This window comes from Blennius ocellaris, assembly GCF_963422515.1.
Source record: "Blennius ocellaris genome assembly, chromosome: 11".
Classification (NCBI taxonomy): domain Eukaryota; kingdom Metazoa; phylum Chordata; class Actinopteri; order Blenniiformes; family Blenniidae; genus Blennius; species Blennius ocellaris.
The window spans coordinates 8,205,496-8,349,674 of NC_137660.1; the positions used below are offsets into that span (position 1 = coordinate 8,205,496).

Below are 144,179 nucleotides of genomic sequence, written 5' to 3' on the forward strand. Positions count from 1 at the left end.
AGGAGAGTGTCCCATATTACTCTGAGACTCAGGAAGTCCCTCATCATCTCTTCTTCTACCAACGATGAGACAATAGGAGCACACTGTGCTAAAAAAGACACCTGAATATCTTTTATTGTTGCCATGTATCCACTGCAAGCTGGTATAATGAATTCCTCCTCCATGCACTAGTCCTAGCAGTTATGCTGGTCTATAGGTGCCTTCCTCCAAAGAGTTGAACTAATTACATGGTATGAGGAGCCCACTGTGAATGGAATGCAGCGGGCATAAAGTGAGGCGTATGAGCTACAGTAATTAAGATTGTCACGATACAAAGCAATATGGAGAACTGCAGTTGGTCTTTCATCCACTGCTTGCATTAGATGTGCTATAAACACACCTGATTCAACACACTTAACATCATTTCTTGTTTTGTTTTAAATTAATGGAAAAGCTCATTTACTTGCTGGTGAATCAGATGACTTGAGGCAAGTATTTCAACACACTGTAATACAATTATTCAATTTTAACTCTAACTTTAAATTGATCTTGATTGGTCAGTAATGACAACACATGTGACCAATTGACCAAGTACAACCTTCCACACAGCTGATTGGACATTGACTGTCGACTTTTTCAGATTGAGTGAATTTCCATTCACTTAACCCATATCGTATCATAAAACACATTACAACGGGCAGCAGGTCTTGAACCTGAAACTGTTTGTTTCAGCTGTGCCCGCGTGTCCCCCGCTGGCTGAGAGACCTTTCTGTTCTCAGGACCAACTGCAGCAGCAGGCTTGTGTTTGACTCTCAGTCTGGCTGCGGCCCTGCACACTGCGCTGCTCTCCTGACCCCAACATATGGCCCCGCGGATCCACCTCCAGCCCTCTCTCTGACAGCTGCGTGTGAATGCAGAGCGGCTGCTCTTCATTATCAATCTCACCGTATAGCTTTACACACGCAACATGTCATTTTTTCCACCAGTTCCTGAAGCTCTTTGATTCTAGTTGGAGCATTTTATTCCAGTGTCTTCTGGAAAGGGATCAAAGTTCAAACAGAATCAGGGCTGAGCACACAAATCAGAATGGACCAAATGGAGACACATTTATTTCATCAAAAAAGAACTAAAATCCGCTGAGCAGTACGACCAGGGAGAGCTGGGTGTGCAAGGAAACATGTTCAGAGTGATGAGACTGAGAAAATGAGCCAAAATACAATCACACAAATCCATAGAGACAGAAAGAGAAGAATGAAGCATCTGTTTATATCAGATTGGAAGAAGCAATAAACATAAAAAAAACAAACAAACTTGAATCAGTTGCATCACATCTGCCAGCCACACCTCAAACACTCAGGAACTAAACTCGGCAACAGATCAAGAGCCTTAAGGCTGTCAGATACTGTGCATATTTGGCCTGTTGGAGATTAAAAATGAGCAATCATCAGAGTATTACGACTTATATTTAACATATTTCTGCTGCTGTGAGTGCTTACAATTAAGATAAATGCAGCAAAAATAATAAAAGTGACAAAAGCATATTCTCTGTCTACTTCTATATGCATCTTTTTTTCCCTGTAGGCTGGTGGATTTATGATGTAAATCCACCAGCGGCCTAAATGGTTAATATATATAGGATGAGAGTTTTATTCAGACGTATTTGCGTATCTTGCTGTGGTTGTCGCCTCCAATTCAGTGGAGGTTGATGAATGCAGTCATATTTACTGTCGACACCAAGTTCACTGAACCCATGTTGCACAGAGCAGCAGGTAATAGACTGTGAAAAGCTTTGAAGCAGATATGAGCTTTCCTGGTCCCGACGGGCCACAGTCCTCCATGTTCTCCATGTTTCTGCTTCAACACACCTGGTTGTACGAAAAGGTTGTTTTCAGGCTTTCTGGAGAGTTTCATGGTGACACGTTTATATAAATGACATGGCTTAAGGGAGACATTAAAATTTAGTAGAAAAAAAACGGTTTTAGGATGTTGTTTTAATTTGTTACCTGTCTACTTAGGTAGCAATCTTATATTCTTTGTTTAAAGTGCTTGTAGTTGCCAGTAATGTAATAATGGTCAATAATGTATGGTAATAATTTTGGAATTTACAATGTTATAAAGTCAATTATGCCACTCGTGTAATAGGTTACAGTAATCTAATAATACTTAAATGAGACTGGATTTCACAAACAGGTAATTGTGTCATATTCATTAATTGAGGAAAAATACTAAGCAGCACTGTCTCTCAATTATAGTTGGAAAATATTTGACTATTTTATTACATTATTCTCTTTATTACATTTGAAATGGCTAAAAATCATTCCATTACTCACAGTTAGTACATTATTGGTAGTTACAGTGCTCTTTTAATTGCTTTATTCACATTAAGAGAATCCAGTTCATTCTTCATTATTGAAGGTGTGACTAAAATTCTTGCAACCAAGCCAGGTAAATCTGATGCATATGTGATCATTAAGCCTAAAAACACGTGACCAGGTTTTGTGGAGCAGCAGAAGCTTCCGTACGGATGGTAATGGATTTTCCATGTGTTTTCCTGAACAAGCATTCATTGATTCATGAATTCAGTGGCGATCTCATAGTACCATAATGGTGCAGGGTCACAGATGGGCGCATGCAAATAATTTGTAAATTTGCTGCAGACAGAGAGGATTGATTCTCAGGTTGTGACTTTCTGAACCAGAGCGGGAGATATCAGTGTGAGGTGTGACGGGCACAGCAACAGAGACATGCCAGGTTGGGACGTTTGTCCTGCTGCCTCCTGAGGGCAGATTGAGCCCATAGAAGATTATGTCGCAAGCTGAAGTCCAAAGCAAACAGACATGTCTCTTCAGCTGAAGCTGACTCACAAGGCAGACGACAAGAGGTGAAGCCAATGTCAACACAACCCAGCTCAGATTCATATTGAAGGTCAACAAGCAGCTAAGACCCTTAAGTTCAAAGCAGTTAGGAACATTGCTTTGTGGTTTTGTTATTAAGTTTGTCAGGTTCAGGTTTAGGTTTAAAGAGATGGGATGAACCTCATGCTTTGTCCGCAAAAACTTTCTAATGCAGCCCAACAGGAGTGGGTTTGCATCTGCACAAAGCTGCACAAAAGCCTGCTGTGACACTTTCTCAATACAGTTGAAGAGTTCAAGCATTATCTTCATGGCATCTCAAAAATGGTTCCTCCTCCCGCCCTGTGTTTTCATTCCTTTTCGGCCTTCTGGGAATGAATCTGGATAAGGTTAGCCAATCGGCAACTCGAGCTCTGTATCCAGGCCAAGACAACAAAAACTAAAAAAACTAAAAAGGAAAAGTACCACAGAAAGGAAGACGTTTCTGTTCAAATAAAGGCTCTGAGGCAGGGGATTGAGGATTATGCGGTCACAGAGAAACATCCAGCTCTGGTGCATAACCACGTGTGTGGGAGGTGTCCCACATTCAGCTTCACTGGAAGAAATTGAGTCTAAACACAAATATTGTGTACGTTTGGCACAGTTAGCAGCAAAGCAGAGGCTCACAAACTCGCCACCTTTTGCATGAAGTTTGTGAACCCATTATCGGCAGGAAGGGGAAGTAATCACTCAACCTGCTTTGAAAATGAGATAAGTAAGAGTTAACCAATAAGTAAGAGAAAACCAAAATATGATACACATAAGCTCCTACTTTGTTATGCTGGTGAATGTGTGTTTGTGTCTACTAATGTTTGGATTCCCTGTAACAATTTAGAAAAGTACAGATTGGAAAGAAGGACTACACCCTTCCCCCCCACCAGCATAATAGAGGAACTTCAAAGAAATAAGGCAAAAAACTGTGGCTCTTGACTGCGATGGACTGGTGAACTGATCAGAGTGCATCCTGCCTTCACCAAATCAAATACAGCTGCATAGACAATGGACGGATGGACGGATGGATGGATGGGTGGATGGATGGATGGATGGATGGATGGATGGAGATAGCAGCTCACTAAAGATAATCAAATGTAAAATTATCTCTCAAGTGAGAGTTTCTTGTAAACTCCAGACATGCTTGCAGTACATGCTATATATATGTGACGATATGTTGATGACTCGCATTGTGGGATGCTTTCTTCCTGCAGTGTTGTATTAAAAAAATAAATCATATTCTCTGCTAAGGTTTTGTGAGCTCACACTCCATGTGTACATACATTCAGCTGTGTAGCGCGGGCTTGATATTTACAGCAGAGCTCAGCAGAGCCCATGAGTACATGACCTAAGCAGACACATGTGGAGGAACAGCTGTGCCAAGCAGCTTATGAAACCTGAAGAATGAGCCACTCCAAGCAGCAGCAGCAGCAGCAGCAGCAGAGGATGAGGATGGACAGTAAACCAGTGACACCACGAGGAGGCAGGAGAGCAGAGAAATGTTACAGAAGGAGGAAAAAAATTAAAAGGGAAGAGAAACACACACTCCAAAGGGCATTTAATGGAAAGAATGAGGAGAGAGCGAGAAAGAGAGAGCGAGAGAGAGAGCGACAGAGAGAGAGAGAGAGAGAGAGAGAGAGAGAGACCTGCAGAAGATGTTGGGATTGTATCGCCATCTGGTGGTCAAAAGGGCCAATAACAACTTTAATAAATAAAACAAACAAAGCAAGTGAAACCTTTTCCCCTAAACTGAAGAAAATTTGTATGCAGATATTTATCAAACTATATTCTGTATGGAGAGTCCAAGGTTTTTATGTAATGGCAAAGTCCATTGTCTTTAGGCATAAAATAGGATCACAAACATTGTTAAGTGTTATTGGTCGAGCTGTTTTCCATGGAGCATGGCAGCTGTGTGAGTGTGATCATCTTCATGGGTAAATGTGAGTACAAAGCTCTTTGAAGCTGCTGAAAGAATGAAAACACTACTCTGGGTAATAATGCGTGACAACTTGGACAAGTATAACTCCAGCAAATTCACAGGCATAATAATCCACACTGGTTTCGTTGCACAAACATTTTATTTCCATTAGTGCCGAGAACAAACTCAAAGACATACTGCAGCTTTAAAGGGACATTTCACGTTTCCAGATGTTAAACATTGGCTTTGTTTTTTGTTTTTTTGTTGTTTTTTAGCTTACAGATTACACTTCAATCTCTGGCAATGAACGCATAGCTCGAATGTGAACTGATGAAAGGGAAGTGACATAAATAATAAATAATGAATGTTGGGAGATGATGAAAGTTTGCACTAAGCTTCAGTCAGCAGATGTGGAATCCGCACAGACACACTCAAAGACACACTCAAGCAAACGTCATAGTTGATCAGTTTAAATGCAGTTACATGTATCTGCAACATGAAGCAAGATATAAGCAAGATATAATTTTGTAATTTTGAAACATTAATCAGGCCCAAACATCTTATAGAAAATACAAAATTTACACATAAACCAGACATGACTTGGATTTGACATCCTGATGGAGAATTTGACATTTATATTTTCGCTATCTGATGAGGAAAAATGTCACAGGACAATATGGAGCCTCCTCAAACACATCACTTCCTGAGCTCTGCATCGTAACATGTACATTTGAGGCTACAAAAAGAAAAGGCCAATTGTGTGTATTCAGTAAGCGATTAGTGAAGGATAAGGAGTAATTGGAATACCATGTGAGATAAGACATTCAAAGAGTCAAACTCCCAGTAATCCTTTGTTTGAGTCTTTGTTATTCTTATGTGGATCAAATAGTTATGTAAGTTGGTCAATGTGCACATTTACTTGCTTTAAGTACTTCATTCAACATTCAAAACAACAGAGAAGTGTCACAGGCTAACAAAAGGCCTGGTATTTCAGATGAACAGTAGCACTCTTCTTAACGTGGACACACAAAAAATAAAAAACTGAGAAGAAATTGTAAAAAAAACAATCTTCTGTACATTTTAAAGTGTGTATACTCAGCTTACACATGGAATGAGTAAAATCAAAAACAGCCTTTGACGTCTTGAACTGTGTCAGTAAAAATATGAATCACCGTGACTGAACCGAGTGGAACATATTGTTCTTTATTCCCACCTCAGTACCAATGAGACTCTAATTGCAGACTCGGAAACTGGAAGCATCCCAGTTTGCAGTGAGCTCACCCTTGTATGTCAGTCAATTCGGATGTGTTGAAGAGCAACACTTTGAAAAAAAACAAAAAAAAAAACACAGAACATCCTGCCTGCGGTATAAAAACTGTGGTCAGTGCTGTGCCAGTCCAGTGGATATTTACAGGCACTCTGGAGGCACGCCGAAATAACAAGAGGTGACAGAAGAGTTGAGGAGTTTAGTTGAACCTGCGCAAATTGTCAACACATGGTTTTCATTTAGAACGGTTCCCGTTTGTCTCGTTCTCCTTGCACATGAAAGTCATATTTGATGCAACCCAAACTTCAGGAGAAAATGCTTTTCCTGACAACTTCAGCAAAACTGTAGAAGCAAACACTATCAACTCCTGCAGGCCATTACCATCCATTTTCAAAATACCTCTTCGGGCAGAGATATTGATGACAAATTATTTTGCTGAATTTCTAAAGATTGTTTTGAAACAAGATCCTTATTTGAACCCAGATCATTGTCTTTGCTTCAAACTCCCAGGCAGTTTTGGTGCTGTACCTAAACTTAATTATGAGTTCGAGGAACCCAGAAATGTAAATATAACAGTTTTAAAACCACATATAGATAGAACATATTGCATGAATGTTTCTGGAGACTTTTCGTAAGTATATGAAAATAATGGGAAAATTAGCTTATTTGCTCTCTTGCCAAGTATTCGATCAGACGGCTGACAGTTGTCACATTTCTGTTGGTCAAACAGAAATCTTTAGCCAGAGAACCATTAGCTTAGTTCAGCTCACAAGCTAAAAACAAGGTTAACCCTTTCATGTAGAATTGGACAGTGAACCATGTTCCTCAAGCGGATGCATCAGCAGATATTAAAGTAGTACCGATCCTTATCTATCCCTCAGTAAGAAAGTCAATGTTTTCTGAATGTGAACGTTCACCTTCAAACTGAATTTACCCCTGAGAAACGACACGTGACGGTACCTTTATAAAGTGAAAAATCAATAGAAAACACAAAGAGGCAGTTTGTCATCTTCTTGCTAATAACATATCTTCCCTTCATCACTTGCGTACGCTCTAATCATCTTTTCTGTTGAACCCAAAACCAAAGCAAACTACAACCATAATTTCAACTTACATATCCGCTCAAATTAATAATATTGGCCTATGATATCATATGGAATACAATAACAGAGCACACCCAATATCCTTTTATTTTTCTTGCAAACATATGGTATGTTTATGTCTTCAATTGTGCCCTTTGACAAAGGAATGATACAACTAAAATAAATAGACATGGCACAAACCTCCTAAGATAAGAAACTGCCCCTTTCTTTGCCAATCAGTATTCAGTGTTTCATTGCCTGAGAATTTGTCCACAGTTATGCTGAGATAAAGTGAAACAATTGCATCCAAAATTCTTGATCGTTTAAACTGCTGTGGCAAGAGGTCTTTAATACTGAAAGGAATGATTTTTTTTTCTTCTTGTCCTTGTTCTTGTTCTTGTTCTTCTTCTTCCAAACACTAGAGGATCAACCTCCCTCTGTGTCCCATCTCAAAGTGTTTCAGACCCAGTACTGGTTCTTTTTCAATGCCGGGTTCGTTGTCCGACAGTGCTGCAACAACTCCGGGTCTGCATCTTTGGACTCCATGTTGGACATGGGAATGTTGTTGGCCGGGTCAGTTTTGCGAAAGGTTTCTGCGCCAGCCACCTCTCCGTTCTTAGGTGGCTTGGACCCTGCCGTCTGGACGTTGTGCTTGCCTGTCTTGTTCTTGCGGATCAGGTAGTAGGCCAACATGGCTGCCAGCAGCAGGAGGAGGAGGACTATTAGAATGGGGATTAGAATGGACCAGAAGTTAGAGTTCCGGGAAACTGCTTTCCCGTGGGAGCCCGGGTCAGAGGACGCTGTGGTGGTGGCGTCACCATAAGGCCGACCCCTCCAGTGAGGCCCAGCGGGAGTGGCTACTCTGGGAATGTTATCAGTGACGTCTGAGGGAAGCTTCAAGAGAGTTGCTGGGTAAACTTCTGATGCGTTGTAGGGACCCGTCTTGAAGGAAAGCACACACTCTGCAGGAGGGACCCCATGAGCTTTGAGCAGGAAGCGGGCCTCATCATGAGTGGCTCCGCCACGTGACCCGGAGGAGTTGTCTAGGATTTCCATTGCTACGCGGCCCTCGTCCAGGTCCTTCTGGCTGAACGAGTCCACAGGCTGACCTGCACCAGGACCGCCAGACCTCACAAAACGAGCCCCTCGAGGTTGCTGGATGACAGAGAAGCTGGGGGAGGTTCTGGTCTTGTTGGCCAGTGGTGTAGCATCCAGAAGCTTTCTGTCCAGCTGGACGAGCGCTCCCTGAGGTAAAAGAGGGTTCTGGGCGATGTTGGCCAGAGGCTGCACGGTGATGTTGAGAACAGAGGAGACATTAGCCGCCTTGCTTTGGGCTACAAATGCTACACTGTCTCGAGGCGAAGTGGACTTGATGAAACGGACGCTGACTCTGCCTTCTTTAATCAGTTTCTGGTTGAAAGCAGATGTAGGAAGCCGGTCCACCATGACAGCTGCATACTTAGGAACACTTGTGATTTTGTATAGGATGTCCTCTTCAACAGGCCCGCCTGTGGTGGCTTTTAACATCTCTTCTGTGAGCAGGGTCTCATCGTCACCCTGTTTCACCTTGATCTCAGGGGCTTTCTCCAGAACGAGTGTATGAGCCAGGACACCAATATGTAGCGTGTATGGTTCTGTTTGGTGTTCTCCATCTGACACGATGAATTCCATGAAGCCATTGGTGAGACTGTCGTCACTGTGGAACCCCACCTGCCCGTGATTTACCATCTCTTGTGTGAACTTGGAGAGCGGCTCCATTGTGAGCGAGTCCACCAGTCGACCATTGCCTGGTGGTTTGGTCACTTTGTAGTGCACCTCGTCTGGTGGACTGTCTTCGTCGTGGGTGTTCAGATGTTTCTTGGTCAAGATGGTCATGGAGCCTTGAAGAACTTCCAGGAGCATATCGATCGTGACAAGTTCAGGAGGGTCGGAGCCCCGCTGTTTGATGGAGATGTTGAAGACCTCCTCCAGAACCACGGACTCGGCAGGCGAGGCCACACTGTGGCCATCTGTCTTCAGACGGGCTCTGAAGGAAAAGCTGTCGAAGGAAGCGCCCGAGTCATCGTGCAGGTACTCCACTTTTCCTTGAGCTACATCTTCCTGCATGAAGGAGGGGTCATCGTGGGGCAGATCCTGACCACCCAGGGTGATCCGACCGTGATCTGGAAATCGCTTTATCTCAAAGGCCACGTCCGCATCACCTCGCTTCTCTTCAGGCAGGCTAGCCAGAAGGTTGGAGGCATCGAGAATTGATTTGTCGATGGTTTTCCTCTGGCCCTGCACAACATCTAGGCCTGTAGAGAAACATGACAAGATAACAGTATTTTTAATTGTTATCAAAAACATCAGAAAAAAAATTATATTCAACATTCATCTTTGCTTTCTCCTGCTGACATTAAACTCTGCAGCACAACATTACATTTCGAGCGACAGATGGAGTGGCGGCTTGTTGTTATGGAAGCCGCAGAAGCAGGGGCGATAAATCCTTTTATAACTGGATTGTTTAAGCAGTGAATAAAATACAGTCAATTAGAGGAATATTTACAATTAAAGAATGAGCTCCGACTTTCCAGTAAAAGTTCAGATTAATCATTCATGAAACCAAGCTTATCATCATCAGAGTCCAACTCAGTAACTCACAAGTAACTGGAATGTTTGATAGATTCAGGCCTTTTTAAAAGCTTATTAATAAACATTTTACTCTTCTTTTATGTTCTTTTATAAAAGCAACAAAAGATTATATTTTCCAAAACTGTTCTGATTGTGGATCATAAAGCAATAGATTACACTCTTTATCCTGAAAGTATCATTGCTTACACCTTTAATTTGACATGAAATATAATAAAAATCGAACACAAAAACCAAGTTAGAGAGAGAAATATGCAAGTTATTCAATTTGGTGTGACCCTACGCATGAGTTATATTGAATCTTCTGTCTATCAGGCACGCAAAAATAAGCTGCCAACAGACTGTGAGTTAAAAGACAGTTTGTTTTTCAGGTGAATTCATTAACATTCTGAGTGGGTGTAATGCCAACTCCGTGTTGTTTCCAAAAAACACAAAATAAAGAAGAACTTGCATATAAAGTTGTAGTTTTTGATAGATTTAAAATGAATGTCCTGGAGGTACCGAGGCCTAAATGGAAGCTCAGAGGGGACAGAGCTTTTTCAGTTGCTGCCCCTAATTTGCATGAGACAAGTCCTTTCACTGTCCATTAAAACTCATCTTGAAACTCATTTTTACATTTATACCCAGCTTCAGACCCTTCTCTTGTTTTTAATGGTAGCCATTTTATTCCATTTAAAAAATTGTTTTATTATTGTTTCACGCCTTATATTTGTAGGTTTTCATGTCTCTGTATACACTGATTCTTTCTGAGAGCAAAAAGTTGCATTTGTTTGACCTTTGTTCTTCCACAGCTGGGACGAGATGTTTCTGTGAGCAGCGTAGTAAGAGACGGTGATGGGCAGGATGTGACGGACGTCTGGAGCCGGCTGGGACGACAGCGTGAGCTCCACCGAGTCCCTCACCACCCAGAACGGCTCCTCGGGGATCTGGTGCTCGTAGTAGACGGCCCCGGACTCCAGCTGCAGGTCAGATGACACAGAACCAGGAGGTGTTACGGTGTTTCCAACTTCAGCATGCTTTGACCTTTGTGTTTTATAAGTGTAGCGTCGCAGGTTAGGTTGTTTCTTCCATAATAAATAAGCTAAAATGCTCCGTAGAGCACAGTGGGAGCTAGCTGAACTGACTGAGTCGCCCACTCATTGATAACTTATTTCAATTTGACTGACATTATAGATAAAAATCAACATGTTATTCATTTTTTTCATCTGATTTTTGTGAGCGCCGACAATTAACGCGACTCCCCTCTGTCTCACAGAGGTGAGTAAATTCACACGCACACACGTGCACACGCACAAATCATCAGACAGTGCTTTCGACTTGGCAAAAGCACTGGTGTTGTATTTCTGTCAAACTGAGCAGCTTTTAGAAAAGGAATTTGTTCTCCTGGCCTTCCAAGCACAGTTCGATGTCAGAGATGGAAGTGAAGAGACATTTCCGAATTGATCGCAGCTGGATATGCAGAAACGGTCTCCTAATGTGGATTGTAATGCTAAACTGATTCCTCTAAATACCGAAAATACCACAAGAGACAGTCAGACCATATTTTTTTGCAATTTGAACCAGTGGACCACAACTGAGGTCAATGAAAAGGTTACTGCTTATGCGGAGAAAGCTGTGTGTGAAAAATGTGTGAATCGAGAATGTGTCTTCAGTCTGTGGACTTTAACAGAACAAATTCATCTAACCTTAGAATCTCAGAAATTGTCTTATGATGTGTTTCAGATGATTTATTGATAACTGTTCATCAGTTTATTGAAAAAAAAAAAAATGTCATCTTGTGAGTTTTGACTATTGACAGTTTTGAATCCATGCGCAGCGTAGGCAGGATAAACCCTAAACAGGTCACTAGTCCATCACAGCACTGGCGATCCACACACACACGTACACACCCCGAAGGGCAATTTAGTTTGTGAATGTTTTTGGAGTACCCAGAGGAAACCCACGCACACACAAGGAGAACATGCAAAACTTTAATGAAACTAGCTAAACCAAATACTGGCAAAATGCTAAACACTTAATCTGATGTAAAGCCCACAGACTGTTATAACCTTTACACAACAACGTGGGGATCGGGACCCTCTTGACAGGCTCGCACTTTTTCCTGCGTTGACTTTGTCAAAATTTTATTTGAGCTGCATGTCAAAGAAAAAACAAAACAAGACTCTTTCTGGAAACTAGAGCAGACCTGGGTATATTTGAATTGATTTAATTTTACTTTTGTACGTGGGTGAGAGTGGATGTGTCTGCCAGTTTATGGTTTTTGCTGTATAAGTTTGGAAAATCGGATTTTGAAAGGTGGTCTGCAGCCCTTTCTTTCTTTTTTTTTAATGGGGAATCTGGAGGCTACAGGGGGAAAAAGTAAGAAACGAACAGAAAACAGAATTACAACTCACATCCAATAAATGTCTCCCTGAACAAAGGCTTCAGAGTCACCCCCTGATGAGAGGCTTAAACCACTCAGGTCTCAATCTTTAAAAAAAAAAAAACCCAGAGTTTTACAGTTCTAGTCAGGCCTGTATATTTCTTTTCATTCAGTCACTGAAATCCCTTTGTGTTTTCAGGCTCTTTTACCACGCCCTGTGTTGGCTTTGATGGAGAAATATCAATATTTCACCACAGTAAATGCAAGCTACAGGCATATACTTCTGGTAAAATACCGTCTACTAACAGAACCACAATATCACATTCAACAAGACTCCTTCAATCTGTTGGAGGTTCATGATGCTTTGAATCAAATCCACTGCAAGAAAATTACATGAGGCAATATGGGTTTAATTAAACAGTCTAACACTTAATAAGTGAGAAACACGGTCAACCAGGAGTCTCGGGGTTGTGGAGTTAATGGTATCAACAGCATAAGAAAAGCACATTTATACAGATTAATGCAAAAGCAGGTCAAGAATAAATGAATAAATTAACAGTGGTTTAACAAGGTGATTGGAGGCTATCAACAACATCACAATATTTGAATCTGTCTGTTCATTAAACTATCTTCAGCATGTCCTCAGGTTGCTTTGACTTTAAGAGGCCGAGACCAGTTGTTTAGTCACAATAAAGACGATGTTTGTTCCCAACACGGCCTGTGACTAGGAGACAGACAACAAATAACAGTGTTTGGTAGCACAAGTTAAAAATGGTGCACACCGGTTTCAGGAAAATGCAACCACATGACGGGTCACTCTCGAGCGTTCAGACAAAGAAGAAGTGGCGCTGACGACATTCTCCACAGTTATTTTCAACCATGTCAACAAACACTTAGTTACGCCTGCTGGAGTCCAAAGCCATCTCATCGAGTTCATCCCATCAAATACAATTTAATGAAGACTAAAACAACCAAACAGCTGTGCTTGATCCTGCAGCACCAGTTTGAACTGAAGGGATTAGCAGTGTTTTTAACAGTGATGAGACATCATGTGTACTATGACTGTTTAACCATTTTCAGGCAAATAACCATTTATGGTCATTTCTGCACACATTCATGATGTATTATTTTGCAGCACATTTCGCATGTAGGATTGTGGGGCATTTTTAGGGCATCAAATGAGAATTTTATTCCATTCAGATATGTTATATAATGATAGATTGTAAATTACAATATCATTTCACTCAGTTTCACCCTTTCCAAAAGTTTTTCTTCTAATTAAATTACATGCAAAAGTCCTTTTTTTTTTTAAAAGCTGAGTTTAAATAGTTCTGAAACTAAAATAAAGTAAGGCTCAAAAATATGTTTGAAGACACACACACACTCAATATCAAGGTATTTTAATGGTCTCTGCACCAGAAAAGCTGATTTTTTTTTTTTTACAGCTGTGATGGTTTATTAATACAAGCTTGCTATTAAGAGTAAAGCTAGAACTAAAAAACTCCAAAAGATCCCTGTGAAAATGAAAATAAATGGCAACAGCTGAAGAAACAGTCTTTTCAACTAAGACCAGAAAATATTTAAGCAACAACACCCAGACTATTAAAAGTTATCACCTGTGTTTGTGAGAACTGGTTGATCTCCTCATACTGGTTCCTGTCATTGGCCAGGATGAGCCTCCCCAAACGAGGTGGGCGGACCAGTGAGTAGCTTATCTCGTTTCCATCCTCATTGGTCACAGCTCCCAGGTTGGCACTTGTAATCCGTTGCCTTGTTCCTGTGAAAAACAAAAAGACACATGTGTTTCACTGAGTGCTGGGACATATCAGTCTCACATGCTTCAAAGAGGGTTTTATTAGCTGCCAAATTTGAAGAAATACTTCATCTCTGAAAATACTGGAGCAAACCTAAAGTCAAAACCATGTGTACCATTTCACTTATGTGTTTGGTGCACTGCAACTGATAAAAAATCAGAAACAGATAGAGGCAGCTACAACCTAACTTCATTGGGTGCAACAGGCAGTCTAAAGCGTCTAATATGTTTAGATTCACTTCACACTCAAGAAGGTTTACAACCTTTAGGAGTTTTTACTGCTCAAGCTCCTTTCACCAATTGTCACCCGAACACAGGTGGTTTAAAATAAAATAGAATAGAATAGAACAGAATAGAATAAAATAGAAGAGAAAATGTCAAAGTGCAAAAAGGTGAAAAGTGGCTACAGTTTCTTTGTATCTCTTGGAACAATTTCTAAGCATAAAAACAATGATTGATTTTACAGTTGGAGGAGTACCGTCGTTTCAACCAGATGTTAATCAGATATAACATAATCACTCTGTAACTGCTACCTTGTTTGGAGCTTTTGATAAGAAAATACTGACTGTGTACTGAACTTAACACGGACAAAACTGAATTATCTGTTCTAATTATTATACATACAAGTTGTAGGCAAGCTTTGTCACAGTTTACCTCCACAACAATGAGGATATAGTTTGAGTTTAGTTTAGTTTAGCTTATTTTCTTATTTGGTGTCATGCACCCAAAGGTGCCCAGCCCACATGGGCTTATGAGACACAAAATGAACATATTTATTTTTGTGTCCCTGATAATGATCAAAGTTGGCCATCCCTGAACTAAGGCGAGTTCGAGCAGAGCTACATTTTTGTCTTGTAATTATTACTTATGGCCACTAGATGTCCTTGTTTAGCAAATATTTGATTCCATTCCGGTTCCTGTGATTAAAATAGTCATCTGTTTGGCACATTTACACTGAAAAAGGAAGAAAATAAACCCCAAATCTGTTGTGAAATAGGTTGAATCAATATAAATAGCCCCAAACTATAACAATCCATGATTAGTTAGAGCTTGAGTGCTTACACATGTACATACTTTCATTAAACATTGAATGCAATTCCGATCTGGTGCTGGACTAGACTGCATTATATTGAAATGTGTTTCTAATGTATTTGTTTGTAAACATTTCAAACATAAATTACTAAACAAACTTTGATCTCGAAAATACAAACACAAAACTGATAAAACACCTCTTAAAGTTGTGCAATCATAAAGGCTGACTTCCTGGTGGAGCTGTTGTTCCACTTACACCTGGTACGAAGTGACTTTTGTATTTGTTTTATGAAAATAATTTTCTCATGGTATGTAAGAGAAAACAAAACATGCTTTTTTAACGAGGGGTCAAAAGAACGGATACAGCCACAGTGAAAGGAAATCGTTCAATTCCTTTTCGCCATATTTTTCACACATAAAATGCGATTTGCAAAGTTTCTATGATATCTCCAAGCATTTGAAGAGGATTGCAAACATGTCAAATTGTGACTTTTTTCCCCCTGCAAGTATGTCTCCTCGTCAATCCTGGATGTCTCAAACAACTGTCACAACATTCTTAATATAGCTGAGAAAGAGTGAGAAGTGTCAGATGAGCCTTCACCATGTCACTTTGGTCTTCATCCAGGCAGGAGTCCTTATTGCTTCTAACCTCTCGAATAAGTTTCAATTTGCTTCATGACTGATGACAAAATTAATTGGGGCGCTGGACTTCAGGCATCACATATCAACATAATCAACGTGGAAGTTTATCATGATTTCAACTGAAAATACTTCCTCACATTTTTGTATCTCTATGTATATGAGTGGTTGCAGCACAGTGAGCTTGAAGCTTTCATGACCTCTGATGATTCTCAGTCAGCCGATCGATGCCATTAAATCCTTTGTTTCTGGCTCGATTCTCATGTTAAAACACCCATATTTTCTTTATCGCTACTCCTCTTAGATACACGTGTGTTTTTTCATCAAAGTTTAAAGACTATTCCTTCTTTTATTTGTGATTGGTGAAGATATCACGGCTGTACAATCGGAGCTCCAGATCGTCACGTTGGAAGCTGAAGTGTGTTCAGAACGTGATAGCGAACTAATTTCTATTCACAGATAAACCCAGGGATACTCTCACACAAGCTTTTGTATAAAGCATCGGTATCGTAGCAGTGCCGACGACAGCAGCTGTGGTTGGCTTCAGATCAGAAAGGAGATCAGTGGTATTGCACGCCACTATGCTCAGTACATGCACTGTTTGTTTAAAGTGATCCCCATCACAGGGGCTTGTTCCTGTGAGACAGACAGACAACAGAAGAGAAATCTCTCTGTAGTGACTCCACTCATCTACGAGGTCCATCCCTCTATCACCGCCGTCTTTTCTGGCATCTTACCTGGAAATACCATGAGCTCCTCCTGCGTTACCATGGTGATGGTGAGAGGCCGGGCTGTGACGACAAATCGGTAGAGGGGAGATGTGTGCTCGCCGTCTGTCACGGTGAAACTGAACCCGCCAGACTCTTCACCTGGAGGAGGAGGAGAGGAAGACTAATGATCACTCATTTAGTTCAATCTACTGTTCTGTCTTTATTTGTTTCCTGAACTTTATTTTTGCTGGCTGTGATTATAGATGCAGAGGGGCAGCTGCAGTGTTTCATAAAAGGCGTGTGTGAGTGGAGTCCTGGTACACAGCGTGGCCACAGTATATCCATGGGGTTTAAATGGCTTATTGATCTCCACCAGTGACAAACGCATCACTCTGCAGAGATACTGAGGCAACAAAGAGGCATTTGTCCCAAGAGGTGGAGGTCGTAGATAGTGAACTCGTTACACTGCAGCCCGGCCTCACCCTTGTGGATGAACATGACCTCTCCTTTGTTGACGTGCGCCTGCGTGAAGTTCAGGGCGCCCTCCTCGGGCGCCTCTTTCAGCGCCACCATCCCGTTGGTTTCCATCTCCACGTTGTAGACCAGGTGCTCGGGAGATGTGTCTGCGTCCTCGGTGCTCAGCATGCTGGAGGTGACGTCGGCCTCCTCGCCGGCGAGAACCTGCAGAAACATCCAGGAAGAGTGAAGTGGAGACGGCGCACATATGCACAGAAACAAAGTGGAGAAATCAGCAAGCCAACACCGACGTAACAATTTAAAAGGTTAATTATTCCTCCGTGGCAGGCCAGACGCTCCTGTTATCAGAAGATGGAGCACAGCAGCGCAGCCTGAATGACTCTCCCTGGGTAGAGGGTCTTTAATGGACTTCTAATGGTCGGCTGGCTGAAAGGAGCATTAAGTGAAAGAAATGGGCCAGATCCCGGGAACGGCATTCTTAAATAGCAGGATTTCAGTTGGGGGGGAAAGTGAGCCGCTGGGTGCCCCGCGGTAAGAGGTGCGTATCGATTTAGAGCGCCACTCGCCCTCCAATTCCTCCACTCCCCTCTTTCTCCAAGACTCGATAACAAAGTGAGAAAGACTCAAGATACATAAATGCTCCGAGTGTCACTCGGTGAGAGTCGGCTATATTTAGAGGTGAATATGCAACACAGCACATAATATTCACGTGTGACATGTGGCGGGAGTTATTTTCGAGAAGCGCCAGACAGGCTGTAACGAGCGCCTTTTGTGTTGGGCCCACTTTCTCTGAACCTGCCTTATTTATCCCTGTGCCAGTTCAATACGCCGACTTTCAATGACCCTTAAAGAATGGGTATGAAATTGGCGGTGGCGTGTGCAAATTAAGGCACACAGGCAGGGAGCGAAAGGCTCTTTCAGTTGAAAAACAGCCAGTCGAGACTTCAAACCTAAACATCTGAGCAGACTGAGGTGAAACTGTAGTCTAATGAGGACACAGGGAAGAAAATATCTCATCCAAAACAAATAATGGCTATTATTGATGTCTAAATCAAAGGCAAAAATGCAGCTCTTGCTGCTTTTTTTATGGTGTCATGTGCCAAGTTGTTCATGGGAAGTGAGCTCTAGTAGATCACACAACTGAGTCATGCTACATTAACAGTGTCAGCTGTTAGGTGCTTAAGGGTGGAGTTTACTTGCAATCTACTGTGACTGCAGCCAAAATACTTTAATTAAACTCTCTTTGGGACATTCCCCTGATTTAAATAGCACCAGCCTCATTGACTCTCCGTTATTTATTCTTATCGGTACAACAGATAAAATGAATTCACACTACTTTTACCACAATGTCTCCTTAGCAGGGCTTTATTGCCAACATGCATGAATGCTGGAAGCTAATGGAAAATGTCAAATTTAATATGTGCGCTCATTTGAGATATGCACCACTCTGTATGTAATGTGTATGTAAACCTTGGTTAGGTTAGGTATGTTACAAAAGCCACAGAGATGTGTAATTGTTTATTTCAGATTAAATATGCACACCATTAACAGGTGAGTTTGTTAATCTTACCACATGGTTGCTGTTTGGTTTAAATAACACATATCTACATAAAGTGTTTGTAAAACGTCGTACCATTGGCTGCCAGTTGAATTAACTAAATATACTTCTATATAATAGCTACATTTATAACAATATTTGGTTATGTAATCCTTGGCTTGTCATCTTCTTACTTTATGCCCTAGGTCCGAGTTGTCAAGCACATTTTACTTCAGCTGAATTTCATCTTTATTAGGCGAGGCAGGTGCGATATTGAAAAAAAAAAAAAACAACCTTGAAATTTACACTCTAAACTTTTTCCTTTGTTGTGGTGCAGAGTACACATAAAAAAAAAAAAAACGTTTATTTTTCCAAATCTGAACCATTAATAGCCAAAATTACAGCAACCTCAATATAAAGCCAATTTTAACTATGCAAAATACTGTTATTTACATGTATCAACTACATGTAAATAATTATTGGGATCTCTTCTCATAACGTTTTAAATGAGTCAAGCAGGTTTAGTTTTTGTGATGATTTAAGTGGCTGGATAAATCTTTTACTCCTTCAAAGTGAGTGTTATCTTAACATTGTTGTGGCTCACCATCGCAGGAAATATTCCTCTGTATCACTTGTGGTACTTCACACTCTTCTGTAATCAACCAATATAACAAATGTGTTGTGAAGTGTATAATTCCATTTCCTTACAGACCACTGCTTATAAAATCCTTTTCAATCAAGGCTCTCTTGCCACCATACAAGGCAACAACATCTCAAACTGCCATCCATCAATAAAAACACACTTTTTTTTTGCAGCTAGATTGTGCCTTTGTTCCATTCACGGTCAATAACAAGTGGCTGTAGTGGCTTGGAGTGAAATTCATAGGGTTGGTTGATTATTAAAGACAAATGACAATCAGCATCACACAGAAGCAAAAGTGGATCAAATCAAAATGTAGTAATGCAACACATTTCTGGGATTGTTTTACAGCACAATTGGATGAGATTTGTGTTTTTGTGTTACTTAAAAAAACAGAGTATTTTCTGCAGCAATTCAGCAAGAAATTGTAAAACTACCATTTTAACAACCTTTTTAAAGTTTTTTGAAGTGTAACTGTTGCTTGAACTGCATCAAAACAAGAATATCTTAATGTCAACTTTGACTTATTTTGCAGTGAGCACATTCACTCAGATGTACTGGTTCGGTGGTTTGGAGGTAAAAACATGACTAAACTTTTACAATGACCATCATGCTTGGAAAAGAGAAACGCCAAGGGTTTGGAGAGTTTATAGCTCGTGGCTAGTATTTAAAAAAGCTCACATTGTGGTTGAAGGTTGTTCCAGTTTGAGCTAAAGTGAAGCTTTTACAAAAGATCAGATCATTTCTCAGGGCTGCTCATTTGGAAAAGCCAATTCATACTTGCAGATCGTGCTACTGCAATCCTCTTTATTCTGGTGTCAGTAAATAGAATATTCAAAGATTACAGCTCATCCAAAATGTGCCAATTTTAAGAGCTGGCCACTCAACTGGATTCAATGGAGTTTTCTAATGATTTTCAAGGTTTTCTTGTTTTTCCATCCTTAAATGGTCAAACTTTCCCGTTTTTACCAGAACATTTAACTCCTTATAAACCTGATCAGTGCCTGGGATCCTCTGGTACTTTTCTTTTAGTGGTGACGTCTCAGTGAGGGTGGAACACAGCACTAATATTAGGCTGGAAAAGGCAATTCATTGTTTCATATAACTCCCTTCTATTCTAAGGCTTTTATTCATCAATGGAGTTTTATACTCCAGAGATTTCTGCTCATTATTCTGTGTTTTTAATGTCTTAAACTTTGTTATAAACCAAGTGATTAGCCATGACAGACAAAAACCTTTATGATTGTGGGTGCATCACAAACATAGGATAGGAAAAGAGAAAAAAATGTGTGCGCAAATATTTTCAGTTGGACTCTCGTCTGTATTGTGTCAGCCTACATCAACAAGCAGAGCTTGTTTTGCAGCCTGTTGTTGAGGCTTGCAGAGATCCTATGATATTAGGCTTGTGAGATCACAGACTCCTCTGGGCATTTTTCTTCTCAGGCCTGCAGTGAGAACGGATTCATCATTTTTTTCTGGGGGCTCACCCGTGGTGGGAGAGTGGAGACTAACCCAAACATTTGGATCCCAAATCTGGACTCTGTTAGAGAGGGTGGAAGAGGAGCTGTTTGCCTTCGGGCAGAACACCCACCATCCTCTCTGCACTGCGGACTTGCTCAGCTACTAGATGCATGCCCACCCCTTTATTTTATCCTTCTCTTCATAAAAGTCTACAGAAACGAGAGAGATAGTCCTCCGGGCGGCTTCAGACGTGGTGCAGTATGCAGAGATGACTCAGCTGATAATAGCACCACCCACCTGGACAATATTCTCAGCATCAACGCACTGTAGCAGCCCTAAGTGCTGTAATGACACAAAGACATCATTTTTCACCACTTATAGAGCAAGTATTAGCCCACATTCAACATCTAGCATTACAGTGCTAATATTGGGAATGGCTAAGAAGAGAAAAAGCTCTCTTTGTCTCAAATAATGGACTTATTTACACATAGTTTGGTAATCGAATATCAACTATAACAAGAAAATGTGCTTGGATTCTTATTCATTATTAGAAAATGTTTGATTTCTAGGCTGATTTTGTTTTTTATCATTCAGATTGACTGGTTGCTTTTTGTTTTAGATTGTATGAAGAAGAAAAACTTCAGCTACCAACAAGTAAAATGCAATTTTGATGCAAAGTTTTCAGTAAACTGAGATATTTCTTTTTTTGGGGGGGGATAATCATCCGGGTTTACATAATTTGGAATGTAAACAATTTTATTAATGGTCCAATGCCAGAATTCAAATCTACAAAACTGGGTGAAATAAATAAATGATCATGCATTTTTGAGAGGAACCTGCAACCTGTTAATTATACATGTTTGAAAGTATGAAGAATTGTAGTAGAAGCTTTAGAATAAAGTTTTTTGTTACTCCTCATTTTCAAAAAATAGAAAAAAAATAAGAATTGATCCCATTTGGGACTGACCTTGTTTCATAGTTTTTCCCCACCACGTAACATTATCCATACCAGACTTTTACACATACGAGGGAACCACTGATATTATATAAGTTCCAATGTATAATACAAATTCATGAAGTCTTCCGTTGCAATCTTCACTTTGTGCCACTAGATGGCCCCATTAGCCCACTCTGCATCCCTTCCAGACATCACAGGAAACTGGGGCAGGTAATCTGAAAATGGCCCTGCTAATTGATGGTTTATATAACAATCAATGCATTTAGCACCAAAGAGGATGGGCTGCAAATTCAATTTGATTGAACACGATGACTGATATTTCATTTGGGGGAGGTAATGAAGTAGCTACCACTGGCAAATGACTGATGAGTTTGCTGATGACTCTACAGGATCCCGCTAAATGTTTTAGACTGGGGGTGGTGGTGGTGGTGGTGGTGGTGGGGGGGGGGGGGGGGGGGGGGGGGGGTTGACACTGGATCCTAACTAGGCTGGGTCTCCCAAATCCGGGACTTTTTTAAAGTCAAGGTCCACAAGTCTGCTGAGTCTGAAGCCAGACGGGGGTTCGTGAAAAAACGTTACAACTACAGCGAAGTAGAGAAGTATTCTGACTTGATTTCAGCTGCACATCTGCAGCTCTGGTGCTTCTCTCTTAGACACAGATGGACATCATGGCACATCTCCTGTTTTATGCCTTGATGAAGAATAAAACAGACTAGGATTTGTGGTGGAAGTGTGTGCTATACATCCATAGATAAATAGATAGATAGATAGATAGATAGATAGATAGATAGATAGATAGATAGATAGATAGATAGATAGATAGATAGATAGATAGATAGAGGAAGCAGGCAGTCACCAAGTGGCTGTAAGCTCTAATCAAAACCATCTGGACCCTATAGACTGGGCCAACTAGGATCAATAGTGCGCTTGAGCAGAGCCCGATCTCGGCCACATTAGTCATCATGTCTGATCATTTGCTGCAGAGGTCACGACACTCACACACACTTCCTGCCTCGACTCAATCTGTGTGCCGCTGTCGGCCGGCCCCGGCTCTGCGTGGGTTACGCATCCACATATTATTATGTTAGATTCTGCAGCCGCAGCAGAGGAGTCACAGGGATTGGATGCCGCCCTCGCTCCGCCAGAGCCGCGGTCTCGTCGACCATCTTGGTTTTCCAAAAATACGGGTTGCCAGGGAGACGGGGAGCCACAGGCAGAGAGAGCGGGGAGGGCTGAATGACACAGTTGGTTTCCAGTTCTGTGAGCTGATTACTGCTGGCTTTTGCCAACTGCCTGGGCTCCTCCAGCATTAGAATCCCTCTTATTGATCCTCAGAGAACTTTTCTTTCACGACTCCTGTAAATCAGCCCGAGACCTCACAATGAAACACGCAGTGAAACGTGGTGCGGATTCATTTAAATAAAGGTGAACACAAATAGAAACACCTTTTTTCCCACCCATGGTTTTGCGGTGTGGCTGTACCGGTGTCACATCTTCTACTGACACTTAATAATAACCACAAAGGCGAGTCATCAGAAGAACCCGAGAAATGAAGGGAGTCTCCCTTGTTTATCACTGACTTTAATTTCACTTTCAAATCCAATGGTGCTTCTCTCCGTGATTAGATGAATTGGCCATAAACAATGATTAAATCAATGATAATATTTTTGCAGAATCCCACTGTGAGATATAAAACTCTCAAATTGGAGTCCACTCATAAAGGAGATAAATAAAATCAAGAAGGTGTCTGCCAGTAAAGACCTATATTAGCATATTTTCAAACAACACATATCTGAGATTCATTCTGCTGTAATTATTCAATCAAACTTGATTTTTTAATATGATACTGTCTTTGTGAGTGTTTCATTTCAGCTATAACAATTCGAGGTATATCAATGTGTGAAATGTTATTTCAGCGATGAGCCGCTTATTGTGTTTTGGACCTGAAATAAAAGAGCACAGTGCCTGCTCCGATTCTCTTTGGCAACCTGTTGCACTCACACTGGAAAACAGCTACAACAACAACAACAAAAACCCCTTTTGCAGAGGAAATAGATTTACTCATGTACCGATTGAAAGCAAAAACTGTGATGTTGCTGATCAATAACTTCTGTGTAGAAACTATTCTGACTGGGTGAAAGAATAATGCACAACGTTATCCACTGTTAGATTGTGATCTGTTAGATAGTATCCCTATCAGGAGGATTTATAATTCAGAAATAAAGTCACTGCTGTTGTGCCTATTGCATGAATGCAGACATATCTTTAGAGGCATCATTGTAGATCCTGCTATAGTCTGATGTAGCAGATCTTACACAATCTGTGATGTGACTGAAAAATAGCAAAAACAAAGTTTATTTATTTGCTTCCTTCGGCAGGGCTCACTATAATATATCATTATAGCTGCTCCAACCTGGGTCCCCTCCACTTCAGATCAAGACTGAAACCAATGTGCCACCAAGAGGAAATGCTGGTCAGGTGATTGCGAGTAAACGACAGCTTTTTTTTAGTTCAATGTTTCTTAGCTATAACCTCAGTGCTGCAGACTTTAGAGTCGATACGAAGCCACACACAAAACCACATCAAGAAAAACATAAAACCACCAAAAGCAGTGAGAACGCTGCAGTATTTATACAAGGTCTGTGTTAGTGCTCCTAAACCACCAATGGAATACAAGAATACGCCAAAAACTGTGAGGCATTCATACAATAACTGGTATAAAAAAGAATCATTTGTATGGACGAACAACAAATTAGAACATCTGTGTAGGCCATATTTAAAATGTATTCAGCTAATAAATTAAAAGAGGATCTTAAAATCTGTTGTAAAATTCATAACAAACTCACTATTCTGTAATCTGGTAATCTTAATGGAGTTAACTTAATGCAGATGCTGAGCAAGCGGATTGAAATATATATATATATATATATATATATATATATATATATATATATATATTTATATTAACTCTGGGAGTTTCAAAATGTTATACTTTAGCTCTCCAAAAAATATTGGCTCGTGTGGATGGAACACCGGTTCTATAAGGAATGTGTTGAGATACAACTAAATGTTGGACGTCTCCACCATGACCCTTCAGATTCAGCTGATTGCCTCATCATCAATGTGTGGAGAGGCATGAGAATATGCCAATCAAACTGATAGACCAACGAACAAACCAATCAACCAACCAAACAGAAACAAATATCTCAGCTGTGAAGCCACTGAATGTCACACACTCTATTTTACCGCCTTTGTAGAAACTCTCTGCACTTTATTTAGGTGAAGCGAGGTCTCAGTTCAAACAGGATTCATGGCTGTAGCTGCAGTGAAAGCAGTCACCCTATAGATGTGAGGAGGATCAGTGAGGCCTACAGAGTTCACCCAGAGTTCTGCGCTTCTTAAATCGACAACTCTATAAAAGACCAGATTGATACAATCATTGCACCTTTGTGTCTTCATCTCTTTGTGTCTTCTTTTTTGGTGGGAAATTCAGATTCTGTTTGGTTAGAAAATCAAACGAGGACGCAAGCAGAAGGCATTCGGGGGTAGGATTTTTTTTTTCTTTTATTCTTATAAATTGACCTCTTTCCTGACTCATCAGAATCTCATCTGCTGTTGTAAAGCCATTGATCTGCCCATCTTTTATATTTTGTGTGATTTGTGCATCACACCATGCAAAGTGCGGAGCAGGTGGGAACTTCCTTCAGTCTGTCAATCACAGACACACACACCATTTCAGAGCTTTTCTTCCGCACATTGCAGCAGGCGAAAGTGACCTGAAATAAACTATAGAGAGGCAGTTTGCTTTTCTACTTTTCCCGTTTTAGGATGAAACACTCATTTGAGTGTTTTAAAGTGCTCCAATAAAAAACATTTTTTCCCCTCGCACAGAATAAAGAGTGTGGTTAGTTTAATGGAAAAAAGTAGCCGGCTAGCTAACATTTACAGTTTATAGGTATGAAAGAGTTTACCGCAGCAACATTTCCAGCTCGCATGGCCTCGAGTGCACTGGAGGAAAGCAAAAGAGTAACGCTTAATACACCCTGCATGAAAGAAGGCATTACCTCCAGTCCTGTGTTGCGCGTCAGTCTCGGCGGCTCGTCGTTGAGCGGGATGACAGTAACGAAGATGGTGACGGAGAGGCTGCGGCGCTCGATCTCGTAGGCCGAGGCAGAGAGTGTAAAACTGTCCTCTGTGCTCTCGGTGCTGTCGTGCACGTAGTAGATGTGTCCAGATTTTATCTGCAGGAGACGAAAAGAAACCAGGCATCATTCGACTCTGAACCATGCCTGAGAGGTGGGGAATGGGAAAAGATGGCTGAACAGAAAGGATGGTGTGAAATAATAATTGATGAATAAGGAATGAATTAACTTGTAATTTACCTCAATAAAATTCCTATGTGATCAACATAAACTTGAAAAACAGCCCATTTTCTTCCGGAAATCAGCTTTTTGTGTTCAATCAGGTAAATACTAATTCTTTAATTGATTGTAAACACAAAATCACCTGTGATCCCAATTTTGTCTGCACATTTTCATCAGAATCTAGACCCCTGAAAGAAACTCAAATCTGAATTTCTTTACCACTGTTGCTTTCATTCTGTGACACTTAGTTTCTTGTGAGACTCAAGACGTTTTGGAAGAGATTGCTGAATTGCTTGGAGAGCCTTTATATCGCCCTTTATTCCATGCAGAAAAACTCTCTTAACTTGTCTGATATTAGTGAGCGGGATTCAGGAAAAGTCAATGAGCTGTTCTGTGTAGAATATAGATGGAATGCAGAAAGACATATTGAGAACATTCCCATTTTGAATATGATATCATCAATATGTGTCAAAAGGGATAGAAGAGGGGAATGTGTGCTTTCTTGCAGTCATTTCTTCTTTTACCTGCACATGAAACGTTCAAGTCAAATGTTGTCAATTTATTAGTAAAACAGTTGTTCCAAAGTTCTTTTTAAACACGGCTGAAGACCTTTCTGTGTGCTACAGCACATTTTCTGTTGTACTGTATCTTTAAGTCTTCTACTTTCAGTTTTTAATTGCTGCTTTATTTTGTTATCACCTTTCCTTGTCTATATATACCTTTCTCATTGGCGGTGTAAAGCACATTGAATTGAATTGTTGCTGAAATATTATCCACAACCGAGCTGCCTCTCCTTCCTCTGCTCTGCTGAGTGAGCCCTTTGTTCGCTTTAGATTGATCCAAAAGAGTGTTCTTAAGCAAAGGGCAATCATGTCACTGTTTCACTAGAAAGTTGTTTAATCCAGAGATTGTTCAGTTCTTATGACAACTACATGAAAGATGTCCAACTGTAAGTAACATCTGTATATACACACTGTACTCTGTGTGTACTTTATTTAATCTGTTTTTCATTCTGTTCCTTCATATGATCACTCTACAAACATCCCGATTTTATAGAAGACCTTCCCCCAATTATTAAATGTAACTTCAGACCAACTTGATGAATAACTTCTATTCAGTTTTGTGTGTCCAACATATGACATTATGTACAGAATTCCTATAGTTCAGGCATTTATGTTCTCTATATATGTCACGTGTGTTTTGCTTTTCCCTTTCCTTTAATATTTAACAAGACATTTCAATTTATCTGAAAATGCAGAAAATACCTTACAACTGCAGTTTGGTACCAATTTCATATTTGAAAAGGAGTCTATAAATATTCTCGCTCTCCTTCTTGTCGTGAGTGAGATGAGAAGATCAATACTATTCTCAGGTCTGTTTGTTAAAGGTGTCACATTAGAGATAAAGACAGAAAGAGACACTTCGTCTGGCTTAGGATAAAGGCTGCTCTTTTGTATAAATTACACAAACAAGAACAAATTAGTTCAGGCTTGCTAATGAGTATATCTTCTTCCTTCTTCTTTTTTTTTTTTTTAACAGTCTTTATTATCAAGCTTGACTAACTACCTTCTGGCCCCTCCCGAATATTCAATGAACAGACATGAGAGTAATAACTCAGGCATGAATGCAGATACCAGTATATTCCCTCTTTAAGGGTCCGTGTTTGCAGACGAGGACACGGAATACAACACTGGAGCCCAACTGTATCTTTGGATTGTGTTGTGAGCAGATTATTTGAGGTAGCCTTCTAAAAGTTTGGAGACAAAAGCTATAATTAGGCTTTTAAAGTCTGACAGCAGCACAAGAACAAGGAGAAGCTCATTTGTGGGATGAAACTTTGAGAGGAACCAGATGTACAAAGGAATCAGTCATCCATTGTCAAAGCAAGTCAGATGGAAAACAGCACCTGCGGCCGAGCCGGGCCGACTCTGTTGACTTCCTGCATACAGAAGAGAAACCTCAGCACCCAGCTCCTCTTGTTTCTGTGTTTAAGCTGGGGAAATTTGACTCGGATCAAATAGTCTAACTACATAATTGTTTCTTCTGATATGTTTTGAGAAATTAACAGTGATTCAAGAGTGCTTTTCTGCGAAGAGGACAGCGAGACATTTGTCTAGACAAACGCCAGTAAGCTGCTGGGATTGAGGGGGACCCGATTTCTTTAGGAGCAGGAAGAACCAAATGGATCCCATATGACTGGCATCCTTCTGGAACAACAACCCGTATCATCATTACCAATCGGGGAAAGTCTGCGAGACAATCAGTCTGCTTGCTGGGACAATAAACAGTGGGTGGGTTGTGACATGCGGACCAAGACTGATGCATGCGTTTAACACAGGCAGCATAATTTATTTCACTTTCATTATTTTTGATCGATGCAAACTCTTATGCTCGGTGTGACTGCTGCAGGAGCTTTCTCACTTTGTTCAGAAAAATGGTTTATGGCGTGAACTTAAGCAGACAATGGAGTTTGATAGGTTTCCATGGATGGGAGACCCAACAGAGAGCTGAAAATGATTCATATAATAGTGTGCATGAATAAAGTGGCTTATGTTACTGTATTGTTTGTGTCGTTGCTGCTTGGCCCAGCTTCTCTGCTGATGTGACTCATGTGGGCTGCATGGACCAGACATTTTCTTTACATACTTGTGGTCGGTGAACATGAGTCTCTGGTTTGTGTTTGAGAGCGCTCACTGTGATTCTATCACAGACATTCTTTTTTATTTCACACACCTTCTGCTATAAAGTGGCATGAAGAATAGCCTTGTTTTTCTTTTTTGGCTTTCCTGATGATGCACCAGATGATGTTTTTCTATGTATACTTTTGTATTCACTCAACCGATGTGATCGCTGTTACGCACAAGACTGAGTCGAGCCTTTAAGAGGCAGTATGAGGGGAAAAGCAGGAGGTTTGTGTGCGCTCGCACATTATTATAGGAGTATACTGGGCCAGTTTATTTTGGCTCGAGGCGCTCCAAAGGCACCGTCAGTTTTTCCACAATGGTTCAGCAAAGCGGAGCGGCGCAGACCAAGGCTAGAAGTAGGAGCTATAAGATATGTGTCTGACCAGCTCCGCTAAAACTATGTTGGTCTTTTCAAAATGCATGAGATTTTTCCACCGGTTACTACTCATGCATCTTTCATATTTCCCTAAAGCAGGGGTGCTTGAACCATTGGGAGGGAGACCAGATAACTGCAGCAGTGGCTACCAGAGCACTCCCAGCCCTCTCCATCATGTAAGACACAACGAAAACAGTAGTGACCGAGGAAAGACACGATGAAACTTGACTGCGGTAGCCATGAGAGGAAGCTATAATTGTTGTGGGAGTTATGAGGATGGGGTGAAGCATGGATTATAGTTCGTGTGTGTGTGTGTGTGTGTGTGTGTGTGTGTGTGTGTGTGATCATCTATTTCAGTTTTTATGGTCTCTAAAAACTAAAAGTAAGGCCCCATACATATTTAGTTGTATTTAAAGTGTGAGATAATTTTAGGGCAAATAATTAGTTTAAGGTCAGGGGAAATGTCATGAAAATGCTTTACATTAATATGAAGACCCCACAAAAAGAGCGCCTCAAATTAGTGTTATTCTGTATTCTTGTTCTTCCACACTTGTGGGGACAGAAGGCTGACAGCACATCTCTCAACAAGGACTCGTGAGGACAAGAATTCTCCATAAGTAATTAATTCAATTTTAGGTTTACACTTATTGTTAGACATGTACAATAGATTCTTCTTTGAGAAAAAAAAAAAGGATTCTTCTTTGAGTTGCCCTCAGAACTTGTGACTCATTTACAAATTTTGGAGTCAAAGTTGTAAAAGACAAACCACCTTAAGGTCTGAGCTCAAAGAGCGTTGAGGACTTTGGAGTTCAATATGTCTGTGTGCAGTCTGATGTGTGGCCATAAACAGTATTCTAATGTTTTCCTTTATTGTCTTTTGGATGTATTGGTTTGGGACCATTTGAATGATTCATACATGCAGGTCTGTCACAGTGTTGCAGGTAGGTGAGAAAATATAGCATTCTTGTTAATGGATGCAATGAAATTAAATTTTTTCTATACACAAAAAAGTAGCATCTGTTTCCTAGATGTGTTCATATTGTCATCGAACTTGTAACATTGTGATCAACTGGAACACCACAGCCAGGTTTTTTGAGCAACAGTGATGCTATTATGAATTACAATTTTGAAGATAAATGCAATAAAGCTTTAGATATGGTGTGAGGATGAAGGGTCGGTGTGTGTGTGTGTGTGTGTGTGTGTGTGTGTGTGTGTGTGTGTGTGTGTGTGTGTGTGTGTGTGTGTGTGTGTGTGTGTGTGTGTGTGTGCGCGCGCATGTATGTGTGTTCAGACCCAAAGTGACACACATGAATCGTTGCCTTCACAGAACTCAGGTGTAGGCTCCTGTCTTTGAAAGTAAAAACAAAACGATTGGATAAATGAGCTCCCTTCAATGTTAGACTGAGCGTTACATATTTTAGAAGAACATGTGGTACACATACGCTGAGCCTTTGAGCAAGCAGCCGTTTGGTAAACAAACAGTGTTTTTGGCAATAAGCAGGGAAAAAAAACAAATGTTAGACTCTAAAATGGAACTTCAAAAAGCAGCAAGGGAAGCCAAATGGTAAAAAGAAAAAGACTTCACACGATGATAATATTTTTTCAGTATCTCCAGAAATGATATTGCTTCACAGACTTTATTTGACAATTAGCAATTTTGCTGCTTCAAACTTATTTGGACTGAGTCAAAAGTGAAAAAATGTGAGATAAGAAATGACAGTGAGCGGTGACCACACAGCAGTTTTGCATAATGTCTCTTGTTGTGAGTTGAGTGAACTCATAACCAGATTTTCTTTACATACCTCTTCCCATGAAAAGTAAGGAAGTTCATCTCCATCCACATAGCGGATCTCCCCGTGCTCCGGTGGCTCGTCCACGACAAACTCAATATTTTCAGAGGTGTAGAAGGGGTGTGAGATGTTGACGATTCCTGTGTTGATCACTCTGCTCAGGCCCTCCTTCACAGTAAAGTTGAAGGTCTGGAGGGGGATCAGCCGTGGAACGATGTTCACAGCGACATGCAGGTCCTCCACTGTGGTGAAACCATTGCTGACGTCAACTTCGAAAGTGTCCCTGCCCTGAAAGAGATGGATGTTGAAGTACATTATTGACACGGCGGAAAACAAACCTTGTACTTTAGACCTGTCAATCTGTTGTGGCCTTTTGTCTGATTTTATTAGCATTGTGACTATGAAAGGGACCAAGCTGCCTCATCTGATTTATTACAGCTGAATAAATTAAAAGATAAGACACCTGGATGGATGCAGACACATAGAGAATGTGTCCCTGATCAATGTCCTCCTGAGTGAAAGAGTGAATGTAGTCGAGGACGGGCGAGGCTGTGCTGTCTGAGCTGTTTGTCAGCTTCACCACGTGTCCGAGAGACGGCGGTTTTTTAATAGTAAACATCATCTCTGTTGGTATAATATCAGCCTGCTCCACCTAAAAGCAAAGGGAAAAAAAAAACATTCAACGCATTAATATTTAACATGTAATGTTTAAATATGCAACACAATTCCTTAAAAAAAATTGCAACTCATTTAAATGCTATTTTTGACTTAGAATTGTACCAAGACAGAAGATTAAACACTCAAACTGAGTAATTGCTTGAAATTGAAGAACAGAAAAGCCCATTTTTTTTCCAAAGTTAAGCCATTAGCATTTTTTTTATGACTGTGCTGACACAATGAAAATGTATGGAAACTGAGAGCAATGTGCTTTATGTAGGTTTCAGCTTCAGGGTTGCCTTTATTCAACTTGTTTTCTGAGAAGCCCCCGTAGATCTTAAAGTCAATGAATACATCATGTAAATATCAAACCATTTCTGAAACTTTCACAATTATACAAATTGTTTGCATTGCTATTTCCTATTTGAAGTCACTCAAAATGGTGCATGACTGCCAATGCACTGAACGAGTGAGTTTCATTCTGAATGAGTGCAATGTTAACTTCATACAGAGTTCACAGGTCAAAGATCTTCTGTAGTGCACGGAATGAAGTGGAGACACAGCAACATCATGACATGTGGCAACATTTAAAGCCATATTACAAGCTTATACTCAGGCAAGTTTATAGCCACCCCGGGTTTTAATCAGCTCCCTGGTGCCTGGAGACTTTGAGTGTTTAGCACTGATACTCACATTTGGCAATATATTATACACAGTCATACTAGATTTGGTTTCATAGTAAGGACACAGTGTTAAAGCATTCAGCAGCTAAGTCAATATTTTTCTTTGTGTAAAAGCTACTTTGTCAAGGTCTGTGTTCAACATGTCATTTTTTTTTAGGAGTATGTGTTATGAGTCATCAATACTGTAAATTTACAATACTGTTATGAAATTCAAAAGGTCAAATGGAAGTGGTCAGTTCTCCAGTTGACCTGATTCAATTGCTTTGAAATGCCTCCTGAGTTAACATAAATCTACATAGACATAGATTAAAAGATCTAATATTTAACTTTTATAATTGTTCTTTCAATTTCAATAGAAGAAAAGAGTGTATTATGAATGGACCAGCAATCTAAACCTCTTTAATTGCTTTCAAGATGAAGTGCAGGCTGGCTCATCTTATGAATTACAGTGGGCTTCAGGAAGCTCCTTGGGGGATACTTAGTACTCTTTTTTCCACACTTAATAGAGTGTAATTTAGTACATAAACCAAATTAAAAGCAGCAACTCTGCAGTCATATTTAGCTTGGCTTTCATGTGGTTGTAATGCAAATTACAGACAAGACTACAAAACAGTGAAGTATGCACACAAGTCATGTGACCTCTTTCTCAAAGGGAAAACAAACGGGCAAAGACAGTCAATATCGGTGTTGTTATACAATTATTGATTATTGTTCCAAATGAAAAAAAAGTTTATCTTGATTCAATGTTCAGAAATTAAAATAATTTGAAATGCATGTTTTTTTTTTAAGTGTAGTCTCATATCACATGCAAAAGTATCTCTCAGTTTTTCTCAGTAAATTGCATGGAGAGAATCAGTAAGTTTACCTTGAGATGATCTTGGCTGATTATGGTGTGCTCTCCCTCATAAGAAATGATGACCTCATTGGTTATCACCTCAGGCTCAGAGAGGTAACCTTGCTTGAATATTTTAATCCTGAACGTGCCCTCCTCAGAGTGCCTTCTCGCCTGCACAGTAAAGCTGAAGGAGTCCTTGGACCTCAAACTCTCGTAATTGTGCTCATATGACACAACCCCTTTTTTCAAGTCCTCCTGTGTGAATGTTGAAGCCTCAATTCCACTGACGATAATCCTGCCATCGCTGGGTGGTGACGTAATCTGAAACGTGATCTCACTTTCATCTCTGATGTCCATGTTGGTTTCAGCGCTCAACAGCGTTGTGTTAAGGGTTTTGGTGCTTCCATGATCAATGACAATGATCGTGTTGTTCACCACTCGCAGGTAGGCCTCAGCTGCCTGGATCTGAAGCAATGTGGTGGTTTTATGGTAACCATCAGACACCTGGAGTGAGAAGCGTTCCCGATCTGCTCCATGGTGAATGAATAGAACATTCTTGTCTCGCAAGTCTGCTTGTGTAAATCGGAAAAGAGGCATTGATGGATTAGATGTTGAGACAATATTTCCTGAGAGAATTCCTTCACGGGCATAGACGATTTGAGTGTCATTGAAACCAGAGTCATCATCCCTAAACTGGATGACATCTGTGGTGAGCAACCGTTGACCATAGCGTTCCACGTTGAAGACTTCATCCACAACCCTCACAGGAGCGTGCTCATTCTTGGAATGGATCACTATTTTGAAAACACCATTCATGCTTTCTGGATTGTCTGCATTCTCCGACTGATCACTTGCTTCAAACTGGAACTCATCACTGCTTGTTTTTGAGCCATCGTGCTGATAAATCAGCCTGTCCAGCTGGAGGTCTTCATTACTGAAAACTTTAATTGCTCCATCAAATCTTGGCATTCCAGGTGGGGAGTCCCTAATCAGTCGTCCATACTTTGGTTCTTGAGTGACCCGATACACAAAATCTGAAGAGGTTGGGGAGTGCATCCAAAGGTAGTTTTTGTTCAGAGTCTGCTCACCACCCTGCAAGACAACCAGCCTCTCAATGGTCAGAACTGGAGCATCTGCATTGGCAAGGATTTTAATGGGGAAGGTGTACATTGGAGAGTACTGATCCTCAGCAAAAACCCTAAACTGAAACTGATCTACACTGTTTACAGCTCTACGTACCCGGACACGATAGCTAACAATGTTGTCCAAAATGTCCTTCTGGGTAAACATGTCCCCCTCGCCCAACTCTTTTTCTGACAACAGAAGACTACCCAGTGTTGGAGGCTTGACAAGGATATACTTAACAGTTGCTGGATCAGGATTTTGATCTTTTACTTCTGCCTGAAGCTCGGTGAAGCCAATGATTTGCTCTTCACCAGCCTCCATTTCCAGTGGGACTAGGTTAGAAACTTTCACTTGAGCGGGAATAATCTTGACCAAAAAGGTTTTTTTCCAGAGGGAAAACTGCCCTAGATAGGCGTCGAACTGAATCCGCTCAACCACAATATCCTCCTGATCGCTCGCGTCAGTGCTGAAGTATTTGAGGCGCTCCTGATCCAAATCAGTCTGATGGAATGTTGAAACTTGCTTGTACCTCCCATCACTTGTCATAACCTGAAGTTCTCCGAACATCAAAGGTTGTGTAATGTTGTACATAATGTCCCCATTGCGAGGGTGAGCGAGAATAGCCAGATTTTGGATGCTAATGGAGGCATTGCTTCCTTGTGGCAAAATAAGTCCGGTGTTGGTGACAATAGTCATATGAGGCTGTGTCACAGACACAGCAAAGCTAGTCGAATGACTGACTGAATGTCCATCTGACACTTTCAAGGTAAGTTCAGCTTGATTCCCTCCTCTGTGTACAAAATAAATGTTTCCATCTTTCAAGTCTCTGCAAGTGAACTCGGAGATGCTTCTTCCTGGTTGCTGGCCATTTTCTAAGTAACCAAACTCCATAGAAAGATCTGAAGTCACAGTTACAACGAGTTCATCACATTGAGAATCAGAGTCCACTATTTTCACAAGACTTGGACTCAGACGGGTCCTGCCATTTTCTGTGATGGTCATTTCTCCCCCACTGAGTTGTGGTATATCATTAACAGGGATAATTTCAACGGGGAGGATGTACTCACGAGTTGTTTTCAAACACTCTGGAACGTCTTCATTGCCATGAGCAATCACCTCGAGCTGGATTTGATCCTGGTGCCTCTCGTCGCCATCATGCATATACTTAATTTTTTTATTGATCACATCCAGAAGGGTGAACTTTTGGGTGCGTCTTGTGTTGATGTTCATATCAACTATGCCATAAAATGGATCATTCGTCAGAGTAAAGATAATCTGAGACTGACGCATTCCTGCAGCACCAAGGTCAAATGTCGGACTCAAATTGTTGATATCAAGAAGAACCTCTCCACCTTCTGGCACAAGCAGTGGGCTGACATCGAGAAGTTTTGTTACATTTTTGAATATATCTTCTGTGTCATCTGTTGGGAAACAATGCTGTTCATTCAAGTCCATATCTACATATCGGATGCGGACAGGTGGGGATGTTGTGGTTGTGTCTGCATCATAATAACTTGAGTAGTCATAGTCCTCTCCTTCACATTTAACATGAACATCTTTAGTCACCAAAGCATCCTGCAAGCTTCTGTCCTTTTGATTGACTTTGATTTCTCCCAAGCAACCGATGAAGGATTCTGAGGTCATGTCCTCCTCATCAAAACGATTTAATGGACCATTTTCACGGAACACTTCCTTCATTTTTGCCTGGATACCTCCTAAATACAAATTCCCAACCAATTCCAAGTTCTGTGAGGAGTCAAGAGGAAGAGAAGTGGATTGGCTGTCTATATTGAGAACAAAGGCATCATCACCCACTTGAACCTTAACTCTATGCCACTGATCATCATCCAGCTGTACCCGAGTGTTCTCCAGCACCTCAACACCATTCCCAAGGTCCAGAATACCTTTGAGGTGGCCTTTTACAACTCCAATAGCAATGAAATCTGACTCCCGTCCAGGGTGGAAAACAAGCAAAGCGTCCTCGATGGTGGTCTTCATTAGGAACTCCAAGGCTCTAGGAGCACCGGTCATTCCACTCCAGGTGGGGAAGGAAACAAAGGAGTCAGGTGTGCTAAAACTAGTTGCCTCCCCATCCCCAGCCTCAAACTCACTGCTGCAGGATTCCTTTGTGTCATGGCATTGTTTAAATGCTGAGCTCAGAATGTCAAACTGATGTGACTCAAATTTGACTTCGGTTATGCAGCCGCGAAATGGGGGGATGGCAGTGCTGAGGTAGGCAGCATCCAGTTCTCCCGTTCCACCAATCCAAACACCGAGGTCGATGTTGAGCTCCTCCCCGTCGTCACTGACTGGGACATATGTTGGAAAGAGCTCATCAATAATCATGGTGAGTTTGCCGTCTTGCAGGGTGAGTGATACTTTGTGAAAAAGTAGATTGTTGAGCTGTACACCTTGCGATGAGGTCAGGGTTACCTCACCAGCTCCCATGTTCATTCGTGCCTATAGACAAACAGAAGAATTATATTTAGTGCAAAACCAACATGAGTAATTTATGGAAATGCAAAAGCTAGAGATGATTAGATGATTTTCATTTGTGTAGGCAATATTTCACTGTCATAAAAACTAATATTGGCAGCACACTGAATAAATCTCACCCAGATACTAAAACTTCGAAATGGACTGACACCTAAGCAGCCATCTTAATACAGCCATGCTTCAGGAAACTTTCACCGAACAATTATGAAAGGTTAATTTGTACATTTATAAAAGACTAAAACTAGAAGTCACGGTTTTATCACAACGTATAACAATCAAGATCCAAACGCTGTATGTTCAACAGCCGAAAACTAAAGTCACTGAATCATTGTTGGATCAACTATATCCTTAAAATGAACTTGCTGTAGACGTTTTACTGACTTTTTGAAAGATCTGAAGCTTCTTTCAAAACCATTGACATCTTTCTTGAACATACTTGACAGAAAAGGCAATTTAATTCTCCTACAGCATTGACTGTATTGTGTGGCGTATCTGAGATCCCTGTAAAAGATGAACGCTGTTTCTTTTTTCCTATCAAATCCTGAACATTTGTTGATACTGTAGCAATAGTGCCCTGCCAAAAGAAAAGCACTGATCTTTGCTTTGTGTGCTTTATGCTGCTTCCCAGGTATATGAAACAGCACTTCCTTATCTTGAACAGATATCATTTGGATTTCAGTGACACAACTGGAGAAAACAACAGTTGATCAATTAAAACAGTTTTCTTTTTCATATATGTAAAATCACAATGGTCACATCCTTGATATTATGCTTCATATATTATGTCTTTATGATTTCAGTGTGTTCAGGAGTGAAAGTTACAACACGTACAACACATATTACGAAACCCCTGTAGGGGACTCGGTAAGTACTTTGAAATAATTCAGCACTCTGTATGTGAAATTATTATAGCTTTTTCCAAGTCTAAAGTTAAAGTTTAAAGTTAATCTTTTTTTTAACAGACTTGAAATTAAAAATTAAAATCCCTGATGGTTTTACAGTTTTTTCTCCACATTTGACAAAACTAGTACCGACTGTCAGGCCAACCTGATCTCTCGGACGGAAAAGTGCAGCTTGGTTAAATGAATTGCACCGAGACAGCAGTGTATGGTTGATGAGGAACACCTATGTGATTCTCTGGGTGCGCAGCTGTGCCTTTAAAAACAACACCCTCCCTCGGTGTGTGTTTGATAGTGCTGGTGTGAGATGCTGTCCCAGTGGAAGGCAACTGCTGCTTAAGAAAAAGTTACCTTGTGCAACCTGACTGTTGTTGAGGGCCGAGAGGCAGCTGGTTTTTCACCTAGGGTTACCACCGTGACGAACTTTGGGTTGTGTGATTTAGTTACTCCTTTAAAAGTAACTTTGTTACTTTATTGATTAGTTGTTTTTAAAAGTAAAAAGTTACATTACAAGTAACTTCTTTAATTACTTTCAGCACCTGATGACAACACCCCCCCATCGTATCAATATAAAAATGACAACCGGTTTTGCCAAAAACTCTGCTGATCACTGATTCCTGCACCTGCTGATACATACCTGGTGATGTAGTTACAGTCTGTTGTTGCACTATTTATCTATTTATTTATTTCAACTGCCTGCATGATTGTTGGTTCTTATTCTTTGATGTTACCTGAACGCACCATTGGAGTGAGTTGGCCTGTGATTGGCTGAGAGTGGAGAAGGGGGCGGGCCAGGTGAGCGTGCAGATACTGCATGTACTGCCTGCTTGTTTGTCCTTTGGAGCAGAATGAAGGAGCGCCAGGTTCTGTTTAATAATAAAGTGGCTTTGCAGACAAGAAACCCGTCCTGCGGGATGCTACAATAGTAACGCACAGTGACTTGCATAAGTAGCTTTAATTTTATTACCGGTTTGGAAATAGTAATGCATTAGATTACTCATTATGGAAAAAAGTGCTCATATGCGACTATTTCACATTTGCCTCAAAATTACTTACTATAAATGGCACTACCTTTATGTGCACGGTACATATAAAAATATGGTGTGTACTGGAAAAATACTTTATTTTGTGAATGTTACAGGAACCTTAAAGCACAGCATTCATCATTTTCACAATGTCTTAAAATCTGACACAATATTTAGCTATATTGATGTCCAGCTCCATGAGAAGTAACTTATCTATTTTAAAATGGTTAAAATATAGAAACATGCTTGGTAATGAGATTAATTGCTGCACCAAAGCAACACACATCACAATGCTTTGCGCCTTTTAGCATCACTAGTAAATGGTGATGCAAACGTTTGGCATTGTTATTGAATTTAAGTTATGACTCTTTATAAATGTGTACGTGTGAGGTGACATTCATAAGCGAGTCAGTGTAGCATGTGCTAGCTTTTCATTTTTGCTCATATGTGCCTCTAATGTTGATGAATCATGTTGGTTTTACCTTTAAACACCATTACTCAGACATCACCCAAGGAGCACATTAACTGGAAGCCACCATACGTGTTTTCTGTGCGGTGAAATGAAGTGTTACGGAGTTTGACATGGTTAATCCCTCACCTGTACTTTTCCATTCTGGAGCTCAAGGAACAGGTAGTCCTCCATCCCTGCAGCCAGGAGCAGCAGTCCACTACGTCGACTTGTCTTGATCTGTAGTGACAGGTGGAAGGTGGAGACATCTTGGAAGGCTTGTAAACTGCAGTAGCTGTCCCCAAAGTAGGATTCTGTTAAAAAATGAAATAAAGGTTATTGCATGTGAAGATCAGGATGATGCATCATGTTAGCCTTGAGGATAAAGCCATGCTACATAACCAGCATCACAAATGGTTTTGTCTTCATGTGAAAAATTGATGCGTATACAATATGAAGGTAAATCACTTTGTTGATGGACATAATTACATAATGGCAACAATTTACATGGTGAAAACAAAAAAGGAAGCTGGCAACAGAGTGCCACAGATCCTAAATCCCAGAAATAAATCGATTTTTACCACTTTTAATCCTCTCACATGAACAAAATGGGTCTTTTTGAACTGATTTTGGTTGGATGTTGGAAATAAAGCATGTTGTTCAGAGTGTTTCTTATAAATTAATTGCATCACTTTTCAAAGCATGTATTAGTACAGTTGTACACCTTCATCTTTCTGAATCTTTATGCTCTTGCAAACCATTTAGTCAAGGACTACAACTGTGGATCCTTTTTTGATTGGATGTGTATTTATGCTATGTTCAGTATTACCCCAAATCTGACATCTTTTTTTTCAAAATTATCATCAGTTTAGTCCTCGAGGGATTGCATTCAGAAAATTACAGAACTGCTTTTCTTCCGGTTAAAGTCAGAAAACACATTCACAGCATTTTGTTCTGTGATAAAACTGTCTTTTCTAAATTATGGGTGTTGATTAGACTATGGGTGATGCTAACATCTTGGCTACCCCTGAAAAAGGTGTCATACCACAGCATTACACAAGCATGAGGATTTAAAACACCTGGGAAGTCAATGAAGAAATAGGACTCACCCTGGACACAAGTCCACCATGTGAAGCAATTCAACATTGCCAGTTATTTCAGCTAACTTAACATAAATGTATTTTACTTACGTATGTGACAAACCAGAAGAAAAATATAATACATTCCTCTCATTAACTAAGTAGTTTTGAGCTCGAAACCCAACCATCATGTTATAACTTCATTGATTTGTGTTTAATTGTTGTTTTTCTGACAGTGGTGGTATGATACCCAACTCTAAGATGCTTAAATGTAATGTTTGTGGGAACCAAATACGTGAGCTATTTCTCTGCATCTCACTTTACTCTGAAGCTTTCTCGTGAACTGATTTCTACGATATCAGTTGTCCTCCAGCTGCTCCTGGATGAAGAGGAGCTCCTCTAGTCTCAAAGGGATTCTCTCATTGAGACATCAGTCATTACCCCTGTGGAGGTTTTTCCGGGCATATAGAGTCTTGGGGTGCAGGATTTCCCAGGCTTGAGCTGTCTCATTTTCAATGATATGCAAATGCAGCCACCTGCTTCAGACTTGCTCTCTGGAGCCTCTGACAAAATGTAAACCAGGGAGGAAGTCAATTATTTCCCAGTGCACATGCTCTGAAATTAAGCTGGACCTCCTCCAAGACCCTGTTTCCCTAACATGGGTTTTCCGTGACTTCAGCCAGAAGACATGAAAGAGGGGCTTCCCATCAGTTGCCCACTTGGCCTCGCAGAAGTGATAGTTCAAGATGTAGAAACACTTCTTCTCTCTGCATCTCTATCTGAAATATTCTGAAGAATTACGTGATCAGGGGTCTAAGTGCTGTGTCACGGCGGGAACATTCCTGCAAGATCACCAAGGCCAAAATGTTCCCTCAAAATCAACAGTAGCATCCAGTTGTCTCACAAAAAGGTGGGCCCGAGGCCATGAGGCGAAAATCTCACACAAGACTCAAACACGAGTGAGTCAGAAAACAGTGGGGGGAAAATAAGGCACTAAACATCCACATTCATTGCTATAAATGGCCAAAGTATTTTCTCAAGACTCAATCAAATGTGTGTGGGGCCTTTAAAGGGCAGCCTGTGTCTGTGTTGCATCCGCGTTAACGCCAGACTGCCAGCATGAAAACACTGAAGGGTACATTTGTCCATTGGTTTTCTCATCCTGCAAATGAGATCTGCAACAGACACTGGACATGTGAGCAAAGACAATCATTTTGATGTCGGCAAGGACAGAGGCAAAGCTTTTATCATCACGCCCATGCTTTGGTGATTTCACGAAGCGTTTTCCTTTGATTCCAAGGCTGCTCTGTCATGAAGAAAGTCAGTGATGAATGCACAAACAAACACACACAGAGGCTTCCCACTATACCCTGCTGAAGAGCACGGCTCCTGTCCGGTCAGACAAACATGAGTTTGGTGTGTGGGAAAATAAATATTTCTGCATGCTGCCTGGCGTTGTTGAACTTAACAAATAGAATGTAAAAAAAAACCAACCAAAAAAACCAGTAAATATATAACTCAAAACGAGAACATGAAAATATCATTTGTATTGCCAAATCGAATGAAATTATCACAGTTACACATCATTCATTTTCAAAATGTCACTTTTCGGAGGCTATTATCGTTAGCTGTTACCGCCTTTGCCTGAGGCTATTATAGCGCAGTTCAGAGAGTTTCTGGTAAGGCGAAGGTACTCTAAATGAAAGACTAATTGCACAGGAGCCTCCAGGCTGAAACTGAAAAATGGGGGGAACAGAATCTATTCTTACAGGCAATTGCATTAACAAAGAAAATCGCAATGAGCTCCATGGTTCTTAAACCCAAGCTTTTGTTGGATTGTTCCCTGAGCATGGGGATAAAAAGCTGAAGAAGAGAGTGATGCCAAGACAATTCTGCCTGGGGATTTTCTGGTTCGGAATCAGCTTGCTGCTATTGCCTTCAGGAAAGGCAGCACATTTTCTAATGATACACACAAACGCTGTACTCTCTGCAGTGTGCCTGGACCTGGAATTCATTAGTTCCTCAGATAAGCTGTGCAAAGCCTGCTATGGAATAGGCTACAGGTGGGAAAAGCCCCTTTTGAACATGTTATCTGTCCAAATGTCCCACTCTGTGACATTCCTTCTGTTTCCTCGGTCTTGCTTTTTCTGTCTTTAGATCTTCGATCCGGTGCGCAAAGAGGAAACCATATGCAACTGGATGGACAAAAAAGAAAGAAAGCATAATCATGAAGGGATTTCAAGAATGCGGTTGCACTTCCAGTAATGTAGCAACCAGCTCTATTCATCTTCCAGAGACATGGTTGGAGGTGTAGGTGGGACCCAGCCGAGGTGCTAGACAAGGCATGGGCTTCATTATCTGTAGAGGATCATCCTTGCTTCTGAATTGTGTGAGCTGAAGCTGTGAGGCTGCTGACACACACGCTGTCAGTCTGTGTGTGGAGGTTTACCTACCTAACAGAACCATCTCTGACCCCCTTCAGGCTACCACACCCCCCTCCTCTTCCTCACACTACTTTTATTGTGCGTCAGTCTTGGTCTGAGGCCAATGCAGATGGCTATAATTTGATGACTGACTGCACTTGTATTTATAATGCTCGGAGGAAATGGAGTCTTCCTCTCTTTCACTGGAGGACTCAATGAATTAGCCTGTTGTCTCTGTCCCTGTCTTCCCTTCCTCCTCCTCCTCTTCCTCCTCCTCCATCTCCTTTCGTGTCTTGATGTAGCATATCCGTAAAAAGCTTTAGGGAAGAAAAAAGGCTCGCTGACCACAAGATCAAGAAGATGGGAGACATTAAGCCGGAATTGGGTCCTGTGACTTTCCTGTGCCGATGAGTCAGCGTCACTTCGGTGATGTTTTAAGGGAGTGCGAAGATGTGTCAAAGAAACTCGACTGTTGCCTGAAAACGCCCATTTTTGCCTCTGTGCTTGTGTCGGCCACTTCAAACTTTTGAGTCACATGCACAATTTGTCATATGTGCTTGAGTTTAGCAGGAGCATGGCCACCGTTTGTTTCTCAATAGTAACTTTGCCATGGCAACTCTGGAATCCAAACAAACCTCTAACTGTGTAAACCCATGGTTAAACCTCACTGAGGTTGACTCAAAATAGAGGTTATGTTGGTCATTTCTTTCCTTTGCTGGGCTGTGCCTATACTACAACAGTGCAAACTGGCTTCAGGATATAATTATATGAAGGATGGATGGATGAAGTGTGGAACGACATTCACCATATGGCAGAAAGATCATTATTGTGATGGGCAATTAGATCTCTCATGAGGGTCAATGACATTTGTGTTTGTGATAAACATCAGTTTTTCAATTATGCCGACAGAGATGGACTCAACGGACTGTTACAACTTGGATTACAATATTGGAGTTGATGCACACCATTAATAAATCCTATTAATTTTTTATATCACAAAGACTTCTTTCATCATTCAAACAATTGATTATAATAGCGATCCACAAATCAAAGTATTTATTTTTAACAGAGAGGAACACATTAAACCAAAGGAGAACCGTTTTGACCATTTGAGGCATTTGCCGCAATAGTAGAGCTTTCTGTTTGACTTTTTTGACAGGCAAAACATTAAATTGGTTCAAGCAAATATTAAAACAGTGATTTAGCCACAACAGCACACACAACAAGCAGAGTGTGATTTTTTCAAAATGACAGCTACCATGGAAATAAGCCTTAAAAGTTGGAAACAAATTAGCATTTTAATATGGTTGTCTCCTTCATATGAAGTGAATGGGACTCTTTGAATTTGTTTTTGGTTAGATCAGCTGAATGAAGCATGTGGTTAACACAGGCTGAATTGATTTTATGAATGACGTCTGTAAACAAATCATCTGCTCCAGCAAGTACATTTTCAGAGAGCTACATCGGATATATTTCTGTTTATCAATGTAGGAAGCCACATTTTTTCCAGGTGCAGAAACAATGTGAATTTGTTTTGTTTCTGATTTATGCTTAATTTCTGCAACAGAAAACAATAGCTCCGGATCAAAGTGACCACATTTGTTCTCCATGTTTAACCGTGCAACCTTATCCTGGGGAGCTGCATGATCTGCATGTTTTAGATGTTACAGGGGTCCAACACTAGATATCAATGTATGAATCATCCGGCTAAGAATAGCTTAGTGACAAGCTATTCAGGTGAGAGTAAACAGACAGGGGGCTAGGGTGATGAAATGAATGGGTAGAATAGGAGCTGTGTATTCCCCTCCTCTGCCCCAACTACCTCCTTCCAATAAAAGTTGTTTCGTGAAGAAATCAAGTAAGCTTCCACTGAGCACAATCAATGTAAGCAAAATGCATTTACCTCTGTAAAGCCATTTTCTTGCATGGTCGGGCTTTCAAAGACTCCCATGGTAATCAGTGAAGATGGTTTTAATGGTTGATTGGCATACATTCAAGAATATAGGTCAAGGATTTATCTCAGACAAAGCTTCATCCATTCACCAAGGATCTTCTGAGACTCAGCGATGACATTAACGGTGCACACACTTTTTCCACCTATTATATCCCCGTACTAATCACCCCTCTTCAAAGGAAGCTTCCATGTTGGCAACATGTTTACAGACCTGATTTTGTAGTTGTCTGAAAAAGAAAATACTACTAGCCCTACACTGTTAAACAGCAGAGAGCAGAGCCACAACTCTGCATACCTTGACAGAGCTGCTTTATTAGGACCCCCTTCCTTCCCCGCAGACTTTTCAGAAGTCACCAGGGACACACTTTTACAGGCTTTATAGGGCCATTTCTCAGGCCTGACTACGCTGGTGTGAAAGCAGGCTGCATAATTTTAGCCTCCTTTTCAAATCCCCATCTACTTTGGCATCCCTCTGAGACACTCCAATGCTAGCGAAGAGGTACAATGTTAAAAAAAAAAAAAAAAAGCTGAATAATAAAAAAAGGAAAACGCAGGCATGTGGAGCCGCAGCAGGAAGCCTCCTTGCTGGCAATAACGACAACTTTTTGGTCTCTTTTCCTCTCTGTAAAACTCGCAGTTACACAACAGACAAGGGGTGGCGGCAGCAACGAAAAATTATGACCTTTTTCTCTGTGAAAGAAGAATGGCAGTGTAATGTAATTTCAGTCTCGGAAAATAGACTTGCGAAAAAAGGGAGGGAAAGCATAGCAAAAAAAGGAGGTGAAAGACTCAGTGTTGTCTGAGTTCACGCTGTTAATGTGAGGCGGGCTCTACACAAAAGCAGACTCACTTTGGAGGGATATAACAAAAAAGGCTGTATTTTTTCTAAGATAGACTTGCTTTGTTGAGGCCTAATGACTTAGTAAAAAAAAAAAAAAAAAAAAAAAAAGGGAACCTGACAGATGTGTTTGTATCTGCAGCTATTTGCTCTCTTTATAAGCAAGTTGATATGATATTGAGAAGGGAAAAATAATCAGGAGGGAACAGAGGGTACGGGGGAGTTTCTTCCGACATCCAATCAAATCAGTGGAAAAAGGAGAAATAGTCTTGTTTTACGCTGCAAATTGTTGCCATGAACTCTTCTTTATGATCTGTGCACTCCTGAGCAGCTGCCAGGGAAAATATTTCCAAGCAGTATTGGATTCATTTCACTTCTATGTTACATGCTGTACCTCATCTGAAGGCGAGTGCCCACAAAGACATATTGTGCTCGTTCGAAGGTGCACAATGGTGCATACAATGGGACATTCACAAGTTTTCAAGCACTAGGTAAAAACATCTTTCCCTCGGACGAGGATATTTCAGTGAGGCGTTTGGTGAATTGATGGATCGTTGGCTCATCAGCTCCGACGAAAAGTCTCATCGGTCGTAATGACTTTGGACCGATGATCTCACTCACTTCCCAACAGTATAACACAAACACAGCCGTGAACGGGAGCCTTGTAGTGACTCCGGGCTCCGCCGTAGTTTTACAGCTCGCCGACACAAAGCGCGCCTCTGTCAGTCCGACCCGAGCTGCGGAAGCCGTCAACTGCCAGGGTCTCTGTGGGTGGGTCCTTTAAAAATAATCCCACTACCCCCTGTGACATCAGAGCAGAGACCCCCCTCCTCCTTAAACTGTTTCAACCAACATCCCTCACATCACCTGACCCTGTCCCCTGTGTACAAACGCACACTCTTGTGCCAAATAATCCTGTGCAGCCAGAAATGTTCCTACAAGTGATTGTTTATATTGTGACGTTCTCTGTTTTACCTCAGCGAGAGTGAAGCTGTTTATAGACTGCTGCTAAAGGACATTTTTACACACCAGTATGGTGAATTCCAGTGTGAAATCTCGCTACGTGGCAAAAAAAAAGTGGTTAAAACACAATATAGGAGAACAAGGCAGAAGGGAAGAAAGTAGAGCCCAAATATCAATGGAAATCACGTACAGACTATTTGGTTTTAAGGCTTTTTCTCCATTTCTTATCCTGCAGAATGGAGAGTGTGCTGTCATTCTGCTCCTCTGCACCTGACTCATTCTTTCAATTCTAATTAAAGGTCAATAAAGGATTTTCATTATGCCACCGTAGCTGATCAGGGGGAAAAAGCTTAAAGGTGAAAGAACAAACTGAGTGAACAGCATATAGTGCACGGATGGCCAGGCCGCGCTGGCTTTGTTAGCAGCACTGATGATCCAAAGAGTAATAGTGGCAGGAAATTAGGCAACAGTTAAGTACAAGCACTTAAGTTTCTAACATTCACAATGTCAACACAAAACGAGAGCGCAAAGAGGTTCTGTGTTCTGTTTCTACATCCTGATTTGGATGGGTGATTTAACCAAATTATTCTAATGTTGGTTATTATAGGGCACCAGTGCGAAATGTTATACTGCATCACATAAAGTAAATCTCTGACTTTAACTGAAGGACATCATTGAACCATCATTTTCCAATGATGCAAGTTACTTTGGGGGATTTGTCCTTTCTCTCATTTGGGGCAACACTAGATTCTACAACATACAGACTTCTGCTAAGAAGAAGAAGATATCATACTTTTATCACATTAATTGGGAAATTACATCTCCAGTTTTGAGCCACCGTATTTATACTTAACCTTAACTACACAGTGAGCTGCAACTTGATCAGTGCATGGGAAGCTTTTGAGGTCAAAGGTCATGCTCAGAGAAAGCCACAGTGGTAACATCTCAGCAATAATCCCTTTGCCCTGTGTCAGATTTTCATCCATCCATCCATCCATCCTTCCATCCTTCCATCGTCCATTCATCCATCCATCCATAACAATTTACAGTCATTAATAACTCTCCAATGCATATTTGTGGACCATGAGAAGAAATTTACATAAGGAAACTATAGGAAAGACCTCACAATCACTATACCATCATACAATGAAATAAAGGAGCAGTTCATTAAAAAATCTAATATGTTTAATGTCACCGAACATGTCTCTACAGACGTATTTTGTTAGCATCTGCATGGTTTTCAATCAAACAGTGATTTTCTTTCTCTGATAAACTGGAGTGACTAATCTTCCACGACTACTTCCTGACGACAGCAGAGACACTTGAGTTTGATGGCAATTATGCTGTGACCCATCACTTCTAAATTCAGTTAGTTATTGACAAGGACCACTTACAATTGTCAAACAAATAAATAAATAATTATTCCATTGTCTGGGCTGTAGTGAGAAATAAAGTACTTTAATGTTGGAAAGAATGTTCCCAACTTTATTTATCCCCCAAGGGGCAATTTAGTTCTCTCAAAGTTCATTTTCTTGATCCACTTCTGAAGAATATATAAGCCCACTTTTTGCTCAGACAATATAATCGGACTAATATGTTACTAGTTTCACGTGGAACACCTTTAATTTGCATGTTTCTGTCTGGTTATGAATGAATGTGTCAGCAGCTCTGCTTGTCTCCAGTTTGGATGACAAACGCTCTGAGCATCATGTGTCTCGTGCGTGTGTGTGTGTGTGTGTGTGTGTGTGTCTACCTGTGCTTCAGCATTGGTTCTGTTCTTGTAATTTCTTCTGTGATCATTATGCTCCAGGATTTTCTCTGTGTTTGGATTTTTTGATTTTTGCCTTGATGGCATGGCTTTGTTGGCTGATTGCTTCACCTCCCCTTTCCCCAATAAAGCAAGCTTCTGTAATTGCATCCATGTTTGCACGTACCCAGGTTTTTACAAAATTGGATATGTCCCTCTATGTTTAAAAAAAAAAAAAAATCTTCATTGACACTGACCCTCATATACATCTGGTTCGGAGCTGCTTCCTCTTTAGACGCAACCAGAGACACAGAGTTTATCCAGATCTCTACCGTAGCTGGAGTTTTCAGGAATCATTGTTTGTGGTTAGTTGTAGCTGCCTTTATGTGTAAATGTGTGGCTCAAACGCCGAGCAATATATATATATATATATATATAATTTATTATTCTTTTTTTTTCAAATACCCGTATAAATGTGGCATTAAACGGCGGTCTCTGGTCTCATGAGTCCTTCCTCAATCAATAATCCTTGACAAGTTCCACAGCACCAAAGGAAATAGTCAACAGAAGTCAACAGAAGCAAAGCAATGAAATGAAACACTGTATATTACAAAGTGTTGTATAGCACCTTCTTCATCGCCAGAAATCTCCACTTACATTGGTCTGTCATGCAAAAACAAGTTTGAAACAATGGATTGAATTACCGTACTTAGAGCCGCCCATCTTTAGATCCCAACTAAGCACACTGAGATGACATCATATTTATGGCAAGAGTTCAAATGGGCACACTGCCCATAATGTAATGCCTTTTTGTACAGTGAAGAAAGTATTATGTTGAAATGACAGATTTTCAGTTAGCTTTTTCCTGTCAGATTTCACTACTTTTGGAATAAGCTGCTCAACAGCTATATTGGAGCCTGTGGCCTCATGTTCTGACTCATCTGTAATTTCTACTACTTCACCTCATGCTAGTAACTGTGCACTTTGGGATTTTTCGTCCTCATTTCCACTGCGCGATTGAATGTTTCCATCATACATGTGAGTGCTTCCCTGTTGAACACCACTGGAGCTGTCATAGTTCAAGTATGATTGAAGAGAGAGAGCACTAGACAGCATCATGGTTCAACTCTTGTATTTCACGCTTTTTTTTTTTTTTGGCGGGATTGTAAACGTAGGTCTGCACATTCGCTTTCGTCCCGATCCCGTCTGGATGTGCCTCACTCGTTGCTAACAGTCGTTTCTGACATAACATCAATGGCTCCATTCAGCTTTCAGCCGGAGTGCCCTTATGACAGCAGTTACCAGCACGGGAGCGTACATCAGTCACTCCACCACTAATTATCGGCTCGGCGTCCACTTCACGGAGGGCTGGAACATGCTCTGCTGAGTAGCAGCTCGCTGTCATGAATCACTTCTTTTTAACATTTAGCAGAGGAGGATGAGATTTAGGACCTGGACCCTGAGAAAACGTACTCAGTTAGGGTCCAGCATGGGGGGCAGCGCTCCTCAGAGATTAGGTTCAGGTTGGTTTTGGCTGCTATAGTCTATGTAAATATTCCCAGACAGATCTCAAGATTTAACACATTTTCTTACTTTTCCATCTTCTTCCCTCAGTTGGGCCTCACTTGAATCCTATAACATTTTGTGTATTTTGTAGATATAGTGCAGATCTGGGTATAGCTTGGGTCATATGTTGGGGTAGTAATTATCGCTCTTGACCCAGAGCAAAATATCTCTTGTTGAAGTCCAGGATTGGGGGCCTTTTTGTGTTGTGTTTCTATGTTCTCCCTGCCTGTGTGCATATTCCAGTTCCCTCACACAGACCAAAGGTGAACATCTGAGTTGGTGACTCCAAATTCTACAGTTTTGCATGTGAGTGCATGTGATTGTCCGTTTCTCTGTAATAGACGGGTGATCTGAGGATTCCCAGTCTTCATCTGTCGTCTGCAGGGTACAGCTCCAGTATATTCAAGATTTATGGATGGGTGTGTAGTTCATAAACATTCTGACACCAGTGCTTATGAGCTTAAGCAAAGAAGTAAAAATTAATCCAAGATTTGCTATCTTGCCAGTAGTAAATTACAAGTTTGCACAATTGTAAAATCATCAAGGTTTTGCATCACCAGGGGGAAGTAAAGAACATTTTTGTTACTTATGTGATCATGACCAGTTTAGCACACGAGACTTGATTATTCTGGATACTCTTTGAGCTTCAGTAGCTGGAAAAGTTATAATAAAACTTTAAAATAGCAGTTTTTCTCCAAAAAGGGAGGCTATATTTGTGGAGTGTTCCCAAAAATAAATGAATTTTGCCCATTTTCAGATGAAAGGATACTTTAAAGAGATGTGAACAAAGTTTCATTACTTCGAAAAGTGTCAGTCTCCGACACCAAAAAGTAATTTCAAACTAACAAAGCGGCAAAACATATACATGACACACATCATAAAGTTGCAGATCTCATCTGTCTTAGTGGCTCTAAGCCTTACAGAGAGCTCCACAATTTTCCATGAGTGAATCTGATAGTATGGCCTTTCTATAAAGGTGCACCCCCCTTCAACTCACCCTGCTCTGAGAAGGGAAACTGTGATACAGAAGCTGCAGTGAAGGGGGCCTCTCGAAACCCATATCCGGCTTTAACCTGGCCCTGCAAAGTCCGTGAGTGTTTGAGATCAGAGCATCACATCAGCCCTGTAATGAGAACCAGCTGAATGCACACCCTGCCAGACTGACCCTCTCCAGCTCAGACTTACCCCCCCCCCCCCTCACGCCCACCCTACTCCAAACTTCTTCCCCCTTTCCCCACCATGTCACCACCTCACCCCAGATAAATGCATTATCCAGATGCCTCCTCTCAAACCTTTCCATCACTCCAAACTGTTCCATCGCACACACCCAGAGAGACGACAGCGTGGTGCAAACATGAGCACCCGCAATCACTCGTGGACTTAAGAGTGGCCTTGAAAACACACAGACACACACACGCGCACACGCACATGGACACTGTATCGCTTTTTCTCCTTCCACCATGAGTGAAACGTTGCAACTTGACAGTCGCTCCACCCGCCGGCTGAGTCAGCCCCACCGCCTCCCGCCATTCACAAACCAGTTTTCCAGCAGGCTACCGTTGAGGAGGCCCGCCCTGCTCCACCCTGCCCGTCCAGCCACTTTTCCCCAGCTCCCATTTGGGAAATGCTGTCTTTCCCTACCCGCCTCTTTCTGCCCAAAATAAACAGCATTTAACACAGAAAGCCCGGGAACCTTGTGCAATGGCTGAAACAGTAGTCTTATGTTCCAGCCCCGCCTTATATGAGCAGTTTATTTTTCCACAGTTCTGTGCAGTTTGGGTTCATTACTGGAGGTGAAGATTCATAGAAGTAGTTTTAGTGGAAAATCCTGGTCGGAGTTAGAAGACGGAGAAGAATCGTCACCGTCTCATGTATTTCTTTGCGAATACAAGTTGTTTTTTGTTGTTTATGCGATTGAATGTTTGAGCTATTTCAAGTTACGTTTCAAGGACTCGTCCCACATGACTCAAATCAATAAAGTCAACACAGTGATGATTATTTGTACAAGTTCTCAAGTGGCGCTCGTGAAAATGTGTCGTTTGTTGTTTTAACCTTTCTAGCCTATGAATTCTGTTTTCAAGGAACACCATGGTTACATATACACACCTGGAAGTGAAAAAAAAAAAGAGGCTCATTAGTGGCGGTAAATACAAAGACTCGCACACCGTTCTTGCTCGCATTTGTTCAGCTGCTCTGTGGATCAAAGCAACAATGTTTATTTCCCCCCTCAATCCAAAAGAAAATCGCGCCATCTGTCCGTTCAAGTCAAATCTGCATACAGAAGACACATACAGCTTCAGTGTTAGTTAAGTACTTAAAGTAAATGCTGTTTTATTGGAGCTAAACCCTCATGCCACATCTGGGGTAACGGTTTAAACATGTGGCGGCAAAATTGTCCCCGGGGGGAAATTTGCCTGCTTCCCTGCCAAATCATTCAATGACAGCGGCCGCTCTGCATGTTGCAGTGGGCCTGGGGGGGCAACGTCGTGGCAGCACACGTCCCTTAACACAAGCCTCTGTTTACCGTAACGCAATTAACACCCCTTGGCTGCCGGCGCCGGGTGCAGATGCAGCAGCAGCGAGAGTCCAAGCGCTGTTATCCGTGACGGCCGCAACGACCTTCACCTTAATGGTAAAAAAAAAAAAAAAAAAAATGGAGCCCCATTCTTGCAGCCATTTGCATTTCAAAACAATGCCTTTGCAGTTTCTATTAACAAACTCACCAGATGTTTGTTCCACATGAAAAACCATGCGCCATATACCCACTGACGTGAACGACATCCTTACACTCAAACATGGCCGCCAGTCATTTCATCAGCAGCCTACTTTAGCATCATCCAAAGCCATAGTTTTAGAAAGAGTACTTTATTGATCGGCTCTGGGAACTCCTTCATTTACATTTAGCCCATCCTAACTTTAAATACATGTCCCAGGAGCAATAATCTGTCCCAGGACAGTGTCTCGGGAGATGTTGGGGATCCGGAGTCATACTCACCGACACTCAGTATTAGCCAGCTATATGACATCATTCATTTAATCTGGGTTAATACATTTAATTTGTGGTTTGCAAAGTCAGATTTAAGCTATCCTGGCTGTTGCAAAAGGCAAGTATAATGTGTAAATGGTTATAAAACCAGACTTGACTTGGTGGCTTTTTATTACATTACTACAAATCCTAGTTTTCCAACTATGTCAGTTATTTTGGATGTTAAGCCTGACTCACCAATCACCCTCAAATGCATGTTTTTAGACTGTGAGAGGAAATAGTACAGATACAACCCTCACACACAGAGTAAATGCAAAGTGTCTTCACCAGTATAATGAAATATTTTCAATGTTTCTTTCAACTATGTTGTTTTACGTACAATCCGATGGTGCTGTTGTGATTCTACCAAATGTGGGATCTTTGAAGGTCATCTCATCTTAAAAAAGGAAGAACAAGAACAGTGTAGTACTTTGCTCAAACTCACTGATGCATACAGGGATTACTTTCTTTAAAACAATAACATCTGAGACATTTCGGGGCTTCTGCATGTTCTATATTTTGGTCTTGTACACACTGCATGCTCCTTAAAAACCATATGAATAGCTACGTGCTGCTGTGATAATAAGCAGTCATGAATATATATATATATGCGCAGACAGACCACACCCACACCTGTACAAAACCTAAAAAACAAATCTCTTCAGCAGGATTATCTTTCCTGTTTGATCCTCACTATATATCCTGTGTTCACTTCCTACTTTTCACCAGTTTTTTTTAATAACATTCCCTTTCTCATACCTGCCTGGCTCGACTTGTTTAGGCTTTGGTGCTCCTCTTTGCACTCCTGCCACCCACCAATGTGACAAAGCTCCTCTACTTCCACCATTACTGAGAGAGGACAGTCATTATCACAGGCAGAAGCTGCTTTGCTCGTCAGGGAAACACGATCACAGGTCAGCCAAGGTTTTGTTTTTTCTTTTCCTTTTTTAACAAACAACCAATTCTGCCTTTTTTTCTCATCAGGGCCTTCTTCCTGTTTTCGTGTGTTGGAAGTCCTAACTTGTGACAAGGGTCATGAGCCAGAATTGACGCCACAGCGCCACGAGTTCATGCGCAGCACGGCTCGTTGAACCTGAGGCATGCCTCGAAGACAGAAAGCACAAAAAACACTTTTGATGATTTCAGACAAACTGTTCAGAGAGAAAATATGATGAAAAAGAAAAATAAATATCTTGAAAACTGCATCAGAGATGCATTCTTGTCGCTGTTCCTGCAAGTCAGCATGGAACTTAATCGGATCGACAGAGGTCCTTAATACATACAATTTGCATTTAGATGATAACATGAACAGGGACTTCGAATAGGCTGTTGTTCCAACAACTTCTCAGTGGATCTGACAGATGTAATTACAAGTAATCCACCTCATTGCCTCTGACTGATTACTGTGTATTTTCTTCATTACATCTGAGAGAAGTTGCTCATAATCTTCCTTTGTGTAACATCCCTGCCACCCCTGAACTCACAGGGCTGATTGAGGCCGAATGCTCATCATGGTGCCAGACGACCATACGCACTGCAGAAGAAATCAAACGCCCTCCCATATTGTGTCCCCCACTTCTAGGATGACAACTGATCAGGGCAGTTGTTGGAAGCTGATGGCTTATTAACTCCAAGAACAGGTTTCTAGATCTGTTTGTTGTGAAAGTTAAACTATTGCAGGTGCAGGAGACAAAGACTTTCAGTCTTTGACAGCTAAACGTTGCTTCAGGTATATTCATACTCTATGACATTTATATAAAGAGATCTCAAAGTGCCTTTCAATAGAGGCTGTTTAAAAGGCTTTACCAGCTGCCTGTATAATTACAACTTGGTGTCTACTGAACTGGACTGTGCTTGATCAGGTCTCAACTGTTTTAATGCTTTTGCAACTAAATGTACAAAAGCGATACCACCAAAGTTTAACCGCATGTGTAAAATACCAATAATAAGAAAATGCAATTAAATGCTAAGAATTTAAAGCCTACAGTTATTTATAGAAGTATGACCGAGTATTCTCACACATCCAGTCCCCATTAAATTATCTTTAAATCAATTCTTGGAAATTGTTAGGAAAAAAAACTCATTCTGATCCTTTTTCTTACCACAAATTCCTCTTGCGAGAGTACATGTGAGATTTTGACTGGGACAGATGTGAAGAACTCATTGATTGGCTGCAGGAATTGTCAATTAGTGACAACAATAGCATAGCAGTCCTTTGCTCATATAAAAAAACAAAAACTATGAAGCTGTCTACTAACATCCTCACCCAAGAGCAATGCACTCTGAGGATTTAAAATGAAAAACGGGGTCATTTGCAAACGACACGTTTATACTAGTCTCATTATTAAGTGGCTAACTCCTGTATTGATGAAAACACAGGAGCACAATCAGAATCTCCCGTTTTGGGATCCACGCCCTTGTGGGTAATTCTGATATTTAATAAAACATTTCTATAAATAGAATTTAATTGTGGGCAGTGCATAATATTATCCAAAGGATCAGATTCAAGGAAAGGCTAATCTGCATTAGAAACACTCCTGAAAAACATGCAAACCATGGAATGCATCTAACAAAAAAAAAACTAAACAAGGTAAAACCCAACAATTAAAAGATGACACTATGATAAAAACACAATATGTGAACAGGTTGTTTTATTTTCTGTCCTGTGATCCAGTTAATCATGGACATAGTGTCCTCTGGGCTAAACATGGCTGAGGTCAGTTGGCATCATCTTGTTATTAGTTCTCAGATCAGGTATCGGGGACGGTGTGAGAGTGTGATTAATGCAATCAATTACAAACAAGATGTGCATAGACTTCTGTGCAACTTATTCCGCCATCTGAACTGTTCATTTCAACAGCATGACTTTGTCATACAGTCTTGGTGCGAAGCTGACCTGCCTGCAGTGCAGATCTGGTTCGTACAGTTTGGGTACACTGGTCCAGCGGCATGCCTGATCCAGGGCTACGACAGACACAAACACACTGACTACTGGTGAATGATCAAAAAACTCAGCATGCATGTTGTTTGATTATAGGGTGTAGGGGGACTACTTCCAATCCCATTTCAATACCATTCTAATTTTTCTGGAATTTCAGGTGTAGGAATGTGAAAGGGCCATCAAAATTTGGAACCAACCTGTACCGGATTCCATGTTCTTCATGCTTGTTTGTGTACTGTGGTGTTGGCATGACTCGTGCCTCTCATCCATCATCGGATGTTCATAGCTTTAATCTTGTCAAAGCATAATTACATGTACTAATGAAAGTGCCACACACGGGTGAGTAATTTGATGTTATTTGACATACCTGGGCACAGATGGCTTGCACAGATTTTGTTTCCAGTACCCCCAATGCCACACATAGTTTTACATATAATAGTGACAGCTCCTCGACTATATTTAGATTTATGAGCACATTTGTTCATCTCATCGAGGCGCTGAATGGCTTTTTTTCCCTCCTTTTTTTTCCGCTTGGGTGGTGAATATTGACAAGGCTGTCAGACTCTGATGAATCTGAGGGTTGGATGAGCTTTTGGTTTGAAATACAGTGGCGAGGAGACAGGGATCATCAGCAGCACCACGTAAGCGAGCATGTACAAATAACAAACAAACAAAAAAAACCAAAAAACTGAGAGCGTTTTTTTTCTTTATTCACTGCTGGAGGCAAGAGCTCCATTGAGACCGAGTCACTGTCTTGACTGAAGACTAAAACAAAGCCCACAACTAAAATCAATGCTCGCCTCCGCAAGGTTCCCCAGCCCAAAAAACTGAGTAGAACCTGATAGAAGCAACTGTTGTTATATTTGATGCAGTGGAAAATAAACACAACCCCCCGAGGGGATTTAAAAATCTATTCAGAACGCTTGGTGATTCCAAGTATTGACTGTACCAAAGGTTTTCCTTGTTAAGTTCGACTCAATTCTGTCTGGAACTGTTTCTTAATACAAATATATTTGTATATATGTTTTTGCTTGTAATCCAGCTTCGGCTGCTGCAGGACTCCACTTTTATACACATGTGCACATGCTTGGAGATTTTATATTCAAAATCAAATCAAATCAAACTTTATTTCTATAGCCCTTTATAATCACCCGGTGACATCCAAAGTGCTTTACAACAAAGCTAAAACAATACATTAAGAAGTAAATACGAGAATAAATACATAAAAACAACAAAAAAAAATCTAATAAAACACAGGTGCTGTCTGGGAGGTGCGGCGGTGCTGCAGGTTGGTGAAGCCATCCGCCATCTATTCATAAAGACAATGTAAATTTCTTATTGCCTGAATGTTTGATAATTATAAAACAGGCAACAGGTGTAAAAGTCCCCTAAAATACACAAATGTATAAACCAAAAGCAAACGCTTCCAACATGAAGACCAAAATGCAAAAGCCACTAAAGTCATTATAAGTAACAACATAAGTGCAAGAGTCTGCAATACGAACTCAATACGCCAAAATACATGCCAGAGCTGAAACAAACAGAATATTTTATGAGAAAAGCGTCATGACATTTCTATCTGTTTCATGGCTTCTGCATTGTTAGGACCTTTCTGAGCCACCGTAACTGCACCGAAACTGCAGTCTTGTGGAAGCTGTCCAGTCATTTTGTTTGCTTGCCACATGCACACAATGCCGCACAGCCAGATCATATTGTATGGCTTTTTTTGAAATGTGTAAATGGTTTTCATTAAAGAGTCTACTCGGTCCTGCTCCCTGAGGATGAATGAAAGTATGTCATGATTGTCCTCTTGCAGATAATAGGTCCTCATGGAGCAAATGCTCTGTCCTTCACCTTCTTTCTTCTACACTTCCTTTCTAATGTTTTATGAACATGTGCAGAACATGCTGTCGTTTGGCAGACCGCAGCTCCCTGACCACGTATCTTACATGTTTAATGGTCCTACAGATGAATTATAGAGGCCGGCATATGCACTGGATCACCTTTGGTGAGGAAAAGTAGACAAGACCTTCACTTTTGATGCCAACTTTCTACTTTTAAAGAATATAGACATGGAGCGTTGACCAGCAGCCATAAAACTGTAGCGAGAGGTGCTTTTACCTCAGGATATACACTTTGAAATCCAGAAATCAGTGAGCTGCTCACAGTATTCATCTCGTCTTTACCCACCAATGTAAGGCTTGGCTCTGTAGCAAAGATTGTGTGTTGTTAAATTTTCATCTTTAAAGGTGCAGCACCTTTTCAGAAGTGGACTCAATTCGAGAGGCACATTCAAAGCCTGACTGCACGACATGTCAAGTTGTTATTTAGAGGTTTTGTGCATTGTGTTGTCAATCACAATGGCAGATCTGACAGAGGGTTCAATAATGTACAGATCATTCTAGATGTTTTACCTTAAAGGATGGATACGTTTAGAAAAATTAACAACCAAGCAAGTTAGTTTGTTTTTTGGTTGTTTTTTTTACATATTTTTCCAGAAACAGAAGAGTGTTTGTTTTATAACTGATGATGAAACTATGACTTTATAATTTTTTTTAATGTGAATGCTAAAAGTGTTTCTTTTTGCCAGGAAAATTTACAGAATATAGATAAATAAACGATACTATCTTAATATATGAAAAACAATATGAGATGGAAAAAAATTAAAGATGCATTAAGGAAGTATGACATTACATGTGTATAAATAGAATTTTGAAGTTGATGATGAAGTTTTGCATTATGTCTAAATAAATTAAATTCAAAAGTGATGAAATGTTTGAATCATTTATTTGGATTCATTAAAAATGCATCCCTTTACCGTTTTTGTTTATTAAAAGTTCAGCATTTACAGAGCAATGTTTTGAAAACGATTTCCATTTTTATGGAAATGGCAGAAGCACTAAAAACATTGTAGTTTATTAGACCAGGCCACGAGTTGTTGCTGTTGCTTGTTTATGTAATGAAACCACACCTACATGCAGAGAACAAACACTATAAACATTAACAATGGTGAGCACTCTGACATTTGTTTGGATGAAGTTGGATTGTTGTCACAGTGACTATCAACTATAAAACCAGCAAGTCCCAGGAGTATATGAACTTGGTGACAGTTCAGTTGGTGACTATGACACTCTGGAGCTTGACTTCGTTGTTATTGCCCATCCATTCGCACATGTGCAGAAGAACTATTTACTACGGCCGTGTTGTGCGTGCACAGTTGCAGCTTTCCTGAAGAGTTGCTGATTGATGATTTTCCTAGTTTACACAGAGATGGAGTCATATAGTTTTCAACAAGGTCTACCTTGGGATCTACTCTCAAAAATGTGCATTTTCAGTGGCTGTGAGCAGTGTTGTCATGTAAACGGACCCACAAAACTCAATGAAAGTTACCAGTTTTCACTTGAAATTGATGTATAGTCGTGGCCTGCGTATGATTCCAAATTCCACTTTGATTAAACCCTATTGGGACTGTGAAGTTATTAAGAGGAGTAAATACAAGATGTGTCATACTTCAGAAATACTGGCTTACTGTCTTCCTAAATAATGTCCATCATGAGAAAATATTGGCCTTGTTTGGCATCCTTCATCGTTTTCATAAGCTGAGTGGTAAACATCCCTCTCATAAATGCTTAATTGTATTGTGTTGAATTTTTGTGAAAGTTACATTGCAGAATAATTATTTTGCTCAAATAGAGAACAAAGTAAACTTCACTCTCATGCAGACTATGATGAATCACACCTCGATTGGGAAAACTGCCTAAAAGAGGTTTTGTCCAACTATTCAAAGGTGCTTTTTTTTTCACCTAAAACCAGAGACGTCTTCATGTGGATATCAAAACTGCAGATGAAACTCTAAAACTGTAAAACTCTTTCAACAATAAACGTTTCACAGTTCTGCTCTTTCATCCGCATCAGTTGATGGATGGACTCTGAACTCCATCATGATCACAATGTGCACTGGATTACCGTTCCCACTAGATCCGATCAGGAGCAGCATGTCAATGTCTATAACAAAGCTTGATCCCAATCACGGAGAAAAACTCCGCGTCTGTCTGAAAAAAATGTTGATAATCCCCTTTGAGGTTAGAATTTTTAAATTTTTTTTTATTTTCCAAGGCCAGACTAACTCGCTCACACTCGCCCTTCTTTTGACCTTCTGTAGAAATCCCCATTGCACACCTGCAATTTTGGAAATTCATTGCGATTCATCAGCTGTTACTTGAACGTTGGCCGTATGCAAAGCATTTGAATTGGAGTAAATTAACATGCGCTGGCGCTCCGTCTGACTCGTCCGGGACAAGCAGGAGTTAGCAAAGATTGAACTTTTCCGTTCCCTCTTTGGCTCATCAAAGAGGAGATGAAATACGCTCACCTGTAAAACACAGGGCGGGTGGGGGTGGTGTGGTGGGGGTGACGAGGAAGAAGGCCTCTTGTGCTACAAAACCCGAACTCTAAACTATCTGCAGATGTGTTCACTGGTGCTGAGCCGCTAAGTAAGCAAACCCCACAGAGTGTTGATACATGTGAGAATGAGACGCCACGCCGTCGCACATTTTGCATCTCACACATTTATTCCACACCGGCCGACGTGATAATCATAAATCTGAGGATTAGCTTTTTGAGTATTTCACAGATCTGTGTGATCTGTCAGACTGGCAACATGCTTCTTTTCTCAGCTCTTCTGAAAGCCTCTGTCGCCAACGTCAGATGTATTCATGTTGTTTTTCTAAAACTTATTTTCATGAAGAATGGCTTGATAATAGACAAGAAAACAGAGTGACACCCTCAATCCCTCTGAGACAAAGAAAATCAGAATCCGACACAAGTCCCCCTGTTTGGAAAAGGCCTGATGTATATTTTCAGCCATTCACAAATACGGGAAGTTGTTTAAATCACCTGCAATGTTGTTAGTTGTTTACTCCTGTTTGACTTGCAGATTAAAGGAAAACAGCTTACAAAACCACTCGTTTGCCATCCAAATAACACAAGCTAACCCAGTTGAAAGATGTCTGAGTCTAATTAGAATTCCTCTGGATTTAAATACATTCTGGAGTGCGCATGCTAACGGGCCATTTGGGAACTTCTTGGACTAATCGAAGAGAGCGGGAAGTGTGTTCCTTCCTCTAATGGGCCAACACATGATTTCACAGCTCCCAATGCGATTATACTCTTATTAGGGTCAGACATTCATAAAGACTCATTAGCAGTTTTTCTCATCGTGTGTGTGGGTTATATGATTTTTTTTTTCATCTCTTCCAGTGTGTGCAGGATTGTCCTTGATTTGCAGTGGCTCAATCCCTTTGAACCAATTTGTAAAGCCAGCGTCTAAACTTGCCCTCGACTCGAGACAAAAAAGGGTAAAAGCATCTCTCGGCCAGCTTGATGTCGCAAAGGATCAAAATGCTCAGATTTAAATTGACTTTGAGGGTTTCATTTTCAGTCAAATTAAAAATCATCAGTTTTGGACCTTGAGCTGTGGCTTAAGGCAACACAACTTGTGAATGTCAAACACTGAAAGTGTGCAAAGGTTGGAAAATCCAGCTCAACGCCTTCAAGTCGTCTCACAGAACTTGGAAGATTGCACCAATCTTTGACGGCAACAAAAACAACAGCATGTCCTCACATTTCCAGTGAGGTTACTGCAGGTAACCTGGACTCTCTTTTACATAGAACTGGCAAAAACAAAGAGCAACATTTTCCTGAATATCGGCAGCCCACCCGCAGAGATGGTTTACATTCAAGTTAATTGAATAATGTGCAAGTGCTCAGCAATGGCAGCTTAATTAATGGTTAACAAGGCGCTGCAACAAATGGTTGGTTGTCTTTCTCAGACAAATAGGCCTTTTTATTTTCGGCACACTTAGTGCAGTTGGGTCAGCAGTTTTATAAAGGCAGCATGACATTTTATTTCCTCTCTTTGAGTCACTGGTGAAGGGTGTGGTGCTAGACTCAACGCAGATAAATCTAAGAGACTTTTTAGAACATTTTCCCCGTGTTAGGTTAATGCCCAGTGAGCACAGGTGTCATTTTATAGCTTTAATATCAACTACAGAGTAGCTTTGTCTAAACATCACCTGGTTTGTTACTGTAGTGGTTTTTGTGGGGTACAAAGCTAAAATAACTCAATACCTCAAGGTCAGAGGATCCTGGTGTGCAGGTTTTGAAACTGGAATTTAGTGTAGTGGTTAGAAGCTTCTCCTCACAGCAAGAAGCAAGAATCTCAGGTTGAAGCTCAGCTGCTTTGTTTCTTATTCAAGCGTCATCTTGCCTACATCTAAAGAGCTTTGTTATGTTTAGGAGTCAAGCAACTGATCGGAAAACCCCGTCAAATGCTCTGATATAAATTGCTGCATTGTGAGTAAAATGATTCACAAGTGGTACAAATTGCAAGCAAGTGTCGATTTGTCCAAAAGTGCAAAATGGAGAAAACTCCGCCTGAAATTGTCGTGGCCCTTTAGTGTTTCGTATATTGTTTTGTCTTGTTTTGCATTTTAATGGTTTATGTCGCATTTGGCGTCTCCCTGGTGTCCAATTTTCAGTTTTCCATGCGTTCCTTTTTAGTGTCATGGTGTTATTGTGTCATGTCTTTCCTTGTGATTCCTGTATTATTCTCAGCACTTCTGTTGTCTCCTTATTTTCTGTAAACATCCCTTTCTCTCAGTACTTCCATTCAGTTGTCTGTCTGATCTCCTCGTGTCACACCTGTGTCTGGTTCTGCAAGGGATTTGTTGACCTCTTCATGTGTATGGATTTAAATCAGTTCACTTCAATAGCTACATTTTACATGATCATATTTCTATCATTGTCTTATTGATAAACAACAATTGGATTCTTTATAATTGAAAGATCAGATTATCCTGTTTACTGACCAACGTAAACAGATTTTACAGGCTTTATTGGCTCCATATATGTTTTTCCATTCATCCAGTGGATCAACCCCATAATGCCATTTTGGCCTTGAGCGTGCATGATCCACATCTAACTTCCTATAAAAGACCGCCAGCATTAAAGATCGATTTTTTTTTCTCGCTCAACTAATGAATCTTTTGCACTCCCTTTCATGTTTCTTTTGAAACAGCAACATTCTCCTCTTGCTCAGTGCATGATTGAGAAAACAAACAACTACAACAAAAGCAATGTGACGCACTCATTTCAATATGACAGGGTCCATCTGATCAGATAGAGGTGTTGATATGAAGCCATTCTTATTGGATCAGCATTTTAATGGATTGCTTTGGTCCATGTACTACATAACTACTGCTGTGTCCTTTTGCTTACATGTCAATGACTACCCTGTCACCCGTGCTTATTTCTAGTTTTTCCTTAATATTTCGATTGATTCAGAATTTTTCTCTCCATAATGCACAGAATGTATATCTTTTATTTATTTCAATCAATGGGAAATGTAAAGACAATTCAACGCAACTGGCTTGTGAAAGGAAACCAGATCACAGCAAAAAAGATGTGCATCTGTCGAGCACAATAATAAATTATATTATGGTGATTGTTGAAGTCCGCAATTGAAGAGAAAAATTAAAAACGGGTTTAATTTGGAAACCACCATTCTCTAACTAACCAGCTGTGCTTCGGTTTCATGTTGTGAGAACAATGTGTTTTCTTGATCAAACTTTTGAGAGTAACTAGAAAGTGTCAGTGTTATGAGTCATCTGTTTGACCATATGTTAAAAAAAATATTTCCTGAAGCTGCACCTACTTTTGAACATGACTAAAGTCTATATTATATTCACATTTGACTCATATTTCTTGGCAAGCCGGTAAGTTCAGAAGTTTTCTCACAAAAAATGCAGATATGGCTAAAAATAAAACAACAAAACCAAATGTATTGGCAGCAGGGAAAGTGAGAAGCTTAAAATACGTGACTCATCCTTGTGTTTTCATGCTTCAGATGGCCACACGCATAAAAAAAAACCCTCACACATACACGCAGAACCATACAAGGATCCCCTGTTTCCCGTCTCTCGAAGAGAAGAGAATCCTCCCAATGAGCCACAGATACGCTCAATTCAATCTGCTCCCGCGAAAAACAGACACAAATGCACAGCTTTTGATGCAGATAGAGGACCTCCAGATCAAGCATATGTATGTGCTTGTGGCAGAAAGGTTACAGAGGAGGGTTTTATGACTGCAGCAATGTCAGTTTGAATCCCCAAATGAGGTTGGGGGGTGTTGAGGGCTAATGCCATTTCCTCCCACTAAAAGAGGTCCAAGGAGGTGCCCTTGAGCAAGACACATAAGCTGCAGTTTAACAGCAGTGGCTCCCCAGCGTGAATGTGCCTAATGACATGAATGTGAAGCGGAGTGTGGCTAAGTGTTGAAAAAAAGCCTCCTCTTTGAAGCGCTCCTCACCCTCCGCACACCTGCCATTCCCGGAATATATCATGCCTTCATGGCTCTTCAGGACAAAAAGCCAACTCTTGACAACTCGGAGCGCATGAACCTACGCGTTTTTCAAAATCATCACAACGCCTCAGTGTAAAATGACAGCAAATGACTTCTGAGCTTTGGATCGGTCGTAAACCGAGTCCCGTTGCGAGTAGTCAGAACTTTTGGAAAAGTAAATTGCGGATTACGTGAAGAAGAAAAAATGAAGAGGAACTCAACTGTTTTGTGTAGCTGATGACATGGAATGTTTCGTTTTACTGCATTTGCCAAGGCTTTGAGGTGGTTTTGAATTGAGTAAAAATACGCGCTTAAAAAAAAAACAACTACTACATTTCGAAACTTAAGGGTGACTGATGCAAAGAAAAAGATGGGGGGGGGGGGGGGGGGGGGCTGTGTGCAAAGGAAACTGTCTACCCCTACTCCAAATGAAAGCAAACCAAACAAATGGCACAGAAACTTATTTTTCAGAAGGCTACTGTAAAAGGAGCCTTTGTGTCCTTAAAAAAAAACCCTCCTCCAACCAACACTTGAATAAGTGCAGCAAAGGAAAAGGACAAAATGGAAAGAAAGACTCAAAAGAGAAAGTACGCAATGTACCCCGCGGGAGGAGGAGGGGGGGTTTTCTGGTGAGCGGCAAGAAACATTTATTTTTTTGGGAAAAAAAAGAGCTCCTTCTGGATTGCTTCTAATCTGCAGTTTCACCAGAAGCGTCTTGGCGTAGCGTCAGGGTGCTGGTCTGATTTCCAACAACATCACTTTCTGTGCGACGACCGTTTCATGAGACCTTAATAATGTGTTTTATTTTTAAACGCCTGGCGGATCTGATGTGGTGGGTGCTTATGGCGAGAGTTGTGCTCAATGAGAAGCTGCCGTGGGGCGTGCGCTAAACTACGGAGGGCGGATTGGTCCTGACAGACAACACAGCAGATGGAGGATCGACTGTTTCTTTTCACTCTTTCTCCTGCTGCAGATGTCAACCAAAGCTAATGGACTGGAATGGCTTCTGGATGTTGCAACGAAAAACCCGTTTCAATCATTCCAGCCAAATACAAGAAAATTATATATGTGAAACTTCATGCCCGTGGTGCTCTGCGGCTGTTGAAATCCTTCTTTGTGATGGCCAATGCAAAGTAAGAGATTGTACAGCGCTGGACACATGCAAATTGGCCAGATCACACAAAATATGCCTCCATGTAAAAATAATGATTGCTCACTGAGCAGGCAGTTCATCCAAAGGTCTCGCATTTCTTCTATACACTATTATGAAATCAAAAGTTTTCTGGGTTGAGCCATTAGCTGCGTCGCCAGTGTTTGCATCCTAGATATTATAATGGGTCTCAAACACACACATGTAACACAGCATATGTTGCAGCTTTTCAAAATTCATAATGTCGGTCCTGTGAATCCAATGTAAATGAGTTCTGGCCTTTAGTTATGAATATATTTATGGTTGTTTATTGGAATTTAAATGAGGTTGAGGAATTGAATTCCACAGGCCAAACGAAAGCAGCCCCATATATTTGTGACTGCTAATGAACACTGCTCCAAAATGCACTGATTCTCCATAATCCTGCCAAAGGCATTCGATACCATCCAGCTGGCATTCAGATGTTCTACAGATGCACCCGTGGAAATAAACTCACGCAGAACTCTGAATTGCAGAAACGTGTGAGCGATGCTTTTTCATAAGCGTACTTAACTGCGGGGCTTCCAGACTGACCGTGTGGATATGAGCAACGCTGCAGAGGCACAATGGTCCGTTTGTTGTCGAGTGTGTGAATCTCACGCCACACACTCGTGTCAAATGAGGTGACCATCCGTATTTTGTTGAAGAATATGTTGGATCACCAGTGTGGTTTTTCTCAAAAAAAATAGCAAATGCACACACGTTTTGTAAAGCTGCTGCAACCGTGCAGCTTTACACACACACACACACACACACGCACGCACGCACGCACGCACACACGCACGCACGCACGCACAAACATGTCTTCGTAAATAAGCTTTAGATGCTATTTGTGCTTCTGGGACACAGGCAGAAATCAGTGAGCTGAGTGGAATGTCATTGGACGAGACCACAAAACCTTCAGGGATTGGCTCTGTAAAGCACTTCGAAATGTGGAGGGAAAAAAAGCCAACAACTGAACGCGGGGGCTGCTAGTTTTATGAAGTCCCCCTCTCTCTGCCTCTTGTAATTGAACAACTGCTTTTTAGCCACAGAACAGTATCCAAACTGTCTTTGTTGTCTGATCCAAAGTCATGACTGCTGTGGTTGTTAATATAAAAGGAAAAAAAGGACGTCAATGCTTTTTTTTCTTCTTGTGTATTGAAAAGCTTCTTTCTCTACTTGCGCAGCAGTGGAGAGCAGATTCAGAAGGGTGAGGCAGGGCGGAGCCGGGCGGCACAGCCTCAGTCCTGAAACCTCCACGCCACCACAGCATCCTCCTCGCACAATGCGTGCTTCATGTCTTCACAGCGACTCACTAAAATCAAACCATATGCCCACTTGAGATCTGCAGCTCTCCTGAGGCTCAGATAAAGTTATTTATCGGCATTTCTCTCAACAATGCAGGAGAGCTCTTTTTTTCTTTTTCCCTAAACACTGTTGTTTTGCACCTTGAGTCTCACAGGAAGAACGTGTATTATATGTGAAACACCGAACACCTGCTCTCAGTTAAAGCCTCATTCATAAATCCACTAGAACAGCCTGTTGCAGTAACTCCTCTTTTTCCTCCATGCAGACACAGTATTTAGGGGGCACTAACTTTCTTTTCTAATGACCTCATTCTGGAGCGAATCAAGAGTCAGCATTGAGTTCAAATGTAGACCACCATCAATAGTTTTATGACTTGCATTTAAAAGGGGCCTGTTCCGGTCAAGGTAGAACGTCTGTCGTTCATGCAGCTGTTTTGGAAAACAGCCACAGATAATGAGGGTGTATTGGATTGCCAGGAAGAGCTTTAGAAGAAACATACGTACACTGCCGTAACTCCTTTCAGGTGACTGAGGCAGCGACTGTCAAACGACTAAAACAATAAGGATGTGCTGCTTGAAGCCTCCTATTGACTGTAATGTTCATTAGAAGCCACAGCATGGAGGTAATTGGAAAAACAACAACAACAGGAAAACAAAACAAAAAAAAACCCCCACCAAAAAAAGAACTCTCGGTTAAAGTTTACAATCTCACCAGTAATGGGATTAAATGTTTGACATTTTTTTCTGCCAGTGATGGTATAAAAAGGAGTCACTTTCATAAAGAACAACATTTTCGCTGCAGTCACACCACTTCTGCTGTTCAAAAAGAAGAGGTAGGAAAGGCAGTGATTCACAAAACCAGTGGTTGGTGATGCCTGAGGTTTGTCAGGTTGATCAAACTACGAAACCACGTGGAGCTCTTGGGAGTGGCCTGCAAACCTCTGACAGCTGGGAGGAGCCGAGTTGCACAGTGCTAACGTGTGCATGCATATTTTGCAAATTTTTTTTCAGCAAAAAGACATTTTCCTTTCTAATTTTGCACAAATGGAAATTTCTGCACAATCTGCACATCTTGCTTGTGCACTGTTGCTTTGTACTGCGAGTTATATCATATATCACTGTAACAATTGCCGGTTTTTGAGAATGCTTCCCTGCTGTCTTCAAATTTAACACAAGTCTGTCCCTGTGAACCCCAACTCAGCTGCTCTGGGACCAACAACATCAATCTGCCATCAATGGGATTCAAACTTCAAGCTTACAATCTTCATCCCATAACTTATAGGCCAGGCATGAGTCACATTTGGCCCCAATCTGCCATCATTGTATCCCACAATATTAATAGTTACAACGAAGAATGCCAATCAACCACATTATCAATTGGAATTTTACATTCAATTAGTCAAACTAAGATGCTCATCAAAAACTTTGCATCAAGATGTATGAAATTGCCTGCATTTCATTGTGTTTCATTGTTGTGTTGAACTTCATTCACTGTGACCAATATCTCAGAAATGAGATAGAAAACCTACAAAGTTCACCATAAAGGTTTTCCCCTCCCAGCATTTTTCAGCTTTTACAGTTTGAGTGTCTTTCAAAACATTTAAGTTTGTTCTCTCATGAGTTGTGTGATTTCTACCTAGAAATACTGTATGTACAGTATTGGAATAGATAGATGAAAACATTAATAAAATATCTATTATCTTTAGCACGTATGAAACATCATCACCTGACAATTTGTTCAGATTGTTACCTGCACTAAAGGGCCAGAAACATAATGTTCTCAATGCTAAAAAAAAAAAAAAATCTATCAGCATCTTTAAACATGATGAGTAGGTCTTAAATAAACTGGTATCCTTTTTTTTTTTTTCACAATTTTTTTTATTAGGTTTTTCAACAGACAAATTCTAAGCATCACAACAAGGAGAGAAAGAAACGGGGGGGGGGAAAACAACAATTTACAATCAGTGCCATACAGTTACAGGAATAAAGATAAAAGGGTACATAGGAGTAGGCAAAACACTGACAGCTTGACATAATGTCTATAAAATAAGGTAAAGTGTCTTTAGTTTAACCCACCACCCCCCAGCCCACCCGGTATTGGCCAACAGAAATCGACACAGCACAACATAACGCGCACACATACATACACACACACACAATCTTAGACAATAAAAAATAAATAAAAATAAAAATAAAAATAAAAATAAAAATAATAAAAATAAATAAACAAAAATAAACTGGTATCCTTTTAGACTTTGATGCAGAATACATACTTTATTATGACTACATGTCTGGGTGAGTAAAGGAAAAGCTCACTTAACTCCACCGACCCGTCATTGCATCTGTTTTGCATTTTCATTCTTACTGGTCCGCGCTGCAAAGCTAATTCCCCACATCAGCTCCCACACTGTATCCATGCGGCCCATTGACAGGCGGAGGGAGGCTGACCTGCATGCCCAGAGACAGATGTCAGGTAATGGCTGAGCATTCCCTGGCAATAACTGAAATATCCAGAGACCGTAGACTGAATCATGTTTCTATTAAAGTTCACCTTTCCAGCTCAGTTCTGTAGGTGTGGCGTTGAACTCCTCTGCTGTTCCCGAGTGTTCCCACTAAAATACCGGGACGACATTTTTGGCGAGGAAGCGCTGGCTTCTCGGCGGAGAAGGCGGCCGCTTACAAAAGACTGAAGGCGTCTCATTTGAGGAAAAGGGAAGGTTACGGCAATGCCAACATGCATTTAACAAGCACATACTATAATTTTGCTGAGGCTGAAAGCAGAAGCGTTGTGCTGAGGTGGGCCTCCTTCTGGTTAGACTCGCCAGTCACTAATGAATCCTTATCAATGGCCTATTATTTCAGCCCATACCTGCTTCAGTACAATATGATTTATGTCCAACATAACCACTGTACTTTAGGAACGCTTGAGAAAAACATACAGCTTTTTGAACATAAAAGGCAGTTGTCTCGAGCTTCGACAACCGTGTTCAATTACATCCCAAAGTGAAATCCACGATTTGGCAAAGCAGCGAGCCCGTTTGATTCCACTTTAACTTGCCAGGAAAATATTTGTCCTCACAAGTAGCTGCATGTTGGATTGCATTCTGCTTTTACTGCAGCAACAGCTGCTGAGACTTCCTAGCTTTGGTGATTTGCTATATTGAGTTTTTTTGGTGGGAAATATCTGGAGATGCATATATATTTGGGATTTTTTCATATTTTTCTAACTCTGATTGATTGTATCACACTCTGTCCCTGGACCCATCCAAGCTTTAACAAACCCATGTGCTGTCTGGTTTGATAATGTCTGCTCACTGAGTGGAAAACATTAATTTTACTCAGTGGAAGTTTTCTGGTTTTCAGATAGGAATGAAATCTATTAATAGAAAGGTGTTCCTATTTTACAGTAGAACCAGACCTTCTAGGTATCGGATATCTTTCTATTTTGAGCCACTGGCTTCTCTTTCACTGTCTGCCGGCATAGTGTGAAAGCCTGTGCATGTAGAACCTCACATGCCCTCTTCGACATGTTTCCTCTCTGCAGCCACTAAACCACTAACCCTTAAAAACATATTGTTGAGCTGATATTGTGTAAAAATGCAATTTTGGAGACATTATGGGGAATTTCTATACAGACAGTGACCTCTCAGCCTTCTTCTGTGATAAAGCAAAGATGTTGAAAATGTTGTAACCTGAATAAAAAACACTTTTGCAAAACGACAACCCGATTCTTAACAGTAACTACTATGTAGTGTATGATGCCACTCACAAAACACAACACTCACAAAAGTGATTTTGTGTAAAACTGTAAAATTGATCCTGTCTCCAAAATAGCTTAAAAACTATTTCAAACTGCTTAAATAAGCTCTACTAGCATTTAGCTATTATAAGCAAGCACTTCGATCTTGCCAGTCAGGACTTTCCTATCTATTTTGATACCTACTGAAAAAGAACTGGATAGGAAACATGATGAATTTGGTCTTTTTTTAGCCAATACTCAACAAACAGTGCATTTCTTTTTTAAACTTGTGAGTGAGACAAGCAGTGGCCTAAAGTAGTAGTGTCCATAAACTAAATGAAGACTTTGAGAGAAACTAAGCTGACTTCACTTTACAATTAAGCTCTTTTGTGTTGCATAGACACATGGAACCTGATATGTGTGCTTCAAATGGTGTAAACACCCCTGCTTTTATACTTCAAGATTGAGAGTTGTTTTATGGAGGGAAGGAGGAAGCCAACGATAATTACAATGGTGATAGGAGGAGTTAGTGCTAATGTTGAAACTGAGAAGGAGGGTCTATCTGAGGCAGTGGTGTGTGAGGCCGTTAAATACCCTGAGAAGTTCCACCATCGTTGTTTGCTTCTAATCTCAAAACTACACGCAGAGTTAAGTTCTGGTTCACAAGTTTACCTGAAAGTGAATAAAGAACCACTCGGAGCTGCGTTCTTATAAATATATGTGAATTAAAGAAAGTGACCAGAAAAAGCACATTCAGTCTACCCCCTGAGTCTGGCCTTAAGCTAATTGTGATCCAGTGGCTATTGGTACCGTCGTGTGTGACAAAGTGCTCTTTCTCACTGCAGATTAGCTTTATAGCCTTTGAGGGTTATTAAACCAGAATTGGACCGCAGTGCTGTTGGATGGGTCATCTGTGTCCTTGGTTCTTTATAAGACACAAAATGGAGGTTTCTTGTTTTAGTTTCATCTCTGTTATGTTCAAACTAACTGTATGTTCCACCCTCCAGCGTGCAATAAAAACAACTGTGAACACGTAGCAATTAAGATGAATGAACTGAACTGAACCAAGTTTAGAGATTCGAGCTGAGCAGAAACTTATGAATGTGCTTTTTGGCTGTAAAGGGACAGGATGTTCAGGAGGTCACACATGGCCAGCTTCCCTGTTGAGTGTCCTCACATTCCCCAGAGACCTATTCCCATGGCTCAGTCTGACACAATATGGTGCATCAGATTGCATACTTGGACACAAAGTTGCTGGTTGCTCTGTATGCATCGTGATCCCTCCTGTCATCTACTTTTTTTTTTTCTTCCTTGGTTTGGCTGATCATGTGTTGACTTCTGTGCTTTCAGCTGCTGTCGTCAGTCAGAATTGGGTTTTTTTTTCCCTCAAGTATTTATTCTTTCTATCCCAATGGCACAGGAAATGAAATATTTACTTTCTTTCTTTCTTTATTCATGTATGTAATCATTTTCAAGTTTGGCATCGCTAAATTTCATGAAATGTAAACCAATTCTCAGTTTCACATCTCAAAGTGTGAGATGTGGAACTGAGAATGCATGTGATTTAGTAGGTACATATTATCTAAAGGGTAAATAAGATAAAGTTAACTATGTGGGAATATATATGTTTGTTAATTGTTGAGTTAAATGTCAAGAACTGTTGAAAATGTGATGTTGTCTCAAAAGAACACATCAACAAAGAAACTGTGATGCATTTTCAAGGTTATGAGATTTGAAGGATACCATGCTGACTGGATCATGACTGGTTCATCAATTTCTAAAAGACATAGAGTAGAAGGAATCCACTGCTTCTTGTAGAGAGATGGTTAAAGTGCGGTTGGAATGTAGGCTGTGAAAGAGGACTGCGACACAAACAACACCTGTACGAAGGAACATTTTCAAGCCTTTGTTTGTTAGAGCCAGAAGACAATTTGTTTAGAGGCTGAGGAATATTTAGTGTCTCTTAATTAAAATGTAGCTGAGTAACAACAGTGGCATCATTGTTACAGCAACCATGAACATGAGAAAAAGTAAAGTAACAACACAACTATGGTGGATTAAAGGGTTGTGTTCGTGCTACAGACGCTACTGAGCGTGTTATGGTTTTCACGGCAGAATCTTCCCCTTTATCACAGTATATTGCTGCATGCTTGTGCATCCAGAGCAGAAGAATCAAGAAAAACCTGTGTTTTCAGAATGCTTCATGTCTTCTTTGTTTTTGGAATATTTCTTTGTCTCTCTCTCTCTGTGACCATTCTGTTATAGTCAGTTATGTGTCAGCAGTGGTTTTGTGGACTGGTTTGAAAGTCACACTGTGCGATCTTCAGCCATCCCAGACGAAAGATAACAATCGTGAGAGAATCCTGGTGATGTCTTTGGTCTTGACGCGTTCAAGAATGGCTGTTTTCATTGTCTTGCAACTCAAGACAACCTGCGATAAAATTCTGACATTGTCAGAAATTGGGGTGATTGTGCTGCTGCGACCTACATTAAGTAACTAACCAATAGAAATGCAGCATGATATAATGTACTGACCAGCATGACACTGGTGCTAAACCCAAATAGATGCTCTGTGGCTACAATGGAAAAACTCTTTGAGTTTTAAAAAACAAAATATATGTGGGATGAAATAAAAAACTTTAAATCAATTTACATAAATTCCACAAGGGTGTGGTATCAGTTCACGCTTTGCCAGTTTCTTTTTCATGAATGGATTGCGCCGTAGCCAGTGTAGCGAGCTGTGATCTTTTTAAGATTGTTAAAATCACACGGTGTGCCGTGGGCATAACGCAAAACAAAGACTAACCTTGCTGAAATATACATACTGTAGGAATGGCCAGACCTACAGCTATATAATCTTTAGTCTAATGAGATGATGTAAAGCTAAAGATGTCCTAGCCTATTTCTATGTACCTAAAAATATTGGAGCATGACATATGAGGAAAGGGGCAGCTTTTCAAATGTTACTGTCGGACTAAACATATCTTCAACCCTTAAACTGCTAGATTGGTTGGATTTATATAGAGTATACAGCAGTTTAATTCTTATAAAATGTGTGACAGACTGGTGAATTTAGTCCTTGGTTCTATAGTGAAAAGTCATGACTGACAAGTCTCAAAGAATTTTCGAATCCTACAGACAATATACAATGAAATTCACTTTTGAAACAGAGTTTCTTCCCGTTGTCACACAATATACTCTGAAACCATGTCGAGGATTTCAGCCCCTGCTTTGGCGTGGCTGTGTGAAAGCTTCAACTCATGACTGCACAAGGAGGTCGGTTGTGTGACTTGGCAACGTGATGACGTGTGTTTTAGCTTCACTGTGCAGCTGTTCTCTGCTTCATGCTACTGCAGGCGGCCGCACAGACAGTCAAACCAAACTTCATGGGACACATTATTTCCTCTGGTTATTTTAAGCCTTCGTAACTGGCAGGATGACGACATTCGCTCTGGTCCTCTAACACAGGGATCTGTGTGAACCACAGTGCATGAAGGCTGCACGCCCTCACACGCACACGCACACATAAACTCGGCCACAAACACACACATGCACACGATCCCCACCCTGGATACCCTTTCCTCCTCCCTTCTCTTCTTTCATCAACCTCATGTGAAGCAATGCGCTCTTTTGTTAGTCCTCCCGTCTGGCTATATTTATCTGGAGTACACTATTCCAGAAAGTCCTCTGCCAGATCCCGGGCCCGGTGCTATCCCCGGCTCCCTTATTTCTGTCTGAATCCAACCTGTAATGAGGATGTCTGGCTTGAAACTACTCAGAGTGCTTCGTGGTCCCTCGGTGGTGTTGACCAAGGTTTTCAGTCGAACGGGAGCTGAATTCGATTGCGTCCTAACGACAAGTGTTTAGAAAAGCGGCCCTCATAACCACAGCTTCCTGCAGCTGTGTTGTGATCGAGCACAAGATTCACCATAGCGATGTAAAATGAGTAGTCATCTATTTTACTTCACTGGAAGTCATCCGTGTGGAAAATAGAACAAGATTATGCTGCGTTTTACCAAAGTCGTCCATCAGGTGCCAGGTGTATTTGCTAGAATCTTTTTTCCCTGCAACCAAAATGCACCAAATGGAAATATCTTATCTCCCCCCCCGAGGTCCTCGTATCGCAGCACTTTGTAACTAACACTCAATCTTGTTGTTTAGGAGCAAAGGCTAATACCAACTCCAAGTGTAAAACTAATTAGAGTCTGAAGTCTCATGATGAACCACTGCGGCCTTGTGCTTGTGAGTCATACATCCTCTGGGCTGGAGGGAGTCCCTTCACCCGCACTGAATAGCTCTATATTTAAGATCGTGAGTCATTTTCATGTGCAAGTTACCACTGGTGGACTAGTAAAAATAAACAACCTTCGGCCTCCGGGGCCTCCTTGTTTGTGCAAACCAAACAATCCCGGACTGAATGAAAACCTCACACATGAAGCTTAAAGATTGTTTAAAGCAAAGTCATTTTTGTTAGGCGGGTACATTCTGTAGCTCAGTATAAACGTATGAATGACAACTTGAAACAATTCTGGAGACGTACACATTTACTTACATTTTCCTTTTCTTTTCTTTATGTCTGTTGGTAACTTGACCGCACAGTTTCTGTAGGCCGCCACAAATTTTCACCTACTCACCAACACACTATGGATTTGTGCTAATTAAATTTTTGCTACCAATGAGATAGCTAGCATAGCTACGGCAATGTTACCATCTGCTGTTCTGGTTTAGGTTTCAGCGCTGTATTATGTCAAGTATTTTCGCAAACATAGTGCAACTCTCACTTTCGAGGTTAGACGTGTCTGTAGATGTGGATGTGAGTGTGTGGTTGTCTGTTTGTTGAGTTATTGAATGGTGACCTGTCCAGGTGTAACCTGCCACTGACCTTATTAAGCACCCTTTACCTAGAGCTGGATAAAGCAGTATAGACAATGGGTTGATGGATGGAAGTTTATTCTTGTCACCTCGATGACTCGGTTGTTATGACTTCCTGCCCTTGTGCCTTCCTCAGCCCCGCCCCTGTGATTCACCTGTGCATACCATGTGTATGTTACTCATCGTGAGTTAATGCGTGCCAGTTCATCTTGACCCAACGTTCCCTAGTGCACCTTTACCTTCATGGTTTAGGATTGTTTCTTGTTACTTCTTTATGCTCTTTTCTCACCTCTCTTATACATTGTGATTGACTTGCCTGTGTTTTGAGCCTCTGGCTATTGTGGACAATAAATACTCTTCTTTTACTGAACGCCTTGTGCATGAGTCATGCTGTTTGTTCCCTGGTATTTGTGCTGTTGCAATCCGTTGGAGCAGATTGGACCACCTGGTGAGCTAGTCGTGGGTTGTATGTTTGACACAGTGGTTTTTAATTGCTGGAATATTTTAAAATACTAAAGTTGGGGTGACTATGGCATGAACGATTTGAATTTCCAAGAGTTGTAGGTTTATCAAAGGGAAATGCTCATATCTTTGCACAATGCAGTGTTTCTGTTTGCTTTAACAGTGAATAGCAAAAACGAACATGGACATGGAGAATTCTTTCAGACTTGGCTAATTGCAGTACACTGACATTCTTTCTGGGCAGTTTTTTTTGTCTATATTAGGAAAGAGAAGCAGGGGGACACAATCTGATGAAAGCCCCCGGCTCCCCCGCCGCTTGCGACTGACTGAGCCAGCTCCAGATGTTGGAGTGGAGACCAACGGCTTTTCCCAACACGTCTCATATGAATCAGCCCAAACTGTGGAAACATTTCTCATGATTCACGCTGCTTTTCCAGTCCTTTTTGTTACACCACAGTCTGCCTCTGAACGGGACATGTGAGCCACACGCTGCCGAGCATGTTCAACAAGGCAAGCATTGTTCCCTAAATCAAATATGGACATTAATATACATCACATGGCGATGTAAGATATCAGTTGATATCAGGAGATGATAAACAGGAAGGAAACAATTTGAAGATGAGAAATCGGGAGTCAGACTGACTAATTCCATAAAAGCCCTTTAGGGTAAGAAGACCTTTTGTTATTCATTTTCCTTTTAATTTATTTTCAATGGATAAGGGAAACAATGGCAGCCAGAACAGAATGGATTTCTTCTCTGTCAAATGATAAAACAGACTATTCTCTTTAAAATAAAAACATTTTTAAAAAAAGGAAAAAAAAAACCCACAGAGGCCGCTCGTATCGAGACATCTGGTCATGCATAATTCCTGCTTATTGAAAACTTGGCAGTTCTGTGGTGATGAGAATTTTCTCTGGAGTTTTCATTTTTTGGGCACTAAACTCCCCAACAGCTCTTATCAAAAATAAACACACAGTTCAGTCGCTGCACTGGGGTGAGGGTATAAGCCTGCTTCTCTCAGGGTCATAACACACTTAGACTACAAATGTGCCACTTCAGGTCTCAGCCTACAGGTACCCTCATGCTAATGCACATCGTGCTGCCAAAGTAGTGTTTTTGAGGGGCTTCATTCTGCACTTAAAAAAACCCAAACCTCTTATTTACAATTTGAATAGTTAGGTATTCACAACATTTAATAATCAGCATTCATCTTTTTCCTGTCTAAATCCTGCTGCTGCAACTCCCAAGATCCTCCAAAAAAAAAAAAAAAAGAAGAAGAAAAAACACGAGTCAAATCTAATCTGTACCACTTGGGTTGTAAGCTTTCTGCCAAGGACATACATCATCCCCGACACTTTCCCAGCATTTAGTGTTGGATTTGTCTACAGCTGGCAATGCTGGTTTACCCATCACTCCTGAAATATCACAATGGCTATAAGACTGACTGCCAAAGAAACTCTACACAAGCATGAATCCACTATTTATATCTTTTAAGTTGTCACTTCAGGTAAAACATGTTATTTGTCCATTTCCTTTAGCTGCTTCTGCGACCTGCTACCAACAGGTCTAGTTTACTTTGACACTCCCATCATTTAGATTTTTTAACTTGCCACCACTCTCATTCAGGCCCTGTCTCACATGTCAAACTGTCTTTTCTGCACATCAGGTCTTCATCACCAAAATCAGCATGAAAACTCAACTTGTTTTTACAAAGTCCTGCTTCTGATGGTCTGACCTCAATGTCTCAAAGTCTGTGTGTGTTCCCCCAAAGAGACAGAAGATACTGAAGATCCACAGAGGAACTGTGGCAACATCTCTGAGATGACTGGAACAACACCCCTGCCTACAAAGTACACCTTCACAGAGTTTGTGCAAGTGTACGGGGAGAATTGTTTGGCCACGCCATTCTCTTTGCTGCATTTTATTTGATGTAGTAAAAAACTAAACAAAACAAAACAAAAAAAAAAGTGATTTGGAACTGCTGTGGCCTTTTTAAAAAGGAAAAAGTCTGTTCCATTTACTATGTAATCTCACTGGTATATTTATGTTCTTTATGGTTTATTATAGCAGTGGATATGTTAATATATTATTCAGTTGTGCTGCTGGAATTCTAACTCTCAGTGTTTATGGATGTGACCTCATTGTGCACATGGACCCGTTCCCATATAAAGGACAAAACCTTTTCAATAAATAGAGCAAACAAAAGATTACAACCACCAAATTTAAAATAAAACACATTTTATTACACCACATGTGACAATAAAGCATCATTACTATCACTGTTAAAGAATTGTTTAGTCAACAACAGAAAGGAATATATCAGCAATACATTTTAAGAGGTGCTTATTAATCATGAGTTGTTGCTTTTACTGTGTTGTAGGATTTCATGCCTTCGCCATATTCCCAGTAGCATCTGGTCACATCGATTTAGCCTACCGTGTTCCCAAATAGTCCAGAATAATCGGTGTAACATTGCAAAAGTGCTTTGAAGTAAATGTTGAGTGTTTTCCTTGTTCACCCATGCAGCGACTGCATAACCTCCCGCTGTAAGTAAGACTGTGTCCAAGCAATTGCATAAAATTGCACGGCAACAAGGTAATCACAACAATTTCGGATCCCAAATTGCCACTTACAGACTCAAAATCTGGGAGTAAACCATCCGTCACTAAACTGACGCAAGAAACAACAAGGGGAGAAAAAAGAAAAAATTCCCCTTCCACAAATCCATCTGATTGACGTGAAAGGGGTTAAAACAACACAAGAGGCCACCATGAGATGGCCTCTGACCTTCCACCTAGGGACAGAATCTGGTTCAGTGTTTGTGTACAGAAACCCCTTTGTGTACGTACGCAGAGCTAAATGAGGCCTGTGTGTGGCCTGTCGGCCCGCTCTAAGCAGATCATAGCCCCAGAATATAATCCGAGCAGCCTGCCATTGACAGCCAGCAACCTCAAAGAGAGCAATGTGGGAAAGATCATCTGCCACGAGAGTCTGAAGTCCTTAAGGCGACGGACTTCTTTTGGGGTTGTTGTTTTTTTTTCTCTGTGTTCTTGCATCACAACGTGAATAAACTGAGCTATGGTATGTGCTTTTGAAGCCTCTGAGTGCTCACTGTCAGCGTGAATGACATTCAGAATGAAGGCAACGTTTTTTTTTATCCACCACATCTGCAAAACCCTGTGAAGGACAGCTTGATAGGTTCATTGTGTTTTTTTTCATGAGATGATTCTGATTTGGATACAGCCATCATACCCATCATACCAGCAATTAGGTCTTTGCACTCAACATTTGTTTCAAATGTGCAGAGCAGATGACATCGCATCGTGAAAGAAATCAGACAGAACAAAAAAACCATGGATAGTCAGATGATCAGACTGAGGTTAAAGATACCCTTAAGGCAGCGTGCAATTAACAGACTGCCTCCTTTGGGCAAAAGATGTGCTATCGGGCAATGTGTCACATCTCTTTGAGCTGCATACACACTCGTTTGTGTCCCTGTTAGTTTGTGCTGATCAGAGCTTCAATATTATGAAGACATCCATTTTGTAATTTAGCTAAATTAAATTATAATGATCTGAAGGAGACGTTTACTCCAAAGCAAAGACTGAAGTTGTGATAATGCGGTGGCTATACTGTGTTTGATTCAGCCTTATTGAATTAACTATGGCCTTGGGGTGTTTGCATTGCTAAGAGTTTGTAAGCCCCAGGCAGATGTGAGCCTTGGCCAGAGGATGGCCCAACTTATTGTGGAAAGTAAAACAAATTTACAGTATTTTTTTTCCAGAAGATTATTGCAGACTTGGTAAATACTTTGACTCTGTGTGGACTTGTTGTTATCTGAGGGTATCATTTCTCAGGATCGGGTGAAAAAGGAGAAAGACTTCTGAATTTTGGTCACTTATTCTTGCTGTTCCCTAAAGTGCAATTACACGCCAAAAAAAGAAGAAATCGTGTTGAGTATTTGTGGATTCAAGAAAGACTTGGCGATTAAAACTATAAATAATGAATATATGGATAATATTCAGCACTCATGCTGCAATCAAGGTCGTTATTGAAAAACTCAATTCAGCTTTCTGTTTTGACAAATCTTGGTTTGTTCCACAGTATTTATGTGGGGTTTTTTTTTTACAGGCCCTAACAAATGGAAACTCTAAGAACAGCTTTGGCTGAGTCCGTTGGATGAAGTTGAGTAAAGGAGTGATACAATGGACAGAACATCTTTTTTTCTGAGGGACTTTTGTTCATTTTATAATTCCAGGCCATAGCTGACTTGCTAGTCTGACCGTGGCACTTCATCTATGAATGAACAGCTGGATTTAGCCTGGCTCAAGGACACCTTAACTGGACCTATTGCTGTCAGAGAAATCACACCTCTAACAAGACCATTATGGGCTCGACAATGTAATGACAGGCTCGACACGCTGCTCTCCACTTTGTAGCTTCAGGTCAAATCTGATTTCTTACGTGTAGTAACAAGAAGTTACAGAAAGGAAATAATCTGGGCAAGGCAGGTTGCCCATGCAGCTAACTTTGGATTCTTGCAACGATGTTTGCCTGCGGCCAGAATACCGTCACCAAAGAAGAAGAAGAAGAAGAAGAAGAAGAAGAAGAAGAAGAAGAAGAAGAAGAAGAAGAAGAAGAAGAAGAAGAAGAAGAAGAAGAAGAAGAAGAAGAAGAAGAAGAAGAAGAAGAAGAAGAAGAAGAAGAAGAAGAAGAAGAAGAGTTTAATAAAACATGACTCGCTGAAACTTTCTCTCTGAAAGTGGAAGGATGAAACATCAGGCAGGCAGGAGTGAGGCAGGTTATATCATATGAGCAACATTATCAATATTGATCGTATCCCATGCTCAGAGATGTTAGAAGGGTCTCATTTCCATTTTGGAAAGCAGCTCACTCGTCAGTGAGTGGAGTGTCTTCAAAGTATGAATGTGACTGCAGTTCTTTGCTGCAGCACTTGTTCTGCAGCAAAGAAAACCTCAAGCGTTTCCTTTTTTTAAGAGACAATGTTTGGATGAAAAGTAATAATTTTCGTTCAATTACGGAGTAAATGGGAGAACGAGTGAGCAGCAAATCTAAGGGAGAAGGTCACTTATCTTCAAGTTACTGGTCCAGAAAAATCTTCCAACTCTCTTTGCAAACATATTTCATTACAGAATATAATGTGTGGCTGCTTTAGAGATTTATAGACAATTAAAAGTATTTACTGTCAATTTCATTTAAAAGTAATGTTTAGTCTCTGTCTCAATATGAGGGTGTGAAACTTGTATGTAATTGAGGTTATTCATATAAGATTTTGAAAGGGCAAAAACTTTTTTCCTGAATCTTCTTGTATTTCTTCCCATCAAAACTAATTGTACAGTTTTTTTTTTTTTTGCTGCTTGTAGTAAATGTGTCCATTTTAAATGTCACAAAGCCAACTTACCAATATTATAATAACATACTTCTTCCAATATTGTAACATTTTGCAGTTATAATATTATTGAAATATGATTTTAAAAAGAAAAACTATATTTAAATGTAATAACTGCAGCCAATAGTGTAAAGCTATAGTAGACGGCATAGTAATTATAATCCTCATAGAAGATGCATATTATGCAGCATATTATTACTGTGATGTTTTCTCACTGTCGCCATTCATTCTATAACGGTGCACATTTTCTGTCTTGTCTGTTTTCTAGTTTAGTTTTAAGTCTCACGCTGTCTCTTATTTCAGGCTCCTTGGCTTCCCCTCCGGGTGTCTGATTGCTGCTCACCCTCCCAGATGTCTTTCACCTGTGGCTGAGTGTGTGATTGTCTGCACCTGGTGGCTGCACTCGTTGGGCTACAGTTCTTTGTCTTGTTATCCCGTGCGTTTGTCCCTGTGTTAACTGTGTTCTTTCACTGGATCTCTGGGATATTTTGCCTGTCTTCTCTGGGATTCAGTTGTTTTTTTCTGCATTTCCTTAAGTGTCCCTGCCTTTGAAGAAAAGAGCACTTATTTCAACACCCGCTGTGTCTGGTACATTCTGGTACATTCTGGTACATTCTGGTACATTCTGGTACAAGGATCTATGTGTGTACCCTACATCCTTGACACATTACTGCCAAGTTATTACATTATTGGCTTCATCACATTTAAAAAGAACAAAAGCTTAATGTTATTGGCTGTTATTACATCATTGTTTGCTACAAAATGACATTCAGCTCCAAAAATATGTACAATATTGAAACATATTTTCACTATTATACTTCTTTATACTGATTTCTTTGGACGACAAGAGGAAGATGGCATAAAAGACACTCCAAACGTTGAGCCCTCTAATGTTGCCTCAAGTGTAAACAGATTATCTGTCAGATTTTGTGTGAATGAGGATAATAGAAGAGCCAGGAAGCTAAAGTGAACACCACTTTGTTTTTGGACCTGTGACATGTCGGGGGGTATTGCTGTAGAGCAAAAGCAGACGAGCAGCAGCGAATTCTGCACTGCACGTATAAACACTCAGATTTTTCTTGTTTGGATTTTCTCCAAAAGCCACGTTTCTGTTCTGTCCTAACACTGCATTTGTGTTTAGACTGAAAGGTGAGGGGAGGGTTACGCAGCGTCTCTGTGGGACCCTCGACACGACCAGCACAACACTAATCTCATCAATTTCCCAATGCAAATATTGGATTTATTAATCTTCCACGCAGACACTCGTAATCACAGCATCCTTCACTGTCAGCTCTCAGGCAACACGTTGAGGCCTTGTGCACGGACACTTCACAAAGTGAACACAAATCCCACGTTTATTTTTTCCTTCCTTCCTTGTTACCATGGTGACGGTACACTCGAGGGTCGATGGCAGGCCTGCGTGCAGTCTCCGGATGCAAATCCCTCCGTTAAGCCTCGCAATTAAAAATGCAAACACATTCAAGTGCAGGGGATCTCCAAAACACACAAATGTGCATAAAACATTTCATATTGTTTGTAGTGGCTGCTTTGTCGTATTATTTGTTATTTAAGCAGTTTAGGACAAGCATCCACAATTAGGTATATGGTAATTTAATCAAAGCACATTCATCTAATTTCAGATTAGGCATATTGGTGGTGTTTTCACACAGCATTGGTTCTGCCAGTAGAGATTTATTTTTTTCCCTGCCCTACTTTTCTTCATCTGTCTGTGTATATTTGTATTTTAGAAACACCAAAACATCAGAACAAAACAAAGGCAGTATTCAAAAAGCAGACAGTGGGAAGGTTCATCACAGGGTAAGAAAGTAAAGTGACTAACATGTCACACTGGGTGTGGCAGTAGATGTGTCTTCCTTAGAAAAACATAGCTACTAAGCAGATTCGTCTGCCAACATCAAATTTTTGTGTGTGCATTACCAAGGTACCATGCCAAGCAAACAACATGCATGCACCCGATAGCAATTTACGGTTTGGAAATAACTACTGCTTCTCCAATTTTCCCAAACTTTGGTAAAGCAGTGGTTAGGAGGCGGCCTTGTCTCCTGCCCAAGAGAGACAGGGCTGCAGGGCGGATGAAAGCCTCTGAACAGGGACGTGTCATGTCCAATTTCAGATCAAGCCGTGATAAAGTGAGCATCCTTTGGTTTTATAAAAGAGCTCTCACATGACTTCTGGGTGCAGAAAGTGGTTGTCAGTTTTCAACACCAAAAGACACACCGTTTTTAAATCGAGAGGTGACATTATAAACATGATCTGAAATAGGTGAAAACTAATAATGTCGTTTATAGGTGCAGTGGTAAATCAGGGCTTGTAAAAATCAGAAGACTGGTCTATGAGCATGAATACTAAAATTTGTGCTCTAGTTGTCAAAGACACAGATCTGAGCTTTCTGAGATTTCTTTGGATTTACAAGCAAAATGAAAGGATTGAAGATAGTAGTTAGGCTTCAGTGGTATGTGGGTAGATAAAACACAGTGGTGATTGATGGGAAATTGGAAGGTTGCACCACCAAAGAAAACTCATGTAGCTTCCGTGTACTACATGTAATCACTATACTGTGCAAGATGCTCCCAAGTCGAGACATTTTGCATATGGAAGGAAGTACAATAACCCAATGCCACAATTCAAGGAAGATTGGGATTTAGGACACCATGAGACATCATTAAACTGACAATAACATATTCACTCTTATGAGCAATCTTGTCAACATTTATCATTAGACATGTTTTTGGGATGAAGGAACAAAGTAGAATACTTAGAGAAAACCTACACAGAAGAACCTGACAGTTCATTAGAAAGGCCAATCAAGTCCAACTGCGGACAATGGAGTCTGCAACATGGCTGGAAAGCCATTGACAAGCGATTAAGCAATATATGGTATGTATGAAAAAAAAATCTGTAAATCCTGCAATCAACCACTAACATACAACATACAGTAGAGGTTTTTGGGATGCAATGTAACCACATCATCTGCGGGGGTGGGTGGGGGTGGTGCAGCTCTGTTTCTCTTGTGAATTTGCAATCATCAATCCTAATGACCCCCCCAACACCACCACCACCCCATTAATACATGCCAGCTGAGGCATGTTACATTGCAAATTTGGTAAAATGAATGATGAAGAAAAACTTAAGTCTTCTTATGAGAGTATGAGTAACAGGGTTTTGTTGGTTTGAGTGATTCAGCGCTAAAAATATTGCAGAAAAATGTGAAGGACGACTCACCACAGCTCTGCTCATGGTGCCAACACTGAATTTGAAATACTGATGATTCCAATATCATCATGATTACAGATTGAGTGATCAAATTCACAATGATGGTAGATGTATGTCAAGAAAATCAAACATTCATTGAGTTGTTAATAATAGATATCCAAGGTCTTCAAGACATTACAGCCTGTGAAAGTTACTTTTTGGTGAGTTGAACACGAACATTCAAGACGAATAGCTTTTAAATGTACTTGGATATCTTTGAAATGGTACAGATGGGATACAGTTTGTCCCTTCAACACCTGATGAGAGGCCTCTGGAAGTGCCAGCGACTTGAAGAAGACCTGGGCATCTGTGGTGCTTGGCCCATGGCATTTGAAGATGTAAATAAGAGGAAGAAATGAAACCCTCTGTGAGCTTTCTCTGTAGTCTGACGAAGAGTCCCCCAACAGCTTGTGGCAGGCGCTTTGCGGTGGCCAAAATCTAATCAGCGACTTGGTACATCTGGTCAACATTAGCATTTAGCTCTCATGGGTCAGTGGAGGAATACTGTTCACACCGAGGCGGCGGCGACCGTGCCAGCAGATAATTAAATGAAGCGGGATTGTTCCATGGTACAGTTTTCCCCGCCATCCTGTTGATTGAGGGAACATTTGATCTTAGATACCTATTGCATCGAATGCATCGTTTAACCACTCAGTGCTAATTGTGTATCCTGATAAAGACCCGCCATGCAAATATGAATTCCTCGTTTGCTGAGTGTACTGCTAATCTTTTGGCAAGTTAGCAGGAAAGGGGACTTCTTTTTTTTAATACTTGTAGTGAATTGATCACAGTGAAGCGGCACCAACCTGCTCCCCTGTTCAGCTTTGATTCACTGCCATTAAAACAACAGCAGTAGATAGTCCTGTGTTCACATCAAGAGACAGTTTTTTCACTTTAGCTGCCAAAGAGACAGTCATGGAGAGGTTTTGCCCAGACTTAATTGGAGTGGAATTTGTGAGAGTCTGAAGATCTGAAAAGGAGGTGGGGTGGGGGTATCAACAGCTGCTATGAATCCAAGGCTGAATCTGCCAACTCGCCATATGTACAATTTCATGCTGAGGTGAGCTGGTGAAGCTGCTGCTTGAAGGCAATGTATTTTCCCATCCACATGCAGAACACCGGACTTCCCACACAAACTGTACTTGTGCAAATGAAAAGACGAAGCACCGTTGCGTCATATCATCTCAAGGAACGTTTATCTGCAGCTCTGCCTTGATAGTCTATGGGACCATTGTATGGGCCTCCACCTTCCCAGCAGCAACCTCATACTGCCTCTCTCATGCTCTTAGCAGCTCCTCACTCGCTCTCTCTCTCTCTTTCTCTCGTTCCTCCTCACTTTCATCTCTCCTCTCTGGGCGGGTGAGGAGCAGCTCTGTCTGCCACCATGCACCTCTCTGTGAAAGAGCCATTCATTGCTGCCGGCAGAGGGACCTGAGCGCCGAGGGCTTCAACTTCACTGCCTCCTGCCTTTTGGCAACAAGTTTCTTAGTGCAAACATTCTCAAGGTAAATGCGCTCATACATTCAGCTGGGGCAGGGACATGAAAGTTAAAAGAAAAAAAAATAGAAGCACGAGATGTGAGACCCACAGAAGTTGTCTCAGACTCTGGACTGAGGTCAGCCTGTGGCACATCTCTAGTTCCTCCAGTGGATTGAGTTTCATCTGAGAAAGGAAAGGTTTCTCCAGAATGAATGGCATGTGCTCTGTAGGAGCAAATAGGAAAATAAAACAAAGGGAAAGAAGGTCTAAAGGGGAGCAACTAATAAACTTTTTTAGAGTAGCATGAAGTTAGTTGAGCTGGAGTTTTGAGGCATTAACACATCAGCCTGTCATGCTTTTGATTTATGCACAGGGGAAGCCGGTGAATCTGATCTCCTCTCGTGCATCTCTGACAGAAGGGGAGCAGAAGGGAGTGGTGGTGGGTGGAAGGAGGGGTGGTGGTGGTGGTGTAATCCAGGACACTAACAGAGTGATCTGCTATGGCACTTACCTCCATGACTGGGGCTGGGGAGGCAGCAGAGCAGGGTCAGGAAGGCGCCGGCGAGGACCGAATGCAAGGCTCTCATTTTGTCTTCGCTCAAAGTTAAAGTCCTCCACTCTCCACGTCAAACACACTCCATTCAGAAGGGACTGAATGAGTTTCCAGTTTTGGGACCTGCTACAGGATACTCCTCGATGTGAAGGGGCAGGGCTGGGGAGGGACCATGAGAGGGACGCCCTCCTTCAACCTCCCCCCTGTCTTTCCTTCTCCACCAGCACACTCACTCTCAAACACACACACACACACACACACACACACACACACACACACACACACACACACACACACACACACACACACACACACACACACACACACACACACACACACACACACACACACACACACACATCTTCATAGACTGGAAAATCATATCCTGCCTCTCCCTGCTGACCATGCACTTAGTCACAGATGTAAGACTTGTTGAGACCGAGTCGCATGTGAAACCGCACACATCCAGACAAGCACATTTCCATCTGTTATCTACATACATTGAACAACCTCAGAAATTAAATGTGGCCTGGCTGTCGCTCTGTATCTCACTTCTGACCAATCTGGATTTGCAGGACTCGCTTCTTTTGTCTCACTCTGTAATTGGAGTGGCCTTTGGAGACCGGCAGCATACGTCTGCAAGGATAAACCTTTTACTTTTAATTAAGCACAAATCAGGTTGCCTAACTCTCTTGGCGCTTTATCTTTTGCAAGCCCTTCCCTTGATCAATGTCTCGCTCTTTATGTTTTTGTACAACAAACCTGCACCCCAAAGCTAATTAAGCTCACACTTGAGCTTTGACTGGTTGTTTGTGGTGGATTTGCATTTGCACCAGCTTCTCCATTGATAGGCAGAGGACAATGGGAAAAAGTTTCGCAGCTCTGGTTATCTAAAGCAGTTCGGAGAAAGCCTTTAATCGAGGTGAATGCTGTCACCAATTGTTCCCCATTTGGCGCATGGTTTGGGTTTTGGTGACGAACATGCTCAGGTGCTCCTCATGAGGATTAGGATTTTCTGGTTGGATGCTGAGATTAAACCTCAAGTTCACTCAATTTCACCTGTCTCACAGTCAGCTGGCTGGCAAATTATTCCTCCTTGATACTGACACCTGAAATGGGAATACAATTAAAATTTTCCTAACACTTCCTCTCAGGTGTGGAATAGCTGTGCAACACCAATTCGCTGCTGACTGCAGTCCTTGCAGTTCAATTAGTCTTTCTTTTCTTTTCAACTGAATAAACAATCCCTTGGGAATGATGTTCAAATTAGGCAGCAGGCGCGATATAATTCACAATTGGCAGGTGACAAGAAAAAACACTTCACATGATTGTGTGTGTGGAATATCTGGAATATCCCCGACATAGATCAGAAGTGTCAAACACAAACTAGTAAGAGGAATAAATACTGAACTGTGAGATCTCAGTTGGGTCAGGGAGGTGAATTGACAGCTACAATTTATTTTCGTTTCAGTGCAGAAAAACACAAACACGATCTGACTTTAGTAATGTTATTAAGAAAACAATTGAATTTATTCAGGAAAAATTTGCATTGTCAAATCGGTTCTTCCTGCTTTGATTAATGCATGTGTCAGCCCCATCACCTTTCAGAACACGCACTTTCCGCCTTAAGTGAGTCCCCATTTCCATGACAACAGCTATGCAATGCTGCAAGGTTTTAGAAACGACTTCCGAGGTGGAACTTTTTGAAAACGCTTTGAAAACACAATATTTCTGAAACATTGCTCCTGCACATGAACACCACAGCGATAGTAAAGAGACCTTCTGCACATGCTCAGTAAATGGACTATAAGAACAATGTTTCCTTTGTCATCACTCCACATTCTCCTGGGACTTGATAGTTTCATAGTTGACAGTCACTAATGATCATCCAAACGAAAGTCGGTGTACTCCTATTGTTAATGTTTGTAGTGTGTTGTTCTCTGAGCACATGTGTGTGGCTTCATTACAAAAACAACCAACAGTGCCGACTCCTGGCCTGGCATGCCAACTACATCATTTTCAGTGTTTCTACCGTGTAGACAGACATAATTATAAAAATGTAGCCTTGTAAATGCAAAACTTTTTTGAAGTGGAATTTGAAATGTTGTCACATTAAGGGGGCCTTGCCTAAACTCTGCACCCCCCCCCCCCCCCCCCCCCCCCCCCCCCCGCTGTGGACAAATTAGGAACAACAATCCCTAATTTTGAAAAGCAGCTCATAATATTTTTTTTGCGATCTTTTACACTTGCCACAGAAGATCAGCTGTCGTCCGTGGAGCCCATGTATGACACATTGCATTTATATATTCATTTGTACAATGTGATGAGTTATTTACAACAAAGGTTTATAACAATAAAAACATAACCGGGTGCACTTTGCATTGTGAGTAAGAGCCAGATACATATGAACATGTACAAATAACTTAAAGCAGAAATTTCGTGTTTTGCTCTTGTCGATAGAAACTCAACAAAAACATAACATATATCTAGTGATCATCATGAAGTCATCACTGTTAATTTAGAAGAAATGGGAAGAGATGAGGAAGTTACCAAATATATTCACTTGATAAAAGGTGAAGTGAAACAACATTACTGTACATTGCTGAAATGTGGTGCTCAGCTGTGGCACAACCTGTGGTTCTTTGGAAAATGTTGTGAGACCATATTCACGTACCTGACAAATATTATATGAGAAACAGCTCGGTACAATGACGTAACTTGGTGGCTTAAAGTCCATGTAGACGGCTTGTACAATTACAGCTTACTGGTTTAAGTGCTTTCGTACATCACGATTGATCTATTATCATTAAAGAAACTGCAAATCAAAGCGAAAAACCTTGACACCCTTCAAATTTATGGTCAAGCTCGTCGCCACTAAAGGTGTTTTAGCCTCATTTCTACTCTCATTGTGTTGAACTCTGACATGTAACAACACTGCCTGGATCAAATCAGCCATGGATGCCTGGAATTTATGGATCGGTTCAATCAGCTTCCTGTTAGTGAACATTTCCTGTAGCTGTTGAGATAAATCAGCGCAATAGTTTTAGAGAGCGACACTGACGGAGAGTTGCAGATAAAAAGTTACATCTGCCTTTGCAGACATTACTTCAGCTGGTTTTACTATCTTTCATTAGAGAGGACAGGAAATCACAAAACTGCTCACTTGTCCACTTTCACCCACCAAGACATCTGTTATTGTGCTTGAAAGTAGGACGGCATCATTTACTGTGAGTGATTGTGTGCTTCTTTGTTCTAACAAAAATGACAATAGAAGAGAGTTCGAATGGGTCTGATTTACTCGATATATACAATTCTGCACAGTTTACATTTGTCACACACTCATGTCAAATATCCCAAAAAACAAACACAATTTAGGACATTTGCTGTCATAAATATGTTCACCAGATTGTGGACACATCAATAATAAGGCAGATTAGATTTCAAAACATAATTAGAGGCTCAGAACCTGATCTCGTCAAGCTTTCCTCATCAGAAAAAAGTGTGTATTCGTGACATGCAAATACAACTGTAAAAATTTTACTATTAGCAACAACAGTGAGACACAAACACACTCACTTTACCAGAAAGTACTGGAAGGACCTTATGCTAACTGATTAAAGTACAACATTCATTGTGATTGTTATTGTTATCATGTCTCCCAACTTTTATGATGTTTTTATGGACTGATGACGATTGGATGCTATTATGGGTGAGTCTCAACTATTAAATTGCGCCTGCACAGTACAGCGCTTCGTCACCTCCGACAGTCTCTGCAGGAGAGTATAGCAACCATGAAAGAATCTGTCCACCTTGAGAGCCGGTATAAAAACTTTGATGATACAGTGGATCCGCACAACAGTGTCCTGCAAATGGACCCCACAAAAGCGAAGAAGCGTTTTGCCGATAGACTCGTATTCGTTGTTGTGTAAACGAGATCGTATAAAACACCTTTCAACTGACGTCACAGGTTCCAAAGCTCTTTACAATGTCAGTCACATTCACCCTCGTGACGGTGGCTCCCGTGTAAGGCTCAGTCTTACCATTGGGAGCAAAATAGGTTTCAGTCTCTTGTTTAAGGCGAATTCGCCATGTGGACAGATCGGGGATCAAACCTGAACCTGATCAAACATGTTTTTGTTCTCTGATCTCAAGCAAAATGTACAGAAAACCAAAAGTGCAAGACCATTCAATTTACTATAGGGTCTTAGTGAAGCAAGTCCTATGAGTTTTGATATCCACAGCAGGTTTACCTGCACTGGGAAGCTTCACAGCTTTGATTCAAATTTTTTCGCAGTTAGTTGTTAACATTTGAGATGTTACAGCTTTGCACTGCTGACTTTTAGCATTGTTTGTTGAAATGCCTGGAGCGTCTGTGATCAGACCATATGGTTCACTCCTTCATGATTTAGAGATTTTATACCCCTGTCAATTCTTTTATTCACTCAACCTTTGGTGGGTAATTAAAAGCACAATTATTGGTTATCTGACAAACTTGGAACACAGATTTATTACCACTTTATTATCAGTGATTGAGGTTTTAATTCATTTGATTGTGTCAGGTTGTTATCGTGTGTGGGTGCAGGTAGGCTAATAGCTGCTGTGCAGTATCTCTCATCAGATACAAATGGCATCATTTCTTCTTCCCAAAGTTGTGTTTCTTCAAACAGACTGACTTCGACACTTTCCGAACAAACTTTTGTTCTTTTGTAAGCTTTCATCAGGCTTTTCTCACATCTGTGCAGCAACTAACAAGCTCCCCTTCAAGCATGTCTCCTCATTGGTTCTATAGTCCCTCCTATGGCAAACAACACCCCTCCACCCCACTCAGGTGGTTTTCATTTGCTGGAAAACAACAGCAGACATGCTGAAGATGAAACAGACCTCTCATCTCTCCCCACTGCTCCGGAGTGTGAGCGACCCTGGCTGTAAGCAGACCTGTAAAATAACACATGGCACCTGTAACGCGACACTATTTATTGCCGGCAACCTTTCCTGACACGGCAGCCTGCCTGATTATTCCAGCATGACACGAGTCACAATTAAAATGCTCCTTCTGAGCCTCAGCCAGCACATTTGCGCCAGTGACATGCTCGCGCCTCCCCGGGGATGCATAACTTTCCCTGGAGGGATGTCACCCACTGATATGAGTGGGCTCCTGCGGTATGTGAGGCCAAGCTGATGTAATCCACAACACCGGCGGCCCTCCTTTAGCATAGTCACAGATGATGCAAGTTGATGTGCGTGAAGCCCCCTTCTTTTGTTCAAAGGAACTTGACGCTATTCATGAGATTTCCTTCGCTTAATGTCGCACAGACACGCTTTGATTAAAGGTGTCCTGTGGAAACTTGCAAACAAACAGGCTTTTGTTTACATCAAGCAACACCCAAAATGCATTCTTTGTTTAGTGAAAGACATCCTGATCATCTTTTCCACCTCGTCAAGCATCTGCTAACTATTTTTTAATCTTCTGTATACATCATTGTGTGTGTTTTTTATGTCTATTTTTACAGCAGAATTGCTGCATTTTATAGAGACATTTATGTGTTCTGGACCTCGCACGCATGTCCTGCTAGTGAATCTTCATTATGGTGAAACATATAAGAATGCTAGACGACAAGCACTGGTTCTAAACATCATAAAGTGAGTTTAAAAAAGGGGATCATTGTCTAAAAAAAAAAAAAACTTTATTTTTGGCCACCAGGGTGCAGGATCTTGAGGCGGGCCTGCGAGCAATCATTTGCCTATTAACACATCAAACAGATATGGAGCAGCATTAGCATTCATTTGGAGTCGTTTTTCTGCCCGCAAGAAGAATTAACTCACGGGCAATATGTTTCACATCATAGCCTTAATGGAAAAAATGGCAGCAGTGCAGCAAGACATTTATTGATCTCCAGCAAAAAAAAGGAAAGAAACAGAAGAGTGCATGCAAGTAAAGACACACAGCTCCTTGTTTCTAATAATACACTTAAACCACATTTTGAATGCAATCCAGGCTGAGGATTTTGAATGTTAAACCAAGAGAGGAAGCAGAAAAAAGTTTGTGTGCTGGTTGTATTTGTGCTACTGGATTTCTGCAGAAAATCCTCAGCTGTTTCCTGAATCGTTCTTTTGCACATTTAGTCCATGAACACAGGCTGTGTGACGGTTGCGTCATGTTAAGTTTCACACTTGAGATGATGCCTACTTGCCCTTGCTGACAGGCTGGAGCTGCCATACTGTCTGTCTGAGATCTACTGTATGTGTCAGAGATGTGAGAGGATGGAGAGTATTTCCCACTGTTGTCAGTTCTCCACAAAATACAGAGTAATGTAATCAGGCTGAAGTGAAATCAGCATGATGTTCAACAGGCAGGTTTTTATATTATATCAGCCATATATGTTCACTCTTGGTCCTCAGCCCTCTCATTTCAACAAAATTAGGTAGATAAAGCCAGCAGATATTTTGGTGTGTGAAGAGGGTCAGATGTTGCAATCACCATTTTCAGAAAGCATATCCATGCATCACTGCAGCTGGTGTGTCCGTACATTGCTTACGTTTATGTTAGTTACCTTTAGCTATGGTGTATGTGTGCGTGCGCATAGGTGTGCAGACATTGGAAAGTTTCCAATCAGTCGTGCCTTTTTAAAAACAAAAAACGATATTAAGTAAGGCTGTGAGACGAGATAACAATACAAGTAGTAGTTACTGCACATAGAAAGTAACTATTGACATAGAAAAGGCATTTTTATACTTCTTCTGTCTCCATTATTTAGGCTTTATAAGACACCCAAGACCGACATTATCATGCAAGTACGTAAAATATCGTCAAGGTTATTTTTGTTAATATCCATTTGTTACTCTTTTACTATTATCCACTTGCTGGTGTAACAATGAAAATACCCCCTATGTGGGACAAATAAAGGATGAGCTTTTATTTATCCAGTAATAACACCCACATTTCTGAAGAAAAGTCGTTCATTGGTGTGTGAATGTATGTGTGTATGGGTGAATGTGCTAAAGAGGTTTGGAAATGCTCAAAAAGTGCTATACAAGTAAAATCAATTTACCATATAGTAAGAAACAACGTTTAATAGTCTCAATGTCCATCCACTTTGTTGTTGATCACTACAAAGTGGTACATGATGTTATGGAGAGAATAAAAAAAAAATAGTTTGAATGGTACCACCAACTGTGATGAATTTAGATCATTTTGATTAGTATGTTGATAGTTTTATTATATTTTTATGGATGAAAACATTCTTTCTGGTTGATAATACAACATAGTCCATATTTAGAGACCAAAAGACAAACAGTAACTCTTCCACTAAGCACTAACAGTTCATTAGAGACTGTGCGATTGTTACATATTCAGGGTATTTATTAAACAAATGTGGGAGTTAATGCATAACAAAGTGAAAACATATGAGGTTTTGTTGAGTTCTTATATAATGCGACACATACATAATGCAGTGTTACAGGCCCGTCTAAATAATGTGCATGCAGTTGTATTCTTGTCATGTGTGGGGCATGTTCACTCATCAAATTCAGTTAAGTTGCGTCATTTAGTAGGAGGGCGATGCTCATCATCGTCAGCAGCCACAAATAAACAACGATAAAATACAAACAAGAGCAGACCTATTAAACCGGCAAACTGAAGTTATTCACTGAGAATATGCTAAACATTGGTACAATCTGCAGGATTACAAACATTACAAAATTCAATAACTGTGTTACTCTTTAATGATCATAAAATATCAGCTCAACTTCCAAAAGTGGTAGAATTACATTGTGACGCTGATTTTTAGACTCCAAATTATCCAGATCTGCTCGAAAATGATCAAATCTTCTGTGGCCGAGCCAACCCTAATATCCACAATATGATTAAAGTACGAGACGGAGATGAATTTCCCGAAAACATTTGATACAAAAACAGAATAATTCAATATGAGCTAATGGCATTAAATAAGTATTAATAGAAAATAGGGGAACAAAACTAATATGTTTCAGGAAATCATTATTTTGTCATTACAGTTAATTATAGCTGGTTGGAAAACTCAAAAGAAACAGAATGTATGTTCCATATTTTTGTTGAAGTCTGTTTGCCACTCATGCACATGGTGTAGTTTAAGGTCATTGGGTTTAAACTACACATTTCAATGGGAAAGCAACTTCAAGAAAAATCTGTTAAACAAACTATGACAATATTTGGGGGTATAACTTTTTAATCAAAATGTGTATTTGTACACAAAATGTGTATTTTACACTTATTCTCAATTACAAACAGGAATATTATTTTTATACAGTCGTGATTTACCTCACACTTTGGGAATCACTGTATTATAACTTTACTTTACATCAGTTCCAACACTGTCCACAAAATGTCTTTTCTCCATTAATTACAAACAATTTTGCCCCAAACTTGATGATATTTCTTTGGTTTAGGAGAAAGAAAGAAACATTCTGCTTGTATTTTGCACATAGAAACATGTTCTTCAAGTGGATTCTAGGAAGCTTTATAAACACAACCACTACATGTCTGAAGGTGTCCGCAGTATATCAGTGACATCACTCAGATAAAGCCTCATTATTAAGTTTGAACAAGTTTTAAAATCCATTTTCCACCTGAATGTGGATCATATGTTTGGTTTCCCTTACTTGTACACCACCACTTTGTGAAACTAATTCTGAAACTGCCCTTTAAATAGAAACATTCCTGCACCTCCTGCAACAATAATAAAATATTAGATTCTCATCTCGGCACATTATACGACAGGTATATCTCACTAACTTTCCCGAGGTTGGAGTCAGTTCAGCAGCTTTTATCTGATCTCATTTCTCTCCCGTGTTGATATAATGTTCAGGCGGAGAGACCGGGGGACTTTGTGCTGAAATATCATCTCCCAAACCATTTTAGGCCCAGAGAAGAAGCTCGGCTTTCACCACCAAGTTTCAAATATCACCTCGATGTGTCGCAGCAGTCGTCTGGTCAGAAATGTCACCGTGCTCCGAAAAAAACAAAACAAAACACGCCCTCCAGACTTTTAAAGCAAAGAAAGCCTGTCAGTGTTATTGGAAACCTTTCTCTTTTTTCCACTGTCGGGATAGAAACTGCTGCCAAAAGTCAGATAATAACAGTGGTCTGTTTTGATCACTATGATTTGCTGTTTTTAAGATACTGCGTAATAATCAAGTGACCACTGAGGTTTCACTGGCTGGAGTGGTCGAGTGGAACGAGAACGCTTTCATCAGAGATTTATAACTTTGTGTGAGATTAAACTTCTCTCTGCTGTTGTGGCTGACGTGAGCCCTTCTCACTGCCCGCCTCCACAGCGTAATAGCTCACTTTTCATTTGCCTAATCGTGTGACTAATGTTCACGTTTCCTCTCGTTTGTCTTTGTCCGTTGCTGCTTTGAGGATCGGTCAAAGAGGAAGCGAATGGAAAAAGTCTTCCTAAAAGTAGACGTGCAGTATTACTTCTGTTTTTCCCCTCTGTGGTCGCTTGGAATTGAGACTAAACCGTAACCATCTGCATAGCATCACGGGCCTCCACGGGGTGCGCGTATTGAGTCTGTGCAGGGATTTCTGAGTGGAAAAGTTTTTCTCTGGAGGAGGTTGCAGGTTGCAAACCCTGACCTCGAATGGCACGGGTCAATACTTTGATGTGAAGCTGTGAGAAAAAGCAGCATCCTCATGCGTTTCTGTAATTACTGTCACTCTTCTCTTGGAGCACAGCAATGTTTATGCACCTCAGCAAAGATGATTCCTTACATTTTGTTGTATGGAGCAGAAAAGTTACATTAAACAGCCCCCAAAAATTGTGGCAATAGAATTTCTTTTACCGATTTGCTGCATCGAAAATATGATTATTTGATCAAGAACTGTTATTGTTGTAAAATCTGCAGTTCTGAGATTTATGTCTTGTGAAGTGATGCAATGGGAAAAAGCTGTCGATGTTAAAAATGCATCTTTTGTTGCATTTATGGAGTTTTATAACGTCAGACACTTTGGTTCAAGTTCATTCACCTTTTCAAGCTGTTGTGAGCTGTAACGGTATCTATGTAACTAAGTAACCTACTAACTGAATCGTATTTTAATTAGCCCTTTCAACAATTGAAGCTGTTTTACCTCTTCTAGCAATTGCCTTCTTGCATCCAGATTGCAGGTGGTGTTTAAACCCTAAGATAGAAAACCATATAAAGGCCTATTTATGTGCATCTAATCAACACCACCGACGGGCATGTAAACAAAGAATCAACAACACAATGAATGAATATTTACATGAATATGAGTTCACACTACAACCCTCAATAATACTATACGTCCCAATATAATCTCGACGGTGAGCAATCCACTGCCTGTGCTTCCCCTGCTCATTACAGCTGTTTGGTCTGGGATTTCCTAAGCAAGCAATTAGTCTGGTCTCACTCTGCTGCCCCCACACCCTGCTGAGGAGACGACCAGGAAGAGGTGAGCACAGCCACTTATTTCAATTAGGCCAACAGTGCAACATCACATTACACAGACCTCATGAGATGTTTGGCCCATTTGTTTATTTTTCCATTAAAGCGGGGAAAAAAAAGAAGCAATTTTTTTCATGCATGATGTAATTTGGAGCTTTTTTGCTTTGTTTTGTTTAGTTTTTTTGAAGAGGAAACAAACTTGCAGCAGTTTTCTCCATACTGTCATACAATCTGGTGCGATTGGATACAATTACAGTCAATCTGTCTGATTAATCTGAATTGTTTCATAAATATTTTTGGTTTACTTAAGCTTACTCACTTACCTCTGTAGTATTGCTATTGTAATTATGGAAACTAATGTCAACCATCAGCAGTGTTATGAGCAGTGCATTTCGTAAAGTAATATGTTCCCTGGAATTCATGAGAGTTTATTACTTTGTCGACAGCTTTCAGTCTGCAGAGTAAAAGCAATTGTTGCATGAAGAGGAGCTCTGTCACGGAAGATCCTCTGACAGGAACACGGAATTAGTCTTCCTATAAATATCTTTACCATTTGACTGTACCCACAATAACGACGACTATCAGTGGCGGCTGGCCAATAGAGAGCGCCAGGGCGCCACCCTCCCTGGAATCAAGAAGGGTTTAAAAAAAAAAAAAAAAGATTTTAATATATTGTAATTCTGTCGAAATATGTTTACGCCAACAAAGTAACAATTGCCCCCGAATCGTATTCACTTCATTTGGTACAGATAATCTTAATTAAAAGAGAGGATTTCTCTCTCCATTTCCAGACCTGCTCCCTGATTGGCTTAAGTCAGTTCTTGTTTGTTCTCATGTGTTTCTACAAGATGTTGAGATGAAGACAGTCTCTGATTGTGAGTCTCTGATTATTAACTCTGTCACATCTCCTCTAATTTACTGTTTGAAAGGAGAAATGTGGCTGAAAACCTGCAGGTCAGGTTCAACTTTCTTCAGTAGAGTTATTTTTAAATGCACAAAAAGAGAAATGCATTCACAATTCTGCAAATGTGTCCAGGTTTGTTAAAGTTTAGATACGTTTAGATATGCTCATATTTATTAATAACTGAAAATCTAAGAGTTTCCATTTCCATTTTTTTTTAGGTTTCTTTTCAAAGAATTCTAAAATGCTTTGAACGATGGATTGATTTGTTGTTTGAATATATACCTGATATACCTTTTGTTTTTCCTAAATTCAGTCATTTCAAGTAAACCAGCCCCAAAACACATTCATTTTCTAAAATGAACTAATTAAGCATCTGTTTGTATTTGTTTCCAAGGTTGGATAATTCAAGAGTCTTAATAATTGCTCCCTATTCATTAGCTATTTACAAGTCCAATGATTAATGCAGCTGTTTGAAGAATGAACAAAAGAAAGCATACTTGAGTGACCCACTTGTATTGAACCCTTCATAGTTAAACTTACCAGCACATGACATGGAGTGGCGCCCTTCAACTGGGAGCAGCTGGCGTCAGATTGAAAACACAAGCTTGCTTTTCCATAACTCAGAGGTAATAAATACATTTTAGCTCAGGGGCTAACTTACAGTCCAATTTCATCCTGAAATAGTGCAATAATATCCTTTGAATTGAAACGTTAAAGTTTTTTTGTTTGTTGTGGAACCGAGCATACCTAATGAAAATGTCTGTTTTTGCAAAACCAACCAAATTACTATCACTGAGGTTTACGATGGTAAGATATGTGGGTCCACCAAATATAATTCTTCTGGAGCCACAAAACACATTTAATCATAAAGGATCATAAAGTTATAAGCTAAATGTACATTCGTAACGTTTCATGACTACAATTTAGAATTAATTCAAGTGATTTAGCTTTTATAGCCTTTCTTAGCAGTTTTAAAGTTTTTCGCTGACTTTCACTGATTCACTAAATTTGGCAGATTTCGCCATCTTCACTTTCGACTTAATTTTGCTCCATTCTTGACCATTTCAAACATTTTATAAAATACATTTTTAGCTAATCCTTATTTTCTTCTTGCTATTTTAGCAATTTGTCGCTTTTTTAAAATGGAAATGTTGCAATGCAAGCCTTTTTAATCATTTTAGCCAGGAGAGATGTTGTGGCAATAAGCCAATTTTGCAAATAAAATAAAAATTTAATTAAATAAAAAAAAAAATGGATAAAAACTGTTTTACATATAAATCTCAGAAAGCATCACAGAGCAAATACAGAAGATAAGAGCCACATGTTGTCCCGGGCCCCTAACCGCAGCACCCCACTGAAGTAGTGCATGTGTGTATTGTCTCTGGTTATTCCAGTTTTCACACACTTTCGAGGCTAAATGTTGACATGGATTTTGAGATACTTCTTTCATACGTGACTCATCCTTTCTTGAGTGAGCATCGAGCAACTTTGCTTTGGTGTTAGCACTCTCAAACATAGTCAGCATTTCCCATCAATAGTGTACATTAACAGTCCATACATGCACCTGTGCAAGAACCTTCTTCCCTGCAACTTGTAGTAAAGATGTGCGTATATGAGAATTTCTGAATTTTAAGCGTTTCTGTGGAGCAACCAAACTCTGAAGCCGAGGGAGGAATTTGTCACATAGAGTATTAAGATAAGATTAGCATGCCAGAGTCTGAATATCATTGTGTAACATGGGCTCAGTGCCAAATTGCTAAATATGTCCTGCACTGGAAGATTGAGCGTGGGCTTATATGGATGGATTCTCGGCGAATATGAAATTAGATGTGTTTTTTTGAAGCAGGCTGAAGCCATGTCCACCGAAAACTCAAAGACTGAGGCGTTAGGGCGTGATTAACGCACCTCACGCCGTCAGAGAGGTGCTGATTGATCCCGGATTTGGAGATTGAAGGCCGATGTTTATGTGTGAAAGCCGGGCGAGTGAAGCTCCGAGAATTACTGGGGGGGGGGGGGGGATTTTAATCAATAAGAGATCCGAGCTGCACAGTCGGCACTCGCAGTGATTTTCTCCCCTGACTGGCAGCCGCTGATAACGTCAGTTCACTCACAGGACAGATTTTCAACTTTCAAAGGATTCTCAATGACCAACAGCCAACATTTGTAGATAACATAAGAAAAAAATAAAAAAGCATGCCAAATACAATTTTTCAGGCTCCTATTTTGTTCTGCGACATTAGCAGAGGCTCGTTGTCAGAGTTACTTTCTTCCCACTGTAAGCCTATTACTCTCCCTCTTTTGACAATCCTTCGACAGTGTCAACTTAATTTGGCTTCCTCACCTCAGCTCGCGCGTGGCACCGCCGGGAAAGAGGCGGCTGGCTCACTCGCAGGGCGATGCACATGTAATTTCCCCTGCCGTGTTTATTAAAGATGGTAATTCCTATGATGATTTTTGTGTCACCTTCAGTTTTTTTTTGTCTAGTTTTCACGCGCTCGGAGATGTTCGGTAAAGGAGCGGAGAGGATTAAACACGCCAATCAAGCGATGTCACTTGATCGTAAAGCGGCTGCAGCCTCAACCGTGCTGGGGAATTTACAGTAAAACTTCGTTTCATGGTTTTAATCTCCATTAGTGTGTGGCTTCTTTTTTTTTTTTTTTTTCCAGCGCAGGGCTCCCAGGATCAGCACTCCAGTGCATCCAGTTTGTTTATCTCCTCCCTGACAGCTTTGTGATCGTCCCTAATGCGGCGCTTTGGGATGCACTGTCAGGAGACAGATGGGGGATTCTCAGGTATGCGTGTCTGTAGGAGGGGATGGTGGGATATAGCTCCCTGATCTATGCATCACCCCACATCTTGTTCATTATTTTTACTGTGAGCTATTAAGGCGACTTAACCAGCAGATCGGACGGACCACTTATGATTTATTAGAATTTAAGCAAAGCAGAGCTATTGCCACACACACACTGAGGTAAACTGCTGCGATTGACTGTTAACTGCACAACAGTAACTCACGCCAACACAAATATTTGTTTCCTGAACCAGAAAAGGTTTGTAAACATGATGTCACTCATATGGAAGCTGATCTACCAACTGGATACACACACACACACACACATTGATTTATTGCATTTGTCTTCATGAACATAAATATTGTGTAGCAACTGTATTTTTTTGCCATTTGAGAATTATTAAGTAAGTAATAAAGCCAATAATGTAATAACTTACCAACAGTGTAAAAACACAATTTCACAAGTTATTATATTTTTTTATTGGTTATTTCATTATTATGGTAGCACTAAAATATTGTTTCCAAATGTAATAAGTCAATAATATGTGAATAAGTAAAACCTTTTTTGTAGTTTTGTGCAGTTTCCTGATCAAAAAAAGATACAGTGGACGGGATAGGTGTCGTATTTGTTCACTGAGGCTCTGTAATATGCAGCTTTCCCTCTCAATTATGGTTAAATCATTCCCGTTTTATTAAATCATTAGCAAGTTATTCAATGATTGGCTTTATTATTATTATGGCCAAAATGATCATACTATTGGCAGGTATTACATTATTATTGTGAGGCGTTTATGCTAATAGATGTTTATAAAAAACATTGGATTCAAAATGCGATGGACGGACCTCAATTCCCAAATGTCCTATTTTGTTTTTTTCCCAGAGTTTTGACTTTGTGACATATCACCGCCACATATATAAAGAAAGATGTTCAAATTCAGATTTATGTGTACTATATCTCATCTAACTCCATACATGTGTTGCACATGTAAATGGATCCTCTTACTCACTTGTATGCTGCTATGTACGTGTGATGCTACCCATAGTGTTAATTCTAACTGATTAGCCTCAAAACACATGGAAAAAAAACCCTCTTCTTGGCAGCATGCAGTTTAGCTCGATACAATCTTGGTAAATCACAACCATTGTGGTCGACTTTAAATTGATAGGACGTAGTTTGTAGACGAGTGCTAGTTCAAATAAAAATCTATAGTAGGCTTTTGCGATTGATGCGTCTGTATTTTATATGATGGTCTTGAATATATATATATATATTTTATTTTCATCTTTCGATTGATTACGTTCATTTTTACTAAGCTTTGATTATTTGACACGTCCTTTCACCCCGTGCATACAAATATGGAAGAGATACGAGAAGTGAAAGCCATGGTCAACTGTCTCACTCCTCCTTTGTATGATTGCTAAACATTTTAATTGAAATATCAGTGAGAATGAAGCATTCTTCATCCGTAGCAAGCATAAAAAAAACCCCAACAACTTATACAATGGTATTTTTCCACACATGCTCGGCACTGTGAAGCGTAAAAACCCTGCTGATTGTCTCAGACTGGATTTTCCCTCCATCAAAGCCAACAGACCATCAGTGTGACAGAGTGGGACAGAAATCTTTCAAACAATCAATTGCGTGGCGGAGTCAGCACATGCACTCGCCGCTAAATTCAGAATTTCACGCCGCGTTTCACTCGATGAAGAGAGGAGAGCGTCGGCTGTTGGGCTGCTCACAAATGAACTTGCTAAGCGGGAGAAGAGGCTGGGCGGGTGGCGACGCAATGTTTCTGTAACGCTGAGTCCCCCTGCTGTGAACACGGGGACACTCTGAACGTCACGGTGCTTTCAAGCTGCAAATGTGCATCAAGTAGACAGAAGTTACTGTAAGAAGCTGCTAGTTTTTCTGTGCAGAGTCAGCCAACTCAGAAAAATAAGGAGAATCTACTCACTTGAGATGGAGGATTGCTTTTTGATTTTATTTAATGTTAAAGAAAACATCCTTTGATTTCACACCTTAGATCAATAAGTCATGCACCGCGCCATCTTCCTGAAACACAAGCGGACTGGACGCTCTGCAGGAGATCCTACGTACCACGCAACTGAATTTACATTTTTTGGAGTGTTTCAAAATGATATCCCATAGTATGGGAGTTAAGAGTTTTACGACATTTTGCAGATGATGAGGTGATCAATTAAGGCAGAAGTTGTGAGGGCGACACACACACACACACACACACACACACACACACACACACACACACACACACACACACACACACACACACACACACACACACACACACACACACACACACACACACACACACAGCCATCCATTCATCCATCCTGTGAGTGTGTAATGAGACGGCACAAAAAATAAGTTTTTGTTCATCAGTAAACTCTTCTAAAACATGTTGGTACTTATGTTCATGAATTGATATTGTTATGTTTTACCCTCCACCATTTCCTGTTAAAAACTAAGGGGGGGAATTACTAAGTTGGATTTTTAAATTATGTATTCACTCCAGGAATGTTCCTGGTACTGCAGCTAAAGATCTTTGAGAACAGCTAGTGCCACCATTATATTAAGAAATTATTGTCAATTTAAGCTTTACTCTTATCATGTTTTTTTATTTTTGTGTTCTCAATAGATTACATCAATTATACTTACTTGTTCCTGCTAAACACTCTAATGAAACTCAATTCGAACATGCCAATGCTTTACTTTTTAGGTTTAATACATTTGGAATGAGCTAAGATAGCAGTTTTCTGTCCATTTTCACTCATTCGTTAAAACACTGCTAACAAAAGCTAAGAGACTGCTGATTGTATTCCACACACTAAATTAACAGATTGGACAACAATCTATTCAGTCACTTTCTGTTTTTTATCTCTGCACACCACATTGTATGCACATCAATGCGCTACATCGCTTTGGGTACATACTGTAGCTCTGTTGCAACCTTATAAGGTGGATTCAAATATATTGTCCAACCATTAGGCCCTGTCTACATGACAATGTTTTTAAGTGAAAACAGAAAACTTTCATTCTATTTTGGGTGTCCGTTAATCATCTATGAATGACACAATGGAAGAACACACAAAATGACAAGACAGCGTGCGTCTATTTTATTTCTCATTTTGCACAATTTTCTGTCTTGAAATACTGATTTCTGACTTATTTAAATAATTCTATGACTCAGTGTGTCCAGTCTACCTCTTTTCGTGGTTATTTTGTGACTTAAATTTGGTTGTTTTGCGTCTCTTTGAGTTTGGAGTCACATGTTTTAGCTCCCATTGGTCAATAGCAGTTGTTTTGTCTCAAATTGATCATTCTGATTTAATTCAGGTCATAGAGTGTCACATTGTTGTGATTAGGAGACTATTTGCAGCGATTCTGTGACACATTCAGATAACAAAGTTTCACACTTTTGTTCCTTTTCATCTCTTTCTGCGAAAAACATTTTTTTTTGAGTTGTTCAAACAATTAGAGTCAAACCAGTTCCTGTTAGTCCAGTCTTAAGTGAATCAAGCTGCATGAAAAAATCAATTTGAAAAGTAATCAAGATGCTTTCTCGTCGTCTGCATGGAATAGATTAATTATATTCAAGCACTGCAGAGGAATTTGACAAGGGGAGAGAAAAAAGATCCCTAAAGTTATGAACAAAATTTGACAAAGGATATACAAAATTATAGTTTTGTGCTGATAGCAGAATTCATGCTTGTCAGACAAAAAATGAGAAAATTGTACACTGACTGCCAGTCCTAAAGATCTTCGAACGTCTAACGTTTGAGCATCACTCAAATGTCTATTAAAAGATGGCCTCTTTTTTAAAAATCTGTTCCCTGCAGTACACAGATTGCCCTGCTGCTATTTATCCATGCTTTACCCATGATGTATCCATGTCTGTGCTGTCACTCTCCCAGACTAAACATATTGCATGTCTGTCACTTCACTTTGACAGACCAGACATCGTTCTCACCTCAGAGGTTGCACAATAGACACTCCTGAAATGGAATCGCGTGTATTTATATCATATAATGCGCATGCCAGGCTGTGGGTGGTGACACATTCAAAGAGGTCACAGAACATCCTCAGCTCAACATGCAGCTGAATTATATCACCTGTTGTTTGATAGTGATGCAAAGTGTTTATGGTGGAGGCTGAAGGCCACAGATGCATGCCATAACTCTTTCCAGTGCAGTGAGCTTGACTGTGGCACACTGAAGACTGGAACGACGTTACTCCCTCCTCCTCTCTAGCGCCGACTGAGGACGACACGTGGAGCCGGAGAATCTTTCATTTTTTAAACATTTAAGGAAGCCTGCTGGGAGCATGAGAAAATGTCTCTTAGTCTCTTTGAGTTGTGGTCGGAGCTTGTTCAGACACGAAAGACATGCTCAGATGCTCAGCTTAGCACAGTGCGACAAGGCGATTACTTAAAAAAAAAGAAAAAAAACTCAATTTCAGTACTCGCAGTGATTTCTGTGTGCATCCTCTGTTCTTGTATTCCTCTTTGAGAGGTGCCGGGTGAGATCCAAGGCACCTTGCTTTGTGGAGAGTTGGACAAGTTTCATGTCTCAGCTGGAGAGGTACACGCTGCTTACTAAACAGTGCAGCAAACTGAAGGAATCCGAGGAATACTCCTAATTTACTGACTGAGCAATCAGGAGATTATCATGCGAGCACAGCTCTGAGGTGCAGCCGTAGGTGGGATGAGATGCAGCTGCTGCATGCTAAATTAACTGAGCGCTGAGGTCAAGAGAGCACTTAGCACTGCCCTCTGGTGGAGGATCAAATGAGGTTTAATAACCACCCATCAGGCTCCTTTGCCATCACATGTACACCCTCTCAAATGAGAAATTGCGAGCTTTATGACAACCAGATCACAGAGGGAACACGATGTATGCGTTAATCTCCAGAATGAGCCTTCTTTCCGTGGGAAAATCCTCTGATAAAATGCTTCACATTGACAGTGTGGGTACTTTAGTGTCACCGGGTGACGTCAAATACTTGTGGAATGAATCATCTGGGTAAACAAACAGAGTGGCGAATAAACTGCTGTTTCCGGCCGGCTGGGGTGAGGTGGTTAGAAACACATGATCCATCTCTGGGAACAAACATGCTTTAGTTTAATGTGACCAGTCAGTTGCTGTCAAAGGTGAACACCATAACAAATAATAGATTTTTGTGTCACGTGTACAAGAATACTGCTGAGCTGTGGTAACGTTGTGCTCATTCAGCTGGGAACTAGTATGGCTTACGAGTTGGGAATAGTTTACAGCGTTCATATGATCATAACAGCCAAGCAACATGCCCGCCCTCTACAGGGATGCTTTACTACGGCTGTCATAGCACAAACAGGGAGAAACATAATCACAAATGAAACTATTTATTTTCACACTATATTTATGCACATTTGCTTGTTTTCTGTTGGTAAATACACAATTCAATCATAGACCATGGTCGGTCTGTTTAATAGGAGTGTGGTGATTTAAAAAAATGCATATAATATGGCAATTATTATTCATGGACAGAGAAGTCAGTTAATTTCTTCAGTTTCAACAAAACCAAACCAGACCTGCTTCTGAGAATTGTCCAAGACCCCCCATTTTTCACACTTGGAAGCTCTCAGATTGCCCATGTGAGAATGTTCCCACCTCCCAGTTAATCAGGAACTCACCATTAATACAGTGTTTCTGGCAGATTTTGATCCCTGGTGATTTCCCAGGATGCCTCTATCCATAAAATACAGCTCAGTTTTATTAATAAACATCTGTCCACAGCCCATAATTTCACTGACGTTCAACTGCAAATTATATGTTCATGCTAACCATCAATCTACAAAAAGATTTCCCAATTTTCAAAGAGCCGCCTTTCTTATTCTGCGAGCTGTGCAAGAAAAAAACATGTGGCAGTCCATTCACATCTCGACAATGCAACATCCCAGAGTGATAGAGGAGGTTCTAGTGTGTACCACAGTGCAGATTATGCACAATGCAGCATGAATGGATTCTAAATCACTGTTTTAAAATGAACAAGATGGCCTCCTGTGGGATCCTGTCGGACCCTGATGAATTGAGTGTTATCGCCGGTGGATTTTTCAAAGGCGGTTTTGTTTTTAAAAAAAAAAAAAAAAAAAGGAAGAGAAAGGTCCCCTGTGTAAAGACCTCCTTCAAGATACAAATGTGGTGACACAAGGTATACACATTGTGGAGATGTGTGTAGGTATGTGGGCTTCATGTGAAATGGACGCCCACTCCTGTGTCCTGCCAGCCCTGTAACTCAGCTCCATGAATACACCGATGCTGAGCCTATTTTTTTTCATGTTTGTGAGTTATGGTGTTTTCTTTCCCCAGTAGACCTTGACTCTCTCTCTCTCTCTCTCTCTCTCTCTCTCTCTCTCTCTCTCTCTCTCTCTCTCTCTCTCTCTCTCTCTCTCTCTCTCTCTCTCTGTCTCTCCCGCTCTCTGTGCATCTTCCCTCCCCTTCCCGCCTCTTACTCCCTTTCCCCATCTCTTCCCCTTTCTCCTCGGTGCACCACAGCCATTGTAAAACACTGGCCTGAGTCCCAGGCCCTCAGGAGGCTCAGAGGCTCAGGGTTGACTGATCGCTGGATTTCACCACAGGCTCCCAGAACGGGGATTGTTGAAGAAGCTTTTCCTTCCCACTGAGACCCCTGTGGATTAAGGATTCCTGGCTTCTGTTGCAATAATAAGGCCTCACACACTGCCAAAAGAAAATACTGCAGTAAAGCTTGGTACTGCTTCCACTGTAGATGCTATGCATCACCACATTTTGTCCCTCATCATTTTATCATATTCGGCCTTGTATCGAAATAACCAGCAATTATACTGGAAGTTTCATATCCATGGAGAAAATATCTTGTGATCAGAACTGCCAAAAAAGTGTTCTTGTTATGTTATTACTAAACCAGTTGCTTGCTGGTTTTATTATCCCTGCCAACAGTTCGAGAGCTGCTGTCTCTCTCTGGCTACCTCAACTATCAGGTTCCAAGATCAGCTATGGTAGAATTTCACTGAAATTATGCTTACTGGAGTTCAAATAAATCAATTAACTTAAACTGACTAAAGATGACAGCCGTGAGAGAGCACATGACATTGTTTTTATCCACAATACCTGTGATGCATTAGGGGCTTTGAATTAATGGTATTTAACCATTGGCCTCTGTTGCTGTCTGTGTGCTTCTTTATATTGTCATCATTTCATTCATTTCTTATTGACACCTATAGATAATAGAGCATTTCTTTAACTTCTAACCTTCTGAACTAAACATAATGCTCCACAGCAGCACTACAGTAACAGAGCTGCAGTTTGTGCCAAACTTAAGACTGGTTTACTTCAGCATGTCCAAAATGTAACTTACAAAGTAACAAGGGTAAGTATTTATTTAATCTTTGGAAGAAAACATAAGAATTAACTCAATTACTATTGCACAAACCTGTAAATAGAAAAATAAAAGGCTTGAATATTAGTTTAACTACACATCATGGTTTTGGCAGCGAGATGTCCAGCCATCAATTTTCCCAAAAGATGGCCAATAAAATCGCAGATTGGTTGTTCAAAGCCATCTAAAATATGTGTATAATGTCCATCTCTACTTGTTACTGTCTAATTTTGTCTATATCCATCTTTTTTATCTGAAATATAGCAAATTCTGAGCTCATGTACACAACTTGGAACTGACTTCCAGTTTAATATTACGCTCAGTAACGAGCAACGTGATTGCTCGATTGATACCATGTGGTCTATACCTTTTGAAAGGCGGTTTCTGATTCTCTGACTCATAGACATTATAAAGGATAAATGCCTCATTCCGTGCTGGAGAGTGATGCAGCATCGCTGCCCTATTGGATTGGGCACCTCGCTGGATAGCGCCAGTGTCAATGGGAGTTAAAGCAGAATGAGCAACTTTGTCAGTGTTTTGTTTACAAGAACTTGAAGGGAGAGCTGAAGAGAGCCGACCAGTGGAACTTTTTCAGCGTTTCTCTGAAAGTGAACCTCGGGCTGATGATGTGAGTGTTTGATATGTTGCATAAGGCTGTGAGCATCATGAGTCTGCTCATATTAAACTCTCTCCCTTGCTTTGTGAAACTCTTTTTAGACATACTCACACATAATGTTTTAGACAGACAGACAGACAGACAGACAGACAGACAGATAGACAGATAGATAGATAGATAGATAGATAGATAGATAGATAGATAGATAGATAGATAGGGGCCGACACATACTGGGTTGGCTTCACAGAGAAATAAAAACCTTCCTCATATTGACATTTTAAGTTTCAACATGGACTTAAAAAAAAAAAAAAACTTACTCAAAGTTTAATATTAATCCCGACAGGTTTTATGACATGTGTGGTGTGGTGTGTGTGTGTGTGTGTGCACGTGTGTGCGCACGTGTGTGTGTGTATGTGTGCGCCCATGCATGTGCCTAAAATAGTTGCAAAAAATTAAATACACTCACAATAAACAAAAATATGATAACATGTAATTGGTGTTTACACAAGAAAAAAAAAGCTCCAAATGATCTGTTTCTTAATTTATATATTTCTTAATTTGCTATATCATTTGTCAGTCCTTGTGAAGAAGCATTATTTCAGCATGAAAGCACATACTTTTTGCGTGTGAAAATTGGGCGAGGGATGAACATTATAGTTGGACTACACCTTCCTCAGAAGAAATAAATGGGCTTGAGGAGCAGGGTGCCCTATCCAAGAGTGCGACGTCAGCTCCGAGAGGCAATACCAGTCAATGAGGCGTCTCCGTATACTAAATCTATGCTCTGACTCACCCTGGTGCGTTCAAATGCCGAGGCAGAGAGGAGGGATTGGGACCAATTTTCTTTCCAAGATGCTGTGGAATTATATCTGCAGAATCCATAGAGGTGGAACTATTTCCATGGACCTATGAGCAAGTTGTTGATTTCCAAAGTGTTTGGATATCTGTATCTTTGATATAACTATTGACAAACATGCTTGTTCCCTTAACATTTCAATTATGTGTGACTGATATTCTAAGGCCTTGGGACCTTGCTACAGGTGGCATGCAAATAACAAATAAGAGTTCAAAGTCTGCAGGTGCTCAGTTTAGGGGTGCATATAGAAGTAATGTATCAACTACAGTGGGCATATACAAGTACATGTAGTAAAGTTTGGAGTGAGGTGAGTCAGGTACAGGCAGAAGTGGAAACCATCACAAAGAATAGAAGCCATTAACCTCAGAAGAAAAAAGACAACGTTTAAACAAAGCAAGAAAGGATATAGAATGCCAAAACACTGGTCGAAGACCAAATATGTTTTGGACACTTAGAATTGTTGGATGGACACACAAAACCTCCATTTCTGCCTAAAATCATGCTACACATTACAGTAGAGACAGGCTATTTCTCATGTGTCTTATTCATGAACTATGTTTTCCTCTCACAGGTAAAATACCTGAAGTAAACAGATGCAAACTGCATGTATTGCTCCAAAGATTTCCTCCCACGTACTGACACCAGTGCTCATTAATGCGATGATGTCCACATATTTTATATACACTGCATAAAGGCCAGCGGCAGCTTTGCCGCCAGTGAAATGTGCTCCAGGAAATATGCATATGTTTCCCACGTCGGTCTTCATGAGCTGCTTTATTACTCACTCAGCACTCCCAACCGAGTGCCAATAGGTCGGATCGGAAACCAAAATCAAGCCAGATGCAATAAAAGGGAAACAAATTCCGAAGCCAAAAAAGATAGCCGGCGTGAAGGGAGAGAGGTAGGAAGTGGGGACAGAAGGGGAAAGTTTACAAGAAGAAAAATGAACATTTTACTACCAGAGAGGTGCAGTAAGGGTCCTCGGCCTAATTGATGAAACCTGCAGAGGTCACAGCATCAACATGATGCAAACAAAACACTGTGCCACACTGATAACATAACCCTGATGTTTGATGTATGGGGTTCTTCCTACACATATATGAGAGATCATGCTGAATTGTACATTCAACTGAGCTTTTAGTTTGCATTGGATTTGCAGATGTGCATGAGTGATATCACATTCACAGAGAAATATTCAGATGAGAGTTTTGTATGCTATAAACCTGGCAATGTCCTGGGAATTGTATCACTTTTCAGCATGTTTGCTTGTCTTCACCATATAGTGATTGGATAGAATGTTAATGTTATTAAACACATATGAACATTGCAGCAAATACATGTATATTTGGCAAAAAAGGCAGAAAAACCCAATTGGGAGATGATCCTTAAAATACGTTATTACAAAGCAGAGGTATAAAACACTTTTCAGTTCAGCACTCACATTCATCGAGTGGGCTGGACCAGTAAAATAGTGCTACAAAAACCTTTGAATTCAAACTTTAAAGTTTTTTCTTTGTTGTGGCGTAGATTATATGTGATTAAAATATCAATTTTTGCAAAAATCAAACAATAATTACTGAAAATGACTCAAATTCTCAACACAAGCCAATTTCAACAAAACCCTCTGGTGCAAAGTAGAGTGAAATGGCTAAAAGCTTTTATAAAAGCATTATTTGAGTTTTTAAAAACTTCCCCTGATAGCATGGCTTTCAGGCTAATGCTAGTTTTCTGGCTTTCATGCCAGCATCACCGATATAACAGCTGCAGTCTCAGTGTTGTATTCTGTCCCGTTTTAATGAATTAAAAAAAGAAATCATGGTTTTCTTAAAAATTTTCATCATTTGCTTTGTGGTTTAGCCTCATTGGAGCCCCTTTTGTAGGCCCGGTTTGAACCATGGATCTTATGTCTGGACACCCCTGTTATAAAATCTCCAAACAAAAGCGATGGTGAACTACAGTATGTGATGAAAGGCGCCATACCACAACAACAGTAGCCGATTTCCACCTTTCCACCTAATTGGCATCAGATCACATCAAATGGAGTGAAGAGCAAGAGCAGCAATATCCATACTCTTTTAAAGACCACTGGGATAGAATATTAACAGAGCGAGATTCTTTATTGAATTTGTGCTTTAAGGCTCAATATAAGTATTTTGGATTCATATTAGAGTACTCAACATTTAGCCTGTTCTTAATATACTTTTCTTCATGAAAGATATTGAACCAAAAAGAAAGGGTGATTACAGTTAAACCCAAAAAACCCTTTGAGGGTTTGGCTCAACAGCTTCTGCAGCATTTTGACAGACAGCTGAGCCAGCAGAGACAGACATTTCTGCTGAAATAGTACAAATAAGGTTATTTCCTTTTGTGGATGTTTGTATATATGTCCATGTAGGAGGGAATGGACACGTTCTTGTTTGTGAAACAAGAACAAACCCAGAAACGGCTGATATGTCTAATCCATAATGTGTCACACCCTGCACAGCAGTGGCCACATGGGGCACTGTTGCCTTGCTGCTGTTGATGTGTTGAGGAAGCATTGATTCTGGCTGGTTCTAATCAGGGAGATTTGGCGCAGCTGCAGATACCAGGTGATGATCGTTTGGCTGATGAACAGCTCAGCTACTTAACTGGTCTCCTGACTTGATCTGACGCACTGCTACCTTCAGTCGTCAGGTATTCTCTGAGTTAACCCTGGATTCGCTCTGCTCTTGTGTAACTCTGGCTTCTCGTCTATCTTTTCAGTGGGAAAGACAACCCCTGCTCCGGTTATGTTGCCACCAGCTCAGTCTCATTTCCCACCAGTCAGCCACGAAGGCGATCCTTGCTTCGTGAGACCACCTCTGCTGTTTGCCCACTGACACTAGTTCACCCCCCCCCAATTTTTCCTCTGTTATCATTTAAAAGCCATCTTTGCACTGTACTACACTGAAACACTCACAAGATGTCTAACTTTTGAGTTCACCGCTCTCCCTCTTTCTATTTTACTATTTCACAGACAAATGAATCTATACTTCTGTTTGGCCAAGTCAGCAAAGCTGAGGTTCATCAAATCATTAAGAGGGTTGGGAGACTATCCAGACTACGGAATGTGCTTGACAGGCACAAAAGGAATCTTAGTGAGGCAGTAATGCTAGGACTGCTGTAATGCTGCACTGGTGTCATGGACTGAGACTATTTTTATTATGGGGGATTAATTTTTAAGGAGGGACTTGATCTGAAAGAGATACAAAAACTTGATATTGTGTGAAAACCCTTGTGGAAGCTGATTGGCACATTATCCATTTCACATGTTTTCCTTGTGTTGTACTCCACACTTCAGTACCATAAGCTCACCTTTTGGAACTAAACCAATACAATTTTGATTGTCTTGTTTTTTTCACTCTTTTGTAACTTGTTGCTTATACTAAGGAAATGTAAATTCTTTTATCTTGTTGTACTTGGAGTCTGAAGAGAAAAAGTATTTTATATTCTTTGTATGTACCCTACATATTGATTGCCAATGAAGTGGACTTGACTTGAATATGGAACATCCGACACGTGTATAAGATTGTGCAAAATAAACGTGATGACAAGCTGCCCAGTGGAGCAGTGATTTGCACTCTTGCCTCACTGTGAGAACCTCTTGGGTTGAAATACTACCTGGGGCTGCTGGGGGGGGGGGGGTTCTTCCTACAGTCCAAAAGCTTGCACGTGAGGTCAACTAACTCTAATAACACAAGTGTGCAATGTAACAAGCTTCATACATGATCTCAAAGAATCCAGCTTGCAGCACATTCATTTCTTCTTTTGTTGGATAAGTGCATAAATGTTCTCAATTATTATTATTAAACACTATTATTAGCTTGGACATGGCTCCTTAGTTCCATTGTTCTCTTCCACATCTCATTCCTCTAACCAGTGAGTCATTCAACACAATTCAGACCAACTTTGTCACATACAATGGGGGACATCATCACAGAGAACAAATGCCATTGGTGATAACTGGGAGATGCTATACACAGCCAATCAAACCACAGTGGGAAGCAGGTGGCAGTGGTGCCATTATGAAAGCTCTAAGAATATAAGAGAATCTTTCAAATCAAGCATGTACATTTATTATTTCCCAGGTGTAATAGGTGAGAAACTGTGAACATATATAGCAACAATAGCAATCACAGATGTTTTCTCAGGAGAAGCAGGTGGTACTGTCACAAAAGTATGAATCAAACTTTTGGTAACTGTTGAGCAGAGCACAAGTCAGTTGTATAACAAATATGATTGGCCTAACAGATCAACACGCAGCAGAATAAGACATGCATTTTAATCAGAAGTCTGAAACTGAGAAACAAAGATATGACACAGGGCACAATATGGAGCAACTAAAGCTGAGACTGAGCCAAAGCCCCTGTCAGCTGCCTCCACACAGTGGGCTGCTTTGTGTGATGTTGATTGGCTTAGGTACAGTAGCAATAGTCTTTGCTAATGGCATATCCAGGCAACTGCCATTGGGCTGCAGTTCCAGATGGCTCTCTGTGGTGTTTTTGACGCCACAGCCTTCTCTATGCAAATCAGCCACAACAAGACTGCCCAGCATTAGCTCTTTATAGAAGTTGGATATCATTAATGCCTTCGCGTTAATGGAATGTGACTTGTGAAACTCAATCAGACTTGACAGTTTGCCAAGTGCCTCAAACAGCAATTGGCCCTCATCATCATGCTGGCCTCCTGGCCTCCCAATAAAGGGGCAGCGAAATGATCTGCCTTTTGGAGCACAGTTGTGAACAGTCAAATGAAGCCAACATTTCAGCGAGTTCATACAAAGAAGTGAAATTCAATATGGAGGAAGAATGAGTGAATGAACATTGATAACAAAGTTGGAGGGAAACATAAGTTTCAACAGCAGTACTGATGTGGACAGATGCTAAATCCTTCAGACTCTGGGGAATTGACACAGTGCCAGTTAATTAAATGTAGCCCTTGAAGGCTAAATAACGGCAACACGGTGCCCGAGATTTTCCATGCCGAGGCTTTCGGAATGGATTGATCTTACTGGCCTCTATCAACACGAGCAATGAATTCTAATGTAAGCTGGTCCAAATGTAACAAGACACCACTTCCATCGAACAATGGCAGAGGATTACAGAAGCCCGCTTTCCTGATCTCCCTAAGGTCAGTTGAAAAGTAATTGCTGGACTTTTGCACTTGATGGTTAAAAAAAAAGAGGCGAGAAACATACTAAGCCAGATACAAACGGTCAGCCTCCGTGGCTTCTACTCAAAGCAAAACTCGTCAATAATTCCTTTGTTAATCCTCTCTCTTGCTTTGAGATCTCTAAAGAAGGACTTGAAAGATGTTTACGAGAAGACGGTGGATCATTATTTGTCTCTCAAGAACAGACAAACAAAATTGCTCACCACGGTTGCTTTGTGGTTTTCTTTTATTCAGAATGTGATTTACCAGGCATTTGTATCTCCACTGTAACCACGTCAAACATCCAGCCGTCCTGCAAAGGTCCTAGTGTTTCAGTGTTTATCCACAGGCTGTGAGCTACCGCAGAGAAGTTATTTTACTTTGTAACAACCACAAAATAGTATTGACTGCTTCATTTTTCCTTAAGTGCCACTATATTGACTTTATCCCTCCACAGCAGATGGAGATTAAAAAAAACTCCAGGTATGAGTGTTGTGTGTGTCTGTGTGGTGGTATGTGGCTCAGAGAAGAGTGGGAAGAGTACATAGACTTTATTTCAGCATCTGAATGTCAGCATATCCTACAGAGGAATAACAACAAAGCTAGTTATGAAATTATTCAGGGCTTTCTACTCGGCTGCCATCTCCTCACTGTTCCTACTCTTCCTAAATGGTCTCAGTGAAAGTAATTTATTCTCAAAATCGGTTTATTAACAGTGTTCTGTGAAATTCTGAAAGTGGTTCCAAACACAATGCACTTTTGTTCTTTGGTGAAAAATACGTTTTTGTTTTTTTTCTCTGATCGATGGAAATCGATCAGCAAGTTCCAAATAGTGGAACAGACAAGGAAGGAGCCACTTAGACTTAGGCTTTCATGTTGTGATATTTTTTGGAGAAATTACTAATTAAACCCGAACTCAGCTTAAATCTGTGAAACAAACTGTGAGACATAATGCTTATTGTGTGAAATGTTACAAATACAGATGCATATATTCTGGGAATGATTCTCTAGACAGTGACATGTTTACAACATCACTTAAATGGACAGTTCATACTGAGGTTCAGATATTTTATTTGCGTTCATGCTGGCAAGGGTCAATACATGATTGAGCAGACCAAAAGGCAAATGCACAGGAGAATTAGACCAAAAGCAAACGCCAGACAAGCATCAAAGCCTTCATAAAGCAGACAGATGTGACCTTACCTGGAGTACCTGGAAAAGCCTGGAAGCATGACACACAGAGGAAGAACAGACCTGATCAGAAGTGGACAAAAAACAGCCTGCCACAACCACACAAATTGCTCAAATGGAAAGAATGAAACGAGAGGGCAGCCACACATATAGCCATGCACTATGAAATAAACAGGAATAAATTGGCACAGTTAATTACATCAGCATACAATAGGTACAGTACACAGATTAGCAGTCCAAAAAAAGCAAATGTACCATACAGTTTGATCTGAGGCGATATACTATAGATGGAAAAATCCAAAACCAAGACAACATGTGAGGTTGATTCTTGGTTTGCTTCATTTATTTATTCATTGGTAGTGTATGTCGATGATGTGCAAAGATAACCTTATATGTATATTGAAGTATATGTCATAGCAGTCGTCACATCTCTCAAGTCAGTAGGAGCCTTTACTTGATGAAGGCAAACGTACATGCTACACGATGAACTGGCAGCAAACAACACAGCAGGCAGCACAGCCACACACCAAGGACGGGGGAGGTTAATGACGCACAGCTGCACACAATCATGAACGGCCAGCATGCAGACACAGAAGGGCGCGGCGACTCCACACCTGTGAGGTGAGGTGAATGAGACACTCACCACAGCAATAATATGAGAGAGACCCACAGTAGATTCTGATATAACCACCACAAATAGACCCCACTTACATGAAACAGCAGAAACGCAGAAAGTATTATAGTTTTTATGTTTGTTGTTCGGTGCTTTTAGTTGTTTTTGTAGTGAAACCACACGCACATGCTTGCAGAGAGTAATTCACTATAAACATTAACAATAGTGAGTACACAGGCATCATGACACTCTGGAGGCCGCCATTGTTGTTATTGTCCTTCTACTGAAGCATGTGCAGAAGATGTATGTACTATGGCTGTGGTGCATTAATAGAAACATTTCCACCATCTACACAGAAAAGGAGCCCAAGTGTTTTCAAAAAGTTTTTTTTTTTCCAATCCAATTAAACCATACTTTCGTGTTAGAACAGTATATATAACCGGACACAATCAGGACATAAACTCCTCACAGAGAATTAGACAGACTATATTGAAACATGACCTGCGATCACAATATAATCAAAATAACAGTGTTTTTATAAGACATGCCATCACATCTCAGCTTTGTGTGAGATTTGCTTCTAATTTCCTGAGTCGTCATGAAGAAAACTAATTTTTCAGCTGCTCACTGCTACAGATTGTGTCACACATGAACATCTGCATGTTTGATTTGGCACCAAGTCTATGCTGGATACCCTCCCAAAAGCAAATTGAGTATTTTGGGGGTTTCAGGGCCTTGCTCAGGGACAAACAGTGGTGGCCTGTTGGCAGTGGGATTCAAACCAGCAAATGGCCATTTTTCAGAATTGCTTCTCTGACCACGAGATCAGCTCTGCCAAAAAATGCTTGATCATATTTTGTCACGAATCAACAGCAGCCGAAAGAAATAAAACTGAGACCCTCTGTCTGAACCGTACAATCTAACTTTCTCTCCTCACATATATGAATAAAAACAAGCTTTTTCAAAGTCAGTTCATCTATTATGGGAACCTCACAGGAGGGTCACAAGAAGGCCAAGCAGCAGGAAGCTGGACGTTCTAAACCAGATGGCATGTTCCTCCGTGTCAATTCTGCCCATCAGAGGGTGGCAGCCTCAGTTCGCGGTGGCAAACTTGTCACATTTTAGGAACATTGTTACGTCATGCACAACTCAGCAATAACAATATGACCGCAGACAGGTGAAGTGAATCAGATTATCTCTTCAACATAGGGCATGCTAGTGAGTGGGACATAATGGACAGCAAGTGAACAACTTGTCCTCCAAATTGACATGTTTAAAACACGGAAAATCAAAAACTGGGAGTGTCTCTGAAAATGTCCAGCTCTTTTGGGGTGTTCCTGGTTTGCAATGGTCAGCATCAATCAAAAGTGGTTCGAAGAAGTAAAAGTGGTGAACCAGGCGACATGGAAGGCATCTGCAAATTAGTGACATGTGTGCACTGGTTGCCAGACCCCACAGCACACCATTAAAGGTCAGTGGAGTCCACGCCTCAATAGGGCATTGCTGTATTTAACCAGAAGTTATGTCATATTTGATCTGTGTACAATGTTTAAATTCTGCACGTTTGTCTGTTTCACATTAGTATGAAAGTTTTATTAAACAGTAATATTGAAGGTAAGATCATGCTCAACATCCATACTTAAAAATCCCGTAAATTCTGCATTCATTAGTCTTCAGATTTTAAAATCTATCTACCATACTTCTACAGTTTTGTTGATCCAATGCTTTTGACGGCTGCTGAATCCCTGTCACATCCGGCCTTGTCATTGTCTCATTTCCCCATGATTCTGCTGCTCGACATGAACAGAAATCTAATCCTCTGATCTCATCTGAAGATTTAGCACACTGAGAATTGATATGAATACACTGGTTCCACAGTATGTCCTGCGCTGCCTTCAGACTTTCTGACATACGACAAAGCTGGATTGTTATTACAGTGACTCTCAACTATAAAACAACCAAGTTCCAGGAGGATATGTACTGTGAGTCACAACACTCTGGAGGTCGCCATTGCTGTTGATGTCAATCCACTCGCACATGTGCAGAAGAACTATTTACCAAAGCTGTGGTGACCATGTGCAGTAACAGTGTTTCAGAAAAATGGTGTTTTCTCCTAGGAAACCATTCGTTATATTTGTTGAATGCATGTTGCATTCTGCCCTTTCTTCTTTGATACTGCTTTTATCTTTTTCAAATGCCTATCTCTGTGTGGGTAAGTGCTCTATATACTGCAGTAGGTGACAATAATGGTTTACAAATCCAGCACACTTGCTAAACTGTTAGATCTGACAAAAACTATGCTTCAGTCCTTTCCAGCATCCGGAGGAGGCAAAATAAACAATCAATGTTTCCTTCTTTGGACATAAAAGACAATTGCATAAACTACATAAATACATGGATTTGAAAGCCCTTGCTGCACACCACTGGGGAAAGCAGTGTGTCGGGTACACTCCATTTGAATTTTCATGTGTAAGTTGACTACAATTTTCTATTTTTGAAAATGTGTGTGTAAATGGTAACATGGCTAACAGCTGGTAATTGCGCTATTTGTGTTGGTTTGGAACGGGGCGGGATGGGTTTTCATGCGGCCCCACTGACAAAACCTGCGAACGGTACCAAAAAAAGGAGGACAGATAATGTAGCCATCTGCTGATTGGTAGTGATGATCGTCACTCTGGACGAGCCACAATTTCTAAATATTTCATTGGTGCAAATGCTCCTGTTGTAGCTTACATGTGCCGCTTTGCACACACTGGTGTTTTGTTCACTCGGTTTGTTCAAATGTGGGCGACCAAGTGCATTATTCTGACGCCCCTCTCAGTAAGAAGAGGAGGAGACTCAGTAGAAGTTGAACGCTGCTGTTCATGATGAGAACGTTTTGCAAACTGTGTCACAGAGAAAGGAGGCTCAAGGCTTTAATCAGCTGACTGCTTCCGCGTTGTTCGCACAGCTACTGTTGCGTAATGATGTCGCATAGCTATGCCATTCACAGCTCTGTCGACATTTTAGCAGTACTCTCTGTGGTGGGACAGCGCTACACATTTGGGTCTGGGTGTACTTTGCCTTACTGTACCGTTCCAGCCAGACCTGATGACCTGGCATGCCACAGTGCAGTTGGACCGAGGCTTTAGTAATGTTCTGTAACGTCCATCCACTCTGTGCGTGGAAACATCCTCCAATGAGTCCAGGCTTCAGTCAATCCTGAATCTCTGTTCAGCTGCTGTGTAGTATTTTATCTTCACTTTGTATACAGCCTGATCCTCAGCTTAGTCATATCCACTTAAACTGACAGCGTCATGCAACTTTCCAAGGCTGGCTTCCATTAACCTGCTCCATCTCATTTTTCACCCACGAACACGACTGAGGACGAGAACGTCAACAACTAAAATTACAACCTGGTCTCTTTCTTCAGCTACTTCACTTAAATTTAAATGCATTATTCTGTTTTGCAAAACACAAAACTTCAACTCTTTCTATTTTATTTACTTATTTTCTTTCCTTGCTTTTCAAAAGTCAAGAATTTGAGCTACCCCATGCTTCTTTGCACACACACACACGCACGCACGCACGCAGCACGCACGCACGCACGCACGCACGCACGCACGCACGCACGCACGCACGCACGCACACACACACACACACACACACACACACACACACACACACACACACACACACACACACACACACACACACACACACACACACACACACACACACAGCCTTTCTCCTTGCCTTTCACCACTCCCATGTCCTCATTCTCAAGGTGCAGGTGTAGCATCAGCAGCTTATTTTTCCACGTGAGAGGTAAAAGTGAGGGTACATCTTTCCAGTTTCTATACCTACAAAATAGGCGTCTAACATTAAACCGTTTCTGTTCTCATGGTGTGGATTAATCGTAATCCCTTCTATAAGGGCATTTGAACACATTGAAACAGACCGATATTTAGGATCAAGGCAACTGCATTTCAATTCCAATGGAAAGCAGGAGAGTATCTTCTCAAAAGATGCTTATTATTATCTTGGAGAGGTGTTTCGAGGGACACAAAACATTCTGAGAGTGAGCGAGAGGAAGTGAGAAATAAGAAGAACCGTGAAGTGAGGCAGACTGAGTCTCAGGCAGAGAAACTTGTGAAAATCAGGAAGAGAGGGAGAAAACTCGCCAAAAGACTGCAGACACAGAGTCTGCTCCCAGCCTCCCATATGTCTACCCTGGTGTGGTCAGTATAAAGATGTTTGAGTTTAGCTCTCTGACTTCTTCCTTTCAGGAAGCAGTGGAGAGAGCGGAGACAGTCCAAATTCCCCCTCTGGACACATCTGGCCTGCAAAGTTCAAGACATGTAACACCAATTTCCCATACTTCCACTGACACTGTGTGACACAAATTCTGCAGCTGACCACACTCTGAAGGGGGAGCTATTGCTTAAAGCTTTCCATATGCCAACCTCATGATGGGCTGATCGCCACGAGGCCGGGTGGAGCGTTTATATCACACCGCAGCTCATGTGAGCTCTCGGACATCATTTGCCATACGACCGTCAGGAGTTCAAGCACTTAACCTGCTGGAGATAGCTCAACAGTTTCACTTTTCCAGCCTCTTTTTCTGTCACCTTCGCAAAGCTGAAGACTCGTTAGTTTCATTTGGAGCTGCCTTCCACAATAATAGTAATTGTTTTAATCTCGAGGGCTCACTGTTTCCACTGGTTATTGCCATTTGCATGATAATAAAGCAGAGAGCCATTCAGCCAAATCATTCCAATTTCTCTCATATGATTTGCAGTATCAGGAAAAGGTTGGGCAGTGTCATTATAATGAAGTTTCCACACAGCACATAAAGCTTTGTACCCTGTGGCATTTCAGAACACATACCAAACAATGTCGCTTCTAAAACACACTGAACTATTCATTTGACAAGTGCGGCATTTTCCAAACTTCAGAAAATATATATGACATTGAGTAAAGAAGGATGAGGTTCTTGACACGGGGCAGAGCCCTGTGAAGTGTATTTGAGTCTTGTGGAAGCCTGAGGAAGGCTTCTTGGTGCTCGAAAAACTGACATATACGAAAAAAGACTGTGACACTTTAAAAGAAAAGGCTAATGTGATGTCGTTCATCAAACCAAAAAGCTGCTGAGAGTATCATTAAGAGGAAAGGGTCCATCCACACCGCACTTGATAAAACACAAGGAACTGGTATTGATCCAAGCTGACACTATGCCAGGCAGGATGCACCCTGGACTGGTCAAACAGAATAACATCAAACCTGCAGGCAGGTTGTCTCGGCGAGTTTAGCACCCCCCAACAATGTTTTTAAGTGAAAACAAGAAACTTTATTTGTTTACATGACAATGGCCCATGGAATCACTGAAAACACATTATTTTGAAAACCACTTTCAGAGCGCAGCTTTTTGAAAACGCTCTGTCTCTGTGTAAACAGCGTAAACTTTTCAAGACTAAACTTTTTTGAAGTGGAGATACTGCAGTTGTAGTAAAACATTATGCACATTCGTGAGTATCTCGACAATAGCAGTGGATTAATCTTGTGCTTATAATACTATCGTAGGCATTTGTATCACTTTAACCCAGCACCCACTAGTGGGGTGACATGAACACTAGTTTTCAGTTGATCAACATGTAAAGACCTTCGGAAATTATACCTGGAGAAAACTCACATAAAACAATGCAAACTCCACACGGAAGTCTGGACCCAGATTAGGGATGTCAAGATAAATAACTACTTCATCACTGAAGCAAGAGGAAAAAGTCCTAAACCAACAAACAAATTCACTTAGACTATGGACATGATAAGTAAAAGCACATTTTTTGACAGTTGGAATAATAAGCAAGCTGACGCATTTCTTTTGATATTCACCTTGCACGCAGAGGTACAATGATTTTCACCTGCAACTAAAAATCAAACTCTCTGAGCTTTAAATTCCTGTAGCTGGATGCTGAACTTTATTCATGACTGGTGGCAAATTGAAGAAAGAAAAAAAAAATCACTTATTTTTCTTTATCCAGTTCATGGTTGCAGAGTCCTGGGGCTGCTTCGAGGGCAGGCCAAAGCTTTGGCACATGACCAGTCCATCTAAAAAAGGTTTTGCATAACAGTTAAAACAAAAACAAAAACATGTTTTCACAAAAAAAACAAATTAGTTTATTAAAAAAGATTCCTCATAACTGCCCCAGAAGCTGGAACTTTGACCTGCATACAGTTACTCATTCTGGCCAGGTATATGACTTGTTGTCATATACTGATTGACTGTCTTGCCTATATTACTTTGAGCATATTACTCTCTGCTTCTATAACAAGTAGATTCAGTTTGGTTGCAAATCAACATGCCTGACAAATGTTTAGCACAATGTTGGTCTTTATCACATCCTGTGTGAAATGCCTGGCTGTTTAGTTGTTCAGATACAGTAAAACACTTTAATTTACCAATCAACAATATTCTAATCTGGGGATTAAAACAATATTAAGATGTCAAAATGTAATGGGCTGAAAGTAGCCCACTTTGTATTTTACATTCCATCATATGCCGCACAGATAAATTACCATAAACCTGGAAACTTGGAAAGCTGCAAGCTCAATCTGATATTGTGAGAAATGATCAATTGTAATATGAATTTAAAATATCTAATTAGTGAGTCCACCCATCCATCACCAAACTGTCACCTTTAAATTTGGGTTGAAGACAATCCCAACTGACATGAGTGGCGAAAAGTTGTTTGTGACCTCAGAGCCACCGGATGGATGAACACGGTGCTGGCCACCCTGCTACGTACCCGCTCCTGCTTGTTGAGGGGCAACAGGATCATTTTCATTCCATACTATGTCTCATGAACAAATTTACCATTCTTATGAGCTTAATTGTCTCGGTCAAATGCAGTGTGAAAGTGTGCAAAAAAGTAAATCCTTTTATCTGATTCTTCTGGCTGACCTCTATAGTTCACAAACCGCATAAGAACAGAGTTAGTTTGGGGAAGACCATATCAGGTGACGCCTGATTTATTTTTTTCCTCTGAGGGATGATGGAAGACTTTGCCACCACCGGTACTTCAGCAGGACCTCAGTAAATGGAAAAAGACTCAAAGAAATGTGGGAGAAATACTCAAGAGAGAATATCAGTCTGTTTTTCCAATTATTTTTTGTGAACTTTTCTCTATAAAATCAGCCACACAAGAGAACTCCACAGTATCATATGTACTGGGAAACAAAAAAACTAGGGTTTGATTAAAATGTTGAACATAATAAACAATTGTTTTTTTTTTGTTTGTTTGTTTGTCACTGAAACAACATTGTGCTCATAACAAAGACTCAGACTCAGACTTTTCACATACATGGCCTGCTACTTGTTACACTAATGGTTTTTGATCATATTTTACTCCACAATTATTAATTTTTATCACAATTCTTTCCCCCTGAAAATGGGAAAAATCCCTGGTCAAGGCATGTAGCTTGTAGTCAATAGCTCAGCAAGGATGAACTTGTAAAAGATTGTTGCAGATTTTGAATCCTTAACAAATGAATAGGAGCGCTATCCCATCAAGTATACATATTTTTCAGAAACAAATTGGAAAAATCCTTCAAAAAATGCTCTATATTTCCAAGAAATGATTCTCTATCTATAGATTTTGAAAAGATTTTCTTTATACTATTTCAATTTGAATTATGTACTACATCATTACATTATTGTCAAAATACTTTATGGCCTTTATTTAATTGAGAAAGACAGAAATCATAACATTATCAACAGGTGTTCTGTTATTGGATCATTTTTTCAATAGGTTCTACCCTTGCCCCCTTATTTCCACTGTTGCTGTAACTGAAGCTCTGAGTGAATGTGATTAACAGTGCAAAGCACTTTGGTGGATGTTTAAGCAGTGGAAAACTGCTATAAAGCTGAAATGCATTTACCATAACAAATATGCAGTAGATAGACTTAGTTTGGATTTATTCTGTGGTGGCATGATATCAGTTAAGTTTGCTTGGTTGACCAAATGCACAATCCTCGCCCAGATGTCTGTGTTAGATATCTGAAGTTACAGTTCTCGTAAACCAGTTATAGAAGTGAGAAGTTTGCTGTTTTATTGATATGTTGTGTTGAATCATGAAATCAGCCACAACAAAAGTTGTTCCTCCAGCTTATGCAAACATGTTTGTTCTATAGGAGGATTAAGAGAGCGTTGCATAACTTTAAGCATTGTAAACTACAAAAAGTCCAAACTTGGGCTGAGTCATAAACGTTCCTATTGAGCAGAAGTAAAACACCACCAGTACTTCAGCGTTAGCAGTTGTTTTATGAGTCAGCAGGCAACAGCCAAAACTGATTGCTCTATTCTTTGGCAGTTCAAAAGTACCGAGCGAATGAGAGAAGTTCAGGAACTGCTGTCTCGACGTCTCAACAAGATCGTTGCTTGTTGAGTCAAAACCTGGTTTCACTTAGAGAACAACTGTGGTAGCAAGCAGTGACTCACAGCAGCTCCCAATTTTAGCTCAGAGAAGAAAACTATCGCAGAGAAAACATCACGATTTTGCTCCCTTCTGATGGGAAGTGAATGTACATTTGTGTCAAAGCCCTCGGGTTAAAGAAATAAATGACTGAAAGTGCAGTAATCCTGAGCAGTTAAAATTGTAATGCCTAAATGTTAATATGCTGATTGTATTTCTGCTCAGGATTGATTGCATTCCGGCACTCAGTCTTTACATTTATTTCCACTCCAGTGAAATCGCTTCATTTTTATTCCGAAAGTGTCACGTTATAATTTTCATAATTGGCACCACAGAGTTGGAATTTCGCACAAATCGAGTCTGATTAAAAATGACACCATCTGAAGGACAGCTCCCACTTATTTCTATTGGGTCATAGTTTCCATAATTTTCATCCTTTTACCCCCCTTGATGCTTTATATTAAAGTTTTTTCTCTTGTTATCTTTGTTCCAGTGACTTTCTTCATACAGTTACATTACAACACATCCACAATTGAAAATTGTAGGGTATTATGTGCTGGTGGCAGCATCTGAGGTAGTTTGAGAGATTGTGGTAAAAATATATATTTTTTTAAAACTCTGTCAATCAAGAAAGAAAGTACTTTTCTGGGCCTATGGTTGGCTGGTGGGCAGGACAACAGTGATCCAGGTGTGTATAAGCAGGAGAATCCCCCTGCTGCATTGACATGTAAATGTCATTTAGACAAATCAAAATATCATGTAAGTTCACCAACCAGGTGCTGCTTTTAGTTTGTCTCTCCTCTAACCTGAAATCTTCCCAGCTTGGTTGGACCTGGGGGGAGCTGAAGGCTTCCCCAGTACAGATGACAGAGTCATTCAGTACTGCAAGTTCCACCATCCACTACAAGGTAAAAGCAGGCAGGGAGGTGAAGAAGGTTGCCAGTCATTATACCTAAAGATACATGCAGTATCACGTTTCTTGAAGAAGCTTCCAGCTCATATAACTGAATTGTCTACCACTGATCTTGATTATCTGACTGCTAACCATCCCCCGGCACCTTCCTGGAAAAAAAAAAAAGATGTTTATTAGCTGGAGGTTGAATCCCTTGTTCGTACTGAGCTGCACAACATGGACACTTAACTTGTTAGCAGAGGTGCTAACAATGTGCTAATGGCCTATCTTTAAGGCTTGTCTAAGTTAATAATCTGCAATACTAACTACTTTCCTTAAAGGTTTTGACAATGTAGATGTTTAGTGTCAGCTATTATTTCACCGGATTACCACAGTCAAAAGATACAGAAAGACACAGTATTAGGTGACCAGGCTATGATTTGTGGGACTATAATATGTAATAAAATCACACACTCATGCATGCAAAGAACAATATGCTGCAGACAATAGTAATGGTGAGTAAATGGACATTTGTATGGACAGACAATGATGTTGGATTGCTATTATGGCAACTAAACTATAAAACTACCAGGTCCCAGGAGAATATGGACTGAGAATCATAACACTCTGAAGACAAACACTGTTTTGTATAATGCACAGAGGAACTGGTTGCTATTACCGTAGCACATTGGCAGTGTTTTCAAAAATTTCGCATATGATTGTTGCTGAAAAACAGTTGATAGACGGACACCATTTTTTTTTTTTTTTTTTTTTTTTTAATAGATGTGAGTAGATTGAGTCCAGGTGTGTCTCACTGTTCTCCAGAGGAAGCAGGTCAGCCGTGCCTCCTCCACACCGCAGCGGAACAAAGGAGAAACACACACCGAAAAGACAAAATACCATCCCAACGGTGTGGGAGTGTAGGAGTGTGTGGTTAAAATGACCACAACGTGGACATGATGAACCTGTTTGTTTGCAAAGATGTTGGGATGTAAGGTTCCATATTTTTTAACATATTGAACCACCATCTCCATGTATTTACATTGTTTTCATTCATTTCTAATTTTAAATCACATATGTAAAGTTTTTCAGGCGAGTATTTGTATTTTATTTATGAGAAAGGGACCTTGGTAGAAAGCATTTGATCTTTCATTGAAACCTGCTCTGGACTCCATCTGGATTCCATATATTATCAACATTTTTGTGAAAGAAAGATGCATCACATGTACATTCTCAGCCTTCTGCTTAATCCCTCAAACTCACCCTCACACACACACACAAGTGTATAGACCTTTTATATAACTTCCACGGCTGGGGCATCTCCTGCAGTAACTCATTTACTGATACAATATTGTTACTGGAACACAGTTTGAGCATTCATGCATAAAGGTGAACTGTATTCCTCGACATTTTGGTTAGAATCCGTATATAAATGACTAGAATTTCTTTTTAGTTGCATGAATTTAAGATGAAAGATGAACATCTCTTGGGTAGGTGAGGATTGTGGTCGTATAGTGATTAAATATGAACACATTTATGACAAAGTCCAGGGCATGACGTTCATTAGAAAGAAGCGTCAATTGAGGTTAATAAACTTAAAATGAATCAACTTTGGGAGAGAAGTCAGTTTGACAGGTTGAGTGATATGTATACATCTATTAATGATAGTGATGATCTTTGTCATGGTGTCCTCTTGAGCCTGAACCAAACAGGCTCTCTGGAGTTGTCTGTCATGACAAGAGTACAAAATGCATACTCATTATTAATACCTATCGCCCATAATGTCGTGCCGCTGTGCCGTCAGGAGAGTAGCTACAGAGCATTAAAACCAGGGAGACCCGGGCGTTCAAACCTGTCGCCCGCCAGCCAAAATCCAAACCGTGTGCAGGTCCAAGCTGGTCCATGAGATGGTCTTGTAAAGAACACTTGATAAACTGTTGCTTTGCCTTCCTCCACTGGATGTCACACTGTTTTAGTAAAATTAGTAGACACTAACGTAACAGTGAGACCCAAAATTCAACAGTTAATAGTAGCAAGATGCAACAATGAGAGCCGACTTTCTCTTTGCTTGCAATATTTCCTTAATATTGAATCTATAACGCAAGAATGACTTTATGAAAGCTTGCAGGCACAACTTCAACATGATAAAATGTTGTTTTTTTCATTAGGACTTAGGAGACAAAGTGAAATCAATATTAAACACTCTTGGTGGAAGGTTTAAGTCTAACATGTATGTATATATGAGGTGGTCAGGTGGATATCTGTGTCTCTGTCCATGATGTGGCTTAAATTCTCTCTTTTTGTGTGCTTGACTGTTGCCATGTCATGGTTCACGTTATTTTGAGATTGTGACTGTCACTCATTTCAGGCTCCTTGTCTTCCCCCTCTTTCTGTCTGATTGCTGCCTTGATGTCCTTCACCTGCGTCTGAGTGTGTGATTTTCATCACCTGGTGGCTGTGGTGTATGTTGGGCTTCTTCTGTGTGTTGGTTTGTCTGTGTTTCTCACTCTCCAGTGTCGCAGCTGTGTTCTGCTAGTCTGGACTTTGTGATTTTGGCCATTTGGATTTTTTTGTTTGCTCCATTAAAATGAGCTTCTCCACCAACAAGGGAATGCAGAGTCCTCCTCTCAGCAAACTCTAACATGCTTTCCACTCATTTTGAATTAAAAACTTTAATATACAATTATTGCAAATGTTACAATTTTGTATTGTCACTCGCAAAAACCTGTTCGAGGTTTTGATGTCCAATTGAACTGTGGTTTAATAGGTAATAATGGATAATATATGAAACATTGAGGTGCACACATAGCAAATGGTAGGCTGTATAGATGTCTGGCTTTTGCTCTTCGGGGTTTTCATTCAGCCTCTTGTTTGAGGCACCAATGGGATCTGTGGCGTCCTCTTTATAAGTGTAAAACATCACTTTGTGAAAAATTCACCCAGTGCTGCACTCGTGCTCTGGAGTTGTACCAATCAGCCATAACGTTAGAGCAAGTCAAGCGAACGTCACTGATTATCTTTTCATCATGGCAGATGTGAGAGAGCGGAGCATATATGGCAGAAAGTGGGCATTTTGTCACATTTGATGTGTTAAAAGCAGGAAAATTGCAATGCGCAAACACTTGACAAATTGTGATGGGTGGAAGACAGGTTAAACTGCAACTCTCGTGGTCTGTATTTCTTCTGCGTGATATATTTAGGGTCCGAGCTCCAGCAGAGCTGGGTCAGAACCCTATTGGAATGCAAGAAATTATAATAATGTTTTTGATTTTACTTTCTACTGCTCCAATTTTAATGGCCTAAATGTGCTCAAACTTTCATGAAAATGTGCACATGCATCAGAAGCTGCAAAAATGGTTATATTTTAAGGTCACTGAGCAAATGTATGGCAAAAGGGATCCATAGTGGCCCTTTCATTGTTTGCATATTTCTATGACTATGAGCTACACATTTCATATGTGTCAGCAACTTTCATGAAATTTGGCAGACATATGCAGCATGTTGAGCCGCATGAAAATGTGACTGACACCCATACTATAAATCCAGCAGGAAGTCTGCTATTTTGCATTAGGGGCAGCTGTGGTTCCGTTTGTGGAGCGCTCATCTCCCATTCAGAAGTTGCTGGCTCGATTCCCAACTCTGCCTGTACACATGTCAAGGTGTCTTTGAATAAAACACTGAATCCCAAATTGCTAACGATGGATGAATTAGGCACCTTGTATGGCGGCTGCCTCCATTGGCATGAGATTCACACCTTCTGATTGGCTAATATTTTTTATTTTATTTCTTTGTTTGTTTAATATGTGCATCTACAGTTCCTACCAGATATAAATCAGACGCGAAGCAGTTAGTTGATTTAGTTTTTAGTAATTTGTCATGGATTTTTATGCTGCTTGTTTACAATATATAGATTGCACATGAGTAAAAATTGAGATTGATTTGTGTTATATTACCATAATCTGTAAGAAGAGAGACCTGAAAAAACAAAAGCAAATACATAAATATATCACATGCAGCCAAGGGGTCCTGTGGATGTTTCATCACTAGCTGTTGGGGTCTTCTGATGTCAGTGTCTTTGTGGCTTAGGGCTATTTTGGTGGCATTATAGACCTGCATAATATTATGCATTATGATGGTCATAACGTTATGGCTGATTAGTGTATGGCGCTTCATATGTTTTCTTGACCATTGCAATATATCATCGCTGGGTTGCAGATGAACCTGGCACCACTTTAACAGCAATAAAAAGCTTCTTATAAATACATTAACTCAATTATTCCCCTTTGAAACACTGTGATAAGCTATTTTGCAGGAGGAATGAAAAACTACTTTCTAAGTGAAAATATGAGCCAATATAGAGTGGATATATGGTACGTCACACTGGTGGCTTCTACAGAATCATGATTGGGGGATCACTGGTCTGAATAATTGTATTGCTTACTTCCCCTGGCCGTTCACTTTATCTTATATTAAGTAAATACTCAAACTGAGTATGTTTTTGCATGATTTCTGCTCAGAGACCTTTATTACATTGCCTACGTTTTACTTGTGATAAATAGCATTGGCTCTCTTTTCACAGAGGGCCCATGTTATACTTAAATGTATATTCTGTGAAGGAACAAACGAGGCTGTCAAGCTTTCCAGGGACCATGTTCTGTTCGTTTGGTATATGTGCAGAGCTGCTTTTATGTCCTACTTCGTCCCTGGGTAACTCTCTGTCTGTGGAGCAATTCTTATTGTGATCACTGCTGCTATAATCTTCTTTGAGAACACAGCGGGTCTGCTCCCGCTGATGCTTGCAAACCTTGCTTCAGTGAAATATGCCAAGACAAGGCACTTAAAGAGATCTGCAATTATTAAAAGCACATCAAACCTCAGCAAATGGTTTGTATTTATCATAACATGAACTGAATCAAACGTTAACGATTTTGTGGCACTTCCACTATAAAGAAGAAAATCATGTAGCCGTTCTTTGACATCTATTAATTCCAGCTCATGGACAATGTCATAATTAATGAACATGCAAGTATGTTTCAATCTTGATTCAACTGATCAATTTGATAGAAAATGTCCAGAAAGTGGTTTTATTTGTGTTGCAGAAGAGTAACTTTGACATATGCAAATTAATTAACAGAAGAGGCATCGCCACTTATCCTGTCACTATGAACAATGGTCGAAATTCTTCATATATTTAAGACCATAAAGACACTAGTAACTTGTTTGTTTCCAGCTGTAAGTCTTCTTAATTTTAGTAATTCTAAATATTCCCCTAGGTTTGTGGCAGGCTGTTTCTGTCCTTATTTCCTTTGTGCTGTCTGCATATATTTATCTGGTTTCAGCACAGCTTGTTTTGCTCCATTAGCTGCTATTCACACTGGTACAGTATGAAGAGGAACATAAACAACATCTACCGGGTGTGAATTAATCCACCATCGCAAACACCAAGCCTAAATTTGGATTTGACAGTGTTCACCTATGTTACTTCATTGTGTTGAGGAGTTTTTACATCGGTACACACATTACGCTATGCTCTACTTCCTGTCAATCACCTGATGCACACAAGAGGGAATAGGAGGCGATGCAGGCATGTGGATGCCATAAAATCTGTTAACACGTGCACACTGACTTTATCTGGGACACAGGTGTGCGTTTGAGAGGTTGAAACTAGATTTAATAAAAAGTTAGTGGTGTCAATTCCACACAGATGAGGAAATGTTGAGTGTGTGTGTGTGTGTGTGTGTGTGTGTGTGTGTGTGTGTGTGTGTGTGTGTGTGTGTGTGTGTGTGTGTGTGTGTGTGTGTGTGTGTGTGTGTGTGTGTGTGTGTGTGTGTGTGTGTGTGTGTGTGTGTGTGTGTGTGTGTGTGTGTGTGTGTGTGTGTGTGTAGAGGCCTAGACGTTTTAGAAGTAGACTGGGGATCTGATGATCGCTGGTTCAATTCCCACATGTGATGGGTCACCACCGTGGGTCCCTGAGCAATGGCCCACGTCTCTCCTGCTCCCCAGGTGCTGTAATGGCAGCATCACACTTCTGTTGAAAAGGGGGGGAGGGAGGGGGGTTCTGTTTGTGAAAATCAAATAAGCAGCACGATCGATTAGAGGGGAAATGGGGTTTTATTATAACGCGTTCTAAAAATGGATGAAGGATTAAAAAAAGAAAAAGTCCTTGGACATTATCTATAAAAAGGGGAGTCTCAGCTCAACCAACAGATTTCACACCTTGACCCCAGAGTAAGCAGGAGGCCATCACAGGCATGTTTTCCCACCTGCAGGCCCACCTGCAAACACAGTGGCACCTTCCTGCTCACTTATTGGTTAATGGGCGCAGGGGAAATGCTCTGCAGCTGCATGCAATTTACCTGATGCTGATCGCCCAACAAGAAGTACAAAAAAAAAGTCAACACTTCAAGGCAAACGCATGATCAGAAACCAAATCAACTCTTAAAACATGCAGGTTACCAACAGTAAAATTTTACACCCACTGGGTGGCACTTTTGGTCTCCAGGACGGGTCAAATGTGGAGAATTAAAGAATTTCCTTCTGGGATTAATAATGTATTCTTATTCTATTCTAGTGTGTGTGTGTGTGTGTGTGTGTGTGTGTGTGTGTGTGTGTGTGTGTGTGTGTGTGTGTGTGTGTGTGAGAGAGAGATTAGACTATGACTTCTCATAGTTTAATAAATTGTAGACAATTTGGCCACTCCATTTCTGAACGGCAAAATGAATCTTTAAAAGCGCCTCAAATTCTTCAAAGTCTGTGCAGCAGTGGGAAAAAAAAATGCTCTTTGATTCATCTAATGTGATTCATTTGTGCCCATAACCATTTAGGGTTGTTTGAGTTTTTTCCTCAGGGCTGGAATTTTACCTGCCATTGAGTCCTCTGATCTCCACGTGGAGGGATTGTCCTCATCATCATTGTCACGCCTCTGCAACTCTCTTGAGTTTCTTATTGAACACGACCTACTTCTGGTCCAGCTCTCCAAGATGTTTTGGCCAGACGTCTTTTCAGGTCATTGCCACCCTTAAGGCCATTGGCCGCTCCCTCTGGCTGAAGAAATATGGTACGACTGTGCCAGCCGTCCTGGCCGAACTATGTAGGTGCCGCACTGCCATGTCCTGCGCATGCGTGTTCCAGCTCACTAATGACTATCAGTCATATTTTAATTATAGTTAGCTTGTAACCTCGCCACCATGTGAGTCCTACAGCTCGTTTACATGTCAGAGGCGGACTTACGCGATGCACCTGAACGCATCAGTCAAATCTGTCAGCCCCTGCAGTTAAAAGCAGATCAATATCGCGGCTCGGACAAAAACTTTCACTTTCATCACTGAAACAGGTCAGAGGAATGTATTTCTGAAGGCCTTGGAGGTGAGAAATAAGCTGTGTCGTTGAAAAGTTGAACCTCACAGAAGTGTGCCTGCAGTGAGGGGGCGTGGCCTGAGAGGTCCACGGCTTCTTATTGGAGTATGAACAGTCCTGCTGAAAAAGCATTTTTTTTCGGCATGGACAGGCAATATATCGAGGGTGTCCCCTGCCTTTAGCTATAAACAAGCCGTGCCCACAAGCCTCAGGTGTAAAATACTTTTTTTGAATGGTTTTTCTCAAATTCATCATCAGAAATGAGCAGCTGGATCAAGATGTAAACTGTCATTAACCACAGCATAATCTGTGAATAATTTATGGTCTTCGACTCATTAAACCCAGAGCAGTCACCTTCAAGCACACAATGAAGAACACAATGGAACACATTAAGGTTGCCAGTGTGCATAAGTGCATTAAAGAAGCAGCATATGTGGTGTGCCGAAGCCCGCCGAGAGCTGCAGATAAGTCCTAGCTAATATGAATAAGACAGAAATAATAGCAGATAAATGAATGTTAACATTTTCAGATGCACCGCAGGTTATTATGAGTCGCTCGGCCATAGTTATTTCTGCAGAGCCTGCAGCTGCTCCACTAACAATGAAGGGCAGCCTGACTTTTGGGACACACATGAGGTTTGTTTGAGGTTTACACTTGAATGAGCTTTATTTCCTATTGCCATGCTGCCTCAGTACACACAGTGGTGGCATCGTGGTGTCTACTGTCCATAGTAAGTCAGCTGCTGTCCTCGTGAGCAGTGTGTAAAGCCCCAGTGGGTTTTAACCTCATGCCTAACATGATTTAGGTGTTTTCATATTTGTATGAAAAATAACACATTATTTGTCATATTGAAGGAATGCAAATGCCTTGTAATTCATAAAAATATACATGTAATGCATCATATACAGCCGGAAGGCAGGAACACATAATGTTGTTTGTCTTTTGTCATAATGTACCCAGAATTCTTTATTTCTTATGACACCGTGAGCATTTCTTCACCACATAAGCAAGTGTGCTTTTCTTCAGCACCCATATTTTCATATACGTTTTATGATGGAAGCACAGTTTGAAAATAAAGTTGAATCATCCTGTTGATGAATGGAATTTGGACTAGACAAGAGTGTTTAAAGTCTACATCAGAAAAAGTACAAGAGTAGTTTAGTTTCTCACACATATTGATAATTTCAATAAGTATGTAATAAATAGTAATAATTAGCATGATATTTTGCATTACATTTTTAACATCATTCGTTTGATTCTTGTTGAGATTCTGTCTTTGGCTTCAGGCAATCTGACATCCACTCTAATGGCTGTTCTCTCCCCTGATGTGTTTTATCTGTGCCTGTGTGTGATTGTCTCCACCCGGTGACAGCAGTGAATATATAGGCTTGAGTTTTATTTTTTGTTGCTGGCTCATCTGCGTTTCTGGATTCCTTTGTAGATAGCTCTCCTGCATCTCAGTCTGTGTTTCAGTGCTTCAGTCTCCTGTGATCTCTAGGGTTTGTGTTTCCATTGGCGTGAGCCAAACGCAGCATTGTACCTGTAATGTTTGTGTGCTCCTACCTCAATATCCTACAAAAAATTTATTTTACTCAGATTCCCATACACTCCCAAAGACCAAAACCAGTGTTTCCCTAGTTTGTCTCCCAGTTTACATACCTTCTTGTGTTTGTTTTGCCAAAACCTTACAACATTTCACTGCATTCTCATTCTGCCCTAAAAGCAAAAACTTGCATCTGTTTATCCAGTTATTTGTGAATGAATGGCAAGATAACAAATATTTTTGGAACATACATTTTTGTCCAGATATATGCACATATATATATATATATATATATATATATATATATATATATATATATATATATATATATATACAATTACAGTCATACTGCGCTTCCAAAGTGGTGAAAGTAGTTATTCTTTTTGTGAGCAATACCAAATTATGGGAATTTTGATATAGCCATATAACATGGACTCAGTGTTGTTATGGCATTTCATATGGTTCCCTACCTGGCTATAACCACAAAGGGCTTTAAAAAAGCTGAATCCTTTTTTATCCGTTTATTCCTTCTATGGCCTTTTTAAAGTTAGGGTTGCAAGGAAACCAGCAAAAGACGGCGTACTCTCTGCACGGCTTACCGTTGCATCACAGACTAGCACAAAGACTCACACACTCATCTCCATCCACATGAGCCTCCACTTAACCAAACAAGCATGTCGTTGGACTGGAGTGACTATGTTGGGGAAAAAACTAAAATCACAGACTTCATAAGTGAAATTTGAACTTGGGTATTCTTATGGTGATATTATGGCACTAAGCACGACAATATGTGTTTTCCTGGCCTTTATACAGGACAACTTAATCTAAACCAGGGGTGTCAAACTCCGGTCCTCGAGGGTCGCAGCCCTGGAGGTTTCCCACGTCTCCCTCCCCTGAATGTCCTGATGGTTCATCACCACATTCAGCACAAAGCCAGATAATGAGCCGCTCATTGCAATCAGCTGTGTGGAAGCAGGGAGACATGCAAATCGTGCAGGGCTGCGGCCCTCGAGGACTGGAGTTTGAGACCCCTGATCTAAACCATTCCATCAAATTTCCTGAAAACAACAAAAATCAGTCATAACAGCCAGTTAAAGCACACATCCAGAAAAGCTTTCACCTGGAATCATATGGTAGATGTTGTCTCTCAGAGTGACATAGTGGGGCCTGTTTAATGCAAGTGCTACGTGGCCCTATTTTAATCAGTCATTGTGAATAGAGGGGAAGCCAGCAAGATGTCAGACCAAGCAAAGACAGCACTGCAGAGGGGAAAGAGAGCAAGAAAGATGTGCCCGATGCCTCGGGGAGAAAGAGAGAGTGAGGAACGGTCAGAATGTGAGAGAGCCTGAGCAGACATGGAGCCAGAGGAAACCAATTAGAACAGTGATGGGCACTTACATCAGGCTGTTATTCAATACTGCGCAGTTTGTGTGGGAGTATTACAATTCCCTCAAGCTTGATAGAGTATTTCTTGTCGCTAGTTGTCAATGGATTAAAAGGAAGATAATACAGATTTGTGCCATGCACCAAGAAAGAAAGAAGAAAATCATACATGAACTTTCTGGTGTCAGCACTCACAGCCAGAAAAAGGAACACATTGTATCTCACCCATATGTTTTCCCCTCCATATTTACTCTATACAACAGATTCCTTCAGGCAATTTCTTTTATAATGAAATATATCTTGAGTTGAGCTCTTTTTAGCCTCTTTAGCCCTCAAAATACAACAGTATTGGTTATATTTTGTTAAATTTAGTGAAAAGAAATTGTACTGTCTGCATGTAAGTAGTGGAACAAGTTTGAAAACGCATACAGATGTTTTGGGTGGAAGACAATAAAGTGAAAGTTGTTTTTGTAACACTGACGGAAAATCTAGATAAGGAAACCATCAGAGGGATTGAAGGTAATTTGCCATACATATGATGTGTAGTTTGTCTATTTCCACCATTTTGTAGCCACTCAGCAACACTGCAAATCATTTATAAATGCACTTGCCAGACAGTGTGAAGAAGCAAATGAAGCGCCTTCTGCTTTGTTTTGATCATATATTTTCATAGTCCATTTGAAGTTAAGGTGATTGACGCTTTCGATGTGGAAAAGGCTGTAAGCACTATTGACTCTATAGATATGTTACAATGAAGGTTTCTTTTTTAACAGCAGTAGGTGATCCATCAATATTTATTGTGTAATGATGAAATATTCAAATTTGATTACTCTGTATCATATTTTGTCAATGATGTTTCAATGCTATTTTACATTATTAAAATATGACTGAATTCAGCAACTAAAAACCCAATAGTGGAAAAATAGCCTCAGGTATTATGTCAGTTTATACACATTGCACATATGTTGTTGTCAGCAGCATAACATAATTTATAACTGCATTATCAAACGTCATGGAGGGATTGAGGCTGAAAGAGGTTGTGTAGAGTGATTACTTACAGCTCAGCAGCCTTGTGGCTTACAGGAACAAGCTCTCACAGGATGTTGCTGTTTGGACCTGATGTTGTGGATCCATTTCCCACAGGGCAACGGTCCGTGATGTTTGCTTTGAGGGGTCAGTGATGATTCTGTGGGCTCTGGTCAGACAGCGCTTTTGTGCCATGTACTGGATTGAAGGCAGTAAGCCAAACCAAATTCCACTCCAACATATACTGTAGATACTAACATGCCCTAAATGACAACTGCTGCTGAAAATGGTGCGAGCCACACTCAACAATTTCAAGCATGAGCTCAACAAAGTCGATCCATAAATCCAACCAACGTCGACCGACGACCAACTGAAGAGGTAGTGTTCTCACCCTGTTTACACGCATTGGGTATTTACAACACCAATGATATTTTTATGCGTTTGGACATTGCATTTACACATAAACGCAGCTAGGAGTCTCCAGAAACAATGATATCTTTAAAATTCAGCCACAGTGGTGATTTACAAAAACCTCGTCCATCCATGTGCATGTGGGGAGGGGGAGATGGAGATTTATGTCACAGTATGCAACGGAAGCGTCATTGTCGTCATCTTTGTGCGAGCAGTGTTTACAATTGGTTTCAGTGAAAGCAGTGCTTCTTCTTGTCCTTTATTTGTTTCAACTTCTAACGCCACATTTAGGAGATGCCTCTTTCACTTAAATAACAGGAAGTAACTGGCAACATCAGTGACCTTGTGTTTTTTTCCAGGATTCTGATTGGCTTGCATGGCTTCATGCTTCTCATTACACTACCCCCTCCAGGTCTGGCATGCTGATGGGAGCTCTGAAGCAGGTTTTTATGCGGACTTGTGAAAAACTGAAATCATTGTGTCTTGTTTGCTGTACTTGGTTATGACATTCCATTCTCATGTTTCTCCAGCTACATTGAGAGAGGACCAATATCTGGTTAGGACTCTTCTTACAGCTTAAAACAATAACTCAGTAGTGTTTTAAAAGATTGACGTTTAATTTGGAATTAAGGGAAGAATCATTTATAAAGAGATGGCAGAAATTGTCACTTTGTTGAAAGACACTGTAAGGACATTGGCACGTAACCCGTGGCCACACTGAAATGAGGAAAAATACTGTTTATCACACTTTACTTTCTATCACTATTAACTCCTTCCTACATGCTTGGTTTCTTTGCTATTTTTGGTTGCTTATTGTTCTTTTATATTTTATATTTAAATATATATATATATATATATATATATATATATATGAAAGTGAATGTGTAAACATGGCCTAAGAGACATGACCTGCATCTCATCATGACAATAACTTCACAAGTTCTGCTTCCAATATACTTAGTTAAAGGTAAAGGCTTCAGGAAGTGAAGGAAAGAAGCTAAGCTTTTTTTCTCTGTGAAACTCATCAACTAGTTTTAATTAAAACAAACCATTTTATGAAGTCAATTGAAACATTGATCAGCGGGATCCTCTCGAATTGCATCTGATGTTACACAGACGATTTGCTTTTCAAAACCTCTTAATGTAAATATTTTGTGAAAGCAACAAAACTCATTCTCATTTCATGCCACAATATTAGTATTTTCATATTTACTTGTTTTGTCTATTAACGGCATCTTTCGCTCTAAAAACAGCAGTGTCAGCAATCGACACAAAGTAATCTTCCTTGTATGCATCTTATTCAAAATCAGACAATTCCAATTATTTGCTAAGGCAGCTACAAGCTAAATATGGCCCCAGTGTCACATACAGATGCACATACACCATCACCTCAATTTTGTTAAAAAGGACTTAAAAAGGAAAATCAAATCAAAGATTATTTCATTATTTCATATGGCAGCAGGAGCACAAGACATTTTAGACTTATATACATCTCACCTTTTAGATTGAACCCTGTTTCTGTCAACATAAGATGAATTCACTCTGATTTTATGGAATAAGATAACGTTGACTTTATTGCGCCCTGTGTGGACTTTTTCTTTTGTTTCTGTGCTATAGTTTAAAATAAAAGCACAGACCCACCCACATACACACCCATGCCAAGAGCAAAACACCACAAGAAATCCGCTCCACTAAAGAGCGAGTAAATTAACTGCCTGCACTTTTTACTCATTTATTATACAAAGGATGTGAGCAGAGGACTCTTAGCCTGTGAACTGATGCAATGTGATAAGAGACCCTAGCCTTTTATATTTGAGGAGGGGTGCAGTGTTTGTTTAAGCCTATGGAAACTGATAAGTGCCTGATGCAGACAACAACAACAAAGATAAATTTAGGAACAGAGGCGTCTCCGCCTCTTGGTAAAATAAATTGCGTGAGGATTACTAAAACCAAGACAAAGACAAATACCGTAACGCTGCAAATCAGGGGTTTTCACAGTGTGGGAGGTTGAGCTCACAATTACAGATCTTTAAAGCATTGAACCCCACCTTACACGATGCACATCCTTTGTCTTTGTGCTCTTAGGTTGAATACTATTTTTTCCAATTACTTCACCTTATAAGAATATTACTGTTTGGGAATCACAGGCCTTTTTTGTTCTTGATGAATTATGTACACACATTTTCCTGGGACTTGGTAGTTTTAGTATTGAGAGTCACTGTCATAGCAATCCAATTTTGTTCCAATGTCTATGGACTCCCATTGTTAATGTTTATAGCGTATTTTTCTCTGCATGCATGTGTGTGTGTGTGGTTTCATTACAAAATCAAACAATACCCACTTATGGACCCACAGGAGAACTACAACATTTTCAGTCTTTCTACCATTTCTATGTAAACAGACATTGTTTTCATAACGTTGCAGTGTAAATGTGTAACAAGGATGATGATTGTGGTTTGGACATCAATGACATATGACTTGATTGAGTGTTTTCCAGTTGTTCTTATTGCCTGCAGAATACAATCAATCTTCTTCTTCTCATTTGCTTTGTGCACTCTGGTCCTCAACATAAAAGAAGAACAGTGTTCACCCGAGCTGTGCTGTGTGCAGATGTTACAGTGCATCTCTTTACTGGTGAATCTTGCCAAATGAATGGAACTGAAAACGTCTCTAAAACTTAAAATAACAGTCAAAACAAGTCAAAACAGCTTGGTAACATACGATGATAAACATATGATGCTAAACAACATACACCAAAAACTTTTACCTAAATTACTAGATTCATAAAGAAAACAGTACAATATTGCAGCAGTGAATTATCCCACAACTTACACTCAGCCATACATCCAACACTGAGGAGTATACAGAGGAAGTACGGAGCACCGGGAGAGACAACTAAGACTAAGAGTGCAAAAAGGCGATTCAAAATAAATCAATAAAACATTGGCAATAATATATTGAAATAAAATTCACAAATACTCAACATTACAATAACAAACATGAATTGAAAATAATCATTACTTAAATGCATTTATAACTCCGTAACAAATAAAAAACCTTTCTGTAATGAAACACATAAACGTTACATTTCCATTTGAAACGTCACGTAAACGAGGGCTTCAGGCCTAGTTTATAATTTGATCTTACATTACAATAGATTTGGTTGTGAAAATGTGTGCTTTACTAAAATAATGAATAGCTTTGCTTACTACTTTTATCAAGACATCTCCCTGACCCCCAGATTTTCCTGGAAGCTCTTTAGCGCCACCCAGGAGATGCTTGCCCCCCATTTAGAAAACCGCTGCTGTGCATATACTGCAAAGTGCCCTGTGATAAGTTGCTGCTGTAATTACCTGGAACAGTGATTTTCCCAATGATTGCCACAATGCATCCTCTCATGATAATGTTTAATCCACATTCAAACTGATATCAGCCTTACTATTTGATGCCATTAAAGCTGATACCCTTAATTAAACGTGTACAGCACTGAGCCTTGTTTATACTACTGGCTCTTAAATCCCTCTGCAAACACATAAAGCCTCCTCCTGCTTTCCCTCCCGCCTTTAAGACCTAATTGAATTATCGTGAGTAAATACCAAGGTATAAAGAAGGAAAGCTTTATATCCAATCACCTGGGTTCTGTAAGGAAGAGTGGCATTAAATGAGCAAATCTCCAGGACGGAGCAAAGTCAGCATCACTTCTTGTGCTTAAGCGACCAATATGTGTGGACACGCTTCACACACAGACCATGTCAGATTGATCCATCTGTAAAACAGCAAGAGATGGCACAGCTTCTATTGATTAGACTGGAGAATCTCCTAAAGGTTCTTTGGCCGTGCATTACTAAGGCTCCAAAGGACGGTGTGAGAGTTTAGTAGTATTATAGGTCCATTCCCTTTTACATTGTGCTTCGTTGCTCCCGAGAACATGGCTTGACTGCACCATGTCACTTTCAACTCAGAGGCGTCAACCACCAAAATAGTGTTTTGCTGTACATCATCATCATTCTGTTGCTTTTTGTCTGCACAGAATTTTCTCTTGCAGTTTAGTTTTTGGTTAGTAGAGATGTGTTGTGGGAGGCCCTCAGGAAGTATAGAGTATCGGAACCTGTGCAGCCTCTTTGTGGTGGAGTGAGGAGCTCAGCCATGCGGGGGAGACTCAAAGGCAAGGCACTACTCCTCCACATTGAGAGGAGCCAGCCCAGGTGGTTCATCTGATTAGGATGCTCCTGGTTGCGTCCTTTCGCAGGTTTACCAGCACAACCAGATTATTCTGGTGGGGTCTGGGAGTGGTTTGGGGTCGCTCCAGAAGACCTGGGGGTGGGGAGGTGTCTGGGTTTCCTTGCACTCTGTACTGTCAATGCAACCCCATATGGACAAAGCGGGAAAGAAGATGAATGGATGAAAACTGTAGCTCATGAAACTTGTAGATCGTGTAGCTTGTGATCATCTCAGGCCTCAAATAGTGGCCACAATCAAATATATCAACAAGATTCGATAAGACAAAGATGCCTTCAGTCTGATCCTTCACAACTTCAAAGTTAGGAACTGAGTGCAATTGTCAAGTAAAAGGGAAATTCCACAAAACCAAAGCAGGAGTTTTTGTCTGATTATTGCCAAGCAATTTACTTTATTAGTCCACGGTTATTCATAGAACCGTCCTTTCATGATATGACAAATATAGCTTGTCACTAGCAAAGGACGTCCAGACGTGCACAGTGGTGTAGCAAAAACATTTCAGTTGTTTTTGTTCTTTATTGACGCACTTTATTATTAGCAGAACAGCCATCAGCCACATGAGATTGTGGGACTGATCATACACAGAGGAGCACACCTCGAGGCCATATTGGCCGCCCCAGTTCGAATCAAAGGGTGTTCACCTGGAGGCTCAGTCTGTGATGCGAAAAAATTAGCTCTAACTGGTTTAACATTAAACTCCATCAAGCAGCCATTCGGTCATTTATCTTCCATTTATTACAAAGTGGCTGGGGCATCCAGACGGTAATGTGAAATTATCTACAGAAAAAGCAGGGAGCAGCTTTTAGTGATATTCATTAAAATCAGTGAAAAAAAACTATAATTATAAAATGATAGCTATGATGCCTCTTTTAGTCTTCAGCATGGTTAGAAATATTTCTAAAAGGGAAATGAGGACTGAATGAGGTAGGACACGCTGGCACATGCACTGCTTTACCATGCAGCCACGGTTTTTAATGGTTTTGACCAAACATACATGGTTACAGTTAAAGATGTAGAGTTGGTTAATAGAGAGTTTTGCATTACATCTCAGCCTTCTCTGGTATGACAGTGACCATATGTTCAAATCTGTGGTAAATCTTGCAAGCCTTTTTTCAGAGATCATAACACCTAAAGGTGCTTGGGGGCGATATTTGATAATGCCAAAAATGAAATCTCTTTAAAGAGTAAAGGTGCCACCTTCTGGCCTCCCCCACATGTGCCCTCCTGACCACAGCTGCATCTCAACACCCCATCCAAAAAGGAAACTGTTGTAGCATGTACAGACTGTTCACCTTCATATGAAGCCCTCAGTTCTTTCTCAGCTCAGGTGGAAGCCTTTTGACTCAAAAATATCCATCAAACTATGCTCAATTTAGAACAACTCCAAAAAATGTAATCAAGGTTTCCAATGGAATGTACCGTCTTTTATCCAGCATCTCTCTGAGTGTATTTGACCCATTTTGTAAACCTCATCAGTACTGCCCACTTTAAAGTCCTCCATGTGCTCAAACTGGCTTTGTTGAACATTCCTTCCCATTTGGTCGATGCTATATTTCCTTTAAAGCATCTTCCTTTTATTTCCTGCAATTTGATTAAGGCAATGCTTAAGACAATATTGTTTAGTTGGCCTGTGTTTTCTTATATTCTTTACCTTTTTGCATAATTTTCAGAAACCCTTCACATAATCTGTGATTATATCTTTTAATTTGAGAAACATTACAAAAAGAAATCATAATCATAATTAACTATTCATATAAATGCATGAAAACAAATTAAAAAAAAAAAGCCAAACAAACCAACAAACAAAGAAACCCACATTCAGTGCTTTAAAAAAGTCAGAAATCATTCATGCAGACATTCATGAATTGTCACAATATTTGCCTGCAGTCTTTTTATGGATTTTTTCAGGGATTCTGTGCTCCATCCCAAATTTTTTCCAAAAGTCTTCAAATATCAAATTTTTTTAGTTTTTTGTTTTTTCCCCTTCACATTATTGTCTTCTTGTTTCATTTTGGTTAAATTTCTGAGACAATGTTAGTAATGCCACCAGACGGCTCCGCTGAGCGCACACAGGTGGCTTGTGATAAATCACATTGTGACCAATAAACCTGATACCAAGTCAAACATGGTGGCTGATTGGATAAAATAGCTTTTCAACTAACAGTCACTGTCTTGTTATCTAATGTGGGTCCGCATATGCATCTGAATCTCATCGTGGTTGGCGTTGTTGAAACTTAATATTCCACCCTGTAAGCTATGTTTACGAGGTAATCAGTCTCGGGTTGCAGTTACACTGCGATCAAACTGTAATGGGGTTCATGATTCCAGCCACTTGTGACTCCAGCAGCGCTGCACAGACAGATGAAACGAGGTAATCCCAGTGGGTGAAGCCATCATTATTTCCATTTTAATAGGCGTTATTGTCATTGTCAAGGTTACAGCTGCAGCTATGCTCGCTGACATTTTGTGTTTGTGAGGTGTATATGATGCATATTCCCCCTCCACCGCATATCTTTATTGGATTCTCCCATCATATTTTTGTTTTTATTCTCTTTGAAAAAAACCAAACTCAGAGGTATAATACTTGTAGCCCTGTCATATTTATAGAGCATTGCAAACAGTGGTCTTAAGATCAACAACTGGATAGCTAGAAAAAGAGATATATTTATTATATAATCATTTTCAATGACCCTGTGTGAATTCATCAGAGTAAAGATAAAATAATCAAAAATAGGACATACAGATAAACCTTTACGTTGGAAGTTACAGCTTCTAAAATGGTTTGCCAGGTAGGTGGGCTGTTGCCAGAATAAGCATTATTACAAATTCAATTCAACTTCAATTCAACTTTATTTATATAGCACCAAGTACATCACAATCATGTCTTGGTGAAAAGAGAAAAAAACAA

The 144,179-nt window shown here is 40.5% G+C and overlaps 1 protein-coding gene across 1 annotated transcript; it reads right to left on the reverse strand.

Annotated features, from left to right (window-relative positions):
- Nucleotides 1-4,926: 4,926 nt before the first annotated feature.
- cspg4 (chondroitin sulfate proteoglycan 4) lies at nt 4,927-86,067 on the reverse strand. The gene is made up of 11 exons (XM_080504452.1): nt 85,929-86,067; nt 38,918-39,081; nt 32,805-36,359; nt 31,063-31,251; nt 30,612-30,887; nt 25,450-25,626; nt 16,795-16,993; nt 16,340-16,471; nt 13,735-13,895; nt 10,532-10,715; nt 4,927-9,422 (listed from the first exon to the last, which is right to left on the reverse strand). Exons 1-11 carry the CDS (start codon nt 86,002-86,004, stop codon nt 7,588-7,590), a joined length of 6,948 nt encoding a protein of 2,315 aa, XP_080360578.1. The 5' UTR covers nt 86,005-86,067; the 3' UTR covers nt 4,927-7,587.
- Between the last annotated feature and the right edge of the window lie 58,112 nt (nt 86,068-144,179).

Bases quoted from the DNA above. Each gene is read 5' to 3' on its own strand.
- cspg4 (XM_080504452.1), bottom strand. From the start codon at position 86,004: ATGAGAGCCTTGCATTCGGTCCTCGCCGGCGCCTTCCTGACCCTGCTC. The intron at 30,888-31,062 runs GTGTCTTATCTT...CATCTCTTTCAG, and splicing joins ATGTGTCTGCATCCATCCAG to GGCAGGGACACTTTCGAAGT. The intron at 9,423-10,531 runs GTCAAACAAATG...GTTTCTCTACAG, and splicing joins CCAGCTGTGGAAGAACAAAG to GCCTAGATGTTGTGCAGGGC.